At 38.7% G+C, this 125,337-nt stretch overlaps 4 protein-coding genes across 18 annotated transcripts; all 4 read right to left on the reverse strand.

Annotated features, from left to right (window-relative positions):
* Nucleotides 1-1,429: 1,429 nt before the first annotated feature.
* On the reverse strand, nt 1,430-20,328 carry ptprc (protein tyrosine phosphatase receptor type C). 12 transcript variants are annotated; one of them, XM_079471995.1, is made up of 38 exons: nt 20,180-20,328; nt 20,008-20,099; nt 13,464-13,478; nt 13,175-13,228; nt 12,141-12,242; nt 12,005-12,061; nt 11,641-11,736; nt 11,505-11,555; nt 11,249-11,341; nt 11,095-11,145; nt 10,716-10,778; nt 10,526-10,546; nt 10,127-10,363; nt 9,460-9,639; nt 8,773-8,880; nt 8,525-8,656; nt 7,909-8,052; nt 7,622-7,792; nt 7,194-7,414; nt 6,977-7,040; nt 6,774-6,876; nt 6,646-6,680; nt 6,463-6,563; nt 6,265-6,355; nt 6,113-6,180; nt 5,995-6,031; nt 5,769-5,866; nt 5,564-5,689; nt 5,318-5,475; nt 4,967-5,102; nt 4,047-4,193; nt 3,850-3,940; nt 3,396-3,529; nt 3,086-3,220; nt 2,882-3,004; nt 2,601-2,767; nt 2,382-2,517; nt 1,430-2,298 (listed from the first exon to the last, which is right to left on the reverse strand). In XM_079471995.1, exons 2-38 carry the CDS (start codon nt 20,060-20,062, stop codon nt 1,990-1,992), a joined length of 4,110 nt encoding a protein of 1,369 aa, XP_079328121.1. In that variant the 5' UTR covers nt 20,063-20,099; nt 20,180-20,328; the 3' UTR covers nt 1,430-1,989. The 12 variants fall into 12 exon arrangements, with proteins under 12 accessions (XP_079328121.1, XP_079328122.1, XP_079328117.1 ...); XM_079471996.1 differs by having other exon boundaries at nt 12,005-12,055; nt 12,141-12,245; XM_079471991.1 differs by having other exon boundaries at nt 12,141-12,245.
* An 11,903-nt stretch (nt 20,329-32,231) lies between these two features.
* Nucleotides 32,232-36,311, reverse strand: LOC306903064 (receptor-type tyrosine-protein phosphatase C-like). Its single transcript, XM_079472004.1, has 10 exons — nt 36,193-36,311; nt 36,020-36,105; nt 35,713-35,733; nt 35,221-35,457; nt 34,524-34,703; nt 33,842-33,949; nt 33,594-33,725; nt 33,261-33,404; nt 32,972-33,142; nt 32,232-32,610 (listed from the first exon to the last, which is right to left on the reverse strand). Exons 2-10 carry the CDS (start codon nt 36,072-36,074, stop codon nt 32,573-32,575), a joined length of 1,086 nt encoding a protein of 361 aa, XP_079328130.1. The 5' UTR covers nt 36,075-36,105; nt 36,193-36,311; the 3' UTR covers nt 32,232-32,572.
* A 13,404-nt stretch (nt 36,312-49,715) lies between these two features.
* Nucleotides 49,716-96,268, reverse strand: nek7 (NIMA-related kinase 7). Of its 3 annotated transcripts, XM_079471497.1 has the most exons (11): nt 95,974-96,268; nt 89,541-89,803; nt 83,780-83,861; nt 78,912-79,049; nt 76,389-76,451; nt 72,692-72,802; nt 68,110-68,218; nt 66,765-66,872; nt 61,615-61,709; nt 54,455-54,568; nt 49,735-51,866 (listed from the first exon to the last, which is right to left on the reverse strand). In XM_079471497.1, exons 3-11 carry the CDS (start codon nt 83,831-83,833, stop codon nt 51,756-51,758), a joined length of 903 nt encoding a protein of 300 aa, XP_079327623.1. In that variant the 5' UTR covers nt 83,834-83,861; nt 89,541-89,803; nt 95,974-96,268; the 3' UTR covers nt 49,735-51,755. The 3 variants fall into 3 exon arrangements, with proteins under 3 accessions (XP_079327622.1, XP_079327623.1, XP_079327624.1); XM_079471496.1 differs by lacking the exon at nt 89,541-89,803 and having other exon boundaries at nt 49,716-51,866; nt 95,974-96,229; XM_079471498.1 differs by lacking the exons at nt 72,692-72,802; nt 89,541-89,803 and having other exon boundaries at nt 95,974-96,229.
* A 9,157-nt stretch (nt 96,269-105,425) lies between these two features.
* lhx9 (LIM homeobox 9) lies at nt 105,426-114,090 on the reverse strand. Of its 2 annotated transcripts, none has more exons than XM_079472080.1 (5): nt 113,574-114,090; nt 112,707-112,909; nt 111,642-111,997; nt 109,311-109,513; nt 105,426-106,324 (listed from the first exon to the last, which is right to left on the reverse strand). In XM_079472080.1, exons 1-5 carry the CDS (start codon nt 113,745-113,747, stop codon nt 106,268-106,270), a joined length of 993 nt encoding a protein of 330 aa, XP_079328206.1. In that variant the 5' UTR covers nt 113,748-114,090; the 3' UTR covers nt 105,426-106,267. The 2 variants fall into 2 exon arrangements, with proteins under 2 accessions (XP_079328206.1, XP_079328205.1); XM_079472079.1 differs by lacking the exon at nt 105,426-106,324 and adding an exon at nt 106,672-108,800 and having other exon boundaries at nt 113,574-114,059.
* Nucleotides 114,091-125,337: the final 11,247 nt, after the last annotated feature.

Genomic DNA, 125,337 nt, shown 5'->3' on the forward strand with positions numbered 1-125,337 from the left:
GTTAATGTGTCATGAATTCAATAAAAATATGTTATCGGAGGAAATAATACTCCGGGAAAAGCAAAATCATCTGCTAAATGCTTTAAATATAAATGCAAATGTCCCGTTCCCAAACTTCTCACATTTGCATATGCTGCCACACAGCTACACGCAACATGCCCAACAGTTTGTTAACATGCATGGAGAGTAACGGCAGAAAACATCTGATCAGCTCTGTCGCTATATTTAGTATCGAGCTTGAAGTGTGCAATTAAAGATGAATCCTCTCCCCTAAACAACACACACTAATGACAGCTTCACACAAATATATATAATATAACCTATTGAATATATATATATATATAAGGCTTCAATCAAATACATTCAGATACTCGCATTATATATTGCATGAAATATGATATGATAATCGTATGCAGGGGTGGAGTTTCATTTGACAGCTGAATGCAAATCATGCTTCAAACATTTACTTATGATTTATTTAAGGGGGACGTGTCTCTGTGTGGCTCATGTGAGGCCTGCTTGTGTTCACCTTATAAGGTGTCCTATATAATCTATTCCCTTGTGTAGCTTTAACACGTAGTAACAAGGCGAAAGGGTCAAAGATATAATGGGATCATTTTAAGATTCATATACTGGCAGTGAATTGTTTTAATTGACATGCATGTATTTAAAACACATTTTCCGAAATATGAAGATGAACGTTTTTGGTACTTTATTTTTATATTTACTTTGTTTATTTGTAATGTGTCTTTTATAAACAAATGGATATTATAATGCAATTTAAATCGCTTTGGATAAAAGCGTAAATATTTTTACACACTGTGCCCCATGTCTGTTTAGATGCATTTAAAATGTTAAAAAAACACTCAGAATTGATAAGATGTACTGTATATGCCTAGTAAATCAATATATCTGAAGTTCTGAGTGATATGATATTAAAACAAACATTAACAGATGAATGATAATATACAAAATAATAAATAAATAGGGGAAATTATAGCTGGATTTTTAGCTAGCTGACAATCTGCCATCACAAAAAGAATAAAAAATATATATTCTATTACTTGTTATACTTTCTTATATATCAATTGCACACGCAAGTCTTTGTACTCACATATTTGCTAACATGCGCCACCTTTTGTTGTTAGCACGTATTACACTTATGCAATTTTAGTTTTTATTGGAATTTTCCACATCTGTTTGCACACCTGGTGAGTACACAAATGGGTTAAATATGCTATAAGGGGGGTCTGAGGCATTCTGCACAACTGCATCAATATGCCGACCTAGTTGATGCACAAATGATAACACATGATAAACTGCATGCTTATTTCTGCAAAAGCGAAGCGTGAAGCCGCAATACACCCCAAAGTTGTTTGTTACATCAATTCTTTTTCGCTTTGTGACGAAAGTAAACATGTAACACAAAGATGTTCAAGCCTATATCCTTTATTCCTTTTTAAGTTACATAAACAATCTGCTTAAAATGAAAAATGCATTAAGATTGTGAAGCAGTTTGTTGACAGCATTGTAGTGCAAAGATGTCTTTGCCCCTATTTTCTTTCTTTAAAAAAACGCTCACTCCCATCAAATATTTTTACGTCATAATTTAGATCTAAAAACAACACTGTGCTTTCCAAAAATATAGACAATATCTGTTTAAGGTCTTATTTTACAATACATTCAAAAATGCAATCGGAAACATGCCTTAAAATGAACAATTATTGACAGATTTCACAAAAACAGCATCATACAGAAATTTTTATCCGAGCCTGAGACACAAACTGTTAAAAAGCGCTGTTGCAGTATGCACCGTAAATATACAATGAAATTCCAACATAGAAACATTTAATTTTGTTTTTTATCTATATAGACAAGCTGGTGTCTCATCCTTAAGACACTTGGTGTCAAACTAGCAACGTTTGATCTCAAGTCATGCCGAAGAATGTCCACAATACTGACCATTAGAATATGTTATTATTAGGTTGTTTAAACTTCTACAGTGACAGCCGGTCCGTTGCTGTTGCCCTCAGTGGAGGTTATCTCACTGGCTCCCTCTGCTGGTGATGGTGAATCGCTGGGGTTTTCTGTAACCGCAGCAGGAGTGTCTTCCTTCTCAGCGCTCTCTTTGGCATCGCTTTCCTCCTCCTTCTGGTCTGTTTTGGTACTGGCTGGTTCAGAGAGGAGTGCTGTGGTCTCGTTGATGATTTGCACACTGTCGGAAGCTGGGGACTTTACACCCCCGTTCTGCATAGAAAAGGCGCCCTCTAGTGCCTCGTAGAGGAACTGATACTCCTCCTGTGGAAAGCGTTGAGAAGGATTTTAACATTGCAAAAAACATTTAAAAAGATTTAGAGTTTTAAGACCAACGGAGAACTCACATATGTCTGGATCATTCCCTGTCTCTCCCTGCGCACGTTTTTGACCGCCTGTAAAACATCCACCAACTTCTCCGTAGATGCGCTGTCGAAGATATTCCACAACGCGCAGAAGATTCCAGTACGGGACGATCCATTTCTGGTTCGAGGTAGTTCATTAAAAGTGTTAAAAATCAATTAAAGAGCCAACGGATGTTAGTACATGTATGTATCTGGACTCACTGGCAGTGCACCACGATGGGAATGTTCCGGTTCATTTTGCTGTTATCATAACCACCGTCCACTCTGATCTGCCTCAACATCTCCATCAATTCCTGAGCGTTATCTGGAAGCACACGGTTTCTCCACCGGAGGAACTGATACTGGTCCACTTCAAGCACCTCTTTTTTCTGGTAAAATAAAAGATCGGTTTTAGGTTTCAAATAAGTTATAAAAGTGTGATAAACGCCAAAAGCCCAATTACTTCTTATTACGCCATGTTGAAGAGAAAACATCAAGGGTACCTTTGTGGACTGGATTTCCAGATGCCGTTTAATGTACGCTGGGAAACTTTCTGTCTTTTTCACCTCGATTTCCATCTCTCCGAACACTTTCTTTTCATCTCCCCAGTACTGAGAGCAATAATCCTGGAGAAATATGGAGTTGCCATGAAACGTAACGCATTTCTGTCAATATCCATTTTTTCCATATATTTTGGGAAGTTGTACCTCATCATTTTCCTTGCAATCGGTAAGCATGACTATTGTTTTAGTTTGTTGTTGATACAGTATCCGCAGGAACTCTGCTCTTGTGTCGGGCATAGGTCCCTGTGCTGCGATCAGACTCTTCGCACACCAGAAACCCTGTTTAGAAAGCAACAAAAGAAAGAAGTAATGTAGTGTGATTTTGATCATTAATAAAAACTTGCTTATAGACAATCTATTACAAACCACAACAAAAAAAGCTGGATTGAAACAACCCTTGTTGGCTAATAGTATGTTGCACATCAACAATAAATGTAATAAGTCATTGCTGTACATTAATAAATGAAGCATTGATGTATTCATTTGATTCCTCCTCTTCCTCTGATGAAGAATACTCGTCTTCATCCTCTTGGTCACTGGTCTGGTTGGGCTCCAACTCCAGTCTAAACAGGACTCTGTTATAATCGTCTGCAACAGAAACATTCACATATTGTTTTTTAGTTATTTGCGATCCTGGTGCGAATTTGGATACAGTCTTTAGCATTAGCCACATTTTTATATATAAGGAGTTAATTAGCAAAATTAGCAATCATTTTTGTTTATTGTTTTTTATTGCTTTTTTTATTGTAAAATTGTGTCTTTTTTAATGTTATTACTCAATCGAAAGAACCCTACTGCATGGATATTAATTGGAATGCACAATAAAAAAGCATGATACTTGAAAGTGTAAAAAACCAAATCTGTTTTTGCACATGAACCCCTATATGAAGCTGATGGTGGTCACTCACATGGGACAACAGATGAGTGACGATTTTTGTTCTTGTTCTCCTCGCTGGTACCCGTTTTAACTGTTCTCCAGTTTTTAAACTTAGGGAGTTTCTTTAGGAGAGAAAAGGAAAGAAATGATAAATCACAAAGAGTCTGAATGCGGTGTAATGATGTGGATGATATATTTTCTTCATCATCATCCAAACAGATGACAAACCTGGAACTCCAATTCGAGCAAGCTGGGGTCAGTTCCATCTGTCTGTCTGAGACCGTTGAGCTGCGAGTGGAGTTCAGACAGCGGGATTTCTGTTTCTCCGAACTGGTTATGTTCTATCAGAGCTTGGTGGATCAATATGTATTGGGCCTATATAAAATATGAACACAAACACATCCACACGTACATGAACAACATGAAATATTCTGTCCCGTTAATATGCTGCTGGATTGTGAAATAAAGGGTGCTAAACTAAATGAACTATTTTGATATTTAGCAACAAAACAATTGTCCATATTGTCAGATTCTCCAAAATTTATAAATATATATAAATATTGTACAGTAAAATGTAAATATAATACACAGAATTCTAATATAAACAACAAATGTTTTGCCAAATTTTAGGCTGCTGTGACACGTTTTCAGATTTAGCAACAAAACAATCGTCCATATTGCTAAATTTGACAAATTAAGTTTTTATTTGCAAGCATAACTAAACGCAGATGGCTCAGCTTTTAAACGTCATTATTCATGTTTTTATTGTGTTTTGTTGTGTATTGTTTTGTTATTATTACTTGATCAAAACAACCCAACTGCAGTTGAATTGATGTTTATTGGAATCCAAAATAAAAAAACTGGTTAAATGTAAATGAGTTATTAGGGATTTTGCAAAAATAGATAAGTTAGATTTATCATCTTATTAATTTACAAATATTTCTATACATTTACATTTTATATCTAATAAAAAATAAGAAACATTCGTCAATCAAATATATCTGGACAAAATTGAACATCGTTTTGTCGTGCAATCTGACAAAATAAAATGATTTTTGTGTTCCTGACTGTGTTTTGTGTAACCTCATACTCAATATGACAAATAATCAATTTTGAGTTCAAGATCTGCTTCTTTTCATTGGTCTCACCTCCACTTGAACCATGAGACAGCGCTGGCGACGCAGTTTGGCTACATATCCATAAATGTCCATTCTGCCCTCCGCCTCAAGACTTTCAATCATGGCATCAATGCAAATGTACGTTCCTGTGCGTCCGACCCCAGCGCTACGTAGAAAAACACCACATTAATATGAATCTACATCATCTTGTGTGTTATATAGGTAATGGGAGGTGCTATAACTAAGAATAACCAGTAGAGGTCAGTGGTGGTATGTTTTGTTTAAGGCACTGTTAGAGAGAGTTTGTGTCATTGTATGTAAAAAAAATCCTCCTTCACCTCATATTATTTACGATCTTTAGAGAGATAGTTGTGTGTTTACCTGCAGTGAACCACGACAGGACCACTGAAGAAGTTCTTGAAGGAGTTGACTCTTCTCCTGAGCTTCAGAAGCAGACTGGGGTCTCCAGGTACTCCGTGATCCGGCCAGCTGATGAACTGAATCTGAGTGACTTCTCTTTCAGAGGCTTTCTCTCGTTTCTGTAAACACACACGCACATTAAAAGTGTTTCTGAGCTTTAATGAAATATTAATATAACGCACATAGAATAAATAAAGTTCCTCCTACATTGGATAAGAGCAGGTGGCGAATGATGTAATCGGGGCAGTGTTCCTCAGATCTTATTTTCACAACAAAGTCTTCGTATATTTCAGTTTCTCTTTCTAAATACGGCCAGTACTGAGCACATTTGCTCTGAAAGGTGAAAAAAAAGCAACAACCATTCATTCACAGCGAGGCTCATGTTGATCAGTCAGAAAAGACGTAGACGTACCTTATTTCCTTCCTCACAACGGGTAACCATGACGATGATGGATGACTTCTGCTCCCAGATCATCCTCCAGAAATCATCAATTGTCTCATCCTTGGGTCCTGGAAAATAAGTTCAACCATGAAAAAATGAAATATAATTAAACATTTATATTCCACTTATTGAAGTAGCAACATTCTGTTTTATAACTATGGTATGAGTGTATGTGTATATATATATATATATATACCTTGGGCTGCAATGTATTTCTTTGGCTCTTTGTATCCCTGAATGGAGGAAACATTTAAATTTGACAACTCATAAAATTGATGTAATTCATAAATTAATGCTAATATAAAAATCTGTACCTCGATAAAGCTGGCATTGATGTAGTCATTGTGGGCATCACTCGAGAGCGAAACGCGATTATAATCATCTGCCAAAATGAGAACCAACACAGATATTCATAAACCGTTGCATAAATAAAAAAAACATTATTAAAGTGATTCGGATTTCGTACATGGCAAAATGTCCACATAGCGATTCTTGGACTGGTTGTCCTGCTTCTTCGCCTCTTTAACGGTGTAATTCGAGAAAATTCGGGGAATGCTCTAAAAAGAAGACAATAAAACTAGTGAATACATTTGAAGGCAACCACACTTTTATAATGGGAGCCGATACTACATATTGCATCTTGTAAAAAGTGATATGAAATCACCTGAAACTCATCCATGAAAAGACGTCCCTCATCAGCAATCTTCTTTTTATAGACATCAACTAAATTCTCTGCTACGATGGGGTCGACATTACGGAGCGGTTCTGGAGGAAAAGTAGAAAATTTAATCTAGCGTCTTTTAACAAACACCGAATCGACAACGTGAGACGCCGTTCGATCACTTACGTGTAAGAGGAATTACGTCATCATCTTCGTCATTCCTGTGGTGAGAAATCCCAGCAGAAAAGTTTATTAGGGTTTTTGTGAACTCTCAGCTTACTTATTTGTGTTATATGTGAAACTGTGACACAGACCGCTTTCGCTTGAGGATGAAGATTTTGTACAGCACAAATAGAAGCGCAATTGACGTCATGATAATGAGGAAAGTCAGAAATCCAATAACAGCCTTATCGTTATCTGAAAAAAGTAACAAGGAACTTCAAATCGTCAACAATGGTAAATTGTTAGGTTACGCCGAGGAAATGTTCAATGTAAATAGGATAAAAGTTGTTCTTACACTTAGTAGTTGCTTTGGCTTCTAATATGAGAGATGTATTTCCTTGCTGATTTGTGGCTGAAACCTAAATTGAATAAATACATACAGTGAATGCACATATAGAATAAAAACAGAAGCTTTACTTAGTTTTCCTTAAAAGAAAGTCTGACACGTGTGACCCTTTGGCTCGAATGATTATTATTGAAAAACATTGATAAATAAGATGACACATAAATACCTCAATGTTATAGGTGGTTAGGTAGTAAAGGTCGTTAAATATGAATGAACATTGTTCATTAGTTTTTGGCTTTATATCAGTTTGTCCCTCGTATCCCAGTTTGGCTGTATAATGTCCCTTTTCTCCATTCCAGTCTTTCCCTTTGATATCATTGCATTTGACTTTAATTGAATTATGGGATGGCTCAACTTCTGTTTTAATTTCCCCGTTAAACTCGGGTTCTATTGAAAGAGAAGACAAACAACATATGAACCCTGTGTGTTCAGCAACAGGTAACGCATAAGGTGCTGTTTTTGAGGTATATAATGAAAAATCCCATATATAAATAAATGTGCTTCATTATTCCTCTTCAAAAGCAAGATTCTTTAAACATGAGAGTTTCCTAATGATCATCATTTTATTCATCTGTAGAATTTAAAGATACTTACTGTCGGCAAACGTTTTTTCTGTTCCAGTAAAGATTATGTAGTGACGGGTGTCATTTTTGTCGCTGATGTTTCTGGTGTCGACTTTGGCTCTTATTTCACATGTATATTTAGTAAATGCTTTTAATTGGTGAAAACTGCAGGCTGTGCCATCGTTTTGTGTACAACTTGTCCCTTAAATAAAAAACATACCTGTATGTGACATACATCTACAGTAACACTACTAACAGAATGAAAGTCAGTTTATTTATTATACAGCAACATGCTAAATTAAAAGAGAGCAGACTTACAGCTCTCATCTTTACTACGGCATCTGGCTTCATAATAGTCAAATTTAATCCCTGGACAGTTCTTATTATTTAGTGATTTCCATGACATGACGAAGGACTTGCTTGTAATATCCTGAAATGGCTTGAATTTATCATTTTGCCAATCTGTAAGATAGAAAACTTAAGTCACAAACACAACATCAATTCTCATTTTAAAGATTTTGCGGTACAAGGAACATATTAATTTATGGTGGCAAATGTTAAAATGTTGTTTTTATGCCATTTTTCTTTCAAGGTCATTGTATTGGCTTTATAAATTAGTCTTCCTCAAGTTTCTTACAACAAAATAACCACAGGTTTATTACATTTAACCAGCATTAATGTTATATCTTGCAGTTATATGAATACTTTGTCAACCTCTTTAAATGAACTTGCTTATGAACAATGTTTAGTTACAATTTGAAAAACCCTTAAAATTGATTGTGACATAAAACTACTTTGTATTAAAGGTATAAAACAAAACCTTTCATGAAATAAAAACATTAAGCAGTTAAATGGTTTGTTAAAACATAATACACTTTCACAGAATCTAAATGAAGCATAATAACACAGAGTTGCATTTTTCTTATCAACTTACCACATGTTATGTTAACATGAATCTTTTCACTCTTGATGGTTATAGTCTTATAAGAGTATTCTCCTTTGCATTCATACGTTTTGTTGGGTAAAAAGGACACATCCTGATCTAAATTAAAATTATGACTCCAAGCTGACAAAAAATAACATCCATTATCAGCTTAACTGTCATAAATGTGAATATGTATGTGACGTACAAATATTTATTAGACATTTAAAGTGTCAATGCTTCACATTTGTGATACTTACCATCTCCGGTGCATTTGACTTGCATGTGTGTGTCATTACAGTCATGTGGTTTATTACGCCATATAAACCGAGTGGGGATTGTTTTATTATAGGTTATTTTAGGTTTGTCTGAAACAAAGTTGATGAAGTTGATTAAAATACAGGAAAAATGGCCTAATTCAGATCAGACACACAAAACTGAGACAACATCAGGACTGACAAAGGCCTTGGAAAAACTGAATGGGTGAATTAAATATGGACTGAAACATCAACTTTTATAGTATTGATCAGGATAAAACGCTTTAATTCCCAGAATGCAACTGTATTTAGAAAATTATCCTTCCTGTTATTCCAATTACATATCCTGTTAAATTTAAACTTTAACTCCTAAATTAAAAGACTATAGAAAAATCCATTATACTGTATAATGACACATATAAATCAGCAGTGGGGGTGATGTCCCCCACTTACAAGGTTGATGTAAATGGACCTCAAACTTTGTTTTGTGTTGCTCTGAATGACAAAGGTGTGCAGAATACTGAGAAACATCAACGTCAAAGAAAGCGAATACCACACCAAGACTAAATACTGTATACTTGACAATCCATCTATGTTCTATGCACCTCTGTGATTGATCAGCAGTAAACTTGAACCATTAAATAACAAATATTTGAAAAGTTAAAGCTGTTTATTTTAATAAATACCAACCTGGGGGTAACATGGCCATCATTGTGTAGTTACATGTCTCAAGTGTAACGTTTAACGGCACAGTTTTACATGCTTTCTCATTTATTATTTCAACACACTTTTTCAAATTCCACTTTCCATCTTTATAACAGGCCTGTGTATCACTCTGGTATTTCACAGAGAGAGAGAGACCTTTCTCATCTATAGAAGAGAATGAGAGACAATACATACAGAACATAATAAAACATTACAGTCTTTATAGTATAAAAATCTTTATATTCACAAGTTTACAAATGTCTTGAATTATCCTGAATTAACCTTCTTCTCAATAACAGTTCAGGTTAAGGTTCAGGGTTCATTTATGATTAACAGTAATTCATGTTTCTTCATAAAACATGAACTAATATTTATTCACATGATATAACATTACATTACACGATTAATAAATGCTATAAAAGCACTTGCTTTAACAAATGTCAACAAATTGGTCCTTATTGTAAAGTGTCACAATTCTTCTGACCTGCTGTTAAATAAAGTTTGATTTCACTCCAGACTGACAAACGCATGAAATACAATGAATGTCAGACCGTGCAGAAGAAAGTTCTGGTTAAGCAGGTGACAAACACTGATAACATTTTCATTCATCCACCTCCAGCAAAACAAGATGAATTAAATCATTAAATCTTACCGGTATGAGTGTCAAAAGTGTAGATTCCAGGGACTTTACAGTTTTTTACTTCAATGGTGTATCGAGTGCACGGTTTTAACTGATCAAACGGTATTGTGAGGCTTTCCTTTATGCCTTCTTTGGTTGTGATCCCAGTCCCATTAGTTTCTCTTATCTGGACAGTGTATGTCGCATTAGCAGAGCCATTGAAAATCATCACCTCTAAGCCTTTCGAAGTCATCGAAGCATTGAAATTGCCTTTATAGGAGACAAACAAACATTATCACATTTCTAAACAGAAGCAAATGTTTTTTTTGCAAAAATAATGTACGAGCTATATAAACATGCTTCTCCTCCAGTTTGCTGTAAACTCATGTTTGGATCATCACTGTTAGCTGACTTGAACATAAGGATACTCACATTTGCTTTGTGCATCAGGGCCTAAGGAAAGCAAAAGTTTAAAAGTCAATCCCAAGTTATGTGATTTTGATACAACAGATCATTTGATAAAGAAAACAGATCACTTGTAAAGAAGAGTGAATATGCAGAGTATTCAGACTCGAGGGTGAGATGTTGCCCATGCTGGCGTGTTTGTTGAATGCGGGTATACCTGTGCTGGAGGTGGATGTGGGTGAGACAGTGGTGGTGTTTGTAAGTGAGGTGGTTTTGTTCTCTGCAAAGAGGAAGTCTATTTTACTTTATGCATTGCATTAACTGCAAAGTGTGTTAATACATTGCATTACAGTCTGATGAGATTATTATTATTATTAGACAAAAATAACAACAACCAAAATAAGCGTGTTTGATCATATTTCCATATCAGTAGAAAGCCATAACCCGCAAAGCTTGTTCAAGTTGACATTATATCAAACTCAAGATATTTTGTTTCCTGTCCATTATCCCATTTTCCCGTTTCTGTTTCATGTGATACATCTTTTTTTCAAAATAGTTTGTGTCTTAACATTACACAGTACATATTCCACACCTACCTGTCTTTCCTGGTTCAGAGGTAAGTGGGGAAGTGAGTGCGGGTAAGTGGCCTGTTACAACAGTAAAGAACCCGATGATCGTCTGATACTGGAAACCATTTTATATACTGAAATACTCAAATTCAGACAAAGTCCTACAGTATCACACTGTTACCTGTCGTAGATGTGTTATGTTGAAGTGAGGAGGTGAGTGGGGGTGAGGATGTTTGGATTTTATCTGTACTGTTAGAAGTACCTTCTGTACCTTCTGCCAAATAAATAAATGTTAGAGAATACTTTGTGATTTTGAAAGATCACATTGTGCATTATCAAAAAACACTGAACTGAATGGTGTTCCCTCAACACTAAGATGTACTACAGCAGCTTTACCTGATGAAAGAAGAAGTGCACTTCATAGAAAGTAACTTTACCTTTCTCTTTGGTTGGTGAGGTCAGAGGAGAAGTGAATGCGGGTGAGGGGCCTGTTACCATGGTGAAAGATACCTGATGATCATCTGATGCTGTGTATCATTTTCTATAATGCTCACACATATATCACACTGTTACCTGCAGTAGCTGTGCTGTCATGTTGAAGTGAGGGGGTGGGTGGGGGTGAGGATGAGGATGTTTGGTTTGTATCTTTACTGTTAAAAGCGTTTCCTTCTGCCAAATAAATAAATGTGAGAGAATACTTTGTGCTTTTGAAAGATCACATTGTGCATAATCAATAAACACTGAACTGAATATTGTTTTATCATGATGTCATCTCACTCCATTTCAGCATTCTTATGGACACCAAGATACCAACATAGGGTACCAAAAGATACTAGATGTTTAAATCAGGAATCGAACACTTCACTCAACACTAAAATGTACTACAGCAGCTTTACCTGATGAAAGGAGAAGTGCACTTCATAGAAAGTAACTTTACCTTTCTCTTTGGTTGGTGAGGTCAGAGGAGAAGTGAATGCGGGTGAGGGGCCTGTTACTATGGTAAAAGATACCTGATGATCATCTGATGCTGTGTATCATTTTCTATAATGCTCACACATATATCACACTGTTACCTGCAGTAGCTGTGCTGTCATGTTGAAGTGAGGGGGTGGGTGGGGGTGAGGGTGAGGATGAGGATGTTTTGTTTGTATCTTTACTTTCAGAAAGGCTTCCTCCTGCTAAATAAATAAATGTTAGAGAATACTTTGTGCTTTTGAAAGATCACATTGTGCATTATCGAATGAGGGGTTGAGTGGGGGTGAGGATGTTTGGATTGTCTGATCTGGTTCTATATTTCCTACGTGTAAATGATAATGGTTACGTGATGAAATAAACCGCTTCTCTTGCTCACTTTGTCTCAAACAGCTCAAATAATTTTCTGTGAACTAAAAACATGTTTATGCTGTCTTGAGCATTATTTTGTGCTAATAATATGTATATCAAATTTGCACACAGAAATGACAGGAAAAGCACATAAATAGCACGGATTAGCAAAGGAACACGTTTTTTGGGGCGTTAGGTTTGCACTCGTCGCTGTACTGCTATTTGTGGCTTTTTCTTAGTAAATCACGTCGCGTGATTCATTGAAATACTCTCCTACAATAAAGTTTAAGTCTGAAGAGGAAACACCTACAAATGCATAGGCAGTAAAGCCAGTCGCAGCCGCCTTAGCACAAATCTTCACTGCATGTCTTCAGTACATACAGACAGTAGTTTTTTATGCCAAACAAGTAAAGAAACTGTTAGTAGACCTGCACTCGTGTAAAATGTGTAACAATAGTGCACAATATACTGTTTTAATATGAAGGAATTGTCCGTATTCCTTTTTTACAGTTGTTTTACCTGTATTTTACATTTTGCACTGCATTAAATTACATTTATAAAATGTAAAATAAAGTAAAATGTACTGGTCATTTTCTGCGTTTTTACAGTGTGGCACGATGTCTTTTATTCTTGCTTTACATAAATTGTAAAATGAGGGGAAAAGGATTGTAGCAAAAGATTATGAAAAGATGAAGGTCAGAGTGTGGAGAGATGATGAGTGAGAGAAGAGAAATGCAGGAGTGTGAGGTTTATGAGATGATGATGATGATGATGTCAGGTTTACCTCCTGGGGTGTCTGGAGGATCTGGTGCAGTGGAAGATGTGCTGGTGACAATGTCTATAATTATAGGTTTTAGCTCAGTTGGTACCATGAGATGACATTAAAGCACATCACATATACAAACATGGCCACGATGTATAACTACACTACAGGAGCTGTTTAGAAACAACATCCGAAATGAAATAACATCAAATCTGGTAAACATTTATTAGCCAAATGAACACTAAACACTTATTGTAAATCATGCATCCTGTAAACATTAAATATCAAGCAGAGCTATATAGACACATACCGTTTTGCCCATGACCTGTGGAAGGAAAGAGGTACATTATTAATTCATTTTGAATGAAACCTTTTACTGTTATACAAATTATAGTAAAATGACCAAACTTGAAGTTATTTCTATGACTTTAACAGAAAAACAAGCTAACATTTGTCACGTCAGTTATTATTCAATGAAAATGTTTATTTTAAACTCTGTTCATTGCTTTAATCCATTTGTCAGAGCTCTACCTTATATAAAACAGCATTAGGTCCTTATTTTAGAGCTCGGTTGTAACATTTTTCAAATTCAGCCCATATCAGTTTATTCATTTAGAAAATTGTTGCATTATATCTTTCAACAATTTTGGCAACAATCTTTTCAACAGACGTTTGTGAAATTTACAAAACTTTAACTGAGACAACTGAAAGATTTTGAGGCAACAAGGTAAAAGAAAATATTCGAGGACAAAAATTTTGAACAGTATGTAAAACGAAAATGTGTGTAAGTCATGGCAATACATGTTATTTTACGTCCCACTAATTTAAAGGGATCAAGGAAGACTTGTATGCCTCAATACATTGTTATAGCCTTACACTACTATCATGTGTCGTTATAAACAAATCAAATATTTACATTTCTTTAAAAAAAACATAAAACCTAAGGAGGCCACCATTTTTGTTTTCGATGACATTGGTTGCATGCACAGGCGCAGACACACTAATGGACTCTACGCATGCGTGACCTTCTCGTCTCAAATGAACATTCTTAGGTAGTTTCCGGTTGGTACGATTTAAAGTCCCAGTGAAAAAAAAAGACAATTCTTATTTTTCATGAAACATTGCAGCGTTTATAGTAAATAGCTTATCAATGTGGGTCATCTTCTTTTTATAATTCATGTACCCTCATAATCTTCAGTTAAAATCTGAAATGACGTAAATTTGACGGCTTTGCTACTTCTATATACCACTGCCGTGTGCCGCAATGTAAAGCATCTGCTAAATTTTACAATTTTCTAATTTTAAGTCTCCCCAACTGGAAATTGCCTAGGGAAGTCACGCATGAATAGAAACCATTAGTTCCTCTGTAGATACTGAAGGGTGCTTTAATGTAACAAAAAAGAATGCTTAAATAATAAAGAAAAAAAATTATGTCTCTGTTTGGTGTATTTTCATACATTGTAATCTTGTCTGTCAGAAACAAAACAAACATATTAATAACCAAAAATCATAGCCAATTTTATGATATGCAAGATATTTTCTTGCCATTATAAAATGCATTTTGTCCACATTTTGATGTTGATGCTGTCTCTCTCAGTCAATAGCTGAGGTACATTTACTTGTGATCTTAAACAGAAAAGAATAGTCAAACCGCAAGCATCTTGTTACTGTGTTTATCAGTATACACAAAATGTATAAAGTATACGATAATGGTGGATGATAATGTCTTAAATACTCTTAATGGTCTTAAAGACGGTATTTTAAAGTGGTGATTTATGCTCGTGTTTAACTTGCACAGACACGCGTTCTTCTTTTGTAGCAGGCAGGCTTGTGTCAAGAGGACATACCGCCACCTACTGTCCCTGTGTATTTGATCTCATGTTTGACACCTAATATTTTACTGATATATATTTACATCTATGGAAAACATGTGTGCCGTAGCTTTAAGTGAACAGGTTTGGGTTGCAACCATTTGATGTCAAGTATTTTGACACAAAACAAAATGGCGGCCTCCGAGTAAAACATTTTTGTTTATGAATACTGTGACAGTTATTCTCTTTTTTAATTTCACATAAATGAAGTCAATGTCTTTGTTTGCCATTTGTATTTTTTATTTTTAACATATTTTACTTAATTTCTTAAGTCAAGTAATATTTGATAATATATTAAACTTTAATTGATGCTACTGTACAATTAATTTTTTTATTACCTGATTTTTTTAATTCATTTCGAATGAAATATATTATGCCAACGAATTTACAATGCATTTTAGGCAAAACACAACCTATAACATTTAAGAAATATATCAAGTCAACTATCAGGAAATGTGACCTTTGTTTAGCTTGCACTGTGCTTCACCATCTATAGGGAGATGAAAACGTAACCTTTAAAGCCAGTGCCGAAAAGCAACTTTCCACTTTTTAGCCAGTGCGGATGATATAAATGTACTCTGTAACAACTTAACAAGAATGTATTTGAAAAACAACTCAACTATAACCTACTGAAGAACTAAAGACAGAATATTTACTGAATGATATACGTCTTGTCAAACCATCATCTCGTATCAGGGAAGAGAGTCACTAGCAGTGGTGTGTATGTAGTGCGACTTGACTGCCATGGAAACGGCGAGCGCGCACAAACTATTTCAGTTTCTCAACCACAGCTTCCTGTAGCTTGACTAAACTCTTCCCCCTCCCCCAGACGAAGACACTTTGGTTTCTGTTCTGCTTGATATAATGTACTGTACGTACACTTGGCTTTTTGCAAATAGGCCTATATGCATCATTTAACTCCTACACCAGTGTATGGGGAAAAAAACACACTGTAACTGTGCGGGTGGGGTTTAAATAGCAAGACATGCGAATACCATCTAGCTGTACTGTCTATGAAAGCTGTAACAAATAGTATGAATAACGAATTTGGTCAAGTGAAGGCATGCAAACACGCACATTAACCACTGAATATAAGTGATGATTCTAACACTAACTTGACTAATTGTGGAAATCAAGTCTGCTATTTCACAAAGCTAAGAAGTACCTTTTAATAACTGGATTTTTTACCCTACGTCAGTGGCAGGATTTTTTTTTTCCCCGGATGTGGTTTGGCTTGATGCATGCATTATGCTGCCGCAGTTTTAGCAGGTCCACCCATTATGTAGAAAGCAATGAAAAAATGAGAATAATGACTAACTTGCCTTTCACATACATCAGGTAAATGTCATTTGGCAATTTTAGGGTGTAGCTTTGTATTGATATTACATTGAGATGACTTTATACACACAGTGTGTTTGACAACACACGTCATGCTTATCTTTCGATGTTGTTAGTGCTTTAAACTACATCAAGTTTGACTTGATCTTAATGTTAAGTCTGACCCAAATTTATTTAGACACCTCTCACATGATCAGTTTATTGGCTTTAGTTCCTCCTTGAAGAATATGACTACCTTTCAGTTGATATTTGATTTGTTTTGGTCATTCTTCTGTTAGGTTGGCTCACAACTGAATTAGGTTAAATAGCTGTCAGATATATCGATACTGGCAAACCAGGTTAACCAATAACCAAGCAATGCATTAGCATTTAAAGAAAAAAACACTTGGTCAGGTCAAAGTGTCTGAATAATTTGGTCCCAGTTTTATCAATTTTACAGCTAGTCCACTGTATGAATTGTTTGGGTGTGTCACAGTTTACTTTATTTTACTATCCTCTCTTACATAAATGAACTACACTACAACTAGTAAAACATTTCTAAAAAAATCATTTATCTGCTGTCTTAATCATTTTTGGTTTGACTGTATTTTGTGATTGTTAGCAATAGGGATGTAATGATGCGGTGGGTATGAAACGGTAGTAGCTTTCCTGTAGCTCGGTGGTAAGAGCATGGCATTAACAACGCAAATGTCATGTATTTGGTCCCAGGGGATTGCACACACTTAGAAATGAATGTATAGGATAATGAAATGTACGTCGTTTTGGATAAAAGCGTCTGCCAAATGCGTAAATGTAAATGTGAATGATTCACTCCGCTCACAATGCGATGCGATTCCTGATCTCACGATGCCATTTATTCACAGTTTATTTATAGAAAATGAGTTGAGACTAATTAGAAATAGATCAACTGCTCTTTTATTATTTCTGAAATGCTGCACATTTCTTTGTACAATAAAAACATATTTTATGCTCAATACCTGAACTAAACTGCAATTAATAAAAGTCCAAAATGTTATCCATTATTTTCACACCGACCCAAAGACAAAATCGTGCACCTCAGTTTGGCTGTTTTCGAGTTAAAAACACAGAGAAGTATTAACAAACAAAAACATTTGCTGGAGTGCTCTTTCGACAGCAAACTAGACTATTTAACAATGGATTAAATTAACATTTGTGCTTAAACACTGCTATGTTTTTAACATATTTGACAATTGAACCGCAATCTTTTCAGTAATTCTTTGTCTAATTATGAGGTGTTAAAACTGTGCTTCTCTTCACACGCCACAGCAACCACACACAGACAAAAATAAAGCAAGTGGCGCATATGGTCAATGCAATGTAACAGACCTAGTTTTGTATCACATGTGGGATCCTTAATACACGTTTTGTATTAAACAACACTATGAAGGAACATCACAACTGTTATTATTTTATGGAAGAGGGAAGAGGAAATGCTAAACCTGGTTTCACATATTAAAAATATTATTTTTATAGGCCTGTCAAACGATTATCCATTATAAAAGTTTGTGTTTACATGATATATGTCTGTGAGCTGTGCATATTGCTTTTTTTATATTTATAAACGCATACACACACATGTATACATATTCAGGAGATATTTACATAAATAGCGTAAACATTACGTAGTTATTTGTATTCAAATATGTATACATTTTTATAAATAATAAATACAAAATATATATGCACAGTACACAGACATATATCATATTATTTGGATGATATTCAATGTGATGAATCATTTGATCGCCTTATTCCAAGAACATGTGACTTCCAAAGTGTGACGTAACAGGGTATTCAATGGATAAAAAAGTATATGGGGCGGGGCATGTTATTAGCCACTGGGATTTGAATGGATGTCTTATTCCTAAATGCTAAAACAGTCAATACATATTCAGCTAATACTACCACTAAGCATTACTAAAAACCCACAAGGCCTGAGAACTAGTTATTACAATGTTTTATCTGTTTAATGTACATTATAAAAGTAATTGAAGCTTATTATTAATGTAATGGCGATGTGAAGAAGTTTTTTTTCTTTAAAATTACTTTCGCTGTCATATAATAATTGCTATTATCCTCATTTATTTAGGTCAGTAATAATAATAAGTGTCCTAAATAAAACCAGATAACTAAATTAGGACACCAAAACCCAATTGACTACAAATGAAACACAAATCGCAAGTTTCTTTTTTCCAAATCATACCTTTAAAGTCTCAACTGCAAATGTGCTAAGTACAGAAAGTGTGTAAATTTAGACTTTATCCACATACATACTTGTCGTGGCTTAAAAGCAATGCCTCTCAGACCTGAATCTACGATGAAGCGCCAATACCTCATGTACCTTCTCTTTTTTTGTGATTTGCATTTACAGTCACAGAAATCATCATCCGATCTGGACCCACAGCACTTAAAATACACATCTCTTTTTTAAGCTCGTCTTCCTCTCACAGCATTAGATATTCAGTAACTCTCGCGAGCAGAGCGTTTTAGCCGGGAAATTTCCAAGGCAGGAACCAGCTCGAAATGGAACAAGGAAGTGGTCAAAGGCCTGTTTAGCAAGGCGTTATGTTTGAGAGCATCAAGCAAGAAGTGTTGTGTGACGCCCAAAAAGAAAGCTGATTATACGTATTTATTCAAGTATTAACATTTAAAAGATTGAAAAAATATGACAAGAATATAGTTTTACTTTAATAATAAGGTACGCATATAAGATGACGATTATAACCAAGAAAGGTTTGTATGGCATGAAAGAACCATTCAAGTTTAAAGAACCAGAAACCAAACACCGTATAACGCAACATCAATAACATTTTCTTCTCCAGAGACCCACACTGACCAACACACAACCAAAAAAGTTTGCTGAAATGCTTCAAAGAACGTTTGCTTGTAGAACATTGCACATTCATTTTCAAAAACAACAAATAAGATGTAAACAGCATCCGTCAAAAGAAAGTTTTCTGAGCTCAGAAAGATTGACAGCTCAAGCACCGAGCATCAGTCAGTCAAGAACAACTTCAAGACGGTCTTCAGGGGACACGCCCAAACATCAACCATCTCTCTGACAGCCTTCAAGCAGGTTACATTCAGAACGGATGTCCATCATTACTCACAAGAGGAAAATGAAACCCTAAACCCTTTATATAGTATTCTTTGATTATATTGATATATATTGGTCAACACCGCAATCATTTACAAAACTACAACTTCACTCTTTGACTAAAGATTCATCTTTCCTAATCCATCAAATTGTGTTTTTGTGAGATACAAATGAAAAGTCATGAACATATTGTCAAAATGTCTGTTTGGTATTTATACACTTAGATGTCATTCCATGTTGCAGTTCAGTTTATCCATTCCTTTGGATTTGGACAGAAATATGTACATTTGCACGTTGTAAAGAATTACAGTGATCGTGATGCAAACAAAAATTCCAGATGTGACTACAAAACAACTGTTATATGAAAACAACAATTCAACTAAAAGTCGTAATGAGAAACAATCGCATTAGTAACAACCTCTGCTAAATTTTAAAGAAATCGTGATGAACGAATCATACAAAGTCAACCATAAACCATTTAGCCAAACCAAAAACTTGCTATGATGTATAATAATTGATATACTTACACAGAGCCACACATAGGACCAAAATCAAAGGACCTAGTCCGAAAAATCTCGCCATATCCAAGGTTTGAAACGGCTCTAAGACACCATATGTCCTGTTTGAAACACACAGATCTGAATTAACCACCAGAACGTTTCAACGTTTGGTCTCCTTCTCATTTCTTTTTTATCTTACGTGTTCTAAGTCGTCTAATCAGTCGGTCCAGTTGTTGGGGTGTTTCCACCTAATAAAACCTTCAATCCGGTGTCTACAGGTCTAGAGAGAGAGCGGAGTCAGAGAGACACTCTCCTCCTCGACTCGGCGTTAAGGCCCTTTCTTAACAGGAAGTTGCATTTTCATCTACGACACACATCTCTTGCCTCGCACACTGTCATGGCCTTCGAATGGGGAAAATGATTTTTCACTTTTGCATTCACTGACAGCAAGAGTAGCAGTTTGTGAAAATGCATATTTTGAACCAGGTTTCAAGGCAATGTAGATAAAGCCCAACGGCACGTCAAAACATCACCAAAAGTTCAATTATGTTCTTTACTCACAAAAAATCTCACATTTGACTTTGATGCTTTGAATGGAGGACTTTTTTTGAAATCTAAAAGTAGGCCTATGTGAAAATTATGTGACATACTAAGAATTCAAACAGAATGAGTGAGAAATACCCGGATGATTGACTTTTAAGTTTGCATTGGATATACACTATTTTTCTATCCATGAGGCCATGGCGGCCGCCAAGTTGCCAAATTCACAAAGAATTATGGTAAAACTGTGCCGATTAACTCTTTTTATGTGCAAGTGATATGCATTTCTGTGGGGTTAAATTTTACTTGTTGAAGAACACATGCAATTGTATGAAATACACTGTAGAAAATCCAGTACAACCGTAATATTCCGGCAGCTGGGCGTAAAATAACAATTACCTTACATTTTTCCTGTTACTTTACCCCAAACCTAAATTTGCAGTTTATATCTGTAATTATTCCACATTTGTGAAAATTATATCAAATAAAAGTGTAAAAATTACAGTTTTTTAACAGTTTAGGTACAAACAGCATGCGCTTATACTGTACGCATCATTACTGATCATATAATACATGTTACCCTACTGCGCCAATAGTTTGCAAATTGCTGACTAGCAGGTGGATAGACTTGTTTTATCAATAATATTAAGAGGAACCTTTTTATTTTTAGTATATCAATGTTGAAGAGGTTGCTATGCTGTAGCAATGCCTAGTAATAGCATATGCAAATTGATTTGTATTCTGTTTTTTGTATAAGTGTATCAGATGTGCTGTATGGTGCAGAACAATTTTCTGAAAGGATAAATACATATATATCATATGTAGGGTTTATGGTAAACGTCACATGCAAAACCGGGAACAAAGATACAGTTAAGGGCTTTACTTAAAATGCATTTAAATGAGCCACCAAAAATGATCAACATGGATGTCTCATATACAGATTTATATAAAGATATGTTTTTTATTTAATTTTTCTTACTGACATTTGAACAATGCAAAAAACTGAAAACAACTTGTTTAATAGCTCAAGATTACTTTATTAATCTCTCTGTTAGTTCTTACTGCTGTTAACACTTTCTGCATCACGCAGATGTAACAAGATGGGTTTTCCGGTTCGGTCATGTGACATTTGACAAATGTCCTATTATGTATACAGTATTTAAATACAACATTTCTTAATTTGCATGTGAGCCCATTGTAACACACATTATAGTGTAGTCGTCATAATTTTAACAATTCATTGTTTAATCACTGTTAAGCCTTCAAAAATCATCCCGATTCATTTGTTTTTTATAACTTGGTAATGTTATCAATTATTCTAAAGTCTGAATAAAGTTTTAAGAAAGGGAAATGTTAATGTGTTAAATGCACAGACCTAACTTCAAAAACGAAATGAGTAATGCGCTTGATAGTGACATATATTCATGTGCAGTTACACTTATGTAGGCAACGCTGCAAGATACCACTTCCTTGCTTGATCTTATTCTCTCCTTTCTTTTTTTTTGGTTTCCCGCCTGTTTGAGGAAGTAGCACAGAGAGAAAGAGAGAAATAAAGAGGCGTGAGATTGAAAACTCGGAGATAAAAAGTCAGCCTTTGATCTGAATGAACATATAGATACCATAAAATGTTTACCGTAAAATCTCAATCCAAAAATATCTGTCCATCCAAAATCTAATGAGAATTTAACGTACCTTATAACATTATATGTAAATTCCTCTTACTTAGATCTGGTTTATTTGTTTTACGTTTTTTTTGGTGGGAGTTTTAACCATTTCTCTTACATTATCATATGTTATCCAAGCGCATGTTTAATAACACTGGCAAACTAAACAAGCTTAATGTTGTTTTAAAGCAATAAATGTAACCTTAGACATAAAACTGTATGGTGGGTCGCCTGCATCAACCACTTCCGTAGGCATCTTCACACAAACGCACACCCTTAAGAACACTCTTGCAGATCTGTGAATGCACCATCAGACGCATCAACTCCGCCCACTTAAACACATTGTTAGACCGATGACTAATTCTATAACTGTGGCAAAGATTAATTTAGCATTTAGCCATTGTGAACCTGCATGTTGGCCTACTTGTGTAAATGTATGAAACAATGTAATCGTAACACATTAGAGCAGCATTATGTTAAAGAGACAGTTCACCCAATAATGAAAATTCTGTCAACATTTACTCAACCTCATGTCATTTCAAACCTAAATTACTTTCTTCTGAAGAACACAAAAGAACAACGATACAGCAATTGTTTAGTTACCAACATTCTTCAAATATGTTTTATCCCATGATCATTTTATTATACTTCACAAGGTGCCCGTTTCTTAGGAGTTTGTGTGACGAAAAAACACACAAATGTTAGAGAATTGCACACTGAAGACACCCCCCAAAGCTTAATATCACTGGGACAAAAGTAGACGATTAAAAAAGCCTTCCAAAAGCTGTCAAAAGCTTTCACAATGGATTGAACCCCCTGCTCAGCGGACTCACTGTCTCCAGCAGCGCCGGTATTCTCCCTGTCTCCATCCGGCGATCACTAAAAGACAAAATTCTCTCCCTTTGAGCCTCTGCAGTCTGTGGACCTCCGTCCCTCGACTCTTAAAATCACTCTGCTTCTAGCTCCGGCATCGGTTAAACGTATTTACCCAAACATATGGGTGATTTACCCCTCTCTTGAGCCTCTCCTGTCTTGAATTCAGGCCTGACGACACTAGGGTAGTCCTGAATCCAAGTCATGGCTAGGTACCTAAGGTGCTCTCAACCCTGTTTAAAGCACAGGTAATAACGCTTTCTGCGATCCTTTCCTTTGAGCAGGACCGGGAGCTGAACCTGTTCTGTCCCGTCACTGAAGGTTTACTGAAGCACTGAATGTTTAAATCGAGTGTTCTGCCCCTTCAGGCATTCCGGACAGCACTTTGTTAGTCTAGCGGTGTGTCCATAGCGGAAATAAGTGTGGCAGGCTGCTGGGCCTTACCTTCCACATTTACAAGATTCTACAGTCTGGATATCCCAAACCTTACAGGCTTGGGTCTTTTCTGCTTACTGGCTCACTCAATGTCGCTAGTCTCTGTCACCAACACCAACCAGTCTAGGTCGGTGTTAGTCGTTCCTCTTGTAGCACGGCAGGATTTTACTGGTTCCCCATAGCATTCCGCTATGCAGTACGAGTATCGATAGAGAACATACTCGGTAACTAACACACCCTCGGTTCCCTGTGATACGGGAACGAGTACTGCGTTCCTGGCCGTGCTTACAAGCTGCAGTAACTTGAGTACCCTACGGCGATGTGCCTACTTATATAGCCATAAGCCCCGCCCAGTTTGGCGGGAACCATCGCCATAGGTCTGTGCAGCTTCTGGTTTGAATTTTTACTTTGCACGAACCAATGGCCGTGCAGTATTGACTGCGTTATTAAAATGCGAGTTCCAATCTAATACAACAGCTCAATTTAGTGCATAAATCATTATTAAAAGTGACCCACAGTCTTAAACAATGAACAATATTTTTTATGTATTTACTTAACAACAGAGGTTTATTCATTTTGAAGCAAAAAGCTAACTAGTATACTTGGCATATTCGAAAAAATCCAATCTGTTGTCTTTAGTAGGAAATAACTACACATTGTAATGAATACGTCTCATAATTATGATTCTTGTTTATCTTTGACCTTTCAACCTACATCACCAGTTACAGTATCTAGGGACCATTTCAGAGTGATACAAAACCAGCCCTCTGAGCTCAAGGAAATGTACATTTATAACCATATTTGTCATAGTTTCAGGTCTGTCTGGCACAGCTCCACAACGTGTTGTACTGCTCGATTACTGAAGCATCTCAAGGGGCACGACACCACGTGCTAACCAGGACTGAATCTCAATTCGTGTACTTTCCATTATATACTGTATGTACTGTAGTGCGCATGAGAAAACAAAGGTGGTTTGATGGTGTGCTAGTGTACTTCCTTTAATATGTTTTATTTGAAAAATGGGAAATATTTTACAAACTATTATGAAAAAACAAAATAATAATAAACAGTTTGTTGAAGAGGTGGAGCTGAATGACATTGTGACATCTTTTGTTTCTTTGGAAAATGTGCAGCAATAAATAATTTGCAGAAGGACCACATGTTTACTTTGCATTGGGAGGTAAACACTTTTTTTGTTTCTTTTGTTTTGATTTCATGTTATATAACTTAAAGGTTAACATAATAAATGTTACTACGTCTGCATTTAGTGCATAGCAAAAGCAGCATGTGCAATTTAACAATTTGAAACAATTTTAGAATGGCCAGCTAGGTTAGTCTTGTCAGTCTAAACACTCTGATGTGTTATGGAGCTGATAAAACCTCTATTTTTAAACTTCCGAACATTTAAGTATCTGTCTGAGAAGAGGCGTGGCCTAAGTGTGATGCATCTGCAGTATGAATGGGACAAATTTATGCAAAACCAACCCATGCACTCTGGTTCTGTGATACGCAGATACAATTCTTGGTTTGAATTGAAACACTGTTTATTTCTATATAAAATCTGAAACACTTTCAGAGGAACTACGTATAGCAAAAATATGAGATATTAACAGATATTTTCGCCCTCATAAAATCATTTCATTTAGAGTCAACCATATGAATCACATCTTAAAGATTGCTTTTAAATTCTATAGGCTACATTTAAATAGATCTGGATTGCCAACTTTTTTAGCTTTTATTTGATGTGAAACATTTACATTACATTTATTCATTTGGCAGACGCTTTTATCCAAAGCGACTTACAAGTAGTTTTATACAGTGACACATTACTGCAGAGCAATCAGGGGTAAGGTGCCTTGCTCAAGGGCCTTTCAGTCATGACCTGCTGGCACTGAGATTAGAACCTGCAACCTTCTGATCACAAGCCCAACGCTAGCCCAACGCAAGCCCAAACATACACTTTTATAAAAATACTTCTATTCGCTTGCATCAGCCATCAAAATGTTTTACATTTGACACATTAAAAACAAGAAGCAAGGGCCTTCCAGAGAAATTTGCAGAAGCAGTCATCAGTGCAGAGAGTTGAGGAAATAGATGTAAGACGTATGAAGTTTCTTTCGCTTTTTTGCCCAGTTTCTAGGTTATAAATGTTCTACACAAAGACATTTTATTTAAGCTATGAGGTAGTGCTTAGATCTGGCTCCTTATTACTAGAACATGGGATGTGATGCCGGACAGAACGTGTAGTTTCACTTTCATTCAAGACTTGTTAAGCAAGAAAAAAGTTCCTTTATGTGGATAGTTGATTTTGATACGAGATATAAACGGTCTATGTATGTAACTTGTTTTAAATCTGGCGATCCGACTGCAAGTGGACAAGACTTGAAATACAGCTGTGTAAATCGATTCAAAACTTTTTGTGACTGGATAACTCAAAACATGTGATACAACACATACAGAGGTTTTTTAAACTTCTCACAAGGATTACATCAGGATTACAACAAGCATTTGCACTGAAAATGTCGCATGAGGTGAGTTTCAAATATGGACAGTGATGTGGGTGTAACACTTCAGAAGTTTTAACCTCCGCCACTTGGTGGCATTGTTCATTCATTTACAGTTCTACAGACTAACTGAAGCTAAGAGTGACCTGTGATATTACACATCTGCATGAACCTTTGAAATCCTGGCCAGTATTTTCCATGTAATGAAAGTGTCGACAGGGGTCCTTATGTGGTCCTGAAGTCTAAACTGATTTAAAAAAGCACAATACAAGACTTGAACTACAGTCCGCTTTTTGACATATTTTTCTGAAGCTTTAGGTTAACTTAAATACAATACAATATGGACAAAACAGAGGAAAGTTTGAATCATGAATTATGTTGTAAACACAGCATTGTTTAAAGTTAGACTGAACATTATTGCCTGAACAACTGGGTTGCCATACAGCTTTGGACTATAGGGGTAAAGATGACAAAACTCATATTTTACATTTACATTATTTTCACACGTTCCATTTTAATGGTAAACTGCTACTATAAAAGTACATGGTGTACATTAATGTAAAAATGTACATAGACAATTTACACTTTCAAACAAACATCAAACATTTAAACTATAGACTGTAAGAAAAACTGTAATTTTAAAGAATTCAACTGCTATTTCTCCAGATTTTTTACATATTGTTGAAATAATTATTGCGAATTTGCAAGAAAACATGAAAGTCTTCATTTTACATTTTAATAATTGTTTTGTTTTACGGTATTCGGCTGCCGGAATATAATTTTTTTACTGGATTGTTTTACAGTCAAGTACGGAAAAAAATGGTTGAATTACAGAAAAACATGCAATTTTATGTGAAAAACTTATTTTAAGGTTTTTATTTTACGTATTTACTATGTACATTTTTATTGTGCATCTTGAATGTAAAACATGTTTTGATAAAACATCAAAAAGGAACAAATAGCTAAAAGTTGCTGTAGCGAGGTAGGCGGGACGAGAGTCAGGATGCGAGGCCAGAGATTGTGGAGCATATAAAAGGACGAACAACTGGACCGTCAGTGAGAGAGGACCAGCCCTGGATTTTATGTTGCGGTTTGTGTTTATTTACATTTGATTTTAATTGATTAAAAGTTAGTTTATGTTCGCCGGTTCTCGTCTCCTTCCTTCCCTTCTAACGAACTTCATTACACTTGTGCCGAAACCCGGGAGGAAGGAGGGACATGCTGTCAAAGAGCCCTCGCTGCCGAGGGTGATCGCGGTGCTGAGGAGTTCGGGCAGCGCGGACGGGGGAAGTCCGCGAGTGGCTGCCCGAGGGGGTGGTGCTGGATCGAGAAGTCGGATGGGACGAGGACCTCGCTGCCGTACTCCTGGGTCGAGGTGGGGTGGCTGCCGTCCAGGAGGGAGCCAAGGACCGTTCGCCGTGGGCCGAGCCTGCTGCCAGCCACCATGATGGGGAGGAGCAGGGAACGGGGGACCAGCTGCTCTCAGCTGGAGGGCCATCGCCGGCTGCTAGGGGGCGGAGGAGGATCGAGCCGTCCACCGAGCGTCCAGTACCATCGCATGGCACCGCGAGGAAGAGCTTCTCTGCTGGCTGAGGGACGAGCGACAGCGTGTTGGGGAACCGGACAATTTTTCTTTCTTTTTTCTCTCTCCCCTCCCTCATCCCTGTCACTCCGGGGGCTCCCGTCTCCATTCACTTGTCTCGTCGGTGAATACCCCCAGGCGCTGCCGACTCCGAGACTGGCTCCCCGGGGGGGAGAGGGTACAGTCTCGGTGGTGCCCCCCAGCCTGTAAGGGGTGATGGGGGTATGTGGTGAGGAAGGCCAGACGAAAGCCGTGACGCGGGGGCGGTGGCGTGAGTGATAAGTGCAATCAGCTGTGTGCACACCGGTCCCGCATCTCTCACGGAGGAGACCGGGAGCTTAAAAGGTCGACCGGCAGGACTGTTGACGAGAGAGGACCGGGCCCAAACATATGTTTAGTTTGTGTGTATGTTTTATGGCCGGCAGTCTACCGTGAGGTGGCTGCCGGCTACTTCCGTGTGTTTATAGTATGTTTAATTAAAGTTTTATTGTTTGAATGTTCGCCGGTTCCCGCCTCCTTCCTTTCTTTCTATGGATCTTTATTACAGTGGCCTTTTCGTCACGTCCCACACAGGTAAGAGAGAAAAGCAAGTTGTCTGTTAGACAGCAGTTTCTATTCTGGTTAATCCCTTATACAAATAAACCTCTGTAGAAGCAAGCGTGTGTAAACTTGACAGTTTTCTGTTAGATCATGATTTCATTTATCTATGGAAGAAAAAAAGAGACACTTAGCCGTCAAGAGACGGGTGTCACTGAGATCGCTGATGTTACTGGTGTTGACCTTGGCTTTAATTTTGCATTCATAAATGGTGGATGGTTTCAAGTGGTCAACAGTGCAGTTTGTGCTGTTTCCCTTATTTATTCCCTCGATAAAACACACCTTTTATAATTGAAATAGGTTTTTATACAGTTTTCTAAAACATAAATAATTTCAAATAAGGAATAACTACAGTACCATTTTATTTTGGCAAATATTTGTAGCTGAATAAATATTATGGCTGTAAATTTGGCCCTGCATTTAAAATGAGCAACTTACCACATGTTCTGTTAACTGTGAGATTGATGGGTTTATCTTCATCAGTATATTCTCCAGTACAGTTATACAGTTTCTTGGGTAAAAACCTTCTAATTCGTAAGACTAAACACACCTGCATGTATGGCAAACAGGCATTCATTCATTCATATACATACATGGATGGCATACAAGTGCAGTGTATAGCCTACTGTATATGCTTAAACAAAAGGATGTTATTTTATACTGACCTTGACTATTTCATGTCTAGAACATCACAATGTTAATTGACTTGAACAAACAGGTCAAATGAAAGGATACTCACATTTAGGTCCAGGTTCAGGAGAGAAGCCTGTGACTATGGTAGCAAAAAACTTAATGATCTTCAGATATTGTGTATCCTTTTATATAATTCACAAATACACCGATAGGACACTGTTATCTTCAGTAGATGTGTTGTCGTGTAGAGTTTGTACCTTTTTAGTGGCCTGTTGCACAAGTGAGATGAACAAACGCAGAGTAAGTTTTGAGTTAACATAACCTGTTAAATCCATTACGTACCATGCACATACATTTAAAATGGCGGATGTTTGCATTTGTGCAGCATTTAAAGTCCCTGACATCATCGGAGATGGATCGCCAGTAGAGGCCGGAAGTGGATTTTTAGCTTTTGATATATTTTTGATATTATGAGGGCACATGACTTTCAAAAACAGTTGATCCACACTGATAAACTATTTGTAATAAACACTGCATGGGACGTTATTGGCTGCATAAATGAAAAAGCTAAGACATTATTATTTAAAGCATTTTAAAATGCACAACTCATTAATTGAGCTGGTTTATTCTGGGTAAGATATTGCAAACCAAAACTGGACCAATCAGCTCTGAGAAAGTGACATATATCATATTAGCTTTTAACCATTCTCAGGATATGAACTAGTAAAAATGCAATCACAGATATATTTTTTTACTAGTAGAATTGATATTGTTGATATCAAGAATACACATTTCTGCGAGTGGTGGCGTGATTGTTGATATCAAGAATCCACATTTTTACTAGTAAATAGAATTGTTGATATAAAAAAATGATTAAAAGCAAATTCGGCTTGCCTTATTATTCCTGCCTTGTAAATGTGTTTCAATTCATGACATCGTTTCACAATGATCTCGTCATCTTCAACAGAAAAGTGAATTGCGCTCATCCTCGCAAGAAGTCAATCAAACTGATGATGCTTTCCGTGTTCTGTGCGATTGGCTGTTTGCCGCACGTGTCGCACTTTCAGCCTCACGAACTTTGGATCAAACCGGAGTTGACAGAAAGTTTATTCCAAGCGTTGTGCTACAGGTGATCTGAACCAGGTCTGGTTTGTCTGGTTTTGTCAACTCAAAACTTACTCTGCAACAGACACCAGGGGGCACCATTGGCTACCATAGTAGGAAAAATGACAACGGCAGTCAAAAGTGCCCCAGAACTGTTTGCTTTCCTACGTTCTTAAAAATATCTTCTTTTGCATTTAAAATTACGTTTAACTTCGTTACAAAGTCATTTTTCCTACTATGGTAGTCAATAGTGTCCAAGAACTGTTTGGTTACAAAACATGGGTAAACTTACCTGGGTAAACGCAGAAACCAGATTCATGCAGCAGTCCTCAGAACTGTTCCCTTATGGTAAATAACAATGGATAGATATTCGTAAAGGACATTTTGTTTGTCTTCTAAACAACATCAGATTTGTGATTATATGGTACAGTAACCAGAAACCAGGCGGCGAGAGTGCAAGTAGAGGATATAAGTAACACAAAACAGATTACAATAAAATAACACAGAAAAAAGGGGCAAAAGTTATCAAGGAAAACCACATTTACAAAAAAAGATAAAAGAAAGACTTGTGCAGCGTCCTGTGCCCTAATACATGTGGTCACTTGGTTATGTACATGAATAAAATGTTTATCTTATCTTTGGAGAACTTTTATAATTTGTGATATTTGATGAAGTGTGGTCATTGCGCAGATTGGTTGTTAAATAAAAAATGATATAACCAAGTCCATCACTATTTATTCATAAAAATGGTCTTCATTTACAAGTGACATGATGTATTTGTTATCTGGCTCGGGTGGAGATTGTGAGCTGTCTGTGTGGTTAAGCTTTATATGACTTAGTGTTCACTTTGTGTTATTCTACATTTAAGTACTAAGTAAGAAAAATGAACTACATGTACTTCCTATAAGGTTAGGATTTGGTTGAGGGTTAGTTACATGTAATAACACATAGTTTACAGTAAATAAGTGTATATAAATAAACTTATATAAGTGTATATAAATAAACTTCTAATGTACTCTCCCTAATGCCTTCATATGTGTTTTTGACTTCTATATAAGGTTCTATCTGGCTCTTAACATGCGTAAGAGGCACAGTAAAAATAAAGTGTTACCACAACTTAATGTATAAAGTCACACATTCTGTTTACACTTATATGAGGAACAAGACACTAAAGTCATGTTAAATAATCCTCTCCAACACAAAGTTTGCTATTGACGTGTTGCATCTAAAATTTTCGTCTCAAGTTTTGTAAACTTCACGAATGCCTGTTGAAAAGACTGTTGCCACAAGTGATTTTAACTCTTTGATGAAAAAATAAATACCACAAAATTTAGAGAATGTATGCAAGGTTTCAGGAGGACAGCAACGATATGATAAAGAAAATAGGGGCCCTCACGCAAAAATATAGATGTTAATTCACGTTGAATAGGACACTTTCCAATCATGAAAATATACTGTAATATATCAAGCAATGCTTTTCCGACTAGGCCTTTTCTATAGATTCTGTAAAATATTGAGAGTTTAAATATATGAAAATAATTTATTTTTGCACGGGGGTGACTTTATCCTTCAAGAGTTGATTGGAGCCCGAATTGACTTTTTTAACATTACACACCATGAAACTATGGCTCAAGTATTTGACATAATTGAACCAAGTCAACCATAAAACTTTTTTCTCAGCATTATTTTAAAATGCTATTTAATATGCAAAACAAGATAAAAAAAATCTAATTACACAAAGAAATCATGCTGATATGTCTCAACTGTTTTTTACTAAAAAGTTTGGTTTTATTTATAAGGTGCTAAAAAAGGGGGATGTGGGCGTGGCCTTGATACTGCGGCTCCACTTCGCTCTGGCTCTAAATGATGTCATCAGGGAAATATGGGAGTGGCCATAACTTGAACATTTTGGCATCGTTTTCTACAATGGAAATGAACGGGGGCACGTTGTCCATCTTTTTCACAATATATGATCCACATTCACAGGTGTATAATGTGACATCGCAAAAGAACTCAAAACTGCTTCATTAACTCTTTCGTGCCGTTACAAAGCTACGAATGTGTTCGGAAGGAGTCAAAAAAAACCTATGAAGCCCTTTGGGAGAGCACATTATACGTTTATTTATATAGTTTATTTAAAAAAAAAAGTCCTATGCAACTAAGAATTATGCATGTGTGTCAGAAATCCCAATGTATGTCTGTATTCCCTTTGCATTTTAAAGTCAATCAAACTCTACATGAAACTGAACACAAACAGCTGATAATAACAGCAAATGTATTCATAGTTAAGGATGGGGAAAACAGTCAAAAGGAAAAAAGGAAATGAAAATTGCTCATTTTATTGTGTACAATAAAGCAAAAATGTACATTGACAATTCAAACTTTTAGACAAACATGTGAAAACCAGGCCAAAGATATCAAGCATCAACTTTTGAATATCAGTTTTACTCTTTCAATATTACAAATATTTTCGCCCAATGTTTATTAAATTATGAAGAATGATTTTATGTACGGTACAGAAAATAAAAAGAAATTCATAAAAAAAACAATAAACATACTGTCAACTTAATATTTATCTTAAATGTTCAACTTGTAAATGCGTAAATAAACCATAAAAAAAGACAAGCAGGTAAGAGGAGAGCTGAAGTCTGATGTCAAAGTCAGGTGGGCTTTACGCAAATACTGGATACAAAGTGTTCTTCAGTCATAGAAAAAATAAGGAATACATTTTTTCATCTCAGTTATTCTCATTCGCAACATATACTGCAAAAATAGTTTGGTGCCTAAATTCATAAAAAATGTCAGATTTTAGAAGTTCATTCAACTTCTGTTTTAATTGCCACGTTAAACTTGGGTTCTATTGAAAGACAAACAACATATGAACCCTGTGTGTTCAGCAACAGGTAACGCATAAAGTGTCGTTTTTGAGGTATATAATGAAAAATCCCCTATATAAATAAATGTGCTTCATTATTCCTCTTCAAAAGCAAGATTCTTTAAACATGAGAGTTTCCTAATGATCATCATTTTATTCATCTGTAGAATTTAAAGATACTTACTGTCGGGAAGCGTTTTTTGTGTTCCAGTAAAGATTATGTAGTGACGGGTGTCATTTTTGTCGCTGATGTTACTGGTGTTGACTTTGGCTCTTATTTCACATGTATATTTAGTAAATGCTTTTAATTGGTGAAAACTGCAGGCTGTGCCATCGTTTTGTGTACATTGTGTCCCTTAAATAAAAAACATACCTGTATGTGACATACATCTACAGTACCACTACTAACAGAATGAAAGTCAGAGTTTATTTATTATACAGCAACATGCTAAATTAAAAGAGAGCAGACTTACATCTCTCATCTTTACTAGGGCATCTGGCTTCATAATAGTCAAATTTAATCCCTGGACAGTTCTTATTCTTTAGTGATTTCCATGACATGACGAAGGAGTCGCTTGTAATATCCTGAAATGGCTTGAATTTATCATTTTGCCAATCTGTAAGATAGAAAACTTAAGTCACAAACACAACATCAATTCTCATTTTAAAGATTTTGTGGTCCATTGAACATATTAATATATGGTGGCAAATGTTAAAATGTTGTTTTTATGCCATTTTTTTCAAGGTCATTGTATTGGCACTTTCACAGCATCTAAATGAAGCATAATAACACAGTTGCAACTTACCACATGTTATGTTAACATGAATCTTTTCACTCTTGATGGTTATTTTCTCATAAGAGTATTCTCCTTTGCATTCATACGTTTTGTTGGGTAAAAAGGACACATCCTGATCTAAATTAAAATTATGACTCCAAGCTGACAAAAAATAACATCCATTATCAGCTTAACTGTCATAAATGTGAATATGTATGTGACGTACAAATATTTATTAGACATTTAAAGTGTCAATGCTTCACATTTGTGATACTTACCATCTCCGGTGCATTTGACTTGCATGTGTGTGTCATGACAGTGATGTGGTTTATTACTCCATATAAACCGAGTGGGGATTGTTTTATTATAGGTTATTTTAGGTTTGTCTGAAAGAAAGTTGATGAAGTTGATTAAAATACAGGAAAAATGGCCTAATTCAGATCAGACACACAAAACTGAGACAACATCAGGATTCTCAAAAGCCTTGGAAAAACTGAATGGGTGAATTAAATATGAAACATCAACTTTTATAGTATTGATCAGGATAAAACGCTTTAATTCCCAGAATGCAACTGTATTTAGAAAATTATCCTTCCTGTTATTCCAATTACATATCCTGTTAAATTTAAACTTTAACTCCTAAATTAAAAGACTATAGAAAAATCCATTATACTGTATAATGACACATATAAATCAGCAGTGGGGGTGATGTCCCCCACTTACAAGGTTGATGTAAATGGACCTCAAACTTTGTTTTGTGTTGCTCTGAATGACAAAGGTGTGCAGAATACTGAGAAACATCAACGTCAAAGAAAGCGAATACCACACCAAGACTAAATACTGTATACTTGACAATCCATCTATGTTCTATGCACCTCTGTGATTGATCAGCAGTAAACTTGAACCATTAAATAACAAATATTTGAAAAGTTAAAGCTGTTTATTTTAATAAATACCAACCTGGGGGTAACATGGCCATCATTGTGTAGTTACATGTCTCAAGTGTAACGTTTGACGGCACAGTTTTACACGCTTTCTCATTTATTATTTGAACACACTTTGTCAAATTCCACTTTCCATCTTTATAACAGACCTGTGTATCATTCAGGTATTTCACAAAGGGAGAGAGACCTGTCTCATCTATAGAAGAGAATGAGAGACAATACATACAGAACATAATAAAACATTACAGTCTTTATAGTATAAAAATCTTTATATTCACAAGTTTACAAATGTCTTGAATTATCCTGAATTAACCTTCTTCTCAATAACAGTTCAGGTTAAGGTTCAGGGTTCATTTATGTATATAAAATAAGTTAAGTTATTCATGTTTCTTCATAAAACATGAACTAATATTTATTCACATGATATAACATTACATTACACGATTAATAAATGCTATAAAAGCACTTGCTTTAACAAATGTCAACAAATTGGTCCTTATTGTAAAGTGTCACAATTCTTCTGACCTGCTGTTAAATAAAGTTTGATTTCACTCCAGACTGACAAAGCTTAAGTTCTTTATGCAACGAATGAAATACAATGAATGTCAGACCGTGCAGAAGAAAGTTCTGGTTTTAGCAGGTGACAAACACTGATAACATTTTCATTCATCCACCTCCAGCAAAACAAGATGAATTAAATCATTAAATCTTACCGGTATGAGTGTCAAAAGTGTAGATTCCAGGGACTTTACAGTTTTTTACTTCAATGGTGTATCGAGTGCACGGTTTTAACTGATCAAACGGTATTGTGAGGCTTTCCTTTATGCCTTCTTTGGTTGTGATCCCAGTCCCATTAGTTTCTCTTATCTGGACAGTGTATGTCGCATCAGCAGAGCCATTGAAAATCTTCACCTCTAAGCCTTTCGAAGTCAACGAAGCATTGAAATTGCCTTTATAGGAGACAAACAAACATTATCACATTTCTAAACAGAAGCAAATGTTTTTTTTGGCAAAAATAATGGTTCAGCTATATAAACATATTTATTTTCTTTTAACTCATAAATGTATTTTATAATTAATTTTTCAAATGTATACATTTATATATTTATATAAGCATGCTTCTCCCTAACTTTTCTTTCAACTCATGTAAGTGGACTTAAACAAAACAGGTATACAGATATAAAGGTATAAAAAAGGATACTCACATTTGGGTTCTGACTCAGAACCTGAGGAAAGCACAAGTTTATAAGTTAAGTTTTGATACAATAGAACATTTGATAAAGAAAACAGATAATCTGTAAAAACGGTGGATATCTAGAGTTCAGATTCAAGGCTGAGATGCTACTTGTTATCCATGCTGGTGGGTTTGTTTACACTACCCTGCATTACAACAACACCTTGTTGTAATAAAACAATGCCTAAATCAGCATTTTCTATTTTAAATATTATTTGACCATAAACCAATTTAAATGATATAAAATGCTATTCAATAGGCAAAAAAGATGTACTTACACAGAGCCATCCATAGAAACAAAATCAAAGGCCCTTTTCCGAAGGATCTCACCATATCCAAGGGTTGAAATGTCTCTTATAAGTCCCTATAAGTACGGCATAAAACACACACAAATCTGAATTAACCATCAGAATGTTTCAACGTTTGGTCCCCATCTCATTTTTAATCTTACGTGTTCACAGTCGTCAGAACAGTCGGTTTAGTATTCAGTGTGTTTCCACCTAATAAAACCTTCAATCTGTTGTCTGCAGGTCTAAAGAGCCTCATCTCGGCATTAAGACCCTTTGCAACAGGAAGTTACATTTTCTACCACATCAACCACACATCTCTTGCCTCGCACGCTGTCATGACAAAAAGAAAATAGTTTTGAAAGCAATCTAAAGCCGAATGTCATGATAGCAGCAGACACTGTCATAAAAATTCAACAGAAAGTTTGACTTCAATGACAATAGATGCAGAACAATTTCTCTTTGTAGAAAACGTAACCCTATGTAGATCAAATCTGCTACAAATCTACTAAATAATATACAAATGTCAGTATGTGAAATGAGTAGTATGTCTGAATCCTTAGTTATGAATGAAAGTGGGCTAGGAAAACCCAGATAGTAGAACATCTATGTATACAAGTCAAATGAACTAGGGATACCAAGCTCATGTACTCGTACTCATACTCGTAAAAATTCCCCGATACCAAAGACCGATACCTCACGTGACATAATTGACAGAACGTTCCAGTGCACACAGAGACACCTGCCGTAGCAGACACAATGTCAAGAGTGTTCACACCTAAATCGCGCTATTTGTGTTTAGTTGGACGCTTGAACATTTGGAGTTTAGTGAAATTCGTCTCATTGTAGGGGCTTCTGGCAGGCGGCTCCAGTCTTGTTGCGAAATGGCGGACATGGATTTTGTTGAGCAGATAGCTGCGCATTATGTGCTATGGAAGGCTGAAGATAGACGTAGACTCGTTCGGCGCCGTGTCAGATTTCTGACGTGTCAGATTTTTTTGTTTCAGATTTCTGCCTCCGCTCTCTATGTCATAATCACGTCACTACTAGAGCAGGCTCCTGATTGGTTAACGCGGCACAAATTTTCGCCAAAGTTCAGATTTTTCAACTCAAAAAATGTAATAAAGACTTATTTAATAAAATGTTTACATGAAATTTTAACTTCTAGTATGTAAGTACAGTATGTACATTTAGTATGTAAGAGTTTTAATTAAGCTGTGTATAATGTAAATATAATGGCTGAAAAGGTTGTAATGTTTTACATTTTTTAAGTTTTTAATACATTAAAATTACAGAATTCATATTTTTATTTGAAGATTTCATTCACATCAATATACGGGAGTAGAAACTGGGCTGTATGAATGTCATCAACCTCTTCCGTAAGCGTCTCCACACAAACCCACTTTTTGATTGATAACAAATTGAAATGAATACGTCTCATAATTATGATTCTTGTTTGTCGTTGACCTTTCTACCTACATCACCAGTTACAGTATCTAGGGACCATTTCTGTGTGATACAAAACCAGCCCTCTGACCTCAGACATTTTCTACATATAACCGTATTTATTGTGTTTCAGGTCTGTCTGGCACAGCTCCACAACGTGTTGTACTGCTCGATTACTGAAGCATCTCAAGGGGCACGACACCACGTGCTAACCAGGACTGAATCTCAATACTTGTACAATATGAAAAAAGCTATTTAATTTAAACTCATTGTTGTGTCAGAAAATGATGAACCCAACCGCTGAGTTAAAGGGATAGTTCACCCAAAAATGAAAATTCTGCCACCATTTACTTCATTTCAAACCTGTATGACTTTCTTTCTTCCGCAGAACACAGAAAAATATCTTTTGAAAAATGTCGTTCGTGTTGTGCGGAAGAAAGAAAGAAATAGATTTGAAATGACAATAGGATGAATGAAGTATAACAGAATTTTAATTTGAGAATGATGTCACAGTTGTGAAATGTAAAATGTTCATAACACACAAACATGGATACCGTAAAAAAACGACCATATGAAACACAGAGAAGAGAATCTATAATAATCCTTTTTTAATGACATAAGTGATGTATAAGTTGAAATGATGATCCGTCTCACCTCAACACAAGAGAATGAATCTCCTGAAATCAATTTTCATGCATGTAGCCAAGGCCTAAAATCTAGAAACAAGTTCCATCCTTCACCACTGAGTGGCAGTGTTCATCCATGACCGTTTTTACAAACTGACTCCCACACATCTGCATGAACCTTCAACCCTTTGACCATTAAAAGAGATATTTCCCCATTTGAGGCTTCTGGTCATAAGTACAATACAAATGATTATAATATAACTAATATATATATATATAAATAATATATAAAGTTACTCCGTTTTCTTCCCATAAGTTACAACATGGCGGGGCAGTTTTATTTTGATTGCCAGATTTGTAATAGGAGCATACATCTTCACTGGAACCCAACTCCTATCCCATAATGCACCACAGGAAAGAGGAGCCGAGTTTGATCTTGTCCTGTTCATGTTAGTCATCATGGTGAATAATGCATTAAATCTGAACACCTTTCCTTTTCTCTGATCGGCCTCTTCATTGTCTTTATTGTTTTTAACCATGTGCTAAACACCATAGCCGATGAGAGGAAATATATTCATTGTTGACAGGATGGGGAAACAACATAGTGGTATCTGTGTGTATGCTGCAAGTTGTATTTAATGATCAGTTTAGAGGATTTAATTGGAAATGGTGAAACAAGATAACATTCAAGTTCATGGCTGAAAATTGCAGATGTGCTTCTTTAATAGTACAACAAATTGAACATTTATCCAAGTCCACACTGGAGCACACTGGTTGTTTTCTTCCGTGTGCATCCTGTGTAACCACAAATTATTGTCTGGTCATGCATTACTGTATAGTAAGATTTGAGAGAAAGACAAACATTTTCAAATTGTCTATCAAGGTTTTGTCTTAATAACATGTTTTAATAAAACCCTACACCAATAGCATGAAAGTGCCATTTTAATATAAACATTTAATATTAACCTAAATATATTGCAAAAATTATTAAACTTAAAGCATTTCCCTAACTTAAATTTATTAAATAACAACATTGAATACTTATTTTACTCTATTATTTGCAAACCTAAACAACTCAGAAACTTGAAGTCATTTGTGAAGTTGACGGAACAGCTGCTGTGTAGTAAACCTGAATTTTTTTTTTTTAAACAAAATTCATTCATCTTCGTGCACGCAAAACATGTATATGACTCTTTTTTTTCTGTGGAACACAAAAGAAGATATTTTGAGAAATGTATCTCTGGTTTTCTGTTCATACAATGTATAATATAGGGGTCAATGTTGTGTGGTTCCCATCGTTCTTCAAAATATCTTGTGGTTCTGAGCGACATAAGTGTAAATAAAAGACCAACAAATGTTAATTTTTGATCATTACTGCTTTTAAATTCACATATTTCCTATTGTGAAACTGTTGAATGAGAATCTGATGGGCGCACACCTCAAGCCCTGTATATTTCTAACACAGAGATAGACTTTCAAAGGAGGTTGCCATGGCACGGTTTTGAAGGCAAAGAACTGTCCAATCATCATCGAGTTGTACACCAGATCGCTCGGCACCAAATTAACAGAGCTATAGTGGAAAGAGGCAGGTAACAAGCACCACAGAGATGAATAGAAGATGCATAGCTGACCATCTGAACACAGAAACCAAGAGGACCCTGTGGACTAAACAACAAGTCATTAAAATTCCAGATCAAAGGATACGTGCATGCCAACTACTGGCAATCGAGATGCTCCTCTACACCAAAGCATAGAAACATCAACTTATAGTTCTTCATAAAGGGACCAAAGATGTCAATAATGATTGAATGTGAATGAGAGAAAGAAAGAAATGAAGACTATGCCACAAGGAATTCCAAACATCTTGAATGCGCTTTGATGTATACATCTATTTTTAAATGGATACACAGTTTTTGTTGTCTCTTGAGCTCTGCTGTATTATTCCTAAACAAACAGCAGGTATGGTACTGGACTCTCTGGAGATGTTTACCTTCTATACGGGATCTTCTGACAAGGCAACTCTACCTATTCAATTTGTAAATGCAGGATCTGTCAGTCGAAAAGTACTGTACATTTCAACAAATACGTTATTTGAGTTTAGCGACTGAATCATGCACCTTATTTTCTAAATAGAAAGGTATCAGATAATAATCGTTGGGTTTTCAATTAGCATGATGGGTTGTTTTAACCCATTGTGGGTCAAATATAAACACAATTCTGGGTTAATTTAACCAATTGGCTGGATCCATTTTTGAAAATATTCCAATTTTTTTTAGTAAATCTAATCAAATTCAATCTTATTTTTACCATATTTTAAAGATATATATAAGATTGCTATTCAGCACGGGGCAGGACATGAGCTAACAAAATAAGGTGGTTAGAGAAAATAATGCAATATAGTGGAAGGACCTTACCAGGCGGCCTATAGGGATTTGATAATAGAATGCTCCTGACTGCATGACATATTGGAGATAAAACAGGGACACCGGCCTAATGAGGAGCAATAGCCAAGGCCATTCCAAAGGCCAGCGTGAGCTAACACATTTGCTCTTTGTCATGGCTTTGCTGGTTTAGGATGGTTTTAACCGGTTTATTCCCAGTTTGCCCAATGAAAAAAACTCTGAGCCAGCCTGGGAGACCAGTGAATTAGCTTAGGGTGGTTTAATTTGTTTTTCATCACAACCAGAAGACTACAGCGATGTCATTAAATCATTTATGTGCCCAAGAAGATACTTTGAGAAACGTCTCTGTGGTTTTGTGACTATATAATGGAAGTCAATGAGGTTAATGTTGTTTGGTTACTATTCTTCAAAATACTTTCTTTTGTGTTCTGCAGAAGAAAAAGTCATACAGGTGACTTTGATAAAAAAAAATATTTATTTACTATAAGAAATATTTTTTTTAAATAAACTGTAAAATAAAAAATGACCCTGTTCCCTATTTTTCTTGTAAATTTGCAATCTTTTTCTATAACTTTATGGTTTTGACCATATATTTTATAAATAATTATTCTGTAAAATACAGTGCAGTGTATCCCTTTAAATACCGTCAATACAATAATGAGAACAAAAAGGAAGAATGAAACTTAGAATGGCAAACTACATATCCCCCTGAGAAGTCTCTTTTTGTACAGATACATTGGTAACACCCAAGGGATTTGACTGTGAAGGCTAGCCACACACAGCAGGCTGCCTTTGTTCCACTGAAAGCGTTTGTCTTGGATGTAGTGAAAAGAAGAGGGGTTAAAATCCAATTTAATCGATATCACTGGAGATGTACAGATACAAACAGAGGCTAAGGACTCCTCCCTTCTCAAGCTGAAAGTAAAAATGGAATAAAATGTTGAAACGCCTTTGAAGTTTCAATGCTAAACCCCGAGCATGTCAATACTCACTGTATTGTTACAGACATCCACAAAAAAGATCTAGGAGATGATGCGAATGTTGTGTATTTCAAAATACAACTCAAAATATACAAATACATTTTCTATAAAAATATTTTATTTGAAAAATTACATTTGCTCAATGCAAGTTAAGGCACATGTGAACATCTCCTCAATCCCAGGTCCAAGACATGCACGACAACACATCCCATTATAAATGGTCCCACCATCATTGGCAAATACCCCCGTTCACCTTCCATTCCCCCACCATCCAGGTTAACCCTGCGTGTCCCAGCTAATGAGGAGTTTCCGTGGCCTGCTGAGCGCCCGGGTTGGGCTGGAGCTTACCCCCGGCGTGGGACCGGGGGAGCGGGACGGTAGAGCACCGATGTCAGCCGTCGCTTCGCTGCACATACATCATGCCGGTCATTAGCGGAGGATCAGGCTGGACCTTTGGCCAGCGCGCCACTGGCGGCAGGGAGAGGATGGTCATAAAACCCAAGCTCTGTCACTCATTGTCACTTAAAGCGAGAATTTATCAGGGCCTCTGCCTGCGCACCGATGAATAATGAATGAGGTTCTGGAGCTTTGCCTTGACGCTCCGGTGCTAATGGGGCCGGAAAGCTGCAGTAGGACCATCCTTTGTGCCGCAAGGTTGCGCTGTCGGGGTACCGACCGGCCTCTATTGGTGGGCGAGCCAGACCATAATATCACACATTCACAGTGAGGTCTGACCTCCTCTTCTCTTGATGTATATGCCTGGAGCTGCATATCTAGACCCTGGGTAGTCCATTCTGTAACACAAAAAGTGAAGCAGATTTAACACCGGTGCTTTTTCATAGCCATTTAAGAGCCCTTGCAATTCTCTTTTGTCTAAAAAATATTCCGCGTGTTGACATTCCCTTGCGTTATTGAGATACAATAGCAAATTTTCATTTTTGTTTTGACATAAGGCTGTTTAACGCGGCCTTTGAGGAGTTGTAACATTATCCCCGACTACATATATGAAAGAAGTTTTGCTTTCAAGATTTGGATTCGGGGAAGAGAAGGTTATCCCTCACGGGCACTTTAGCATGGACTCATAAAGCCTAGGATGTTGCATCAGTACCCTACACAGCCAGAAAGATACTACAAGTGTGGTAGGGCAAAGACTTTCTTCAGAACCAAAAGGCAACAATAGAAAAGCTTGTTTTATTTTACTCATTAATCCTTGCAGTTAAGGAGATGAAGATATCTGACAGTTTGGGAACTTCTTTTAATCATGGAAGGATGTAGATACATTATAATCTGTAAATGATTAAGCTATGCTGTTATTCACACATTCACAGTGCATTTCAAGCAAAGCCCAACACCAAAGAGAACTTGCATCCGTCGCTGTTTGAGGATGGTAAAAGGCTTAGAGGGGACAAGAAACAAAGGGATAGTTCAACCAAAAATGAAAAATCTTTCATCATTTACCTCTTGTCATTTAAAACCTGTATGACTTTCTTCTGCAGAACACAAAAGATATTTTAAAGAATGTTAGGAACCAAACAAAAAACACAAAACCAATGCAAGTCAATGGGTATAGCTTTTGGCTGTTACTAACATTCTTAAAAAGCTTGCTTTTGTGTAAATTGACTGTGTAAAGCATGATCCAGCAACGCGTGTCGAACGTGGAATGCCGAAAATACTGTCACAATTAAAAGTGTGCCGTAGAAAACTTTTTTGTGAGGAAAGTTTGTTGTGTTTTCTGGACTGAAGGAGGACTTCAATTGTACACTTTTGATACTGCACCTAACCATAAGACTCCACGGCCTGATGAAACAGAGTTTATACTCGGTCTCAAAGTCTCTGAGCGAAAGACTTTTTGATTTATTCAGAGAAAGATTTGGGGGGGAAATGAAACAAACAAGCAAGGCATTCTCCTCACTTTCTTCCCGTCGAGTCTTTGAGAACTTTCTGCTAATTACGAGCAAAGCCCAACACCACAGAGAACTTGCATCCGTCGCTGTCTGAGGATGACAAAAGGCTTAGAGGGGGCAAGAAACAAACAAGATCCAGAATAAGAAAAAAGATTCCCAGCTAGCTGCATGGGCGACAGAAACGTCTAATCAGTCGTTTTGGTTTTTTTTGCCTTCAGCGCCGTATTGAAGCAGTAGTTCCTCTGATCAGTGAGCGAAGGGGCCGTCCCACTGAGCCGATCTGTCGTCCTACGAAGCACGGGTCAGTCCTTGGCGAGTATCCTTGCGCCTCCATTTACTTCCACATTTGTGTGTCTGGCGTTCATTACCATGCAGAGACGCATGCCGGGGGTAACGGCACCCCAGGACTGCCTGGAGGGGCCGCGCTGTATCCAGCATCCATTGGGAACTGTTGCACGGCTGGTTGCCGTCGAAATGGGAGCGCAGGATGGAAACATGATGCATTATGTGACTCCCTGCCTCAGGGTCAGAGAGGAGGCGACGTGGCATCTCCGCCATGCGCTCGTAAACAAGCAGAGGATGTTAGATCTCTTGATCGTATTCAGAGGCTTTATAATGCTGATTTTTGAGCAAACTAAACTAATCAAGGCAACTTTACCCCTTCTCGCGTTCACACAGGGGAAATCGTCAGAAAGGTTAGGCGCCGAGCGTCGATCCGGATGACTCGTCTCCAAACTTCGCACTCTCTGGATCGTTTCAAACAAACACGCGGGGAAAGTCCGAAAGCTCTGGTGTGGTATAAAGTGATTTCGTGCTGAATACTTAATCGGAAGCGGAGGCATGATGGACCATTGCGAGAAATATTCACATTCGGTGTGCTCGATGGGACCGGAGTTGTAAATAGTTAATTATGACTGTGTATGCAAATGTTGGCCTTTAAATGAATTCAAGGAATAATTTCCATGTTGGGGCATTTGCATAAATGCATATTACATGCATTTCACACTCAACACCTCAAAATGTCATAAAGAGTGATAACAATTTTTAATTGAATTCTAGTGTATTTGCTGGTTTTGCTGAACCTCATCAAGTTCACAAAATGGACTACTGGCTTTTCATGAAGAAAAAAAGGATTTGATGCATGTTTAAAAACACCACAAGAACATAGCAGTTCTGTTTTATTGATTAAATAAATGTACATCTATATGCATATTTTCATATTATAAAATAAACTTATTGGAGACTTGGTGAAATAACAAAATGGTATATATACTGTGTATATATGTATAGATAGATATATTTTACTTTAACAATACACTTCCATTAGTGTTCCTTTACAAATTCCTCAGTTAACACCAACCGCATTGAAGAACTGACATTACTGTTATCCGTATTCCTGGTGGGCTGGTCTTACCACAAAGCCTGAGCTCTGACTGTCAAGAACAGGTAAACGGAACGCTGTGGAGACAAGGGGGGAAGGAGAAGGGGAGCGTTAGGATGACTGTGTTAATTGGACTTTACAGTAACAGTGTGACAGGTGTTGTTTAGGAAAAAAACTCTGTAAACACGCCGAGCGGTTTGTCAGGAAAAGGCAGCTCCATCCTTCTGCACCCTTTTCCCTTGCCGGTTTCCATCACGCAACCTCGAAATTAATGTTGTCTGCTTGTTTATCACTTTATTGGAGAATTGTGAGAAAACGGTAAACTCAAGGCCAGCATACACACACCGCCACGTGGAGGCGGGGATTCGTGTCCTCATCAAACGCTCTCTCCGATAGAAGCTTGGATAGCTGCTTCAAGAATAGTCCGACGGTGCCCCCCCACCCTTGTGCCAAGAAGCTGTTAGCTAGGCATGCCATACTTGTCATTTAAAACTGAAAAACAATGTATTTTCACAGCCCCGGCAGGTCATGCCACTTTGTTGTTTCGTTCCTGTCAGAGCAAACTACTTTTAAAACACAGGATGTCTTCTCTTGCGTTAAAAGCTGTCAACAAATAGTCGACAACAGCTCCCAGCGTTCTCCTCGGGCAAAGGATTTGTCCAAAACAGATGTTTCACCTCTAAATATAAACATATCATCTATTGCACTCGCTTGTAAAGGAGTAAAACAAAGTCATTTTGTTTAAAGGAAACGTCGGTCTGTTGTAGGTAAACGTCAGCAGTCTGCAGCTGCGATGCTGTCAACTCCAAGCGGCTTTGAGTGTGATGCGCTTGTGTTCAAAATGCGATTTCAAAGCTGTTTTTCTCTCAGCCAAGGACAAGCAAGGTCATCGGGCGCTGAAAAATGCGGATTACATATCTCTGCACTGAACCTACAGACCAGTTTCCTGCGTTGCCCAGCCTGCCTTCCAATAATGACCTCCGCCCGCAGAGCAAAGCGTGGGAATGAACAGTCAGGCGCAGCCTTTCGCTCCAGCGTGCAGCGAGGCCACAGGTTTATGCAGGAATGTCTGTGGTCGCACGCTCGCCGCGTAAATCAAGGCCTCAAAACAGAGCGCATTTCATTCAGTGAGGTTGAAGAGCAAAGCTCGGAGGACGCCTGCATCTGGTAGCGTTTTTGATTTACTAGGGACCTGCACAACATTACGGCACTGGAAAACGGTGGGAGCCCGAGTCCAAAGGGTTTCAATGCGTAGGCGTACAGTCTGAGGGATTTGGTCGTAGCGGTTGGCATCCAGAAGGGCTCTGCCATTACAGAGGATATGAGAAATGGCGGTTTTTGCACGAGACATACTGTAAATAATGTATAATGTCAGGGGGCAATAAATGGAAAATGAGAATACCACAGTAACACATCTGACATGTTTATGACATTGCAAAACAACCAAAGTGACTTTATGCATAAGTGGTCACATCATAATCGAATAGCTTAACATTTTCATTTGTATTGATATATTGATACAAAAAACACATTTAGCATATAAGCAGCATATACATACATCCTAAATGCCCAACTTGTACATACACCAATGTGAACAACGTGTTTGACATGATTTTAGTTTTTGTGATTGTGAAACAAATGTGCATGATGATTTGGGAACATATTATGAAGTTTACGACAACACTGCCAATTTGACTAAATATGTGAAAATATACCTCAAATGATACGAATCACCTTTAAAACTCTAATCTGAATAAAATTATCTAAATAACTGCAACAGCTTCTGAAAAATAAAATGTACATGGAAAATGGTATGCACTGTAGCCTTAATATAAATACAGTAATAAAGAAAAAACGTATCATGTATCCAAGCTGCACATTAACAGTTGACTTCTAAAGATGCACAGGTTACCGGCTGAACCCTGTGAATACTTTATTAAGAATTTGTTCAAGAATCAAAATGATTTTTAATTACTTCCTTTACACTCCAGATTGGAGTCCTAAAGAAAATAATGGCAAACATTCTCTCTTTTCATGCTTACTCGAGCAGGTCTGTCCCTTTTTTTCCATTCACAGTCTGATGGAGAGAGGCAACAGGATGCGAAGTGACATTTCGATTGGAAAGAATTCAGAATTCAAAGCAGCTGTGCTTCAAGAACCACCTGTAAAGACACCCTCTTGGTCACATTTCTTGTGAAACCTCAACCTAGCATTTGCTTCCAATCGGCGGTTTACGAAAAACCCAGAAAGGTTGTAGAGATGCTTCCTCGGCCAGACGACTTGGGCTAAATATACCAGGGGATTCTATTTAAATGTTTACGGGCCCTGATTAGAGGGTCGCCTGTTACAAGGTTCACCACTATAGGCCATGTATTTCCCTATGCTCCCTCTAGAAAATATATGCTGTATAGATGAGCAAACCATTGGTGTATGGTTTGTTAGAATAGGACAATATTTGGCCCAGATGCATCAGGAATCTGATATCAAAATATTGTATCTTTAAAGTTTACCATCAGAGGCGCTGTAGCAGGCCGTTGCACTTTTTTGGCTTACCGCTGTAATGAAGAGTAGACAAACCCAAAAGCTGAAATTCTAAGCTTCACATAGATGCCAAACTGAGAGCGGGCCCTTACTTAGTATCCCAATGGTTTTTGGCATAAAAGAAAAACGTACAATTTTGACCAATTTGAATGTTGGATATTGCAACAAATATGCCCAGGCTATCTATGACTGGTTTTGTTGTCCAGGGTCACATATAGGATGCCTAGAAATTCAAGACATTTCACAGATGTAATACAAATAATTGGCTGTAATGCAAAAAATTGAGCTAAAAAAATAACAACAGAGCAATAGCAATTCAGAAGGTAAAGATCATTCCTTGTCGTCTTGAAACTCCGAGAGATATTCACGAGATGGAGAAACTTTATATAAAAGCAAGTGAACGGTTTGAATGGATGTTTGGAGAACATCCCTCGATTCCCCTCACTAACTAATTGGTTTAAAGTTGCCAAGCATGCCCCACAAGCTATTTCAAACCTGCACGCTATTGATATTTCAAAATCCTTTGAATACAAAACTCCTTGAAATGCACTAGCTGTTTTTTACCATGCATGTCCACTGGGGTAAGGAACTTCTGTTTGCCCTTTGTGTTCTATTTTTGTTTTCCCAGCTGCACGTCTAACTCCGAACTTGGACGAAGTTTGGCTCAAAAAGCGACAATCGCACCTCGGCTTCCTGGCGACTTCAAGGCAGAACTTACCTCAAGCACCGGACCAAAAGTGAAGCGGCACGTTTCTCTTGCCGAAAATTTTTAGAAAGCTGGCAGCTGAATCTGCTGGCTGTGCAGAGTGGACATGTTACAAGTGCCGGTCCCTCTGGCAACAGACGGATATGGAGAGCTGAACCAAGCACCTGGATCTTCAGAAGAGGAAATATATTTGGACTTGGTGCAAAATGTGGAAACATCTGACTCAGTTTATCTACAGTACTGACATATTTTAGTGCCTCTGCAATCTGCCGACAAAGTGTACATGGATCAGTCAGTGTGTAGCAATTAGTAGATACTGTTCAATACTCGTTTTATGCTAACTAAATTGGAGATGATTTTGTAAAAATTGTTCAAATAAATATTGCAATGTATTAAAATATCTTTGAATTTATAAAGATGATACCAGCTACAGATTGAAATCGGTCAGGGATCTGTTGTAATGTAGTTCGATTGTACCACCACTAGATGGATACCTGCATCTGTTTTCCAATATCAAAATATATTCAAGATGCATAAACAACAGTAACTCAGACCCTCCTTTTTTCATTTCCGGTGTCAAGACTGGGCCAGCATTCTGTGAATGACAGCAACTTACAGAAAGTGGAAGCAAACAGGCAGAATAAGTCCAATATCAATTGTGATGTTTACTACAGTTTGTTTTCGTTTTCTGGCTGTTTCAAGGGAGCAATTTCCAGTGATGAAATTGAACTCTCCTCCCCAAGGAATTCATTAGAATGCAGGAAAATAGTTCCCGTGTTGATCTCTTTCCTAGGGGGAATATGCCGGACGGAGACCCCGGGGCACGAGTGTGATGCACTGCAACACGCCAGCTAATAAAGCTTGGGGCTAAGTGGTTGTAAAAAGAATACAAATAAACACTAACAAATAGGCGTGGGCGGGGCTAATGGAGATTGACTGGCAAGCATCATTAGATTCCACAAAAAGCACAATTTAAAGACCTCATTCAAAAAATCTGTGAAAAAGATGTTCTAATGGCATCCCATAGTCCAAAATGATAAAAATGCATCATATGAGAATCATAAAAGTGCTACTTCCAGTAGACCTCTGCATAGAATCAAGAACTGTTTTTGATTTAATTTCATACAATTAATATCAATATTAATAAATTAATTTATAAAAGAAGTTTTTAATACCAAACACAGATCGGACGCGTAGGTAACTACTATAACTATAACTTCTATAACAATAACACAAACTAAACAGACCAAAGTTTGAAGTAGACACAAGCTTGTTATGAACGCACTTTTCTTTGAAGTTGTATTTCCTCGATAAATCAGCTGATCCAACTAAAAAAGATCTACAAAAAAGTATAAAACATACAAAAATACATAACACATTTCATCTGAATGCTTTGCTTAAAAACAACATCTGGTTCTTGGGTTACTAAATGGGGTTTCACTGGACTTGCATGGAACCATAAAGAAATAAATAGTAATAGATAGAAAAAAGTGGTTAAAAGAATATTAAGGATTCTTAAATGGTCCTTTTTTAATCATGACGGAGCATGACAGCTTCAAATAACTTGTATTATATAAAATATTTTAGGTAAGTAAAGTTTTCATTTAAAGGATGAATTACTACTGTAAAAAGGTTCTGTCATGTATGATGCAAAAGCGTATACCAAACATCACTTATTCAAAACACCACAACAAAAGTTTTAGTCTCATTTTTTTATTTTAATGAGCATATAAAGAATGAATGTGCATCTTGAATTTTAAACATGTAAATGTTCAAATAAACCATCCAAAAAAAGAAATAAATAAAAGTTGGCTATCCTTCACCTGTCAAACAGGGGAAGCAAATAGTCTGGACAGTGAGTGTCCAATTCATGTGTGCTTTTCTCCTCAACAGTAAGAAACTGGATCAAGATTCATGTTGAAGATAAATAGGCCATTTGAAGATAAATACATCCTATTGTCTATAGGGCAACAAGTACAATCTGTTATTGTGTTAACGTAAGAAAAGGTATGCGATTATTGCAAAAAAAAAGTAAAATAGTAAACGATAAAAATGCTCTCGACAAAAGTTAAATACCATTTTATATTTGGTACTATCACAGCAAATCATACTGTACGATCAAAGGGTGCCACATAATAGCCGCTGTCTGTATAGTAAAACTGCATTGGCTTGTGTAACCGATATGACGAGTCTGACGAAGATCGCAAGCCACTTTCTGGAAAGCAGTACAAGAGCACGCAGAATCTGGAAGAGGTCAATATGTTTTTGAGCAAAATAGTACAAGGCCAATTAAACACATTGAATTGTGTCCATGTTATCATCAAAAAATGTGTTTTTGCAAACTTGCTATAAAACGTACCTCCTATAGAAATAAACTACTAAACATGTTACTGTGAGGTCACTTGTAAACCAACTGAATCATGGTAGTTGTTGTTAACTGTATGTCTAAATATAAGAAATAATGCATCACTGGGCATTGACGTGACATACAACATTTCGTCAAATTGTACAGTTTGGTTTACAAGAAAACTGTTTAATTACATTACAATCTTTTTTAATGTAGAAAAACAAGGCATTTTCAAAAAATCTGAAGGCACGGTGAATGTGTGAATATTTATAAGTTACAGCATTGTATGCGAGACCTTTGCATTAATCATTTATTGAAGTTCAAGTAGCAGCCACAGAGGTGCAGACACTATGTGCTGACATGGGAGGAATTCACCTTTTAAAACCGACTTTATCCAGAATGCATTATTATAATATCCAGCAAAATGCAGACGCATTGAATGTGCACCGTATTGTTTTATTAGTTATGATCAACTGGAGTAGAATTTCTATATTGTGCATTTATTTAATGTTGCATATTTGGTAAAACTACAAAGGCACCAGCTGGGTCAAAAAAGGGTCAAATAAAAAAACAGGATTTGAATAAGGTATTTGAGGAAACAATCCCAGGATACATTGCAATAAATATGCTGAGGTGTGAGGGACAGTGAAGAAACAAACTAAAATCCTACTTTAGGTTTTTAGATGCACATTTTTTGTTATTCCCAACAAAGTTTTCAATACTTCGAGTAAATGCATGTTTCCGACACAGCAGGATGCATCGACATCTAAAGGTGAGTCTGTTGAAGTTTAGTGATGGACGACTTATTTAGCCCATGGAAACTACAACAAACTCCACTATGATCTCACTCTCTTTTAATATAACGACAAACCTCCACAATTTAAAAGCACAAACTTGCTTTTTGAGGGGAATTTTTGTTCTCTTTATAGAGATGTTTTTCTGGTTTTCTCATAAAGTGTTGCTGTGAAGTGGTGTTGTTGTAAAAAAACAACTGATTTACACTTGGTGCTAACGTGGCGGCAGGAGCCAAAAACAGGAGGTATACATGCATACCGCGATCATTGTATTGTACCAACATCAAAAAGAGTAAAATCAAGTCAAACCAGTTTACAACACTGCTGATTTTCCCTATTCTTCTTAGAAGCATTATATATGTAAAAGTCAGCGAATTTTCACCTTGGTCGTCTAATGCATTTTAATTATTGCAGATCTACTGTCGACATTAATAAATGGAGGGTCAAACTGTATTTACAGTATTGTGATGTTTCTTTTACGTCTTGCTCAAGTCAAGTTGTATTATGTTGGAGCAAAACAAGCATATTAAATGACATTTGTGAAAACCTGGGCCAAGCACAGGCCTTCGAAAGCAAGAGGAAGTAGGAGAAGATGGCCGATCAGTTTGCGATGGCACAGGCTTGCATGTGCCTGGCGATGCCGTATACGTAGGTGATGTCGGGCCTTTTCTCAGGGTCAGGGTTGATGCACATATCTACCAGTTTTCTCAGCTTGGAAAGAGAAAGATAAAAAAGGTAAGATTTCAAGTTTATGAATTCATTAACAGTATTGTATTTTCTGCACAATTTATAAAAATAAAGATCACAACATGGCTAAGGGCTGTTGGTAGGGATTGCATTGAATAGGATGTACACGGTGCATCACGGTTCACAAGTCTCGGAAGTCCAAGTCAAGTCTTAAGTCTCTGAGGTGGAGTCCAAGTCACATCTCAAGTCTCTGTTCTATTTTTAGCAATAGTTCTCTCAGATTTTTACTGGGTGTTTGTGCCACATTTACCGGTGCAAATCTATGTGAAATAATGATGTAATGAATTGCAGGAAATGCCACTCCGTGCCAAGGTTAAGTGCTTACTGAAAATTTTCTAACATCAAATGTTCTGGCATCATGGTAGGAACAAAACATGTAAACATAAACACTTCAAATTTTGAGAACATTATCATGATACATGATTGTATGTATTTTTTGTTCTTTATTTGCTTCATCTGTACTCAGCAACACCAAGTTCAAATCGGGCCTTCCATTTGACAAAAAAACATGCAAACCGTGCATACATTTCTTTGTGCTGCGCTACAACAGCTAGGTTAAAAAAGACAAACAAGTTGACTGACGAAGTAAAATTGCTGTGCGGAGAGCTTCTTCCAACAGCCGGGGGAAAGGCTAGAAGCAATGTAACATCCAGCAAGATGCCCTCTGGCCCTGCGAATGTTTGTTAATTCTCAGAAACAAACATTCGACAAAGAGGAAGAAAAACATTGACACAAAAACGTGGTCCCTGTAAGTCGCAGTGCAGAAGCAAGATTGAGAGAGGTAAAGAAACAAACTCAAACTCAGCCCAGACAACCAGCAGCATCATTAAAAGTGGGGGGGAGAAAAGCGGAAGGAAAAATGCCCCGTGTCGGATCTCCATGGCAACCGCCTCTCTCTCCGGGCCCTGGCTGCTGTTGCATGGCGCGGCGTCTCCTAATCAGCCCAGCATGTGAAATGCAAATGTAGACAGTCTGAGAATTAGTGGAGAAGAAATGGGGGGTGCTGGTGGTGCTGGGGTGCGTGGGGCCGGGTTAAAAATGATGCAGATGTGTGAAATATTAATGCTTTTGCGCAAGAGAAATGCGTCGCTGTTTTTTTAGGGGGGCTGCCTGTCAGGTGAGATGCAAGGAGATGGTAAATGACAGACCAAAGATGAACGGCTGACACTTTTTTGCCTTTCGCCTTCAGGTGCATTGTTTACACGCAGACAGGGAGGGAGGGAGGTCTTCCCGCGGCAGTGAGAAGCTCAAGGAACTGGTGAACGGATGATGAGTTGTGCAGGGCTTGTAAATAATAGTAATGGCAGCTTTGGTTGGACGTGCCGGATCTATCAGAGGATTTCAAAGGGTCCTCCGATAGATGGCTTCGGAGTGACGGGACCATACAGGGAAGGATGGCCATCACTTGCTGGTTAATGGTGGTCTGCCTCATATACATTATAGATATAGACATGCTGCCTGTGTTGAGGAGTAACTAACAGCTTCTGTAGATGCTACAATTACACATTTTTAGTGTATGTAAAGTCAGTTGTGATGATCACAAAAAAATATATTTACATATTTAAAAGCATTGCCTCTTTCAACAGCTTCAACACAGTAAACTACTTTGATCAGTATGTTGTAGTGTAGCTAACAGGTCAACTACAAGATATAAAAAATGCAATATGCAATAATAATTTGATTTATAATATTTTGCTTTTTCAATAAATTAAATAGCCCTAGTGGCTATTTTTTTAAAACAGTAGTTTAACCGTAATTTAACTGTAACCTTGTAGCATCCCCAGAACTTCCCGACCAAAATGCCCCAGAAAAAGGTTTGCTGGTTAACATAGCTAAGAAGTCTGGTAAGGACATAATATTTAGCCAACGGGGACTGGTGGGTGTGTTTGTGTCATAAGTATTAATATGTATAGCATGCATTGATTTGTCGTGTCGCATCATTATGTGGGTCCGCCATCAACACAAACATGCTGAAGGTTAAATCGGTCTTAGAAAATAGTTCCCTCAAAAACATGTTTAAGCTTTAGCATAACCAGCACTACTAACAGAGACTTTTGCTTTTAAAAAATATTACATACATCACATCCCGTCTCTGTTAGTAGTGCTGGTTATGCTAAAGCTTAGAAAATAATTCGCTCAAAGAGTACATTCTGTTCTCATTCGTCTTCTCTTTTTCTCTTCTTATGTCATTCCTATCAACATTGTTATGCATTTGAATGAATGAAACAAATGAATGCCAAAAACATATTTAGATCTAGTTTACTGAATGGCCATACAGCTTTGGACATGCAATTTAATTCTGTTTATGGGCAACTTGCAAATAAAATCAACAGTAGGTTTATTTTTGTCTTAGTAAAGAGAAAAAAATCATATGGATTTGGAATGACATAAGGACAAATGGCAGAATATAGTGAACTTTTGAGTGAACTACTCCACAAAAGTACTTGTTATAGAGAAACTTTGTACGTGGCTTTGAGAAATGGGAAAAATGAAACATTGAGTGTGTCGGAAAGTGAGAAAGCTTCTGGATATCTTCTGAACTTGAAACGTACCTCTTCGGAGTAATGATCGGATGGTAGAGGAGGGTAGTCGCACTGCTCGATCTTTTTACACAGCGAGTACAGGTTCATTTTGTCCCCGTAGAACGGACTCTGCAATGCAGCCATCTACGTGTGAAGAAAAGAAATGTGAAAGGCACATTTAGAAAGTTTTTGGGGCCCTGGAAATGGATCTTATTATCTGAAAAAATGGGTTTCAAGTTCATGTGAGGTGATCTGACAATAATATATGAAAATATATTTTACTGTTTGACATCAACCAGTAAAGATAAATATGTAAAGTAACCTGCAATGTTATGTTTGAAACTGCTTTACATGGAAATTGGCATTTTAAAAGCCTGATGCTGAATTACATTCCCAAATCTAGCCTGCATTACAAGTAAAAAAACCTGCCTGCAACAGCAAGAAGGAGACAAATGATGGTCCTGCTTCAAGAACAAAAATGACTTGATCCAACAAACATATAAGCAACAACAACCATGCTTTAAAAGAGACAATGTGCATCAGCATTTCAGACAATGTTTTAGCCATATATAAAACAGAAAGAGATATACAACATATAGCCAAAGTCACATGAATCATGACGGATGCCTAAAAACAACTGGACGCAGAGCATCATGGGTGCCTGGAGCAGTATCCAGCACATTCCCATTCAATCGGAAAGGTGATGCTTTGATGATGTCATGAGATTTTGATACAGAAAAAACAGCCTGAAGGAAATCCAGTGTGGGTGAAAAGCCCTTTCCGGACTCCAACTGCTCACATAAGGCCAAACAATATCACACGAAACCACTACACCACAGACACGCTGTACGAGAACTCTATTAAATTGACACAGAGGGAAGGAGAGAAGCGGCGGAGGAGTGAAACGGGGGGATGGCGGTCGAGCGAGGCAAAACGCCGGTCTGGGCTGTCAGCGTAGTAGCGAAGGAGTGGAACGCGGTGTGGCAGAACTCGTGAAGCACGGCTGAAAATCGGGGGGGGGGTTCATGTAGGAGTAGAATAGTTAAAGAGAATTTACTTTATTTAAACACAAAAGAAGGTACCGAACAGCAGCGGTCGCCATTCACTTCTATTGTATGGACACAAAACCAATGCAAGTCAACGGGTACCAACTAGGGCTGTCAACGTATACGCATGCACCAGTAACAACTTCTGTTTCATGCTTGAATGAACAAAGACACACAAGATTATGCCAGAAAGCACATTTTGTCAGGTATTTTCGGAAGAACAGTCTTCAACGAGTTAAATCGAGTCTTAAATGAATGCAAAGAGTAGTGAAAATAGGAAGCGTAGTAGATCTGCTAAGAGCGGCAGCTCTTAAAGGGGCCGCGTTCTTAAACTCGCTGCTGTGACTCCTGTCAGTAATGATAATCAAAGAACAAAAGAAAAAGCATCAAAGCTTTAATGAGGGTTCTTCTGTATTTTATGCATTTAACTGTAAAGTGTTTGAGAACTGGATTTATTTTCTGTTTATTACCTACCTGTTAGACATTTATAATGGGTTTGATAAGTAGATCAAAAATAATATATTTAATAAAGAAGACTGTCTAGTAATGAGATTGTCTGCTTTCATTCATAAAATGATGCGATTAAAGAAATGTGTTGTTTCTACATTCATTTGGAGAGGAAATTTGAAATCATTAGAATGTAAAAGTATGTGTAAAAACATAAAAGCTGTCTGTAATTCGTTAGTTTTTTTTAATCAATTGACAGCACTACAATAAACATGTTAATCAAAATAGTGTATGTTTAATTTGACTATATGTGTGCGATTATCGCGATGTACAAATTTGAATCTATTGACAGCCCTAATACCAACATTTTTGCAAATATCTTCTTTTGTGTTCTGAGTGAGTAAATGATGATTTTTGGGTGAACTGTCCCTTTAATACTTAGGGTGGGGGTTTTAATTAGAGATTTTAATGACGAAACAAACACTACTAATGATTTAGTTGTTGTTCATTTTAACTATGTTTTCTGTATTCATATTAAACTTCTTTAAAAAACAATATTGACCTTCTTGACCTGTACTTATTCCTCAATGAGTTATGGCAATGGGACACGTGTGTGTGTGACAGTAATGGGCTCTGTGAAGGAGTATTTTTTCGGCCAGACTGTTTTTATGTGTGTGTATTTCACGCAGACACACAAGAGAAAATTTCTTGAAAACACAAAGCTTCACAACGAGGGGTAGTTGTTTGTTTTTTCATGCCCAGACACAAAATGATACGCCTATAGTGTCGTTTCATGGAAACATCTGTCTCTTCAGCGTGCCGCCGCTCTTGCGGAGACTTCCCGGGATAATTGCGACGCGCGGTACCGTAGAACGCCACTTAGAGAAATGCAAATCCAACGGTGGCTTTGATTGTTTACGTGTTGTGTACCTGTGGAAGGAAGAGGGAGGGGCTGTCTGGTTCATGTGTGTGTGGGGGTCCGCAGAGGGGGGTCAGGGGAGTAGCAGCTGTAGCCAGCAAAGGGTTAAACAAGGACCACCATATTTTCATGCATCTTCTGCTTCTGACATATGAAAAATGTCAACTGTCCTGTTTTTATTTTGGAGTTTTTGCACTATTCATCTGGTTCATTAGTGCCTGGGCGCTCTTGGCCCTGACAGCTGCTCGCCCTGTGCTCCCGGCCCCTGAATTTTTCAGGCTAATTTGATTCGGGGCGCCCAGGCGATGGGCAAGATGATTGACTTGCTCCCTGACCCCCGGAGCCCAGCAGCTCTCCTCATTGGTATTCCGGAGGAGTCCACCCAGCACCACGCTGGCCTGCTGTTTGTCTGTGGGGCTCCGGTTACCGGTGCAATGGTGGCAAAAGACACATGCATTTACACACTCGTGTGCGCACACAAAAGACGTGCACACATTCACACCCAAACAATGGAGCTGAGAACATACCTAATCAGAATCTTAACCGCAAAGACATGTGTGCAGACAGAGACACCCATACTGGTAGAGATCGCTTACGTATGCAGACACAGAAAACGTCGTAAACACGTATGGTCGCCAAGACAGGTAGACTATTTGCTGTATGTAATGTTGTTCAAAACCTGTATGACTCTTTCTGCTGTAGAACGATGATAGATATTTTGAGAAATGAATCGGTGGATTTATGGCCATACAATGGAAGTCAATGGGGGTCAATGCTGTTTGGTTACCAACATTCTTTAAGATATCCTCTTTTGTGTTCTCCAGACGATACAGGTTTGAAAAGGGTGAGTAAATGATAAAAGAATACACACTAGTGTATGTTTCGGGCCTTGTGGTTTAATAAAAAAATTATCGTAATAATTATTGAGCTTTCTTCGTCATCAAACTCTTTGCATGGCAATTAAATTCATGCCAAAAGTCGTCCATAACTCCATTCTCACGAGCCGTCTGAAAAAGTGTCGTGTTCGAGCTCAGAAAACCATCATTATTTTATCTCACTCATCTTTCTCGCATCCATTCTTTAATGATATATTAATCAAATGGAGGCGCAGGCAAAAGGAGGGAACACAATTAAATATGAATTCATATTCTACGACTTGAAAAGTCCCAGAACGAACGTCTAACGCACACACATACAGAGACTGTGATGATTAAGCTAAATTTTCCTCTTCAACAAAAAAATGTAGAAAAACGCCTCGCTTCTTGGTAGCGATAATACCTCGCATTCCACAAAGAAAAGTTTCAGACACGTGTAATGTTTGTAAATTTGCTGAATGAGTGTGCAGACGCTTCACGGTTTTATGCATCATTAGCAAAACACGGGCAAGGTAGCTCATCAGAATGTTAAGAGTCCATTGGAGACGCCGGCGTTCTCGTATGCGGCTCTCCCGAAGCGTCTTTAAAGAACATGAGTATTCAGCAGCTGTACATGTCTGGGCCAAATTAATTCACTAAGATATCAAATTAAAATCTGAGAACCGAGCTGAGAAAACACAGAGGTATACGAGGTAATCTATATTTGAAGAGGATTCAGGGGGAGTTTAATTAGCTCAAACGTCTGGTAGGTTTTTCGTTCAGGTGTGGGATGATAAAAAAAATCTTTAATAATCTAATAAATAAACAACTTCCCTACACTGTAGACTAAGCATTCTTTTTTAATGACGGAATATCATTTGCGGAACGTATCAAAATTGCAACGTCCCCTTACATGTCGTGCATGCTGATCTGTTTACTTTCAACGCTCTTGTTAATCCATCACATAGCCGATGATTATACTCATCTGTTGATGAGTCCGTTATACTCAAAACACATGGTCGTAAACAGAGATTGTGACTTTGCGGTTTTCGTTGTAAAACCTCGAGCGGGAAGCCAGGCCTCGTGTTTTTGTGATGAAGGCAGGTGCAACCGTCTCTGCCTCTTATTTAAGCCAACATAAATCCGAAACACTTTTGAGAACGGCTATTAAGGAGCGTTTAGGAGGACTTCAAAAAGCCAGGCCAGACCGTGATCTCAGAGATCCACCAATATGAAGTCTGTCTTTTGTCTATAATAGACACTGGACATGTTGCGGGGAGGAAACGGCGAGGACACGAGGGCCATCAGGGTTGCCCGAGAAGACCCCCTTTTTTTAAGCGTCATAAAACTCCATAGCCAAACTAAGTGCATGAGGGTTTCAAGAATGGGTTAGGAGATCATTAGGCTCATACAGGTTAGTTGGGTACAATTTTTTGTTATTCAGCTTATAGCCAGTTAATGATATTCAGAACTATAGAAACTTGATAGTAAGCTTGATGTCATGTTATTTTGCGTTCAAACTCACTATACAATATTTGCCTCACAAAATAAAAATGTGCTAATACAGCTACCAAAATTAGGATTTAAAGACATTAAAAACTTTATTTTATAATACAAAATGTTATTTGGAAATGCTTTGTAGCCTTCCCTGTATAAAAAAGACAGAAGCCAACAGAAGTTAAAGTTTACCAAAGTCTACTGCATTTTCCACAATCCAATACTCCGAATCATCTGTGAAATACCAAACACAAAGTTTCCAATAAAAGTTTCTGAATTTTATTTACTGGCTACAACTCTGCCGAATATCTCAAATCTTCACACGCAAGCAAAACTCTCTATCTATCTATCTATCTATCTATCTATCTATCTATCTATCTATCTATCTATCTATCTATCTATCTATCTATCTATCTATCTATCTATCTATCTATCTATCTATCTATCTATCTATCTATCTATCTATCTATCTATCTATCTATCTATCTAGCAATCTGTCAATAATGCAGATGAACCGTGGAGTATGGTGCGGTACTATTGACAGATTAACTTTGGATAGCGTGTGTCCCGTCTGCCACCAGGGCCAACTGGGATCCAATCCCGACTCCGGCCTTGTCCCACACCCTTTCTCTTCATCTGAAGGCGGACGGCCCCATCAGCTCATCGAATAAGCTCCAACTGCATCAAACAGAATGGCGGATGCAGATGGAGAAATAGAATGCAAAGGTATTGATGATTTTCAATCGAGGCCTTGTGAACTCCACAACGGATCGACTAAAAGATTCATGCTCTCTGAATAAAGGAATTACATGGGCACCTATAGACCTTTCACACAAAATAGATCAATGGAGATCAATGCGAGATGGCACAAGTCTGCAGTGGAGAAGCGCAGCTTCCTTTTGATTGGCTAACAATGTTTACACACACACAGAGTGAAATAAATAATGAAACGTGGACACGTAGAATTTTATACACATACTGTACACACACACAAATCTATAACTCGAATAACTATAATTCTGATTTGACTGCGTAACATAATTTGTATATTGAAAGGTCCAGTGTGGAATTTGGGGGATGATCTAGCTTTACGTCCTTTATTCACAAAGGAAAAAAAAATATATATATAAAAAATACACATTTCCAGACATTCCATTCCAAAGTCCAAATGATGAAATCATCAAATAAATTATTAATATATGTTTGTCTCTTATATGTCTATTTTTATTTTATAATAGACACAAAGTCGATACAAAAAACGAAATAAAAAAACATGATTAAGTATCCCATGTTAATAAAGAGCGACTTCTGAGCAACAAATTCCTCCTCCGGGCTGCAACATCACACCAACCGCCGGCGGGTTTGCCGATTATCAGATGTGTCACTCAAACAGATGTCTATTCATCACCTCCCAGCCACCCCTCCACAGGTCACGTGACCCACTGGCAGCGAGACGAGATGAAAGTCTTCATGTACCGCCGGGCGACAGCAGAGATCTGTTCGCGGCCGAACCAGGCCTGGCTTCAACAGAAGCTTAAGAGATCACAACTGCTCCCCGTTTGCCTTCTCCCTGCACTTGGCTGACCCGTGGCCACTGCTAAGCAGGGCAGCCTGATCACACTGATGGGCCTGGTGCATTATGGGAGACTAATTAGTGCCAAGAAACACTGTCTCCAAGCAGCGGTGAACTCAGATGGTTGTTTTTCAGCCCCAGGCACTGTGGGAGGTGTAGCTACTGGTAAGCTTTCCCCCCCTAAAAAAAAAACCACTCAGGGGGATTCATGGGACAGAACGAGTGCTGGACTAACAATGTGTCTATTTCCGCACAGTGTGAGTGTGAATCTGTGCCTGCATGCGGGTGTGTTTATACACCAGTTTTTGGTAGCAAGCACGTCCCGTGGGATCGAGCATTGTGTCATTTACAGATTGCGGCTACCGATTCCAGGTGGCCCTAGAAAGGAGGGCCAAAAAGGTACCCTCCCAAAAAATACCCACTTTTGATTTCCTAAGAATAAGAATTGTTACGTAAGAACCTACAACTTCTAAAGATTAAAAAGTGTATGACAGATATAAAAACACTGTTGACCTCTTTGCACATTCGTCCTCATTCAGACTGGGGTTTAAAGACAAACACTCCGCCCAGAGCTGTGTCGTCGGGAAGTGTATGCTATTAAAGGCTAATAAAAGCACTCAGTATCATTTTGGATCGAGTGCGGCGCATGTTATCTAAAACACATGTAAATGTCATCCGAATTTCCCCTTCGGCTTCGGAACACACTCCAGGTTTCCTATGCGGGGAACATTTAACTCGGAGTACAAAACCATATTGTAATGTTCACGACGGAGTCGTGGTGTCTGATTGCATCTAACAAAAGAAAAGTAACAGTGCTGGTGGAGGGGATGACGGGATGGATTCCTATACTTTACCTCATAGAGCAGGCAGCCTAGCGACCAGATGTCAGATTTGAAGTTATATCCGTTTTCGTGTATTCGCTCGGGAGACATGTAATATGGGGTGCCCACTGGAACACAAAAAGAGAGAGAGTCAGAGCGTGAGAGACGGTTAGGCTGTGTCTGGTTTTCAATGCGAGGAGTTCATCCATGGATGCTTCATTGACAAAGGTTTCAGACTGAAGAGTTTTCGATGACAAAAGAGAGGTTACGAACAACACAGAGACACATGAACTCAATGATGCGTGCCAGTAGTGAGGGTCAAAATACATATTAACAATTTATATGTTGACAGTAAAGTGGGCAATGGTACATCAAACCAATGACAGCCGACCAACGACAGAAAATTTAAAGTGTTTTAACAAATAATACAACAATTCTTATTCTACTTAACAATTCACATTTTCTGATGTATCTCTCCAAAACAGCTAACTGATGCAAATTAGAGCTGTCACAATATACTAGGTATTTACATATCGGTCCATCCCTACAATCTAACGATACGGCCAATAACGTTGAAAAAAGTAAATAGCTATTGCGATCATATTGTTAATGTATCAAAAGCGTGTTAATAAACACAGATAAAATAACAACAACATATTTTGCCCAGTTTTTCACTAAATATACAAGAGGTTTCATTTTAATGATTTGTGGACAGTTCAGCAAATCCAAGTTTTACACTGTTTATGGCTTAGTTTAGATATTGAAAATGGAAACAAGCCGTTCAAGTCCAGAGCTAAAGGAAAAGCAAAATACAGATTTACTAGAACAACAGCATTGAAATGAAACAGCGTTCACTCAGGACGGAAAACCGATAATTTGGGAACAGTTTTGACATTCACATTGTAAGTACAACTTTTCCAGATGGAGCTTAACGCTGTGAATGTTCATGAACGCATGTAGGATGGTTGAGAAAGTCTTAGGGCTGGTTTCAGACTGTAAGAATGAATACAGGAGAATCAAAATCTCAGTTTACATAAGAGCAGATTCAAGAATCTCTCATTCACTTCTCATTACTCTAGAAGCTGAATGATTTACAGCAGGAGCCATTCAAGGCAGCCAAATAAAGCCAGTCTCTTCCGTCTTCTGTTGTACATGGGATTGTCTCCGAAAATTGACAAAACCATAGAAGCCACCGTGCCAAGACAAATCTCTGTAAACCACTGCTAACCATCTTTACCGGAGAAATACGGTCCAATCAGATGATTTTACTCAGAAAACCATGTATTGCCTTACTGTTTAATATTATCAAAACATACAGATCTAAAGGACAAGGGCAGTTTTGTGTCCATACAATGAAAGTCAATGGGAGTCAGTGTTGTTTGGTTACCAACATTCTTCAGAAAAAAAATTTGTGTTTAGAAGAAGAAAGAAAGTCATGCAGGTTTGGATTAACATGAGGGTGAACAATTAAATGCTATCCAACGTATACACAGTTTATTTCACATGTAAACAAATCTACATGCATGTACAAGGTTGTTTTCAAGCAAAAGGAAAATAGCATGTTTATGTCCCATGATGTTACACACGTTTGAAGGCTTTGAGACACAATCGAGACTGAACAGAGCGTGGGGTCACTTAGTCTGTGGCCCTGCAGAGAAGTGTGGGTAATTGGCAGTGACTAATAGCCATCAGGCAGAAGAGCCAGACCCAAGAGGCCAGTCAAACTCCCTAAAGCCATGACGAGCTTCTTACTGCTCACTGACTGTAGCCAACCAGCCAACTGTCGTCAGAGATTGATGATGGAAAGAAGGCTAAAAAAGAACAGTAAAAAACATTCTGACAAATGCTTGCAGTTTACAAAAGTTTAGCCTTGGCACAAACGGCTCAGATCTGACAAAGCGTAAAGAAGTCTCAGGTGGCGAGAACAAGAGCCAATGCGAAACATCTCGACACCAAACGTGTCAGAATGGCTGGGCAGGTAGAGCAGCTGAGGTTGAAGCTTTTACTGAGAAAAACACAAGCATACCTCCTACTGTCTCGCCCCATGATGCAACATGCATGTCAAGCCCATCAACGATACCGTGATTTCTTTCATCGAAGAAAATTCATACAGATTTGATTAAAGCAAATTTTATTGATTTTAATGACCATAAATTTAGGACTAAGTTCTGTAAATCTAAGCGTGACTCTAAAACAAAGAAAATAGTAATGAACTCCTTCATCGACTGTACAAGTAGTGACATCTTTTAAGTGGTCATCACACTCGTGTCGTTGTCGCGCGCTCAGTTCAAGAGCTTCAACATCTTTCATTAGACACTTGAAAGGAATCGTCTCCTCTTATGCTAATGTTTCATAAAGGCTTAGCGCTACAGAGTGACTATTCCGTCGGCACGTCAAATTAAGAGCGCATTACTTATTCATGCAAATAAATTGAAAGTCGTGTTGGGATTCATTCCCATTGTTTTGAGTTGTTATGACATTATGATGCGTTTTTGAGAAATGGGCTGAGCTTTTTCTTAGCAAAATAGAACGATTACGACAGACTCTCAACAGCACGCTAATTACGTGTAAATTCACAAAAAGTTTAATCAGAAAAAAGAGGGCTCCAGGATGTCTTTGTAGGTGAATGGGATTTAAAGAAACCCTGTTCTGTCCAGTTAACTCTCCAAACCTACGAATAACATCGGCTTAATTCGTCAACTCTACCCCTTTAGATAAGACGCTAGCACGTAATTAGCACCATATGCAACGTTAACTGCAAAATACAGGAGTTCTGGGATTAGTTGCTTTTCTTTTTATTTTAATCATCTTTTGTGTTATCGGTTCCCTCACCAAATTCCTTTGTTCCAATTTCCCCTCGCTTTCAGCTTCCGCTCGGCTTAATTTAAAGTCTAGCAAGCCTCTGGCGGCAAACGTAAAGAAAAGCTATCTTCCCTTTCTTTCAATCTTTTGCTTTGTTTGTATCTGTGGGCTGCAGAGCCGCACGGAGATAAAGTTAAAAGGCAAGGGCTCGGCTTCTGAGGAAAAGAATTGACAGCCGTGGAACGGCGCTTCCCGGACCTCCATCCAACGCGTACCGGAGTTCTACCGTGGTGGTTTGTCTCATTACAGACTGAACTGTCAACCCCCAAACCGCACCGAAGCAACCCCGCACCCTCCGCCCTAAACCGCCCCCGTGCAAGACGGTGAAACGAGGAGAGAGAGAGAAAAGGTGGAGTGGTTCTGAGAAGCGAGAGAGATGGCGCGAGCGGGAAGCTTTGGTCTACCCGCCCTGGGGGAGGCACAGATCGAAGGTCTCTTTGCCCATGGGTGAATTTAACCTGCCATGTAGAGACTGGTGAATTTCATACCCTGCTGTGGCTCAACCTTCAGCCTGCATATGGAGAGCCCGAGCCTGTGGGACAGGTGACACTGGCTTGCTAGAAGACTCTCTCTCTCACGCTGTACCTGCCGGACGCCTTTTTGTGCTCGTTTGTACATTCCAACTGTCAATACTAAAACATCCCGAGAGAGGAATTCTGGGTGCACAGAAAAATAAATACGTAGGGACGTGGGTAGGTAGATGGTGGATATCTCGACAAAAGACCATTGCAGCCGTGGTGGTGCGATAAAATCCTGATGCACTAACTGTTATAAATCACTCCGAGCTCCAAAAAAAGCCTTGTTAGGGATCCCTAACGTGGCAGTGTGTAAATGATACCGTGTGGCACCGGCCCCAGGAGCAGGTGCGAATGGATGATGTGGTTGTGCGGACCACCGGCTCCAACGAAGACGGTCCCCTGGTGAAGCAGACACCATTAAGACATGATTAAGGAGAGCCCCGATTAAGCCCTTACGTGGACTGTAGCTCATCCTGAGCTTTTGGATGAATTGCGGTTCTGAATGGAGGGAGGTATCCTGTAGAGGGTGCTGTGAGCTCAGGTTTTTATGATGCAGTCACATGCATTTCCTGACTCATGGTGTTGTTTTGTGTTGAGGTGAATGCTACAGGCTTGCGATGTGGGGCAAAACACACACTGTGCACTGGGAGGTTATTTCTAGATGCTTTAGCAACATCTTTACAGCAGTTTTCTATTTGCAGTGACATTGCACTCATCACCACACTGACATTAAAGATAATTCTGTATTTTTACATAGTGTACAGTCCACACAGATGCATGTCACCTATACATACGCATTCCTGAGATCTCTTACATTATTTCATGTTAAATTTGGCACTGTGTGTTTACTGTAACTTTATAATCTTTATATTCAAAAAATGTATTTTGACCGGAATAATTGCCATTTTAATATTGTAAACACATTTGCTGGAAAAAATCTTGATGCAAGGACAATGCTACGTTTGGTGCTTGCTGACCCACGTCACAAAATCTCACTCCAAACTCTTATGATTTCCATCTTTAGATCTTGTTTCTGTGTCTCTGCGGGTCCTTCATTTAACATTTTCACATGTTTAAGTAAATGTCTGAGCAAAACTGTAAATCTTATCACTTAGAAAAAAATAGCACACCACATCATTGAGCATCATTTATGTCCACAGCGCAAAACTGAGCCAAAGGTAAAATGCTAAACTAAAAGAAAAATTTGATTTTAAGTCCAAAGTCTAAATCTGACGGTGAGAAACCAATACAAATGACTATGAAGAAGAAGACAAGCTGTTAAGAATTTATAAACTGTTGAAGTGAGATTTTAAAACAACAGGTCATTTTGCCAGTAAGCTGTATTAAAACAGCAAGTGGGCTGCATTTCTAGCTAAGTGTCTCGAATGTGATGTGATTCCTCTAATGAAAAAGAGGCGACTTCTTTAAGAAAAATTGCTTTGTCATGGGAGAAACCGAATATGTGAACCCCACAAGATGTTAGTGTAGTGAGTCAATGACTTCAAGATCATTTCCCACCTTGACATTATACACTATGTGATGAGAAAGGTCATGGCAAGGGTCAAGGAAACAGAAAGCTCATGAAATGGTAACAAGAGTTGGCTCACTTGACTCTCAAAAGGCCCCAGGGGCCAATAGGAAGGAGATTTTTAAAACAGCCACATGGTTCTGCTCACGGCCAGACATAATGAAACGCATCCAGGCCATACAGAGCAAATAAAGAATCTTCCTGAAGCATTCGGTCCGCGAAAAAAGAATAAAAAAGACAGACAAACAGACAGGAAAAGGGAAAAAAGTGATTACCTAGAGAATGAGCCGCAGTGGTTTTGGAACTGAAGAAGCGTCCCAAACCCAGGTCGCCCAGTTTTACCACTCCAGTGGCTGTGATGAAGACGTTTGCCGGTTTAATGTCTGTAACAGAATAAAGGTAAGCTTAAGTTATAGATCAGATACATTACTGGGGACGTCTACACATTTATGGCTCCCTGACCAACAAGGACCTCATATAGTACAACAGATGATAATTCTAGTTAAAAATGTCTTTACAAATGTGATCTTTATGTTGGCTTTATGCAATTTAGAAAAACGTTAATTACAATTTGTACATTATTTGACAAAGCTCAAAGGACTACCATTAGCGAGATACAGTATTTACTTTTCAGCCCAACCCGTTTCAAGAGACCGGCCGCATGTTGACAGCAAGGGAACATGATCTTAACTTTGGGTACAAGGCCGGTTGAAACCTTTCTTGCTAATTCTTATTCTCTCCCTTCACAAGCGCACGTCTGGTGTGTTACAATAGTTCGCCAAGTGTTGCATAAAAACATGAGAACTGGGGAAGAGTCTCAGGTCGCTGTGTGGACAGTTGCGTCATCTTGCTTGTTTTCAAATGGCGATAGGATGATGCAATGCATGCTGCAGAGTGTCTGGTCAAGCTTGTGCATAGCACAGACCTTAAGATTCTTGCCTCAAAGTTGATAAGAAGCAGATGTATTTAAAAAAAAAGGAGTTATGCGTGGTTTTAAACAGCGGTGCATGCATGAATGATCATATAACCCCTACGTTAACACCTACTGAGTGTGAAAAATTAGATTCAACTTTATTGTCATTCCACTTGACAAAAAAAGGCAACGAAATACAGTTTGCATAACCAGAAGCACAAAGTAGAAGTGCAATATAGATATATGTACAGCTATAAAAAAATAAATAGACTATATAGCATAAATTGGGAATATACAGAATATATGTGAATATACAGGATGTGCATATATGAATTTATAGTGTACGTAAATATGTAGTGAATGTATGGAGACTATGCATAGTGCTAATGAATATACAGGGTATGTACTGTTTATGACTGTACAAGATGCATGCAAATACACAAGATGTATTAATATGAATATACCGACAGTGAGTTCAGTGATGCATTGCGTTTCTGAGGAATATACAGAGAACAATATGCAGAATGTTCATCATTGTAAGACTATACAGAGTATAAGCGATATTTACAGTGATTTATAGCAGTTTATCTGGGTATGAGGGTTCATCTATGTTGAGGGTGGTGTCTCACTGAGTTAGTGAGTTGGAGAATGTGCGAGTGTGTTTATGTTTGCGTGTTGTATCAGCGTGCACGTGAGCGTGAACATACCTCTGTGCATGACGCGGCGAGAGTGCATGTGCTCCAGTGCGCTGCACAGCTGAACAAAGTACTTCCACACCGTCTTTTCAGGAATCAGTCGTCTTTGTTTCTTGAAATGCTGCGGGCGGTAAACAAATAAATAAATAAATAGACTGTGATCGGGGCGAGACACACACCCTTTCATTTTCGTAGATGCCATCTAGCACGAAAAGTCAACATTTAAAATGAGAACTTTGGCAGCGAAACTGCTCGACCTGTTGTCCAGTATGTTCAGCGTGGACTGTATTTAGCAGTAAATCAAACCTGTCCGATCAGAGCATAACAAAACCAGCAGTGACCACCTTATAGTTCTGCTCTGCTGCTATAATCTGATGCAGGCTCTACATTGAAAAGCATCTTCCATAAACTTTTTATATCCTTTGCGTTTGAAGCCACTGCAATGGAAACCATCTGACGTTTGTGAATGCAGCAGGAACCTCATGGGGAAACAAACATTACGTTTTTTGTAAATGCACACATGCTTTGCATTATTAAGTGTATACATGCAATGAGAAATGATCGTCTCGACAAGAGTGACAGAATGTAGCTAAATAACACCAACAAGACCATGTAAATACAGAAAAAGCTTTTAAAATTGCGTGATCATTTTAGGTTTTTCATGATTATTAAAACTAAGGATGAGTCAAAAACTGGAACTAGTTTATTAGTTTAACTCCGTGGTTCTCAAACTTTTTTGGTCATTCCCCACTTTAGACAAGGGGGAATTTTCAAGCCCCACCTGCCCCCATCGCCCCAACACAATGCTAATGAAATGCACAACAAGCTTAACATGTTCCAATTTATTGAACTAAAAAGTAGTATCAGAGTAACAAGTTGTATCTAAAATACAAACTATATACATCAAATAACAGAAAGTTCTAAAATAAAGAAAATAAAAGTGCAGCTGTGCACTACTAATTTCAAAAATAGAAAAGATATAAAAGTGCCATTTTGAAATTGTAACAAAACATTCAAATATGGCTGCGAAAGTTTGTTCCGTTACAATTAATATGCCGATGTCATGTTATTTTGGTACTTCGGTTCCAGGTTATATTTTTCTCAGGGTCTCATATCTAATGTTTTTAATATAGACTCCATGTAGACTAGTAATGATTACCCCTTAATGTTTCCATGGCAACGCGTCATATTTGTCACGTGACACACCGCAGCCACACCTTATGACAGATCGCCTTAATTTCTTTTTTTATTTCAAAATATTCACAAACTTGCTTACCACGTCATCAACTATCTGATATTCCGATTCTCAAAAATGTGTAAGTGAGTGTGTTTGGTCATTTATAAATAATCTTGATCTATACGTGAGACAGGTGCCACCATGTTTCTTTGCAACGCAGTTCAGAGAGTTTTGTCTGTCATCAGTTTCGCCTACCTCCCTACAATTTCATTTGTAACCATGAATGCAAAATTCCGGAAGATTTGATCTCACGTTTCCATATAAGGCATAAAAAGGAACATTTCCTCCCGTTTGGCGCGCCCCACCTGTCACGTCTCTATTCCCCACCAGTGGGGCGCGCCCCACATTTTGAGAAACGCTGCTTTAACTGCTTTAAACTAGTTTAGAAATTTAAATTAGAAAGTTTAACCCACGTTCAATTATTTTTCTGACTCATGAGTAGTTGAAAAAGAAATGTGTCCTATGATGTGACAGCATCAATATTTGATTGAATGAAGATAAATCTCAATTATCCTATATTATAATTATTATTATTCTAATTATGAAATATTATATAAAATAATACATTATTAACAGATTGATGTCTCCATTTTTCTGGGTCATACTATAGGACACACGTACGGTAAATTAGTCAATTTCCAAAGCAAACAGATTTGAATGTTATTTATGACCAATCACCATTGCATTTTTGAGCTACATTACAACAAAGCAAAAATGTTTATTCATAATATTTTCCAGAACTTATATCCCAAAAATCTTAAATCAAGATATATTAGTCTAAGAAGCATAATTACCTACAATATTAAGTCTCATTTTCTGAAAAAAATTATCGAATCAATGCTTATAACAATAAAAATGGCTGCAAGTTAGGTAATAACTTCAACGTAACTTTTTACTACCCCATTGGCAACTTCATTTTGATACTTTTTTTGGAAGCTAAGTTATGCTTTAACTTAAAGCAACGTCTGCTTTAATGTTCCTGTTGCAAATACTTGTTTATAACACATGTTGTACGTGACGCTTGAATATAGCAAATCTTTTCCTCAAAATTTTGCAAAGTTTGAGAGCTTTGTTGTAAAAGAATAGTTTGTTTGCTCTAGATGAGGTCTGTGGGTGCGTGACCTCGCTTCAAATTAATATGACGTTACATTATTAATTAAGACAGAATAAAGCTTGCCTAGCCAGAATGACTCAGTAATTATATGACCTTTTAACATACTGTTTCAATAACTGAACCACCAGCAATGTGGTAAACCTGCTTGCCAAGAGTTAAATAAGGGATGTATTAACATAACGAAAAAAGAGATCATCGGGTTATTTTAGGGCGAAGTATTATTGCGTCGCACGATTGTTCACTTTGCCCACTTCGAGTCTTGGCTCCACCCGTACCTCTTCACACAAATGATCAGATTGGTGGAGAGCGTGCGGTCTTGAGCGCCAGAAACCTTGGCCCACATCCAAACAAAGTCGGTGGATCTATTCTTCCCCTGCCTTTCCATTTGCATATCAGAGGGCCGTTTGATGTCAATGAGGGAGAGAGGCAGCCCCTCTGTGCCTTTAAAAAGCAAACACGGCACATGCAATATTCTGTAAGTGCATGCAAATGAAGGGGCCATTTGATTTCATTTGAATTCCGAGATGGACGCGGAGAATCGGGAAGGGGGTTGAAAAGATCAGGAAAATATCAAAAAGAATAAAAAATTCTCAAATTTATGCATTCGGAGCTTATGTTTTACATATGGCTCAATGTTCGCTTGTATCCGCTTAGCAATGCTGGGGGGATTTGCGCTAAAATATACCTTTGGAGTGACATTGTTAAATAAAAAATACAACTAATTAAATGGTTACAGAGGAAGGGCGAGATGCGCAATCTGGCGGAGCAGTAGAGCAAACAGAAATAGCATACGGTCAGGGTGTTCGCTGCATTATTATGTCCGTTAAAGCCTGTCGTGTCAATGGCGTTGTCATACTAATCCTCACTATTCCTCATTTATCCGACACAAATGTGTTGAAAAGCTTCGATGGAGAGGTTTTGTTTGTGCTGAGAATTATTTATGCGGTTGGAGATTTGGCAGTGGGGATTTTAACATGCAGGTCATTAAATTTGAGGCATCAGGTTGTAAACGTGAGCTGTACGGATGTCAGGAGTGTAGGAAAGGGGAAGGAATCAAAGGAGGAGAATCAAGCTACATGATATAACATCTACTGAATAACGTTCTTATAATCAAAGAAAGATTATGGTATGTAAAAACAGGGGATCATGTAAAGCAAAATAAACTCAGGAACTAAAATAATGGTAGTAAATAGAAACAAAATATTCTGTTTCACTAGGGGTGTAAGGATACACTCAGCTCACAATTCGGTATATATAGAGATGCTGGGCTCACGATACGATACACATCACAGTACTTTAAACAAAATAAAAAATGAAACTTTAGAATTAAAGTAAACCAAGTCATTACCTTAATATTTCAGAAAAGTTCAGTAACTACTGGATATGCAATGTTGCAACACAGAGGATATTAAGGCAATAAACAACCTGTTCATTCAGTGTCATTTTGACTCAATTGACTCGTTTGTTCAGTGAAGGCCATATTCATTCAGTACATTCAACCAATGAAACGCTCTGACAGAGCTCACACTCAAACCCTATTGGCTCATGTCTCTTTGAAGCATGAGACAGTAATGAATGAGAGACATCTTACATATACTGTATACATTTCTTCAATGCAATGCAAATGACTTACTTGGTTCGATCTTTAGCATGTCATTAAATCTTTAATGTACAGCCTGAATCAATTCTTAAATCGGTACAGGACAGCGCTGGTTTCTTTTGGCTAACTTTATGCTGCATTTCACATATGCAGCAGCTCACGTTAGCGGATAAATGAACATTGGCATATTAAAACGTTTGTGCTTGCCTTTAAAAGGATTTTCCGGGTTGACTCGCAAACAGTCACGCTTCAAGTATGCTGTGTTTTACTGCCGATTGTGAAGGAAAATTAGACGTTTTGTAAGCTAAGTGGAGATACAGATTGTCTTGTGCTTTCCTTCTCCCAGTTACTTCTCTCTAAAACAACACTCTTCTTCAGATGATGTCATCCTGCACTCTTAACTTAGACACCTCCAATCTAATTACATCAAATAGACGTGCATATTTATTGCATAAAATCAACTTCTTTACATAGAAAATCCAGTTTCACAGATTTACTGTTTCATAATGACCTTAAACATCAGGGTTTGCAACATCATAATGGATTTTAATGTGATGAATCTACACGTTTTCATTCATCCATTTATTCATCAAGGATTCGACAAGGAAAGAAAAGTGCTGACAAATCGGCACATGTCCCTTACCTTTATCATTTGCGAGAGGTCGCCAGCGTCTGCGAGTTCCAGTACTATATTTAGCTCGTTCTCTTCGATGAATGACGCATGGTATTTAATTACATTGGGGTGGTTCAATTGCTGTGGATGAGAGGAAAAGGGCAAGAAGTAGAGGCAGAGTATCAGTGACTGTTTAAATATTAACAAGACTCTGTGGGTCGGGAGAGCTTGCAAACAGGAATGTGGCAGAAACCAGAGCAGATGCTTGTATGAAGGTAAACATGACATAATCAACTACTGTCCGAGGTCCCCAGCTGACTTCTAGACCAAAGGGAACCTTTGAAAATGACAATACAAACGGATCACAATGTAAACAGTTGCTTGAGTATGGCTGTATAGACTACTAGTTGGTTACTAGGGTGTCTTAAGGGATTCCATGGCTTTCTGAACAGAGATCTTAGATGCGTCAGATATTGTGTAAATATCCACCCAAAAATGTCAATACTCTTCCTCACATCATTTCAAACCTGATTGTCTTTCTTCTGCAGAACACAAAGTCTTGCATTATATAGACATTTCTCAAAATATCCTATTTTGTGTACCACAGAAGAAAGAGTCATATACTATACAGGTTTTGAACAACATGAGGGTTGATGATGACAAAATGTTTATTTTGGAGGAATTGATCCAAAGTAACTGTGATTCTTGCCTTAGCATGCACAAATAGTAAACAAACAAAATGTTTTTTTGCAGACGTTTACATTCAAGGCCAAACAGCAGTAGCGCAAGACACCCCCAGCTCCCTGCCCCGCCCCGCAAGCCCAAGCCTTCAGCTTTTCATTGTTTCCTGTTGGTGGTCAATGCGTAGAAGACTTCATAACTGCAAAGACGGGAGGATGGGGGATGTAAAATAAAAGAAAACAAGTATATCAATGAGAGGCAAGACAGGCGAGGGTCCTCGCGAGCGGGAGGGTGTCGGCCCCGCGATGCGCTGTGACACGGCAGAGGGGGTTATTAAAGAAATGTTCATGGCCTGTGCTGATACAGGGAGGACGTGAGCATCTCGTGAGCGTCCCGTGACTTTCGTTAGATGTATTTTTGGATCACACAGCTGCAGCGAGTGCAGCCGGCGGTGTCAGCCCCACTCTTTCCCCTTCCCAAACCTCTCGGCTGCCACATCCAACACGGCGGACATGAAAAGCAACAAGCACAGACCCGATCGCGATGTTTACTTTAATCATGTTAAACGCTGTAATTTCAGCCTTCTCTACTGTTGGGAACCTTCTGTTTATGACGAGACAGATTATAGTGACAATTATATTATGTTAACTCAGAGCCATTTCGTAATCCAGTTTGTTCCTCTTGTGTCTGGAGATGTTAAAGGAAAAGTTAAGCCAAAAGAAATCATAAATAATCATTTATTCACCTTGTCGTTCAAAACATGTAAATGTTTAACACAAAATAAGATATTTTGAGAAATGTCTTTTGTCTATATAATGAAAGGCAATAGGCTACAATGTTGTCTGGTTAGCAACATTCTACATTATATACTTTTGCAAACACACTTTCATATTGATTCCATACGATCGGTTAAAATAAATCAACTAATGAGGCCATGAAGGGGGTTTTTGGCATACATTACTCTAAGAAACTATGTCAGCTTCTTCAGCGATATCTGCTGTTAAAAAATAGAAAGAGGGCGAAACATTTCCCCATAACAGCATCATTTTGTTTACTGCAGGGAAATGAGGGGTGTCTTAAACTGACAGAGAAACAAATAGGCAGATACACGGAGAGAGGGGGGCTACTGCCAGTCTCCCTCATTATTTTGATTTGCAACCCTTTTGTATTTTTCTCCGGCTTTGTCCACTGGGGTAGAAGGCATGATTCTCTGTTCCACGCAAATGGCTTATTAGCAGCTCGAGGTAAGCTGGTTAGAATCACTGATTTCATTAGCAGCGAAGTAGAATGTAATCTGTAAGGGAAACGAATCACGGAACATGGTAGAAAGACCAGGAGGGTGTGTCAATGCTTCAACACCGTCTGACCTCAGCACAGAGAAGCGTTCGCCTGGCAAAGTGTTGTTAAGGAGCTTGACAGCGAACCCCCCCGCCTGCGACGTGACCTCTTCGCCCGCCACCTCCGCATCCTCCTCCCTTCCTCCCGTGGGACTGACGCTATCTCAGGAGGACTGAAACTTCCAGAGAGCTCGTCCTGATCGCACATGCAGCATTTGTAACACTGGAGGTCACAGGGTCGCTGCGATGTTGCTTGCAAAAAGGTGTTTGTATAGATGAATGACCTAATGGTCGGACTGCACAACAGGCCACAGCTTTTAAAAATATGATTACAAATCGTACATACTGCCAGTAAAGGTGTCCTTTTAATTTTATTCCCCCTGTTAAGCTAAACCAATGTTGAGCAATTTGAAAGAAATATCACATTTTAATTTTATTAGTAAATATTAACAATTATCACGATAAATTACAAATCTCTTTATAAATTCAGTTTTTTTTTGTATAGACAGTTAAATAGTTCAAATAAGAAAAAAAAATGATTATTTGTTTTGCCGAACTGTTAGATGTGGAACAATTTTAACAAAAATAATTTTGCTCCCTTAAATTAAGTACAATCAACTTGGCTTAACAAGTCATTTACAGTTGAAATGTGTGTTGTAATGTAAAAAAACCTAAAGTTAGCCAAGTTGATTGTAAATTAAGACAGTGTGACCATGGTTTACTACAGTAAAAGTATAATAAAAAGTTTACTATCTTTTTTTTAGATTCCATTGCCTGCCATTACTTGCATAGTGCATTTACCTTATGTCAACTTTTTATCAAGCTTTAATTATAATTATTATATAAGGAAAATAAAATAAAAAAGCTGTGAAAGTGATCACAGTAGCACAAACGTTAATCTCGGAAACACATCATGTTACCTACGCTCCCACTGACATAACAACAACGTGTGACATCTGTTCACGTTATTTCTGCAGATCATCGTATGTATAAATGCAACTTTAGTTCGATTATTATATACCACGTAGTAACGAAAAAGCAGCAATTATCCTGTTTTAAAGCCAGTATCTAGAGATGGAAAGCGAACTGGCTCGGCAATGGGCGGCGATCGTGGTTGAAACAATTAACATAACAAGAAAGCAAGAAGCGTGTGTGCGTGTCAAGGGAGGCTTATCCAACAAACGATACTAAGACAAAACAGAGCATGGAGATACCAGAGACCTCTGATCAACTAGACATCAACTCTTATTGGTGCTGTGATTAACTTGTTCATTAGCGTACACGCTACAGTGAGTCGTGGCCCGTTTAAGGTGGTTTGATGAACGCAAACGATTCATTTAAAAAACATAAGACGATGAGAGAGATATTTGGGTACATCAAAAGATTCATGGTGGATTAAAACCCCCTACTGCTAAATACTACTAGCGAGATGAAAACTATATTTTGTGGCATTGAAGAAAAGGAGTCAATCTTGGCCTAAAGGAATGACACAAAGAGGACCGTGATCTGTGCTTGCCTCACAGAAAGAGAGAGGAAACGGAGGAAGAGAGAGAGAAAAAGAGAGCTGTAGGTCTGATTCAGATCAATTGTTTTCTCTCTCTGAATCTCTCTCTCTATCTGCTTCTCTGGTATCAGGTCTCGGCAGAGGCACCTTTAGAGAGCCTAATAGCGGCACATGGTGTCGGTCTTTCGTTCCTCTGGTTTCTTACCTTCAGGAGATCTATTTCTTTGATGCAATCTTGCCGAGCTTTGGCATCCATCAAGTCGAATATCTATCAAAAGATCAAAAGCGAGAGGGAAAAAGGAGAGAGAACGGGAGTTATGCCATAAAGAAGGAAAAACAAGTAAAAAACAGTAGTGGTAGAGGCTGGTGGGGCAAGAAGGAGGGGAGGTGCTGTTAAAAAAAACCTGGACCTCCAAATTCGTGCCTCACCGCATCCACCCCCCGCTGCTTCAAACGTACCTATTTTTTCACATTCACCTGTGTTTTGGTGAGAAAAATTCCTGGCAAGACCTGGGTTGATTTCTTTGTTGCATTATTTACTAGTGTGCTTTGTCCAATCATTATTACATGGCTCTGAAGAATGCTTGATTCTACCTAGTTAAAGGGATATTTCACTACCAAAGTTTTTCTTCTTGAAAAATAATGCAGTCGGAGTTAATATACCACGTTTCATTTTGCTTCCAATCGGTAGAATTTGAGTGAACGGGTGTTGATTTTTTAAAGCTCCAAAAAGTGCAACCATCGATAAAAAAACTGCTCAAAACGACTCCGCGGTCGTAACAAAGGTCTTTTGACGCGAATCGATGCGTTTGTTTAACAAAAATATCCACATTGACAGCGCTATTAATGTTAATGTCTACCTTCCGTCATCTCTTGAATGCGCACTAACCTATCAGCTAAAAACTAAAATGCAGCGTTTGTCACTGGAAGTGACGACACGCCTGCGTCATCTGCCGGAAGAACAAGCCTCAGGTTCACGCATATTCGAGAGATGATGTAAGCTAGACATCAACGTTAAAAGCGCTTTCAATGTGGATATTTCTCTGAACAAAAGCATCGATTTGCTTCAGAAGACCTTTGTTAACGGAGCAGTGTCGAGCAGTTCTGTATTCAAGGGATTAACTTTATGGAGCTTCAAAAAATCCACGCCCGTTCAATCCCATTCTACCGCTTGTAAGCAAAATGATACGTTGTATTATAACTCTGACTGGATTATTCTCCCAGAAGAAAACCATATTCAGTTACGATACCTTGAAGGTGAGAAAAACATGGGGAAATTTAGATTTGGTAGTGAAATATCCCATTAATCTAACATTCTGCATTTAGACTGTATGACTGACCAATGCGGCCGATTTCCTACACAGATGTGACGGTTTCCTGTCTTTTGTATCGCTCTGTGGTATGTGTTAATATAAAAATAAATACATAATTAACATACATTTACATAAATCTAGTAATATAAAAGCAGCTGACTAAACTTCACAGAAAGAATATTTAGACCATTCAATAGATCGAGATTGTATCTGTTTTACAAATATCTGTTAGGATTGATAAAACATCTTAAAGACTAAAAGCAAACATTCTTTGTATTCATTCTTCAATCAAGATTGCACAACATTTGCGTCAGAAAACAACGCATATAGGCTCAACACATAATGCAAAATACAATAGATTTTAAGATTTCACATTGCACTAGAATGTGCATGAAAGGTTTTGTCTATTTCACAGCTCTGTGCATTACAGGAATTGTGAAGTTTAGAGGCGATACTACAGACTAAGTTAAAATTCAACACACGGCATGAACGGATGTGACTGGCATGTAAAACAAACTGAATTATGGGATATATTCATCGAGTTAAAAGTGTTACAACCTGTCATTTTTTAATGGCACATACAAAAATACCAACTCTTCCTCGGCTCCTCATTAGTGTGGATAAAGCCAGTGGTAGTGAGGGAGCAGACCACTGTGCTGAAGATGGTGTGTGTGCGAAGCATCTTAGAAAAGCAGCAGCTATGGTAACCGGGCACCATTCTCTTAATCTACAGCTTGCCAATTATTTCTTTCAGTGCGTCTGCTTTGCACATCCAGCTCTGGAGTTTTTTTCTGCTGGCTATGTCTATGAATGTGTGTGTGGCGAGACAAGAAACAGATTCAATCTTGATTATCACACTTGCAGAACCAATCAGTTCCTAGCTTCTTTTCAAGATAAATATTTGCAAACAAACTGATGGCTGTATTGATTTGTGTTTCAAAGACTTCCTAGGCTGTTAATATCCTATAATAGTATGTTATAAAGGCATGACTTCTGACTTGAATAACACATATTAACATGTTTTCATATATTGATATATATACTAAATAATGTGTATTGTATAAGTATTGAAGTATGTTTGAAGTATAAATCACATGTCTATGAATCTATTTACCACCAATACCGTTTTTAAAAGACATGCCAGTTTGAAATCTGATTCATTGCTGTGAATGTTTAACTTGTTTGTTAAAGCTGCAGTCTGTAATTGTTACCTCTTTACTACCATCTCTGTTCGAAATATGCAATTGCAGGTTGCAGGTTACTTTACGTGGGTTTAATTCAAATAACATAATTGCAAAATCACACCCAACAGCTCAAATTATAAATCACCAATGTACACAGTTTATTATAAGCTGATTGTAAATCTTTAACCCAAAAAAGTTAAGGAATGCAGCTTTAAAATGAGCAAAACTCACCTGTATTTTCTTCAGAGCTACTGGGGTATGATCTAGTACGTATGTGGCACGGTAAACCTCGCTGAACTGTCCTCTGCCAATCTTCTTTATAATGGCGAAATTGGCTAAATTATTATAGCCTATATCTTGTTGGATTTTCTGAAAAAGAACAACAAAATAAACGCACATCAGACAGCATTCGTGTCTAGCTTTTTATCCGTCTTAAATTTAAAGTGATCAAACAAGCATGTTGCTGCGGATAGCCCATTGCTGGCCAACCTCTATGTTTGTTTTTGTTGATGTGCCAACAGAAGGCGCAAGCTCTCGGGGGCATCTGCGATAGGTGTCATTAGGGCGATATGTCAGAGCAAGAGAGTGTGGGAACGAATCAACATTAAGCATTCGTGTTAGATCCAAAGCACAATATGAATCTTTGCAGAATACTGTCGAAACGAATCAGGCCAGTGTGACGTTCTTGTTTTTGAAGTGACTTATGCTGGACCAGTTAGTGACAAACCACCCCGAGTCTTTTTCTTAAGAATTTGTGCGGCGCCTTGACACTTGCGCTCTAAAATTAAAAATCCAAACAAAACCCGCGATTAGCCCCACGGAGATGGTGTGAACAAATAAATAAACAGATTGACCTTTAGAGGCTTTTCTTGTGTAAATTTAATCTCACGAACACTCAGGCAAGCCATGGTGACAGAAAGTGGAACGCAACATCATGGCACAGCAAACCAACCAGAAATGGCCATAAGTCATCCTTAAAGGCAAATTTAAGCGAGAAGACATATTTATCTTTCCTTTGATAAATACTGTATGCGTGTTAACTTTTATGCCTCAAGTTATAAAAAATGATTATTTATTTGCTGCCATCTTTTTATTTATAGCCATGCATTTTCATGTTCTGGTTTAAAGTTAAGCTTGAGCTTTGCAAAACATTAATGTTCATTTTTCTGATACTCAGTCTGAATACTCATCGGTCATCGCAGAGTGCATCAGCATCTTTCTTGCAATAGCAGCATATATAGACAATCTGTCAAACCCATCAACATTTTAACAGTCAGAGATGTACATATATAGATGTTGAATTCAGTTGGAGGTAGAAAAGCATCTTGACTAGAAGCTGGAGGGGCGGATGTGGATCAAAGGGTGACCAATTTAAGAATTTCATTGTTTTCTAACTTGACAGCTTTAAGGGAGAAAAAAGGTGTGAGCCAAAGAATTGCCCCATCCAATTAACACACTGAGGTAGCTTGTTTTTCCATGTGACAACACGCTCTCAGCCTCTTCTTTCAGGGACACATCTGGTGCAGCAGCAGAATCCACGCCACCGCAATGAAGAGAGAACGCTGGATCAGACTGCATTTAACCATATCAACCTGATATCTAAGACACCATGTTTCCCAGCAACGCTATTTTGTGTCAAACCCAAAGAACTAAACTGAAAATAGATCGCAACAGCAAGAACTCTGGTTTGAACAAATATATGGGTGAATTTCTTAACGTCAACTAATTTTACGATTTATTTTGGCTTGGTTTTTACAATTGAAAAACATGAAAAACTATTAAAATAACAGTGACATATTTAATGCATACATATACACATATTTAGATAATAATCATGATATTAATAAAATGTAATATTGATATTGTGTTAATACTACAACATCTTGATCTACACAACGTGATAATACTGTAAATTATTCAGTGACAGTATGTGGTTGACACTTCAACATAATAGGTGGCGGTATTACAAAAAGAAAAGAAAACTTAATTTGCTCAACCTCATGTCATTCTTAACCTCTATGAATTTATTCTGCGTTACACAAAAGAAGATATTTGGAAGAATGTTGGAAACCAAACAACATTAGCCACCATTTACTTGCATTATATGGACACAAAAAAGTGATAATAGGATTTTTACTTTTAGGTGAACTTTCCCTTTAAGGGCCACAATGGTTACAAACTGCCTTTCTGCCTCCCTGCAATTGTACTTTGAGTGACACTTGCTGGCCAAATGAGAATACACAGAATTAACCAAATATAAGATGAATTTGACTGAAGCATTTCTTGTTTACAATTTCAATAAGTACTGTGATAATATCATTAATTATTTTGGTCATGATAACAGTCTGATATATAAATACAATGTGTTGATGGGGGTTTGGTCAGCGGCGGACAATGCGCACAGGGGCAAGGCATTGCTTTCACTCCCTGCATGGTCGCTTGACAAATGTTAGCATGAGCCTCTAAAGCGGCATGACAAGCGCATGCTGAGAGCAAAGTCGAGCTAATGTGTTCTGGCATGCGGCTTGCTAATCACACATTTACATATGCAATGACCTACATTTGCATGTCAGCTCGCACACTGTCCGGCCTGATTAACAGTGGGCACCTCCCAGCGCTGGGGCGGCCGGCATAGCGGTGGGATGAGGCCAGAGGATGGCGGCTTTTTTGGCAGCCGAAGGGACGCACTGCCAGCCAGGATTAGGCCTGACGCGGCCTGAGCTCCAGACACTTCATTAGAGGTAATCTGTTTAGCAGTGGGCAGTGTATGTAAACTTCACAGGCCATTTGTGGCACCTTTTTGCCCCCTGGCCTCGCCTTCAAAGGGCAGCAGGGGCGCCCTGACTGACAGCTTGTCTCATTCTTGCCTGTGCGCTGTCGCACGATTTAGAGCGCTGAGCTGACACAAGATGAACCGCAGCAGCCGAGGATCTCGACTACCGCAGGGGTCACTCGACAGCGGCGTGACGCAGTTTGTACAGATTGCAGCTTGCGGCGGGGGCGAGAGCTCAACAGGGCTTGCTTGGGCTCGGCAGGAGGCGGAGAAAACCAAAATAAGGTACGGAGGGGGGTGCAGACGGAGCAAGGTGATATCACCAAACATCCCAACTTTTAGCACTGAAAGGGAATTTGTAAGGTTTAGGCAAGCGACATGTGGCGATAGAAGCACAGGTCAGAGGGGACGGAAGATGCAGCGGTGCATGCTGGGTAATGACTCAAAGGGACAACACATCACAGGAGCAACAGCAAAGGATGTAGGATTGGCCGCTGGTGACACAAGTGTAAAAGAGAAATGCAGCTAGATGACAAGGAACACAAGATAGAAGGAGGAAGAGGATGACAGAGGACGGGGTGGCAGCAGTGTGGAGACTAGGTGTGAGCTGACAGCACAACACTGCCAGCAGCTGCCAGGGAAAGGACAACTGAAGAGGTGGTGGAGTAGCAAGACGGGCTTGGTGGTGTTGGTTGGTGGGTGCTAGAGGGGGATCTACGTTGCGGGGGGGAAACAAGGCAGGAGATCCTGTTTCGTATCCTTTTCATCAAACTCTCTCTCCAGGCCCAGCCCATGCAATATTTATACCTCCTTCACCCTGCTAGTACTCACGCTCCTATTCCATCTGCTCCAGTATTTAAAGCTCGGCTCGCTTTACACTGGGGTTTCGCTCCATGGTAAAATCCACAGTGACGATTAAAAACGGATCTGAAGATCTCGCCCTCCCACTCACTTAGAGAGCAAATGCGCCATCAAATATGCACGTCTTACCAACTTCGGTCTTATTTCCTATGCATATCCATCAAACCTCAGAGACACGGTATCACCCGTGAAAACTTTTCGGGTTTTAAGCAGTATCTTTTTTTTCACCGAAGGGAATAAGAGTCAAACTTGGATACTTGTTGAGAATAATCCTTCAGCCTTGTAAAAGTCATTCTCTTAAACTCTTGTGGTGTATTCTACTGCTAGGAATACCTTGACTGTTGCGTTCTAACTAATGTCAAACCTCTTGTATGTTTTATTGATGACAGTGGGCTTCAATACAGCACTTCAATACAGTATTCAGCAAATCTAAAACTTTACAAAATGCAACCGATCTATATTAAACTTACTATACATCGTAAGGCTGGGAATTTTCCCAACAAAGTGCCTTGAAATGCTCAGCTTTGTTACCATAATTTCCACTGAATCGGGATTTAATCTACTTTTTAAACATCCAATAGCATTTAGTTCTCCTCACTGCCTGGAATGATTTAATAAAAAACGTTGATTCGGTGTGCAGAAATATATTATATGTTTTTAAAACGTATATCCAACATTTATGTACATTTTGTCAATGTTTTAGAGCAAACATTTTTATAGATATCCTTAAAGCTAACAAATTAATACTAAATCCAAAAAAGGTCCACTTTTATTTCATGGAGACTTTAAATACCGAATAAATATATATGTTTGGACTGAACAACAAAATTGACCAAAATTCTAAATTCGAACAGGAATCTTAGCATATTGTATATGATTCACATTCTAATATAAACAAATGATTTTAATCAAAACATAAAACAAAACTACGTAATAATAATAAAGTTATTCAACAATAATCAAGTCAGATGACGAAGCAAATTAGTCCAGGTGTGAAAAGGACACATGACGAAATACGGATAGAGAGAGAGAGGAGAAAAAGAAAGAAAGAGAGAATGAGCAAAAGACTGCTAAAAGCAGCAGATTTTCAACACCTCTGTCTCTGGCACTATGGTGGAGAAACACATGATGATTCCGGTGTGCAGGAAACGCTGCTTGTGCAGAGAGCAGAATCTCATTATCACCTCTCACCCGGCACAGTGGAGAGACAGCCAGAGCAGACCGCCGCCTGTCTCTCTGCGGGTGGATTGACAGACACGGGGAGATTTGACAGGGGCAGATGTGGATGTGGAAGAGGGCGACGGGCTCGTGCTACATGCTGCTAGGCAAGCAGGTGGCGAGTCGGGTCGGTAGACTAAAAAGTGCTAAAATGGCTTTGTAGAATGAATAAATAATGACATTTCAAAGAAAGTTAGGTGTGCGTATGTGTGCTTTTTGTTTATGTAGAGTTAAGCAGTGTTCGTACCTGTGGCTGAAATGCTGGCACAGGAGGCTGTTGACCTTGTGATTGTGCGTCCATCGTGACGGCAGCTCAGTTCTGTACACCCCTGCCAAACAAACACAACAAAACAGAATCAATCAAACAAACCTTTACCATTCAGAAACATCCTCTCCCCTCCTGTGTTTTATAATCTAAGCTCCTATGAGGGTGAATGTGTGAATCTGGTAATAGAATTAGGGTCCAGAGCAGAGCTCCAGACAATCACACACCACTGCCGCGGACACTACGACCAGCGTCACCTCGTCCGAGGAACTCGATACCTGAGAACACGACACCCATTGAGTTAATGAGACCTGTCAAAGAGGCACGGCATTGAACACGCTTTAAATTGAATAGTACAGCTCAATTGTTAAAACCTGTTTGCAAGATGAAAGGGCTTTGGATGGTTATTTGTGGCACATTGTTAAGACAATGGGAAAGCAGTGACGTAACAAATCTTGAGAATGTTATTGGTGTAGTAATAATGCAAGGCATTTGCTTTATATCGCTCATGTCCTTCGGAAACCATGTATCTCCACATTTAGTTTTTGCCATAAATCACTATCATTAGTCACCCTTTATTTTTGTCTCTGGATTTTCAAATATCTAACCAATGTAAAGAATTACAAAGTGCTTGTCAACTTTGACAAAAAGTATTTAATCATTTGAAAAGTACAGCGGTTTTGCCATATCCCGAAAAACAGAAAATGTGGATGTCCGAGGTTTTGGAAGGAAGGCTACGATATGCTTGTAACCAAATATGATGCTGTCGGAATATTCAGGATTTCAAGATTTTACCTGTAAGATTGACAGCAAAACCAGTAAAAGCTACATGACGTGAAATAAGTCAAGCCAAGTCAAGTCAGCTTTATTTATATAGCGCTTTTGACAATTTTCATTGTTATAGCAGCCGTACAAGAAAACATTTACTATAAGCAAAACATATAAGGTTATGCAAGTCAAAACACAGGTGTGTTATATCAGACGGATTATAAATTCCTATATGCAGTGTTAATTCAATAAAACTATACAATTCTAGCATTCATAATCAGTTCTATATTCTTTTAAAGCGACTATTGGCCAAAGATTGGTAGATAAAATATTAGCTAGAATAATTTATAATATTATATTAATTGTACATAAACTATATATTGTTCTATATAGCGTGCTTTCCAGTTGTCAGCATTCCCCATTAATAAAATACTAAATTGCAACTAATTGCAACCCAAAAAATGTATCTGCAAACACAAAATTTTTTATCAATAAACCTGCCGATAGTACCAAGTCTCTATTTGTGGATTCCACTACTACACCAACAGAGGCATTTACGTGGACACAGTGAAGTGTACATACGCGTGAGATACAGTAGAGGTGTGTTGTCTTTGTTTTTGCAATGATAAGAAGGAATAAATTAGGCCCGAGCTCTCGTCGATGACAGAGAGCAACAACAAAAGACGACTGCATGCTTTTCTTTACATCAAGCCTGGAGATGGGCCTGTGCGTGCGGCAGCCATCAAAATTTTTAATGATAGCTCGGTTGTCACATCACTGCGGCGCACAGCTCGGGGAAGCTCGCCGTGTCCTCGATGAACTGAAAGAATATGAGCGAGGGTTAAAAAAACACTCCTTTCATAGAAAGGCCATTTACATGTCGCTCACCGTGCCGCACGTCCGTCTCCACGCGTTGTCAGGGCTGAGTGGATCGCGGAGCCTCGAGCCAATTAAAATACCTCATGCCGGTGAACGGGAGAAATGGTGCCGGAGCTGTCACCATGGCAAAATAAAATCAGCTCGGTTTGGGGAAGGTTAATAATACTAATTAAAAACCAACCTTGAGTCTGAGATTTGAGTGGCAGGGTTTGTTGCTGGTGAAGATTTGTTTTTGTTTGCCATTTTTGCTGTTTAGTTTAATGTCTCTGCTTTATGGATTGTAAAAAGGGACGAAAGGGATTCTCTTGGGAGTAAACTATTAACACAGTTTCTCTACAAATGTAGAGAATGCAATTATGAGATTTCAAATGAATGAAACAGACACTGCCCTTACCCAGCCTCCATAAAAACACAAGCGTTGTGTTCTACGTCGTGTTCTTTATCTCCAAAGTTTCGTAAGTGACGACTGAGGCAGAGGTAAATAATCCTGTGTGCTAATTAACAGTCTGAGACAGCAGTCAATGCGCTGCAGATTTGCGAGTGTGCTTTTGCTGACACTTTACTAACAGAACTGTCTTCTCCCCATTACATTTAGAAATTGGACTGTTTTCATCGATTCGTGAATTCGAGTTATGTATAAAACTTCAGAGAAGTGGACCTGTGTGGTTATTTGCACAAAAAACAAATTCATCCGTTTTGAAGGCCACTGTCAAGCTTTATAGTTATTTGCCATATTTTACTTCCATAATGAGATATTGCATAGTGGCAAATTCAACATGAAACAAAGAATATGTGTGTTGCCTGGGATTCAATTCTATGACCTTTGCGGTTGTTACATGTACATGCAAGAATTTACATATACGTGACAAAAGACAACAGAAATTCGAAATTCTGTCCACATTGGATTCAGTGCGATAGGACACGACCAAGCGACAACCTTTGGCGGAAACCAACACGGAAGTGACTTAAACTGCAATTCATCGACTGGCAGCTAGAGACTGGCTCCAAAAGAGAGCAGAATCTCATTGAGCCACATGTTAAAATGCCGAACTTTACAGCAGAAGAAAAAATATGTTTACAGCCTGGTACCAAAAATGGTCTATATAGCTAATTTTGCCCTTCATGACAACTGTGAGGGGGGTGAATTGTTCTACAACTCATACATTTAGATTATAATAAGCCTTAAAATTCTGAATTATTAAGGGCGTGGTCATCCGAGTGACAGGTGGTTTCAGCAACCAGGCACCTCAGCTTCAACCATGTTTTTTACAATCTATGGAGCTGACAAATGCATTTCTCCTAAATTCATGTTCAAATTACGTTACACGCATAAGCACATATAAAATAATTTAAATGTCATGCAAACTATGGACTTTGTTGTATGTCTAGTCTACAATAAACAGAGCTTGGCATTACAGTATTTGGTAGTCTAGCTGGCATTTACCAGTAGCAGTATGGTACAGGTTGCCCTCATTGGCCTCATTTCCACTTTCACTTTTAAACACTTCAGATTAATTCTGGCAGTGTGGCTCCTCTGATTGACCTATATAGTGCCAAAATGACTAGAGGGCACCGGCACGTTCCACAGCTTTTGCATCCAGCCCTTTCCCAACACCCTCATTAACAGAATCGATTAAAGATGCCACATGACATCAGTACACAAGCACCTAAACAAGAGGGGTAGAGCCGCACCCTTTCCAGACTAAACACAGGAATGTGTATATACACACACAAACATGCAAGCAAAACACACTCCTTCTCCATCATCAACAACCAACTGTCTAGAAAAACATTCATCTGCACTTTTTCCACCGGCTATTTACAGCGCCCGCGATTAACACGTGGCTCTCCAGCTGCGTGCCTTATAAAATTAACAAACTGAAAAGGGACCGCGGCAACAACTAAAGCGGCTATACATAGCATTGCATGACAAAAGGGCCATTACGTGCGATGATAACAGTCGGCAACCTACTTGAAATAGAGGCCTGGGAACAGACTAATAAACAACATTGCCACACAGTTGTAAGTATACGTTTTATCCACGTAAAAGTTGTGCTCTTTCTTAACTAAAATTTAGCAATTGGCCAATTTAGGTTCAGATCTGGCTTGCAACATTTCCTGATCTTGATTGTTTCGTCATTTCCTGTTCTTTTAAATTCTATAGATGACAATGGCAAAAAAAATGGTTTTAATTCGTTGTCCCCCCCCAAAAAAACACAACATATGGAGATATCAGGTGTCAGAACGACATCAGCGAAATTTTGAATATTTAATTCCAAAAACAATCGGTAAACATCTAGTAAAAAAAAATACAGATTATGAACGATACACCAGGTATTAAGTTAACCTAAAAGCTAAAAAAAATGCTTTTAAATTGTCACAATAAACAAAATAATATTATCACAGTGATTCTATAACCCGGAAAATATCAGCCAGCACCACCAGTGGCCTATAGCTAGCACAACAGGGTTTTTTAACAGGAAGTGGGTGTGTGGTGCCAGGTTGCTTTAAGTCCCTGAGTGCTTCCTTTATTATTTATGTGGGAAAAGGAAAGCTATAACAAGAAAGGGAGCTTCTTTAAAGTGGATCAAGGCGTGAAGATGGTAACTGGCTCTGGACTTAAATTAGCCTTTGCTCACAGGTGTTCACACGGACCGGAATAAGAGGCAGGCGAATCCGAGCACGGATGAAGGGTGAGGAAGAAGGCCAACAGCGGAGCGTGGTGTGAATCGCACATCAAAGGCTCCTTTGAGCTTCTGAATACAGTAAAAGAAGTGGCCATGATTATAAGAAATGAAGAAACCTGGACTTTTTTATTGCGACAGAAAAGCTTGACCCATCTGATCATTGTGAGCTTTGTGAGGGACAGCTTTAATGATGGAACAGTGAGGAATTAAAAAGGACAGACATTTGCATGTTTATTTTAATCACTGTGGAAAAGATACACGCAAGTCACCATCAAAAACTGAATCTTCAAAGATTCAGGGCACGGTAAAATATATTGTGTAGCTATTTGATGATTTAGCCTGATCTCAAAAGCACTCGTAATTTTATAGTTTTACAAGTAGGTAGTTTTACAAGGTGGCTAATTCGTATGAATTTGTTTGATGTTAATTGTACAAAAACAAATTATAAGAACAACTCTCTATTGTGACAAAGCAGATCATAAAGGAATAGTTCACCCGAAAACTACATTTCTTTCATCATTTACTCATTGTCATGTCATTACAAATCTGTATGACTTTATTTGTACTGCAGAACACAAAATGTGATATTTTGAAGAATGTTGGTAACCAAACAACACTGGACCTCATTGCCTTACATTGTATGTGGACACATTCTTAAAATATCTTATTTTGTGTTACACAGAAGAAATAGTCATATAGGCCTACAGGTTTTGAATGACATGAGTGTGAATAAAGGATAAATGAATCAAATGGATTTCACTATCCCTTTAGCCAAGGAAAGTCCTTCAGAGGAATGCACACTAAAACGACACTTTACATCCGCATATTAATGCGAATACATTGTTTTCTGGGCAAATATTACAAAGAATTCCATTAATCTCAATAAACTAAACAACTGGAATGTATAGAAATTAATGGAGTATAATATTCAGCAATTGCACAAAAACACTGCGACCGCTGGTTCATCTAAAAGCTGTTCTTCTATGTGGAACGACTGCATTTTCATAGAGAACCAGAGGGGAATAAAGTCGCACGGTCTTGAGGGACTTTGCATCGGCCATCCATAATCCTGTCCGTTGCCTATTTATAGGCCTCCTTTACATTTTTCAGTTTCACATTTTATAGGGTAATGATTATTTCTCAGCGGAAGTAAATAGCACAGCACAAACAGCCTCTGCATGTGAGGGCCGTCTGTGATTTATACCCACACACAAAGTAGTGCACAGGCCTTTCCCCTTAATACCTGACTCTTACAGGGCAAGTCTCAGAGGAGCTTGAACCTGTGCCTCTGCGATGCACTTGCATCCCATGACCCCTCTATCCTATCCGTATGTGCGCATCTCTCACAAACATTCAGCATGGCGTAGGAGGTTCGAGTGCGTGCAGGTGTAATGATACACTTTACATACCCTTGAGTCAAAAGGACGTGGCTCGGGGAAACTGGCAGGGCAGCAATAGACCCGGACCACGTCACCCAGTTGCCCATTGTCTGCCTCATCTCGAGGGTCGGTTTGATGAATCAGTTCTGAGCTCTGGCTTTTGTGAGCGTGCCGTCAAGCCTGCAGGTGCTTTATAGACGAGGGTCTGAGTGGGTACAGTTAATTACCCTGCAGGGGTGCGCATCTCCCCCATGCCGTTTGATGTTCAGAGCTTGAGCGAGGAAAAGGGAGTCCTAAAGTGATGCAAATAATCCATTAGAGGTAACTTGACTAGCCTGTTTGTCTGCGCCAAAATTACCGATTTGAATAACACGGGATGCGGAAAAAACATTTTAGCCAAAGCATTTAAAACATTTATGTCTTGTTAGCGAGAGGTTAATTTGTTTGGTTTTATCTATATAGACATATTTGTGGTTTTAAAACGCACTTTCAATTTAAATGTGATCTTTTTCGGAGGCCCTGTTGACAGAAATGCAATATAATATACCTAACTATGTGATTAGAGGTGTATAAAGACCTTACATAATGAAGCAATATGTTTTATTATCTTAGAATGAACAATTTTTATCTACATACACTGCAGGTCCCCTTAAATGGAATTGGCCATGTTGTTTCTACATTAAATGGACAGTCCTATATAGTCCTAACAATGCTTATTTGACCTTAAGTAAATCTCATTGTGCACCAGTAATGCGTGTATTTATACATATTTATTCTAGCATTTGCTTAAGAGACTAAATGTCTTGTGTCTCTTAGCGATATTTTGTGTGCTGATTTACTGTCAAAAGGAACATATATAGCACTTCTAAATGCAGAAATATGATATACTTTACAATAGACAATGATCCTCCCTTATGCTCCTTCAACAATAATTATGACTCATTGATCTTATTGTTTGTTGGGAGAAGTCCTTATTTCTGGTCGAGCAGGTTGATAAAAAGCCCACAGACAAACATCACCACCAAAAATTACATTCCGATTACAAAAACCTGTCATAAAATAGGTCTTCCTGTAATTAAATGATAAAATCTGAGAGACGCAAAGTTTTCTCAAAGAGTCAATGAGTTGTCAAGTGAATCGATGTTACTTCCTAATTGACTTCCAAAGAAAGCGCAGCATGAAAGACCTTAATCTGATAGATCTCAGCTAGATCGCACACACCTGAAGGCACCCGTTTGACAGCATCTTGTAAATAAAAAAATGTGTCAAAAACAAAACCTAAGGGAAAAAAATATTTTCACATAAACACAATATTTCTTTTTCCATCTTCACTCAAAATGTAAGAAACATCACCACACCCAAAAAGTACTACTTTTAGAAACAAGACTATAATAAACAAATGTTTCCATTAAACTTGTTTTGCATCCTGGAGACCCCTGGTCTCATGCAGTCTAATGAGGACTAAGCCATGTCACTAACCACAGTTCTCCAGCTAACCTTCAACCACAACGGGTTGTGACAACTTCCACCACAGGGCTAAATTCTTTTCATTTGCCACAGCCAGAGGTCAAGCCCACCGGCTACAATCACGCTAACAGAAGCCTACACTCCTGACTATCCCTCCCGGCTCCTCCTTTCAGCATCTGAATCGCTCGAAAGTTCCACCAATCGCTAAACGCACGATTTATTATTACTGTTACGCTCCGTATCACTCAGGACCGAAACAACAGATGTTGATCATGCTTCATTTCTCTGCAATATTCATGATGCAATAATCTGAGGAATATAACAACACACTTTCCTCTGCGGCCTTTGACAGTTCGTCAACATCACAATTCAATCCGAGCTAAGAAGCATTAAGTGCTTTTCTGAGAGATTCGATGATACGCACCAGTTAACCGTTTCAGTCCCTTAGACACGCAACAGTGTCGCAACACCTCAGTTTCATTTCAAAGAAATAAATGGTTCTTTAACTACTTTCATTGTATTCATCCCTCCTGAAATAATTTTTACTAGTGCTTTATTTACTACTAAAGCTCACTTTAAGATGGATTGTGCTGAACAGAAATGATCAAGAAACCATCTACGTTGTCCACCTACTCGTGTCGAACCAGGAAGTTCTGATGTCGATGTCCTTATCACAAGTTTCCAAAACAACAATAACTCAGTATGACTAGACTGATGTAAAACAAAACTAGATAATAAAAAGCTGTCTACAGTGGAAGCCTCTGATGTTGACTGTTATGAATCTTATTTGTTATTCTTGCATTTATAAAGCTAAAATATGATACTTTCTTGCTTAAAATTAACAAAATTAGGTATTAAAAAGCACCGCACAAAAGGGTTTCTTTCCCTTACCCAGATTTATAGCTGTAAACTTAAAATAATGACTAATGCGTGGAAGATAGAGAGGGCGATATAGAGTCAAATGTTACTGACTGCGGCTTTAAATAACCTGATGAAATGTAGGAACGCTAGTTAAAGATGGTGTTGAAATCCTAAACTAAATCACGTTTAATGATTAAAGATGTACTTTGATCTATGAGTACAAAACCCAATAATCCAGTAATGCTAATTATTTGTTAAAGTAGTACATTTCATAATAATTTTTGCTCTCATGTAGGTGCAAAGGCAGAGCAGTTCTGTCAAAGGATTGCAGATAACGGTTCGAGAAACGCTCAAGCACCATCATCATCATGATGGTGAAAAGACCGACGAGAGGTTCGGCCTCCTACACTCTGTAATTAGGAACTTCCCTAGTCCAAACCCCTGCTACAGCGCTCCATCAAATCCACTTCAGCTCTTTCATGAGATACATTTGTAAAGCTCAAACCATCTTCTAACACCATCACCTCCTCTTCTAGAGAACACAGAGCACAAATCAAAGAGAAGCTCTTTGGTGAATCTTTAATAGGGCGTAGAGGATCTGTCATTTTCATGAGAAGTTCTGGAGAAATATAGCTTTTCTCTGTATCTGAACGATCTTGTCAAGTATGTGATCGCAAAATACTTTTAAAAACAGAAGCTTATCAGGTACAGTTGCGCAAATTATGACGCAATACAAGCATGTCTTCTCTTACTACAGAATCTTGAAAGAGATTTCTTGTTGAACAAGTAATTTAAAGCTACATTTGAAATCTTAATAGCTACCTAAACAATAACTTTTGATTTATTGACGAAGACGTTTGAAGGCATCTCAGGTATCAGCAGTCATGAGGTTTGTTCCCACCACAGTAACACAAGAACATACATTAATTATGTACAACAGGAACGCAAACCGGCAACAGGCTAACCAAGAATTTGTGGTTACATTTCTGGCCTTGATTGCCTATGTTGTGTTTTTATGAGTATGCAAGTCCTTTAATTTTTAAATGTGTGGCCTCGAGTTATCATACAAAAATGTAGATTTTTGTATTTTCCAAACAGGCTGATATCAACTGCCTTTATTGCAAATATAAAAGGCTAACTAGGATACTATGTTTAACTTAGTATCATAAATCTGCACACAATTCCTTGCCTCCTGTGGAAAGCATTATTCAAAACTTTTTCAAAAGCCAAGCAATAATAAAAAGCTTATGGGGGAAGACCTGCAGATAAATCGGAAACTTTTCTAAACGGAAAAATACATTGACGGTTTATGAGTGAATACTGGCATTTTAAAGTTACGTTCCGTCAGCATCAACATCACATCCTGTTTACTGATCCGGTTGGCAAAGAACTCGAAATAACTGCAAATGTTAAATCAAGATCCAGATGAAAACTGGCTGCTTAGGAGTGCTGTTCCTGCCAAAATGCCAGACGTGACTCTCTTTGAGTATAAAAAAAATACTGTAGTTACTCACATTCGTGTCTTCCTAATTTCAGTAAGGCAGCATATATGTTTTTGTATTCTTACCCATGTTCCCACAGGCCTACTTCTGTTGCACCTGTGGTTAAAGACTACCGATGGCCACGACAAATGACGCTGTTAAAAACAGTCGGAAGATCTTGAAACACCAAGTATATGCAAAAACACATTTGGCCTGTTAACAACCACTACAAATGCTTGCGACATCAAAACATCAATATTAATGAGATTCCCTGGGATATATTTGGCCAACGTCAGCAAAAAACCCATGACTTTTAGAAGCTCAGCAAACGCTTTGACCCGGAGACCCAGAGATACTAACGTGACAGAATCCTTGTTCAAAGAAACTGGCCTGCTTTCATCTCCAGCTTTTTTCCTAGCCACACTGGCCCATGCCATCTGCTTTACTCTAATGCGCGGCTTAAAAGACACCGTTTTTTCCAAGGCTTCCCAAGCACGATAAACAGCCTTTATGCAGCTCACCCCTGTTTACAGCATGCAGTATGCTGCGCTGTAAAATATTCACTGTTAAACTGTCAACGAAGCTGGGCACTCGCCCAGCCTTCACAGTATGGTGGCACTAGTCCTCGGTCGCCACCTCCTTGGCCTTCCACCAATGCCTGCTCGGGATGAAGCCCTGGAACCGGCCCACGTCTCTAGACCCTCCAGAGGAATTCAAACACCCCACTAACTTCCAGGCCTAGCTTGTGTTAAGGGTTTTTTATTCACCGCTCCTCAAAGGCAACTGGCAAAGGTCTTAAAGTTCCTACTTGGCATGACTTCTGAAAAAACACACAACAGCTTCCTGTAACAGCTCTCTCCGGCTGTTTGTTTCCCTGACTGATTGAGTGCAGAGAGCAAGGTCCTGTCGTGGAAGATCCAGGAATGAGGGGGTGTTACGGCTCACTCCAGCCACAGACCTCGACAGCCCTTGGGCCGGAGAAACTCAGCTGAGGCGGATGAGTGTTAGTATGCCATGCTGGCGTGCCCAGCTATTTGCAAATCATGGAGAATTGCGTATTAAGAGAGACAGGCTTTCAAAACACAGAGCCTCTTCCCCGCTCTCCATGTCATCCTGTGTGAAATATTAGTCGATTGCGAAAGGACACAACAAATGCCAAAATCATCCAGCACGGCGGATTTTGTGTTGCCGTTGGATCAAAGCACACATTGACTGAGATTTTCTCATTTTTCATGACAAATGCATGCTGTCAGCGCTTCTATTACCATGTTTGCAGTGGCATATGCATCGCGTAATTAATCCACGAATGCGGGTTCGTGTCCTGGGGAAATCTAAAATATCTAAACAAGGAGAGACTGAAAAGTAATAACGACAAATTGCAGAAAGCGCATGTGCTTTCTGACGTGCTGAGAGCAGAACTCAAACGCACGCTAGCGATAGCACGCTGACAAACCCGTTCTTTATCATAAGACCAAATATGCATTTGTATCACTGCATAGCTGAAATTATATGATGAAAGCCGCTTCACAGAAAACTGGTTCGATTTTTTAAATCAGCCATTTTAATATGGATCAAGCTCTCTTGAAACATCTGATTGCTCCTGATCCGATAAACTACAATATGCACTTTGTAATAAAGAAGTAGTCATCTGTCTAGTATGGGTTTGAATGGTATATTAAGAGTGCAAAATGACCAATATAATGCCAATATGTGACCACACATATAATTCAAGTTAATCACAGAAAAGTGGATTAATAATAATGTCTAATGTTTACTCCATATTTTTCCTTATAATACATTTATTACAAGGTAACACTTCATTTATAAGATAACTTTACAAACAGTATTTTCATTTTTGTGCTGATTCATTGTCCAGTGTGAACCAGACAAACCCTGAGCACCACGTCACAGTACGTGTCACTAGTATTCACAAACCAGAGTAACGCATTGCATGAAATCACAACATTTAATAATTCATTAGATAAACGATATAACATAAACAAGGTCTGTGTACGCGTGTTGTAAAGTAACCTTGCTGCTGTCAATCTCAAAATGACGAAAAACATGTTATGCGTTAATAAACACGTATAAACGTGTAACTGTCATCTGCCAATAGCAGGAAAGTTTTGCCAAACTTATAAAGACATGCCCTATTGTGCAATAAACAGTGTATTTGCGGCATTTCTGTAGAAAAACTATATTTCAGATGAATAAAGCTATTTGGTGAAATCGTCCTCACATTTCTGAAGCAGTCAGACTTTAGCTTTAGCTCAACTAGTGCGCGCGAGTGCTACAAACTCAAACGACATTCTTGAAAACGGCTAAGAAACGCCGTTTTGACGACTGCGTTTGTTTACTCTGATGGCAAAAATCATGTTTATTCGCCATTCCGATAATTGTGGGGTTTAAATCCAACGAATTGACCCAGAAGCTGCGTTAGCATAGCGCGCTAACTCCATTAGCCCAAAACTTCTGTCAACTTTCCACAGTCGCGTGATATATTTACTCTGTTATAGTGTTCCTTATATACACTTTAATCGCACACTAAGTGTCCCACTGACTAAGAATGCACTTGAATAATGTCAATAAAACAGTAAAGTGAGAGAGTACGCTGTTTCGAAGTGGACTGGAGGGGAATGAGTATGAACTCTTACCAGGAAGTGCCAGCCGAGCTTCACGCGAGTTGAACTGGAGCTTGAGGATGAGAACGGGGATGAGGATGAGGATGAGGGTGAGAGTGATGAAGGCGTCTCAATCTGTCACTTCAAGCTCGAGCTCCCGTTGAGTCCGACGTTGCAGCACACACACGAGTTGTCTGCGCGCGGATACGGAGTGTGTGTATGTGTTCCTGTGAGTGTGTGCGTGAGCGTGAGCGCGCTCCCTAAAACGCCATTGCTGACCTGCCTGTGTAAGTTACGCACACGCACACATACACACCCCAGGGAGCTCAAGGGGTGGGATACTTCACACGGGACACGCGTAAACACTGAAAGAAAGTTCTATTTTATTCCATAAAAATATTATTTTTTAAGTTTCTGTTATATTCTGTAAGTTTTTATTCTGCTATATAGAATTGATGTACATTTTATTTTGTTTATATTCTGTTTTGTCTAGTTATATTTTAAGTTCAACTTAATATTACGGTAAGCGTATTATTACCTATTATCTTTGATCTACATTTCTGTTTTATTCTGTAAATTGAACTGTGTTTATTCTGTAAGTTTCTGTTTTATTTTGAATGTGCAAGTTCAAGTTCAACGTCTTTTTCTGATTTCCTATTCTGTTCTATTCTGTGGGCATCTCTCTTCTGTTCTGTTTTGTAAGTTTCCATTCTGTTAAGCAAGAGACACTTAACTTCTGTTTTGTCACCGAGCTCTTCTGTTCCACTGTACCTAACCTCACCTGATTTCTGTTCCCATGGAATGGAGCTTCTGGAATTTAGGAACATGTAAATTCAAACAAATGATATATAGCCGCAAAAGATAACCTGTACAACAGACTGCCCCTTTTTGTTCTCCCCATAGAAAATAATAAACCCTATAAACCCTATAAACCCTATAAATATATATATAAGTGAAATACCTTTAAATATTTGTGTGGTTCTTGTGTGGGGTTTATTACCAATTTAATTTAAACAAAACATTTACATATACATATACACACACATATATATATATACCAATTTAATTTAAACAAAACATTTACATATACATATACACACACATATATATATATACCAATTTAATTTAAACAAAACATTTACATATACATATACACACACATATATATATATACCAATTTAATTTAAACAAAACATTTACATATACATATACACACACATATATATTGGTTATATGCTCATATTAAAATGCATACCCAAAGGCATGGGTTCGAATTTCCCCATTTTCTGGTCTCTTGTCGAAATACAGTCCATGGGCCTCTATTAAAAACGGTCCATAGTCCAGTTGAAAGATTTTTAAACACGATTTAGGCGGAAACAAACTAATGTGTTTAATTTATTGTTTAAGTAAAGAAAACTAAATTCCGAGTAACTTGCATTACTTGTATTAACTTGGTAATAGTGGTGCGTTAATCTTCGAGCCATATTCCTTATACACGGTGGTTCGCACTCAGAAAGAAGTAGTATATGAATTACTTTTATTTCATGATGGGAGGCAAGATAACACAAACGTTTCGGCTAATGCCTTCTTCAGTGAGTTAAGTAAAGAAAACTCCACGAGATTAATCCCAAATAGTTATCATTATAATCTGGTAATTCTTTATAGTTTTGTGGTTCAAAATGAAAATCCTCCCAAATGTTCTGGCACCTACCTTGTTACCACCTGCGGTGCATGTTCCCCGGCTAACAATCTATCACCTTTGGAAACAATCTCGAGTGAACTTATCCATGTAAAGAATTGTCTTTTACATGGTGTACTTCAGCTTCAGTTCAGATGAAACCCCATACAGTAGTTATACATTCAATCCGGATCGTTTGAGGGGAGTATTTTTGTTCCGTATAAGTAAGAATGTTTCCTTCTGCGTTTTTGACGGTTGATAAGCAACAAGTGTTGCAAGCTGTTTTACCTTTTTTGCCTTGACACATCAATTGCAGTTCTGCTAACCACCTCACAAATACCATATAAGAAAAGCACACACTGTGTGTTTTCCCCTTTTCTTGAACAAGCGTTGAAGATTAAAAGAAATGTCTGCGGAAAATCTGTCAATTCTGTTGGTGAATAACGGGAAGCTGAATTTAATGGCATGGGTTATATTGGGCTCCCTCAACACCCACATTTTGCTCTCGATAAGATCAATGGTGCTCCGTGACAGATATGCACTGTCTTTAGTGTCTTCAAATTTCTTGTTTCTAAGGGAATAATTAGATAGATGGATAAGAAGCTGTTATGACTGCACGCTGGAGTGAAGCTTCGAAACTCAAATCTGTTGTCTCGGAATTTGCGTAATAATCCAATGAGTCGATTGTTCCAAAAGTAGAACGATGGCGGTTCTGTAATTTGAACTTTTTTTTAGATATTTGTTTTGCCTTGTTTGATTTTGTATGTTTTTGGAATGTAGATTAGCTCCGGTTTTTTAGGGTCGTGCTTGTCTTTGCCCTGAAACAGTGATTTTTTTATTCTTATTGTATTGAATTTTTTTTATTTATCATTGCAGCTGTCAATATTTAAAGAATCAACTCACTTGTATGGAACACAGACGTGTGCTTTTGTCTGGGTCTGTTTTGTTTGCTTGTGTGTCTGCAGTTGTGGAATTCAGGCTGTTGTTTCATTTATTGTTTTATTATGCATTACTTATAGTCTCAGAACAACTCATTTATTTTAATAGTCATTATGTGAATATTTAAAACATTAATACTGAGAATATCATTGAAGGAATAGTTCACCCAAGACTGAAAAATCATTTATTCACGACTCATATCGATTAAAGCATTTATAGGATTTTTCTTCTGTGGAACTCAAAAGAAGATATTTTAATTAATGTCTCATTGGAAGTCAATGACATCTAATGTTGTTTGGTGACCAACATTCTTCGAAATATCTTCTTTTGTGTTCTGCTGAAGAAATAAAGTCATACGGGTTTGAAATTACATAAGATTTTTCATTTGTGAGTGAACTGTCCCTTTAAAAATCTGATCAATCCATTGACATTAATCTCTGTTTGTGGTATTGTTGAAAGATTGCAGTTAAAGGTTCAAGTTCTCCCACTTACGTCACTACCAATACTTAGAAATTCTGTGTTATGTGTAATTTCAGTTCCCCTTCAGTCGGTTTCTCGACGTTGTGAGAGACTGACTGGGGTTTGATCTTGAGAACCTACCTTCTCCGAGATAATTAATTATAAAACGCCAATGGGCTTGGCGAATGGCACGCGCAGGCCAGTCTCCGCCCCGTGCATACGGGTATAAAGGAAGATGGCGGCACTCATTCACTCATCCTTTGTACTTCGGAACCTGTGTGTTTGCTGATGCTACACGCGATACTCGACTTCGAGAAAACTTTTAACCTGCTGGATTTATGACTTGGAGCAGCGGACTTCTCTTTTCGGTGGACTTCCCTTGGGCGTTTCGGCAAAAGGCTACAGACCTTAAGAGGTAAGTCCCTCCGGCTACGAGCATGTCTCGTAGCTGTATCCTTGGGTGCGACAGACTCATACCGGAGTCTGACGGCCATGATTCCTGTGTCACTTGCTTGGGGCTCAAGCATGCTGAGGCAGGTTTCACTGATGCGGTATGTCCCGTGTGTGCGGACATAGCAATCAGGGTGTTGCGGTCACGGTGGCTACGTTCTTTTCACATTCTTGTCCGGGTTTTACAGGCCGTACTTCATCGTGCCCAAAAAGGGCGGGGGGCTGCGGCCCATTTTGGATCTGCGTCGCCTGAACAAGCACCTGCACAGGCTGCCGTTCAGAATGCTGACGCAGAGGCGCATCCTGGGCTCGGTACGTCACCAGGATTGGTTCGTGGCAATCGACCTGAAGGACGCGTACTTTCACGTCTCTATTCTCCCCCGACACCGGCCGTTCCTACGGTTTGCGTTCGAGGGAAGGACGTATCAGTACAGGGTCCTGCCATTCGGTCTGGCCCTGTCTCCACAGGTTTTTTCCAAACTAGTGGAGGCTGCCTTAGCTCCTGTCAGGGAGCAAGGCGTGCGAGTGCTAAACTATCTCGGCGACTGGCTTATCTTGGCACACTCGCGAGATGTGTTGTGCACGCACAGGGACCTTGTGCTTCGGCACCTAGACCGTCTAGGCCTCCGGGTCAACCAGGAGAAGAGCAAGCTCTCCCCCGCGCAGAGTACCTTTTACCTCGGTATGGAACTAGACTCTGTCCGTATTTGTCAGCACGTCTCACCAACAATCGTGCACAGTCAGTGCTGCGCTGTCTGAGGTTGATCAGTCAGAATCCCTCAACGCCGCTGAAGAACTTTCAGAGGCTCCTGGGGCACATGGCGTCCTCGACGGGGGTAATCCCTCTCGGGTTGATGCACATGCGCTCGCTTCAGCACTGGCTACAGAGTCGGGTTCCCTGGACGGCGTGGCACGCCGGCACCAGGCGGATTACGGTAACGCCTCAGTGCCTTCGCACTCTCTTACCCTGGTCAGACTTGACCTTTTCTCCGAGCGGGGGTTCCGCTCGGACAGGTTTCGAGGCATGTAGTGGTAACGACAGACGCCTCCCTGCAGGGAGGGTGGGGTGCGGTGTGCAAGTGGGCATGCAGTATCGGGTCGGTGGACGGGTCCCCGATTGCGTTGGCATATCAACTGCCTAGAGTTGTTGGCAGTCCTTCTGGCACTGAGGAGGCTCCAGCCCCTCGTGCAGGACAAACACGTGCTAGTCCGGTTGGACAGCACGACTGCCGTGGCGTACATCAATCGCAAGGCGGCATACGCTCACCGCAGTTATCACAACTCGCCCGACGCCTCCTCCTTTGGAATCAGCAGGTGAAATCCCTGCGGGCCACGTTTCTTCCGGGCAACCTGAACCAGACAGCCGATGCGCTCTCTCGACAGTGTACTCCCCGCGGAGAGTGGCGACTCAATCCCCGTGCAGCCCGGCTCATGTGGGAAGCGGTTCGGCAGGCACAGGTGGACCTGTTGCCTCCCCGGACTCCACCCATTACCCGCTATGGTATTCCCAGACCGAGGGTCCCCTCGGCACGGATGCCCTAGCACACAGCTGGCCGCGGGACAAGCGGAAGTACGCCTTCCCCCCAGTGAGCCTCCTTGCACAGGTCCTGTCTGCCCTGGTGAGCCCCTAAGAATTGCCAATCTTCCTCAGTTGGATGAAAGATGCACTCTTTGTGGCGCTCACCTCCATCAAGAGGGTGGGGGACCTACAGGCATTGTCTGTGTCCCAAAGGTGCCTGGAACTCGGGATCGGTAATTCTCACGTGGTCCTGAGATCCTGTCCCGACGACGTGCCCAAGCTTCCCACTACTACCTTCCGGGACCAGATGGTGAACCTGTAGGCGCTCCCCTCCGGAGAGGAAGACCCAACCTTTTTATGTGTTGTGTCCAGTACGCGCGCTGCGCCTTGGTCTTGACCGCACACAGAGCCTCAGAAGCTCTGAGCAGCTCTTTGTCTGTTCTGGGAGACAGCACCGGGGGGGGCTGTCTCCAAACAGAGGTGGCGCACTGGGTACCAATCCCAGGATCGCTGTGCCCGCTGGCAGTGAGAGCCCACTCCACTCGTGGGCACTGGCACAGGGCGCCTCTCTGGCAGACATTTGTAGAACTGCGGGTTGGGCTACGCCCAGTACCTTCACGAGGTTTTACAATCTCCACGTGGAACCAGTTGCAGCACATGCCCTTAAACGCCGCCAACGTTTAGGGTGGGCTCCTGGTTTGGGCGTACGCCTGCGAAAGCGCCTTCTCCCCTCACCAGGTGAGACTAGTGCGCTATTGTAGCCTCCCTACTTTCCCCACTCGGGCGACGTATAGGCATTCCATCCATCACTAAGCATTGCACTTGGTAACAGACTGAGCGGAGCCGTCTGTTAGAACCAGGTCCGTTATAGGTAGAGTCATCCCTGCTCAGGCAGACCCCTGTATTAGGACTAGTGCCCCATACGTAGTGACTCCCCTCTGGGTCATCCCGTGTGCTGAATTCCTCACTCAGGATTTCCCGATTGGTGAATCTGTGATCTCCCCGCCGGTGGTAATCCCACCTGGATTGTCCCCCTATTCGGGCTAACACCTTTCCGCATGTTGTTCTCCCCGCCGGGGACACCATGTTATGTCTCCACATGTAACCTCCCCTCCGGGTAGGATGTGGCCTCCGTAACACACTCTTCTAGAGGAGAGCAGTGTTTCCCCAGTGTTCGGCTCCGGACAGCTTCTCGCTACTAGAGGCGTACGCCACTGTCCGTGAGGCCGTCAGTAGAGGCTTCTCAGTATGACCAATACTATATGACTGGAAGATTACGTCTCGCGGTAGCACTCTTGTGACTCGCTAGCCCAGTCAGGGTCGCTCCGCTAGAGGTCGTGATATCGGTGCAAGCGCTGTGGCGTTTAAGATTGATCCCCAGTCAGTCTCTCACAACATCGAGAGACCGACTGAAGGGGAACGTCTCGGTTACATCTGTAACCTCCGTTCCCTGATGGAGGGAACGAGACGTTGTGACTTCATACCACAACGCTGCACCGAATCACTGCAGTGAACGGGAGTGCCCTCTCAGGTTCCTCAGTACAAAGGGTGAGTGAATGACCGCCGCCATCTTCCTTTATACCCGTATGCACGGGGCGGAGACTGGCGTGCGCGTGCCATTCACCAAGCCCATTGGCGTTTTATAATTAATTATCTCGGAGAAGGTAGGTTCTGAAGATCAAACCCCAGTCAGTCTCTCACAACGTCTCGTTCCCTCCATCAGGGAACGGAGGTTACAGACGTAACCGAGACGTTTCACATTGTGAAGTGTTAAAAAAACTGCGATAGATAAACAACTGTTGTACAAAGAAGCACAATGCCAAGTGTAACAAAGCATTTCTCGAGTGCTTTTAGTTTCAATGATTAGTTTAGGGGAAAAAATGTCAAAGTTTGCTTTTATGCATAATTTAAAGTATATACACGTATAAAGAGAGAGAGAGAGCCTGTACACCTGTATGAATGTATGAATTTCTATGTGTGCTTTCACTGGAGAGCAATAGGCCTGTGTATCCACCTACTCACTCGACCTGCATGTAAGTTATTGATCTCTGACCTTTACTTTCACAAAACCTCTGACGTTTAATCTGCAGCTGCTGCTGCAAGGCCCTCAGGGTCAGAGAGTGTGTGTGTGCGTGCGTGTGTGTGTGTGTTTGTTGGGTGCAGACGGTACATGAACATGTATTTTTGACACAGAAGCAGGGAGTGATATGCATACTTTCCCAGGATAAAGGCTGCTGGTGTGGAACTGCTACTGTCTGAGAACACACACACACACACACAAGTATGTCAGGTTGACTGTACACATCATATGACACTGGGCTTCTGCTTTCTCGCCTCAGCAGTGTACATGCAATGTACCTGTCGGTGTGTGTCTGTGTGTGCGCATGTGTGCATGTGTCCCTCTCAGGCTCATTCTTGTGTGTCAGTCACAAAAGCACATGACACACACTTCTGCTGTTAACACAACACTGTGTGTTCTGAGGCACACACGTCCACAAGAGACATGTTTGAGAATTCCCCAGAGGAGCATTTTATTGCTCAGAGGTCTCTCCTTTAGAACTCAGGAGACTTAAAGGAGGTTTTAGTTTTAGAAAATTGTCGAGATTCTCTTAAACTTGTTTGAGACAAACAAAATAGTCATAGATGTGCCAATTGTTGTCCTAGTGGGATTAGTATTTCAAATATATGCAAGAAAACAATATATCAGATATTAGGGTCTGGGGACTTTGATGAGAAGTTGAATGTGAGAGCAGTTTTATTGCATGTATGCTTTTTATTGTCCTTATGTTGTTCCAATTGCTTCCATTGTTTACCCCATTTGTAAGTCGCTTTGGATAAAGGCGTCTGCTAAAGGACTAAATGTAATGTAAATGTAAGTTCATATTGGCTGACTTAAAATGTGCATATTACACGTTTGAGACAGTATTGAGATATTTTCTGAAACTAGCTTTGCATAAGTGTGAGTGTCCAATCACATAACGTTTTGGACAAGAATGCATTGTATTACCATCATAATTCATGTCAGGTAGACCCTTTATTTTTTTGTTTTTTTTTCAATTCATAACACTCATTGTCAGCTGACAGTGTGTCAGGAAAACAGCATGCCCAGTTATGATACTGTACATCGCATAATGCTTTAACATTCACAAACCTCCTTCCTGACGCTGTGTGGCTCCTCATGTACGCGTGATTTCCGTATAATCGCAGTCTGCAGGGGAGGATAGCGTTCTGTTTGCTTCTGGTTACGGTGACCGTCCACTCCTTCATGTGCTGATGAATGAATCCTCCAGTGTGACTAATCATTGCCTCCTTTTGATATCTCACCAGGTCCTCATTTTTTGAAGGACTCCCTCTAGTCATGGGTGTAGGGAAGCTCTCGAGCTTGTCTGCTGAGTTCTCCCAAAAAACTACTGATTACTGTAATATACCTCCGCATATATTGTATTTTATTTTTTGTTTATTTGAAAAGGTTTTAGGAATACTTTTAGCAGATGCTTTTATCAATAGGAACACTTGAAAAATGATGCGATGGCAGAGCCATTTGGGGCTAAGTGGTTCCATAAAGAACATTTCCAAGAACAACCAAAGAACTTCACAAAATGTTCTTTGTAGTGGAAAAAGTATCCGGAATATATCGTCATAGGAAATAATGATAGGAGAACATTTGAGTGTAAATGGTTCTCTGGGGAATCAAAAATGGTTCTTCTAGCCCATTGTGCTTTTTTCAAGAGTGAACATGCGGTGTTATGTACACATTTTATAAGATTGTGCGTTTCCAGGGGATCAAAACTATATTTAGGAAATATTAAGATATATTTATTTATATCTACCAATAATTTAAATTATACATAAATGTTAATTAATTTTTATATATTTTATGCATGTATGTGTAAGTGTTTACAAAATTAATATGCACAGTACACAGATATATATGTGTTTATATATATATATATATAAATTCTGGATGAATAAGCACTAAAAAACATGCATATTTGGTCTCTGTCAGCCGAACAGTATGTGCTGTAAGCTTACTTTGATCTGACTTTTAAAACATTAGTTTCATCTAATGAGTCATATAACACAAGAACCCTTAGGCATTATCATGTGAAGACCATATTCCCACTGGGTGTGGGATGGTCTGTGGACTGAGAATGTTTTGTGGTCTCGCACCACATCTAGATCCTACAAGCAGAAGATCAGTTATGCAGCTCAGTGCTACACTGACATCTCAGGCATAGCTGGAATTCAACACTCTTCTGTTTACTGGGCCCCCATGTGGCCCGATGCTTGTCCAAACTCCGTTTAGCACCCTTGACACAGACATGAGCATATAATACAACTACTGTTTAAAAGGCGTACTCTTATTGGACACTCTTGGAGTGCAATGTCGTTTTCCAAATATTGTCAGAATAAATTAAACAGTAATGTTTGAAAAATATTCCATTGAGTTTACAGTTTATTGCACACCACAATAAAACAACGTGTGGATAGGAAAACCCCAGTATTGTGTAAGACAATCAGCTTTTATTGTTAAACAAAGCATGCTTTCACCACTATTTCTTTTGTTTTTAATCTTAGGATTTTGGCTTTGAAAGGAAAATTCCTTAGCACGTTTTAGTATACAATAGACAACAAATAAAACATCAATATAAAATAATACCTATTTGAAATAGGCAATGTGAAATGCATGCAAAAAGGTGACTCCTCTTTTTCTTTTTTCATTTTATAGCACAGCCATATGGTGTTTAATGGTCTTCCTTTACAGTTTCTCTTAGCCGGACATTTTGCTGCCAAGTTTAAGGAAGGCTGTGTGTTTATGGTGAGTAACATTTTTGGCACAGGGATGTTTTACAGCAAGCAGAATTACAAGGTAGTTTTCAGTGTGTATGTGTGTAGACATGCATGCGTTTGTGGGTGGGTGGATGCGTGTGTATGCAGGATTTTCAGACTCCCATCTCCTCCAATCGCCTCCTGGAGCAAGATTATTTTTTTCTTATATGTACACAAACAATACTGTACAACTTTATTTCTCTTTGTGTTTTCTGCATTTTTTCTTGCCATTATCGACCTGTTTTAACAGGCCACGTGGAAAAAATATCCCATTTGTTGTGGATTCTCTCACAAAGATGGTGTTGAACATTCAGGACAGCAATAAAAAAAGAAAAGAATTTGGATTAAATGTTTTGGTAGATTTTTATCACTCTAATATGTTATCCTAATATTGTCTTTGTCTTCAATGGTGAAGAATTCCCGATCAATGTTTTCCCCCTTCTTTTAATACTTTAGGGAATTTTCAAACGTCGTGAAGTATGGCTGTAATGCCCCAAGATTTGTTCTCCCTGAAAAAAAATCATAAAGTAACAATATATTAAACTACAGAGTAACCTTGCTTTGAAAGGTTTATTTTATGCTTTTTATCATTCCTTTGATTTGCATTACTTTATGAATGTTCATGCATTAAAAAGCAATCCTCATTCTTGTCTAGCTGTCTACAGGGCTTTGGTTCAAATCCATGGGGCATTACTTTGTAACAACAAACATTAGTTTCAGATCGATGTCAAAATGAAAGCAAAAACGTGCAAGGGTTTTGATTTAGGGCGATCTTGGGTGTTTTGCGTGCGAGCAGAAATCTTTTTGCTTTGAAAAACGACATGAAAATGATTTGTGTAATGACAAATAAAACTCTTGTAAACCAAAGTATTTTTATTCACACAAATTTAATAAGATATAACAACTGTTTGGTCCATAAATATTTAAGGGGAAATAGTTTCTATACACCATAATTTTTCAAGAAACAAGGAAACATGGACAATCTTGGTAGAACACGTACTGTACTATTAACACGAAGATCAATATATATGATTCTCGGATTTACCAACTATATCAGAAAGAGTGCACAACTGCTTTCTATGACATCGCTGCCCCCTCGTAACAGAACACACTATTAAAAAGATCTTCCAAAAATCAGATGGAAAACAGAACAGTACAAAACTAGTGAGGCGTTCCAAGGATGTAAATCATTTAACAAACAAACATGTATCTCCTGAATATCACAAACTCTCTTCCAAGTTATCGCATAAGGCACATAGTAGAACTGAGTTAAGCATCTACTTGATGAAGTAGATCTAGTGTACCGCTTTGTTCTACAACAGAACAAATTTTCTCGTCACACAAGGAAACGTTCTTAAACTGCCCCGCGCCTCCAACAACCCACAATAAATATTTTTTGGTCTGTTCAGTGGCAAGGGTCTGTTAAAAAAACACACAAAAAATAATGTGCTCGGATATTAAAGGGGAGGAAATGTAAAGGTGACTGATGAGGTTTTTCTCCTCTGATTTACTTGCACTGGGCTTTTATCAATCCTGAATTTTCGGAATTCATAAAAGCAGTAGGAGCTTCCTGCTTAGCATTCACAAGTCACGCTGGAACCTATTCAGACCGAGGGACTCGCTCATAATGTTTCCTACTGGGCACCATATTGTCACCGAGTATTTATTTACTGGATCTCTTAATTCAAAACAGTTGGCCCACTAGTTGAGGCCAAACAGACCGAAGGGGTTAAAATTTGCTACTTCAGAAACAATTGATTCAAGCCACCTCGAAAATAGGATCTGGAGGACTGATATTGCACCACGTCGTGCCAAAATGGGGCACTGGCTTTATCACTGTACAGATGAAGTACAGATGTACAGTTTGATTTTTCATTGCAGTCCAGCATCAGTGACAGAACAGAGCTAAAATGAGCATCCATTGAGCTGTTATCTTAAGGTACAGAATATGAGTCCAATTCAAAATAGCATTCGAAATACAAATAAATTATTTTTATTTATATTATGTCAGCAAATTCTTAGAAATATATTTTTATTTCCATACCAAATATGCTAAAATGCAGTAAACATACCATGTATGCTGACACATTGTGTGCAGATACATTTTTGTAATAAGGTTGTATTGATAATATTAGTTATTGCATTAGCTAACGTGGATTAACAATGGACAAACTTCTGCAGCATTTATTCATCTCGTTCATTTCACCATTTACTGAAACTTTTAAAATGTTGTATCTGTTAGTTTTTGCTTTCATATTTTTGCACAAACTAAAATGAACAAAGATTAATAAATGCTGAAAAACTATATTGCTCATTGTTGGTTCATGTTAGCTAATGCATTAATCTTATACATCCTTATTGTAAAGTGTAAACCTTTTTTTAGTAAATGTGGGTTATCAATGTTGTATGCAAAACTTAAACTCACATTATAATGTATTTGTTTTTTCAAATAAAACAAAAAGAACTAATTTCCAAATTTTCCTAGAATCTCTGAATGTCAACCGTATAAGCGCTCACTGTGTCAAATGACATGACTGTGCAGATTTAACACAAAAACAAATAATTAACAAGTACTAACAAACTCAGCTGCCACGCGGTTGCAAATGCTACACATTTAGTAGGTCTCTCGTTTTCGTTTACTTTCCAAAGGTCTTTGTGTGGTCTCCAAAACGTGGACAAGAAACAAATCTCAAAAGAAAAGGGGACAAAAGAAAAAAAAACAAATCCGCGTTAGAAAAGGTTTGTCAAGGTAGTTTGTGGGGGACTCCCGGATTCGTGGCTGTCCAAACTAGAGGTCACTGATGTTACTATGGTGATAGAGGGATTGGTCAGGTCAGTTAGTGTGGTGGCCGTGCTTGGTGGGGTCAGAGCACCGCTGTCGGACGAGGGCGGTGGAAGTGATGTGCCATCAGCCTTATCAACACCCCCATTCTCCTGCCGCAAAACGTTCCTTCTGAATTTGGCCCGTGCGTTTTGGAACCAAACCTGCAAACCAATCCCAGGGTCTTTACTCTTTTTGTGTTCTGCTTCGAATTAATCTCATATTTTTCCCTGTACTTATACAAGTAAACAAAATTTGACATCACAAAACTATCACTACTGAACAATGCCACAGTGAAAGTAGGGAGCTTCTGTAGGCCTCGACTTTCGCTAAAACGATCTTTTGCATATACGGAGTCTACCAAAAAACAAATGGACAGAATCCAATTTAGGTCAGAAATTATCTTTTTAAAGGTTCCTCAATGGACCTCTCAGTGTATCAGTATTGCCCCTTGAATTAATCCTCCATTTGGAATAGAAACTACTCAGTTACTTCGAATCAAACACGTTTTCTAGATATTGCCTGACAACATGTGAAACTACATGATGTAACACAACTTAAAATGTCCCTGAAATAACCATGGATGACAACAGAAAAACAACAACTCAAGGATGAGATGAGGGGTGTGAATGTAGGATGGAATCTAATTGGCTCAGAGATCGGGTGACTCTTACCTGAAGAACTCTCTTGGTCAGACCCGTCTTTTGGGCGAGTTGTTTTAAGTCCTTTGCGTCGGGGTTGTGGTTTATGGCAAAGTAGGACTTCATGGTGCGGAGCTGGTGGTGTTTGAAGGACGTGCGCATGCGCTTCGTCTTCTGGGATGGAGGGTAGGACTGCTGATCGCGATCCAAATGATCTGCATCATTCTCGTTACAACCTGAGTATATAGGGAACAGAGCAGAAACAAAGATGAGGGAAAACATTAACGAAGAAATAAGCAAACGTGTCTGATGTTTGCTCAAATAGAGGCCGTGTCGAGTTTTGTGAAGTCAATTATTTGTAATAGCAAAGTATTGGATTATAAAAATACACAACAAAATTGCGTTTTCTACATTGGGGGCTTAATGCATGTGAGCTGGAATTAATGTCATTAATGTTCTTTTTTACTGGCCTATCTTAAACATGCACCACGTGCATTTACATGAAAAAGTAACACAACGTAGCCTATATTTGAGACACCTCGGTTGCAATCTAATCCCTGGATAAGGATATTTATTCGTTCAAATTAATCATCGTTGTTAACGTTTGCCAAATAATTTACATATTTTTACAATTTATCCGATTTTAGAAATGCTGGCATGCGCGATGAAACGCGTCGTATTATTACCGCGTTTCTAACAGCATATCGCGGTAACTGACAACGCTCGATCATTTATAAAGTTTGAAAATACAACCATTAATACCTGCAAACTAAATATGAATGCGTGCCAAGAACAGCTGAAAATGTTTTATATTTTAAAAGTGAAATTAATTTGGTTATTAATTGCAGTGATGCTCATCTATTCAAACATTTTAATTATTATTTACATGCAGTTGTAATGATATAAGTTCCAAATAATAATCATTTTACATTTTATAGCTGAGACGCTTGAATAACGTCCTCGTGCATGTTGCCTTTACGACCCACGTCACTTTTTGCCACCAGAGGTCTCTATCTGCAAATATCTATGCAACAAGTCCACTGCTGCATTGTGACTGACGTGGGTTTTAAAGTGAATTTTGTGCGCCAGATAAGAACTAATGTTTTATGAATTTTTAATATGAGTTTAAAGCTTATATAATCTCAGTAAGAAGTAGTTTAATAAACGTGAATGAATTAAAAAGCAGGTATATACGGAGGAAACACAAATGATAAATCAAACAAAGAAGCCTTAGAAATAGAGACATACAATATATTATCAGTTGTCGAAATAGTTCATAATGATACTCTTATAATAATAGAAATTATTTTATTCCGAAATAATCCAATCAATTTCTAAAAATAGGATATTCTAAAATAATCAAATAAGTATGCCTCTAAAAGGAATTTCAGTCGTATTAACTTCAAAACTATAAAGACGAACGGATAATGTTCACAACACGTCTGAAGCTAATAAAACAAACGCGTTTGAAGTCGGATTGATTTGCGTTTCTTTAATACTTATTAAAACGTTATTATAAATAACCGCTTTGAAAAAGTGTTCACTCAGTGTCCTGAGAACAGCAATGACCTTCCTGTGGCTGAATCAGAGCTGGTGGAGAGCCAGAGATTCCGACGTCACCTTCAATTAACTGAGAACAATTAACAGGCCTTATTTCTCTCCATTCATGAAGAACGGCAGATACTTGGCACACAAAAGCAGTTTTTTTTCTACACGCAGACAGTAATTGTAACAGCCACAACAAAACAGGCGCAGCGGGGATGTATTATTATGACGTTTTGTTTCAGAATTAAAACATTCGAATAAAATGTGTAATCAAAAAGCGAGGGACGTGAAATAATGCCGACCCGATATACAATATGCGGGTATAGAAGGCCTTTAGGCGAATGATCTTCAATTGCTATGATTCCTGCACGTGGGGTTGGGTCACGGGTTCACTCCTTTGAGAATTTCAAATTACATGTTTCATGACGCACTAATGAGCCAGACCTATAATTAATCCGATCCAATCAGGGGCGAGAAAAAAGCGGGATATATTTTGACTGCTGTAAATTGTTGAAATAGCCTTAATAAAATGATATTTACCCAAATACACGCATTTATAAATAAACACTTTACACCCGGTGTCAATGCAATGTTACCTGGAATAGTGTTATAATAGCTTTATGTTATTATAGAACGATGATAAATATAATTGTATAGTGGGAGGCTCATAATAAAAATATGGAAAGCTGCTCCACAAATGGTAAAAGTATTAGAATTAGTCAGAAATTCTGCGTTGTAATTAAACAAAACCACAATAAATGACAAGTCTTTTGATTTTTTTCGATTAGGCAACTGAACGGCTATTAATAAACATCTCACCTGAGTTGTAACTGCCGATATCTATCCCCATCGCCTGACTCTTCCTCTTCCTCGGCCTTCCTTTTTGCACCGTGCTTGTGCCGTTGAAGTAAGGCAACGCGAGGCCCCCGCCTTTGGCCGCTAATTCGGCGTAGTTTAATTGAGGGTGATAGTCTCCCTGAATAAGGGTCTCGAAGTGAACCCGGCAGTAAACCAAGTTTTCTTTCATGCCGAAATGGTCACCCGTGGTCAGTGTTTTGTTGCATGTGGTGCAGGTGAAGCAGCTCAGATGATACACGGAGTCCCTGGCGCGCATCACCATTTCCGAGGCGGAGATTCCAAGGTGGCAGCGGGCACATCTCTGCACGGAGAACCTTCTGAAACATGAAATGACATTTAAAATCAAAATAACAAAATAAGTATTGGTGACACTCGAAAAGAGTAATCTATTCACGAAAAAACACATTCAATGCTAGCGCATACATTTAAATACGAATTTATAAGAGCCCAAATGAAACCAAAACGATGAACAGGACATTTCCAAATATTTAAACATAGACAAACAAACGAAATTATTATTTTTGAATTAATGCTAGAGTATAAACGAAAATTGAACAGAAAAAAAGTCTATAACAATAAATTGAAGGTGTCAAGGTGGCTTGTTTTAACATTATACACCCTACAAAAAAATCTTAGATTTGTCGATTGGTCATTATAGCTTGAGGTCAGAACAAAATATCTTTACATTTTTATTTTGAATAAATTATATTATTTTTGGGCAACATTATATAATCATAAATGAAAAATTTGTGAAGCCTAAATGTTTTAGGCTAATAATGCATTTACACGTGCATTGCGCATCAAATCCAAGAAACAAGCTCAAGTTAAGTCGTGTCAGATCATCACTACAGATCTCTATTATATGGGTCATTGGTTTGCATTGGATTTAGCCTCGGCTGTCACCATTTCTGTTCACTTTCTAATCTGCCCGAGAGTGTGAGTTTGAAGTTTTAGCTGCATCTATTGCAAGCGGTCTTACTAAGGCCTATAAACCGGCCTGAGCTGTGCCTAAAAGTTCGATCTTACCTGTAGTAATCCTCTTTGCAGTAAATGCTGCCATCCTTTGCGAAACACGTGAGCTCAGACTCGAGGGCCAGTTTACATTCACAACACTTCAGACACCGTAAATGCCACTGTTTATCAACGGCGAGTAAGTAGTATCTGTCGGAGATTTTGCCACCGCAGCCGGCGCACAAGGCGGGCTTCTCTGGACTCATGGAGGGCATTGTCTTCAGCAAATAAAATAAATGAACAAGCAAAAAGAAAAGCAGAAGAGATCGAGTCAGTGAAAGCTGAGGTTCAAGATATACCTCTTTAATTTCGAGAGATATCTACAACTAAACAGAGACATAACAAATGAGTCTAGAACGTATAATTGTTAACAGATCGCAAGTTGCACGTTTTAACAGAGTGAATGCATGCTAAAAGCTGCTAAGTTAAAAGTCATGCAAATTACATTACAAACGATTTCATTTTATATTCGTAACTACGTTATAAACGCATGAAAAATATTGGATCGCATAGGCTGCTAATAGAAGGATTTTCTTAATAGTAATAAAACAAACATTTGTGTATCTAATCTTCCGTGTATTTGTTACAAATCAAATGTTTTATTACAAATTAATCATTATAGTTCTTATTCGTAGAAAAGACTATTTAACACGTTTCGCATATCTCGATGTGACTTTTTGCATTATTCTCGAGGCCTGCTTATACTTGAACTCAAAACACTATATTTCGCCGCATCCTTTCTCTGTATATTGATTTATATACTTGAGAAGTTGGTCACAAGCTGCTAAGCATGGCGATAAGACGGGGCTCTCTGGTTAAATCGTTCAAATGGAAGCAAGATTTATCCAAATGATACCCAAACGATTCAATGCAAGATCTTACCGTCTCTCGGCCATTCATCTGAACGGTTTTACCCAGACGAGACTCCGTTTTAGATCTCCTCTCCATCTCCTCCATGATCCCTTGAATATGATCCCCAGAGATGCCGTGGAAAAGCATGGCTGCTGGACGCAATGTGCAACTGCTTTCTTTCGCCTTGCACCCCACAACTTCCATATACAACTGTCCGGATCCTTAAAACATCCGACAGGATCTGCACCAACAAATTCACACAAATAGAATCAATACCTTAAAAACAGAGCCGACGGACTTTGAGGGAGAAAGCGAGAAGAATCTGGGAGACAGGAACCAGTCCAATTCTCCAATGTCTGGGAAGGCAGGAGAGGCAAAAAGTATAGTCCGGATGATATAAGGCAAATCAAAAGACAGGATCGGATGTTTACGCGTCAAAAGTTTTAAATCGTGCGATTTCAGATAGTCCCAATCTCCTACTGGGGATCCGAATGCATGAAAGTCAGGTTTGGGACTGTGTGTGTTAGAGATCCTGTGTCCTATTTGTGAAGAGAGCAAACGCCTGCCCAGCTTGGGTAATTGGGTAGGAGGAGTTCTCCCTCTCTCCTATGCCACTGATTTCTATTCACCAACAAAGACCTGTCACTCTCTCTTCAAACCGATGGTGATGGGCAACACGAGCGTGGAAAGAACTTGGTATAGACCTTTTACTTCTTGTTTTAAATGATGCTTTGCCACTTTGATGTTTTTACACTTTTTATTTTATTTGTGTTTTTGCTTGAACATTATACCGCTTGAATGCATTTCTGCGTTGACTATTAAATAGTTCAATGATGCAATAATGATGCAATGAATTTGAAGCTATTTAAATGATCGAGTTCACTTAAAGTTCTGCGTGGCATCTTTGTGGAAATTTTTTTATTTTTCTTTATTTGTCGCGCCGTTGATTGTCGGTTGGTGTTTTATTGCAAATTACAGTTTATACACCAGAATGTGACTCTCTGACAACTCATAATTAAATTCCTAAAAACAGAATTTGATTTTCCATGTGTTTTTTTCTCAAATCATTTCAGAAATAGGCCTATGCAACCCGGTCCACTGATTCACATTTATATTATACTCACATTAGATATTATGAGTGCAAATTGTACAACGGAATTTCAATAAATCGTAAGCACGTTACATTTTAAGTCATAAATTCGCAGCTCAATGCATACATTCAAATAAAATGCTATTTATGCTTGGAAAATAAAAAAAAATATGCAACAAGCATTATTACCAGACGACACGTACTAAAAGCGTTTCCAAAAAACAGAACTACCAAAAATAACATAAAAAACCTATCGGGCAGCCATCAATGTGTGTGTGTTGGTCTCGTGTTTGCGGCAGAAAAGAGAGATAGGGAGAGAGAGAGAGAGAGAGAGAGAGAGAGAGAGAGGTGCAATGCATAGGCAGGAATTACCAGTTGTTTATTTTCTTTGATTTTTAGGTGTCAAGCGCGAAACGCGTGTCTATGTAACATTTTCTTTTCAATATGAATAGAAATTGTGACTTATATTTAAAAACGGAAACATTCTAGACAGTAGCCTATATCCAGTTAGTAATAATATCAAAGGCAGTATGGCTTGTGTAGGCGATGTTCATGCATCTCTCATTGTACATGTCGCTTTAAAAGTGCAATGCTTGTAGTTGATTTGCATACTTTTTTTCATGACGATTGCTGCTATATTTACACTAAGCTATTCATTTGCAGCCATGAATTTCCTTCAGTGTTACAATTTTGCAACTCGGGACGCAACGTTTCGACTCTTGACTGTTCGTTTAATTTAGTCTAAATAGTTTTGACGGATAGCTGCTTTCCTATTTGTCGATTTTCTTTCATATTTTCAGGTTTGGTTACCACAAAGGCCTTTTCCTTTTAGTCTCCTTTCCAAAAATTATTGTACCTATTAGAACAAACAAAAACGAATTTGAGAGACTCGGAAGCTAATAAAACACCATCTCTATTTGGAGGTCAATTCGAATCTGTCAGCTTTATAAAATCGACAAAAAAAGACACCAAAGGTTTATTCCAAATTCAAATAAGACTTTTGTTTGTAACTTAATTCGCTTTAACTGAAATTATTTTAACACAGGGACATACATAAGATAATCTAACATGCAGCTGGATACGACCTATTTTAAAGTCCATTCGTGTATACGAAACTAACTTGTTGTAATCTATTTGTTAACGTAGTATTTTTTAAATTATTTTTTTAATCCGATTATATTATTATTATTGACCTATTGTATTAATTCAGTTTATATCCAATTTGTTGCAACACATTTTCTTTTTGCACTGTACTTGCACTTTTACATATGGCAACACATTTAGGTTTCACTTAAACGAAAAATAATGTCACGTTTATTACTTAGTTTAAAGTCGAGGTTTTATCGATCTCACAATTCGATCAATGGCGAAACAGCTAATCACATATTTTTATCTTCCGCCCATACTTATTGCTTAAAAAACGACCAGCAGTTATCTTTATTCTACATTCATCCATATATACAAATGTTTTGGCTGCATTAACTTTTACCTGTCACCTGTCATACGTGCCAATTGCTTTTGGAAAGTGTCTTTCGCCAAATATGTAAGAAATAAAATGCATTTAAAAAACGAAATCTACTACCCTAGATCATTTAATAGAAATAGTGATGTTTTACCATGAGCCGGTGCGCGCCGTCCTAAAGTCACAGCGTCGCGGTGAGGAAGAGATAGACGAAGTGCAGTCTGTGGCGGAGGGGGGTTAGACAGGAGCAATGCTACCAGCAGATGGGGGCTGTTCCTTGTTTCTCGCGTCCCAGCATGAGTGTCAATTATACAACAAATCCGGAGTGAGCACGGAATGTATGCGCGAATGCTTCAGGTTTATCGTATGTGAATATAATGTTTATATGACAGTTTTGTTCAGTCCTGGTCCTTGAGGACCCCCAACATTGCACCTTTTGGGTGTCTCCTTATTCTAACACACCAATTTATCAGCTCATTAGAAGAGATTCTTTCACCCGAATTGGGTGTGTCATCAAATGGAGACATCGATGCAGGGTTGGTTGTTCCAGGATAAAGATTTGGAAACACTGATATATATATATATATATATATATATATATATATATATATATATATATATATATAAACAAGGCGATAGCCAAAATTTGCCAGTAGGTGTAAACAGAGTCACACTTTTTTCTATTCATATTTTTTTTATATATAAATAAATTAAGCTATGGGACAGAAAGTTTGTTATTTGGTTAATACAGAACTGTGACTGATGTACACCTCCCTTTAAAATAATGCATGCACCCAAGTATTCACATTATTGCAACAGGAATTCTTTAAACACCAAGTTATATGTGACGGAAATCGAAATGTATCTATTTTTTTCACAGTGTGTTGTCATTTAGTTGATTTAAAGTCAACACAATTATTGTAACACCTGGCTTTATAGTGGAACAAAATAATTCAGATTTATTACATTTAATGACAACAAAGACACAAGGCTTTGGCCATAAGATAATTACGTGGCTGCCAACTCAGTGAAATTCAACTGCTGTCGAAAAATCACAAGGCCAAACTAGGTACAAATAAACCTTATGTGCTCCAAGCCACACAAGCTGTTCTGCCCTTTGCAGAATAATCGGAAATTTATGTCAACATTACAAAGTGTCCGTTTTCTGATTTAAAATATTGCAAAGGTGCTCTCGCGATCAGAAGCACACAGCTGAGACATACAACCAAATACAGGAATTCTGCAAAAATATTCAGTCGATTTAAAAAAGACTCAATGAAAAACCAAACAGGGTTCTGATCATTTTTGAAAAAGCTATGGGAATAAAGAGGGGGTCGTCATTTTAAGAGTGATTCGTGGGTTTACCATCTCACCGGGGTTTTCTCATTAAACGTTGGCTTGCAGGCAACCTTAGGCCAGGATTAGAATGTTGGGTGGGGTGCCATGTCAAACAGCACACAAAAATTACAACCTAAGGTAGGTAGAGGCTGAGAAATATTGTTTAAATAAAAACCTGCTGCATGTTAAGGAATATAAAATGTTCACACAAATCCCAATTTTCAAACCTCCTGCTATACTGACTAAGACAGTACAACAAATCTATGCTAAACAAATCAGCCATGGCGGATTAAAAAAAGTGTGTTTCTATAATATGTTTGCATTAAGTAATGCTTTATGTTAGTATATACTAATATATTTACCCTCATGATATCGTTTTTCTTACCCGCAATACAAACTTTTGTTGACTGACCTCAATCACCATTCATAGATTTAATAATACTTTTTTTGGGTGAACTGTTCCTTTAATCATCATTTAAAATAATCACAATCTAAAAGCATGTCCTGATCTCATTAAAACGCATCAAGCATCTCAGCTCTTCAACCCAACTAAAAGTGTGCTGGGATTCAGAGTCAAGAAACCACCTCCATTCATGACGGCGGAACCACCAATCACATATTTACAAACTGAAGATGGACAACAATTTCTCTAAAGCATTGGTGCACTTATTATGAGGTAACAGTCTCAGAGCAGATGCTGCCCATCGGTGTCATGCTTTGCTTCTAAGAGGGAACGTTCAGCCTAGCGTGCCTGATGAGAATTTAGCTGCTGCTTAAAATCTCTCTTCCAGTCTCTCTAACACGCACACACGCTCATTCTCTCTCCCTCCCGCTTCACCCCGTTCTCTTGATGCTGAGCTCTGCTCTGCTGATGCAAGAATCACAACTCCCCGTGTTGACAGATGGAGGATAGCTCCATAGCATAAAGCCGGTCCCTACAGTCCAACTGCTGCTTAACCAAAATTTTTTTTTTGTTGCTTCTATCACTTATCTCATTTATAAAACGTGATCATTTTATGCACTATTTTCTTGAACTTACTTTGATGACAGGGGTTTTAATTAATTTTGTTATAAATTAACAGTGTTCAATCCAGCGGTCCTCCAGAACTCCGGATGTCTTTTACTATATGTCAGTGCAAGTTGTTTGCAGTTTGGACAGCTCTTACATTTATTCCTGTCCGGGAAATAACCCTTCACATTTACATGTTTACACTTTTACACAAAGCCACTTACTAGTAGGAGAGCATATACATATTTTGTCAACATGCTAAACAGTACCGTTAGTTTACAAGGCCAGGGATTAAAGCTAGAAAATGCAAGGGAGAGAATGAACAATATATATATATATCTTTTTCAATAATTTGAAGACATAGACAGTTATTGGTTAGTCAAATAAATTTGGAACAGGTCTGTTTTGAGCTGTTTTTTGGAAGTTGTGAAGGATGCTGCAGTTCGGGTGGAGGCTGCCAGTTTATTCCACCACAGGGGTACTGAATGAGAAAAGGTTTTTGCAAGCGATTTGGTGCCTCGCTGTGATGGAACCAGGCATCGCTCATTTTCAGACCAAAGATGACGGGAGGGGATGTAGACCTGGAGCAGTAAGTTAAGGAAAAGGGGCGAATTTGCCGTTATTGTTCTGAAGGCCAGTGTCAGCGATTTAAACTGGATGCGGGCGGCAACTGGCAGCCAGTGAAGTGAAATCAGGAGGGGAGTAACATGGGTTCTTTTAGGCTGATTGAAATCTAGATGTGCAACTGCATTCTGGATCATTTGCAAGGGCAAATTTAAATTTTAATACATCAACATCTAATCCATGCTTGTATGTCAACAACTGTCATTACATGATAAACAGAAAATGTCCACCACACACTTTCTTATGTACTATTTAGGTTTATATGTGCATGTATACATTTGGTACCAATATGTACATTTTAAGCTACCAATATGCATTCTTTTGGTGCAAAGGTGTAGTTTTTTAAAGAATACCCCATTGACAGCTTTTGTACCTGTGGAGGAACATCTTTCACTAACGTACGTTGTTAAATCCTTCAACAATGCCACATACAAAAAGGCATTGCATACTATCAGATATCTATCTAACTCTGATAAAACTCATCATAAAAACCTCACATAGATTCAAACTTTCCTTGGAATGACCCCTCCGTGTTAAAAGTTAGCTGGCGAAGATAAGTTTCTTAAAGGGTTTCCCTTAAGTTGGTGCAATCAATCTGTGGGATTTACTGTAGTCACACAACATTTTGGTATCTTTTATTGGTTTTAATATTTCATTGGTCCTTCAGGACAACTGGCATTGGAAGCTATGGGGGCAATGAACAGCATCCAAACTGCATTGCCAAGAATATCTGGCTGATCTCGATACAACTCCTCGGCCTTTCACAATAGGCACAGCTAAGGTTTCCCATTGAATGAGTTGACCACCTGATCCGGCTGGAACGGTGCCACATATGGCATGATATGGCCAGACATTCTGGCTGGAATGCTGGGAAGGATCTTGGGGAGATGCCCCAGTGCTTTGTGCAGCTATTTAGAGCCCTGTCCAAGGGAATCTGGCCCTGTGACTGTCAGTCAAACGCAGGAGGCTTTTTCGGTTTAGGCACTGGTTGAACCACAGGGAAGCTGGTTGTCCATCTGACCACTTTGGTAAAGCTTCAGCCCCAAGGCTGAATGACATTGTCTCTGTTGAGTGACCAGACGGGCTGAAGCTCGATTCAACATGCCCACCGACACTGCCAACGACGATACTATCGACCACGCACTCACTCAGAGGGAAGGTCCAGATGCTGAAACTGATTTTCGAGCCATCACTCGGCTGACATCCGTTCCTCGCAGCCAATGCTTGTCATCGTCTGCCCGGCCCGGGTGCTTGAACGGTGAAGGTCTGTTGATGTGCCGAAGCTACGAGGGTTTGCCCCCGGTCCCAGCGAGCTGGAAAGGACAGTCTGGACCAGTGATGTGTTTGGACGCTTGTCCAAGCAGGCCGTCCCTTTGCTTCCAGAAAAGTGGCAGCCAGTTGGTTCTGCACTAGCATATGCTTGCTGAAGGTCAAATGCAGGAGCCGTAGACCCTGTAGCAGCTTGGGTGGGTTTCAATTGAGAATTATCAGTTAGAGAGTTTGGTGTACTTGAAACTAGGATCCAGGTGTCACATGCTATGTCTGACCCAAATTACCTGCTCTTGAAACAAATGGGATTAGTAGAGGACAACAATAGGATGATATGAAAAAAGTCTGAAAGTCAGTGATTTTCAATGTGAGGGTGTTCATACCTGTGATAAATTAATTGTTACCTGTGTTTTTGTAGTTTTGTTATTTTAAAGCTTTATTGTATAAAATTGGATTGTACAATACCATTATTATTATTATTATTAGCATTTCCGCCAATAAAACGGTAACACTTCATATTCATTTGATATGAATTTACAGGTCAGAGTTCACCAAAATTGACCTTTAGGACGCAGCAAAATCTTTTCACATGCGCTTGCATTTCAGGTCTAGGTATTCGCATACCTATAAATGAAAGTCGATGGAACGAAAAGTGACTTCAGTATACATTTTATGTGAATTTAACAAAAAAGTATGATGTATAAAAAATATTAACAATAAACCCCCACCCCGAAACCTTGACATCACTGGAGAAAATTAATTTTGGCATATTAATGCTGCATAATGCTGTGTTCAAGACACCTCAGCATAGTTTCCAGCTCAACCTGTAAACAATTTCTGGAACGGCACTGTTCCAGAAATTAATGTTAAAAAATCCTTGTGATGCTGCTAAATAGTATTATCCAGACGTTACTTCCAGGTTTGTGGTGGGAAATATCCGAAATCCAACATTTCTTTAACGCAGCACAAATGTACCAATGTGGTACAAATTTATACATATTAGCCAGAGAAAAATTGTTGAATTGAAAAGAGATTGTATTGTTGCCAACCAAATTAGAGTAATATTAATTTTACAAGAACAATAAACTCTCGCAGGAAATGAAAAAAAATCTCACCACATGCTTGAATGAACAGATCGACACCAGCAGGAATTTCCTGGATTATTCCTTGAGATGCTGCTCAAGCATACCCAACTTCCTCCATTCCCAAAGCAGTCCTTTGAGATCACTAAATCCTCTCCATCAAACACACATGTTTGCTTGTTCAGTAGTTATGATTTCCACACCTGATCCCAGCACATAACAAGACCGGCGGACGCAGGACTTGCAAGTCGTTTGCTAAAGCAAGTCTTGAAATCTGTCTGAGCCGAAAGGGACTGGGCATCGCGTGGCATCCTCGACTCCGTCTCCAAATACCAGAAAACCAAAAAAGAGGGAGAAAAGACTATGCAATCTCAGAAGTCATATGATGCAGAGGAATAAGGCAGACATGAAAGTTGGCCTATTTCATGGTTAGGCACTAGGACTGGGAAGGGTCTTGAATGGCAATGCATCTACTTTAATGTGACAGACAGGTCCCTAGGCGAAACAAGCGGACCCGTGGCAAGCAGGCCCAGGTACTTGATGAGTGTGACATTTTCGCCACTCCACTGGAAATGTTGTCGCCGTACGCTCCGCTGCTTCATCTTAGGTTTTACCCAAATAAATTTGCCTCTGACGATGGCACAAGCCCCTCGCCTGCCTGTCCTCCCCGGAAACGTTGAGATCATGAATCTCCTTGTCGACTTTCACAGGGCCTTGCTCCTGATAAATGCGCTGCCGCCTTGGGACCCTCTTGCAGCCTGATATCACGCTTGGCGCCAGTCGGAAAAGCCAGGACACGGTTCTGCCACATACACGTTCATGCATTCAGAGAAGGCATCCTCGTTCCTGCCTCACGATGCTGTGTGACAGGTTGGACGGCCAGTGCCTGGGGCAAAAATCCTACTTTGGTTTGGATATCTACTGAGAAACTATCACAGCGATGCACTGAAAACATAAATTACCGCATGGAATTATGAACTATTAGATATTTACTGATACAAGTGTAATGTATTTGCTTATTGAGGGGTTTGCTCTGAAATCACGCGTTTGAGAAAAAGACAGACTGCAGTATCAATCACAGTTAGCCACAGGGAGATATGAATCAACTACAGGGAGAAATTGGAGAGGCACATAATGGCCAGGAGGAACCACACAGAGTCTACGAATGTGATGTATTTCACATATTTGTTATCGATATGAATCTATCATTTGATGTATAATCCCATCAAAGGATCTGGGCTTCCTTTGTCTTAGGACGATGGCTCTGTACCTAGTATATATAGGGTATATTATAAGCTATAAGGTTTTTCAGTTTAATACAAACAGTATATACATTTGTATATGTATAAAAGGTAAACATTTGGAGCATAATATATAAATGTCTATACAGTGTATAGATGTCCTACATGTCACACATATAGACATTATATAAGGCATATCTTTACAATATAGACATATTTAACTATATCTTTGTTATATATACATATATTGTTATTTCATTGAAATGGCAAAGAGGACCTATTCATTGCAATTAAAGTGAAATCACTGAACCAAAACATAGGAGTCTGATAAAAACAAAGATTTTAGAAGAAAACAGCACTTAAGAGGATATTATATATACTATATATTTTATACTCTTTATAATAAAGTTGCTTCACGATGCTATAGAAGACCCATTTTGGTCTAAATGGTTCCATAGAGAACTTTTATCATCGAACGAACCTTTGTGTTTCACAAATGGTTATTTGTCATAAAAAGGGTCTTTAGATTATAAAAAGGGAAGAGATGGTTCTTTAAAGAACCTTTGAGTGAATGGTTTATATATATATATAAAATATACAATGCACCTGATTATGCATTTTAGTTTTTTGCATAAAACAAGTAAAGATTCAACATGGGGGCAAAAAGCCATTTTAATGAAATACTGACAATTCTTTACATATACTCTATGCAATTACATTTTCTTACAGTACACGTACAAACGTATTTTAAATGTAATTTAATGTATCATATCATCAAATACTTTATTTGTATTTATAATAAAAAACGTACGTAAGAGGACATTATTCTCAATGGCGCTTCCTTGGGCTATCATTTATCACACAGTCAGAATTGACAGCTGTCAAAATGAAGATCGCCTGTAAGGATATGCATATTCATACTGCGAAAATTCCCGCTTGTCGAATTCATCTGACGGAGAAGCGTACAAGCTCCTGTATGTCAAATCACAGTAGATAGATGTGATTCAAACCATTTCCTGGAGTGTGGGTTGCACATCTGGCGTAGCGTATTTCATCATTTCATACGGAGTAAACGGAGAGCGCGCTTTTAATAAAGTTTAAATTCTTTACGGGAGCAGAGAAGAACGAGGTGCTCGGTGGAACCTTACATTTACTGCTATACATAAAACAACGAGTTGAAGGTTTTCTTCTTGGATGGATCCTTCACGTTAATTTGTTCGTACAGGCACTGTTGATAAAAGGGGGAAGTTGAGAAGTTAATATATGGTTACAGTAAACTTGGACGAGGTAACGTATTATGTACGACTTGTTCAAGTGGGTCACCGAGAATAGATTTCTTCTCTGTTTGCATCATCTAATTCATTTAAAACACCAATCGTCTGTCAGCCTCATTTATTACATTTATTACATTGACTGTAAAATAAATAGTTTTCTAAATCCCTTAATAAATCTATACCACAGATAAATAACTTACATGTCTGCAAGCACTCCCACAACATTTTCCTCTTGTCCTATGAGCAAATTCAGTGAACACCTTGTAGCCAGTGATGGGGTCGAGGTAGGTTTCTTCCTGATTCTATGAACAAAAAGTTGCAATTTGTTATCTTTTCAATATCACTGGACTGATATCAAGTCGTGTTTACCTTCATTTAAAAAGAAAACGTTTTAAGCAGTCATGAAAATGCGATACAATCGCCTTGCTTTAGCATCATTCGTGACTATTCTTCAGAGAGCGCTGCCTTCATCTATGACAGTCTCCGACGGCAAAAGGGCTCGAGGCAATTTTGTGGCATGCCATCTCAGATGCCATCCTTTGGCTCCACAGTGAAGCTGATACTGTCTGTGCATCCACAGCTCTGTGCGTTCTACAACTCTACCGGTTCCTCCAGAACTTCTTCTCGGACATCAAATCCCATTGCTTGTGACAGCCAAAAGGAACTTTCAAAAATGACCCAGTGCTCCAGAAACAGAAGTAGCCTTTTACTAGTCAAGAGGTAAAGAGTCCAGTATGCTGTTTTTTGTTGTGTAAGTAGGAAGTCAGTGAAAAATGCACCAGGAAGTGCCATAAGGTCTTTTTGACATATTTTGGGTGAATGCCTTTCTCACCTAGGTCACCGATTCAGGGTCCTGTGTACCTACACGAATCTTTATAGGTGTAACACCCAACTACACCTCGTTTTACATTTATTTATCATTCATGAGCGTGTTTTGTTTTTCTTACCTTGCATGCGTCCAGATGCAGTTTGTGAATTAATCTATCGGCATCTGAAAGCGGCGTTGTGTTTTTCCTACTAGGTGAATCTTCGCTCTCATGCGCACTGTGCGAGCCCAGCGTTCTCTCAACGTGCACATCATCTGACATTATTAAAGTCCTCTGAACCAGTTTAAACCGTCTTAGTTTTAAAAGTCTACTTGAACAAATGAGCAGCATGGCTTTGGATTAAGAAAATGAAACGTCCTGCCACGACGTTTCTTTCAGACATGCACAATGTATGTCAGCACGTTGACATTGTGGTAAATCGACTCACAAAACGACAGAGAGACGATACATAATGATGGCACAGCTTAAAGATGTATATTTTCTACGATTCGGTCCCGTTCTGCTCGGTTGTGCCCGTTGTTTACATTTCGCGGCGTGCTCAACACGCAGTCACGCGCCACCTGTGTTGGACGCTGGAA

The sequence above is a fragment of the Barbatula barbatula genome (assembly GCF_947034865.1).
Source record: "Barbatula barbatula genome assembly, chromosome: 13".
NCBI lineage: Eukaryota > Metazoa > Chordata > Actinopteri > Cypriniformes > Nemacheilidae > Barbatula > Barbatula barbatula.

Bases quoted from the DNA above. Each gene is read 5' to 3' on its own strand.
- ptprc (XM_079471991.1), bottom strand. From the start codon at position 20,062: ATGGCGAGATTTTTCGGACTAGGTCCTTTGATTTTGGTCCTATGTGTG. The intron at 8,053-8,524 runs GTAAGTTGATAA...TCTATCTTACAG, and splicing joins TCATGTTAACATAACATGTG to ATTGGCAAAATGATAAATTC. The intron at 3,005-3,085 runs GTACAACTTCCC...ATATTTCTCCAG, and splicing joins ATTGCAAGGAAAATGATGAG to GATTATTGCTCTCAGTACTG.
- LOC306903064 (XM_079472004.1), bottom strand. From the start codon at position 36,074: ATGGTGAGATCCTTCGGAAAAGGGCCTTTGATTTTGTTTCTATGGATG. The intron at 33,950-34,523 runs GTTGGTATTTAT...ACTTTCTTTCAG, and splicing joins GATGGCCATGTTACCCCCAG to ACAAACCTAAAATAACCTAT. The intron at 33,726-33,841 runs GTAAGTATCACA...ATTTTTTGTCAG, and splicing joins AGTCAAATGCACCGGAGATG to CTTGGAGTCATAATTTTAAT.
- nek7 (XM_079471496.1), bottom strand. From the start codon at position 83,833: ATGGACGCACAATCACAAGGTCAACAGCCTCCTGTGCCAGCATTTCAG. The intron at 79,050-83,779 runs GTACGAACACTG...GTTCTTTTTCAG, and splicing joins TGCCAGCATTTCAGCCACAG to AAAATCCAACAAGATATAGG. The intron at 72,803-76,388 runs GTAAGAAACCAG...TCTCATCCACAG, and splicing joins AAGAAATAGATCTCCTGAAG to CAATTGAACCACCCCAATGT.
- lhx9 (XM_079472079.1), bottom strand. From the start codon at position 113,747: ATGGAAGTTGTGGGGTGCAAGGCGAAAGAAAGCAGTTGCACATTGCGT. The intron at 109,514-111,641 runs GTGAGATGTTTA...CTATATACTCAG, and splicing joins TATCGGCAGTTACAACTCAG to GTTGTAACGAGAATGATGCA. The intron at 108,801-109,310 runs GTAAGAGTCACC...ATTGGTTTGCAG, and splicing joins TGACCAAGAGAGTTCTTCAG to GTTTGGTTCCAAAACGCACG.